The 133,940-nt window shown below is 45.4% G+C and overlaps 1 protein-coding gene across 2 annotated transcripts; it reads right to left on the bottom strand.

Annotated features, from left to right (window-relative positions):
- Nucleotides 1-13,010: 13,010 nt before the first annotated feature.
- On the bottom strand, nucleotides 13,011-80,535 carry LOC120994013 (probable tRNA methyltransferase 9B). 2 transcript variants are annotated; one of them, XM_040422474.1, is made up of 5 exons: nucleotides 80,446-80,535; nucleotides 70,958-71,032; nucleotides 67,443-67,632; nucleotides 17,493-17,666; nucleotides 13,011-14,064 (listed from the first exon to the last, which is right to left on the bottom strand). In XM_040422474.1, exons 3-5 carry the CDS (start codon nucleotides 67,621-67,623, stop codon nucleotides 13,097-13,099), a joined length of 1,323 nt encoding a protein of 440 aa, XP_040278408.1. In that variant the 5' UTR covers nucleotides 67,624-67,632; nucleotides 70,958-71,032; nucleotides 80,446-80,535; the 3' UTR covers nucleotides 13,011-13,096. The 2 variants fall into 2 exon arrangements, with proteins under 2 accessions (XP_040278408.1, XP_040278409.1); XM_040422475.1 differs by lacking the exon at nucleotides 80,446-80,535 and adding an exon at nucleotides 72,479-72,538.
- Between the last annotated feature and the right edge of the window lie 53,405 nt (nucleotides 80,536-133,940).

Below are 133,940 nucleotides of genomic sequence, written 5' to 3'. Positions count from 1 at the left end.
TTTAGAGACTTGCTATATTCTTGTGTTGTGGTGTATCTAGATGATATCCTTGTTTTTTCTCCAGATTTGGTTACTCATCGGAAGCAGGTTCGTCTGGTTCTATAAAGACTAAGACAAAATAGTCTGTATGCCAAGTTCGAGAAATGTACCTTTGAGAAGTCCTCCCTTCCATTCCTAGGATACATAATATCCGATACTGGCCTGCAGATGGATCCAGAGAAGCTGTCAGCAATTTTAAAGTGGCCTCGTTCTTCAGGTTTAAAAGCAATCCAGCGGTTCCTGGGATTCACCAACTACTATCGCCAGTTCGTGCTGCACTTCTTGTCCTTCACTGCTCCGATCTCTGCCTTGACCCGTAACGGAGCAAATCCTAAGAATTGGACAGCTGAGGCTGAATCGGCCTTTCAAGCCTTGAAGCAAGCCTTTTCTACTGCTCCGACTCTCCATCGCCCTGATGCTAACAAGCAATTCTACCTGGAGGTGGATGCATAGTCTTTTGGAGTGGGGGCGGTGCTTTCACAAAAAGCTCCTTCTGGTAAGATGGTAACCTGTGGTTTCTTCTCCAGGGCCTTCTCTGCTCCTGAGAGCAACTATTCTATTGGGGACAGGGAGCTATTGGCCATCAAGATGGCACTGGAAGAGTGGCGTTACCTTCTAGAGGGAGCATCTCATCCTGTGGTGATTTACACCGACCACAAAAATCTAACCTATTTGCAGTCCGCACAAAGACTGAATCCTCGTCAAGCCAGATGGGCCTTATTCTTTGCTCGTTTTGATTTTCTTCTTCATTTCCGTGCCGCAGAGAAGAATATCAAAGCAGATGCTCTCTCGAGGTCCTTTGATGCTACTGATAAAGAGGAGGAGCCTCAACACATTATTGATCCCGCAAAAATAGCGGTTTGTCCTGTCAAGTTGTCTTGAGATTCCGCCCGGAAAGACTTTTGTGGAACAGAACCTCAGGAAGCAAGTTCTAGTCCGGGGTCATGCCTCTAAAATTGCAGGTCATGCCGGACAACGAAAGACTTTCAAATTCATTGCTCAACGGTACCGGTGGCCATCCATGCTGCAAGACATCCAAGAGTTTGTCGCTGCCTGTCCGTCATGCGCACAGTCTAAAACCTCCATGCAACGTCCTGCGGGTCTCTTGCTTCCTCTACCTGTTCCTGAGGCTCCTTGGCAACAGATAGCCATGGACTTTATCACTGATCTACCCTTGTCCTCTGGGTGTTCTGTGATCTAGGTAGTGGTGGATCGTTTTTCCAAAATGGTGCACTTTGTCCCTCTGCCTGGTTTTCCTTCTGTTCCTCAGCTGGTGAAAAAAAAATTTGAACACATTTTTCACCTCCATGGTTTTCCCCTCCGTATTGTGTCCGATAGGGGTGTACAGTTCACGTCAAAATTCTGGAGAGCTCTCTGCAAGCTATTAAATGTATCTCTGGACTTCTCGTGAGCGTATCACCCTCAGTTCAACGGTCAGGTGGAACGTGTTAACCAAATTCTGACTAACTTTTTGCGCCACTTCACTAACAGTCATCACGACAACTGGGCCGAACTACTGCCTTGGGCTGAGCTTTCATACAACAATCATGTCAGTGAGTCCTCCAAGAAATCGCCATTTTTTATTGTTTTTGGCCAACAGCCGAATATCCCACTCCCGGTGTCGTCTTCTTCCGGTATCCCTGCTGCAGATGCTACCTCAAGAGAATTCTAAAAAAATCTGGGAGGAGACCAGGGGAGCTCTGAAAGAGGCTTCTGTGCGCATGAAGGAGTCCGCGGATAAAAAACGTAGAGATTCTCCTAAGTTCTGTCCTGGTGATAAAACTGTGGCTCGCCTCCAAATACATTCTGGGGATGAAGAACAGTAGAAGGATGACCCTGTTTCTGGTGGATTGGAGAGGGGGCGTTAAGGGGGGGGGGGGACTGTTAGGCCAGCAGTCCGTGCCGGCGCCTCTGCCCCTAACCGCAGGCACGGGCGGCGGGTTCCCTCTTTTTCCTCCTGTCGTCCTGCTGACAAACATGGGCAGCAACTTGCTTAACTCTACTACATATGCTCCATGCCAGAGTTTCCTTCCTACTGGAGACTTGCATTAGTGTTGAAGCTTGCATGGGTGTGTCTCTCTTCACCTAAGAGGCAACACACACACACGCCCTCTGTCTCAGCAGCCTATGGCTGTATTGCAGCAGGTATTTAAATGCACTTCCTACTACAGGAAGTTGCCTGAGCCACCCCAGTGTCTAGCCCCTGTGCAAAGGTGTTTATCTTGTCTGCCTTCATGTGTACCGAATCCTGCTATTGTACTCCTGGACTTTGCTTTCTGCCGCCTGCCCCTGACCTCGGATCTTGTTTGCTGACTTCACTTGATTGCCGCCTGTCCTGACCCGTACCTCCAGGCCTCATACGTCCCCTTGGTGCTTGCACCGAGCACTCTGACCCCCTGGTCAGCTGCCACTGACTTGGGGACTACTCTGGAGTGGCACCTGGCAGCTACTTTATGGCCCAAGCCTATCCCCACCATCAGGGGCTCTAGTAAATACCAGGTAGCTGCTTAGTTACGCCCCTCCGGAGTATACCTAGTCAGTGGCGCAGTGGGTCCACACCCGCTTGCACAACAAATACAGGTTGACTGCCCGCACTGGAGACAGCGGGAGTCGCTATACTTGAGCGAGCGCCACATATTACTACGTAGGAGGTCTTAGAGACTGACAATGTATGATCTCTAAACAGTGAGCACAGACCCTTCTGTACCACTGAATAGATAGTGTTCTGCTATATGTGAGAGATTGCAAAACCAGAGCAACAAGTTACCTATTGCAGACTGATACAAAGTATTTATGGGAACTGCCTGCAGAATCAGTGAATTAATACAGAGAGAAACAATTTGGGGTCTTTAAACAGCGAGTAAAAGACCCCTCAATACCACTGAATAGACAGTGCCCTGATATATGAGAGAGGACGTAAAAGACCAGCGAGTTGCGTTTATAAATGAGTTGCTCAATTGCAAACTGATATAAAGTATCTATTGGAACCATCTGCTGGCTCATACAGTCAGTAAATCAATACAAAATATCCATTGGAAACATTAGTTGACTCATATCAGTGCACTGGGATTATAAATGAACTATACAGCTATATGAGTACTCACCTATACCAAATATTCATTGGGATTGTATGTTTATTTTAGCTTACTTTATCTTATTTTATATCATATGCTCATGTTCACTTCTTTGAAAAGATGGTAAATGCCAGAGTTTGGATTTATTAAGGGAAAATATATGTGGTAGATAGAGAAAACATGTATCATCCCATGTTGACTGTGTAGCAAGTGAAAAGTAATAAGCTGGTCGCCGCATAATATTAATAGGGGTATTTGGATGCTATAAGTAATGAATTGCAATTCATTTTTATAATTTTTTTAATTCTTCAATTTATTTTATTTTATATTCTGTGTATTTCAATTTGTTTACTAATTAATAAATGAGAGTTTGAATGGTACAAATAAGATACCCCTGGGTTTCTCCAAATGAAGTGTGCCTGGCCACAGTTATAATAAATTTTTGCACTTTTTTGCATAAAACGCTGAATTGTAAAAAAAAAACACGCCACATTTGACAATGCTCATACATCTCATATATCATGGGCACCTTCATACTATATTGTATCAAAGCATAAAGGCCTAGATTTACTAATCCTAAAGATGGCGCAAGCTTAGACCGGCCATCTATACTTGCACCAGATTTATCACAGGGGCTCAGGCTGGATGATAACTGTGGTGCAGGGACAGATACTTTTCTCTGACTCTATTCCAACTATTCGTTGGCTCACTTTGAGACAGATTTTTGCACCAAAATTTGGTGCAAAAAAGCGCATCTTAGGTCTGCTCCTTTCCCACAAGGCTCCACCCACTTCCAGCTAAGCCCCGATCCCTTTTCAAGCATGTTCGGATTGAGATCGAGATTTGTTGTTTGTAGTCAGACCTAAGCCGCAGAACAGCTCCTAAAAACAAGTTTACAAGCACATATCCATGTGTTTTTACCATCTGTTTTTACCATCCGTGTGTCATCCGTAATTCACTGACATTGCTCAGCTGAAAATTTATTTCCACAGTATCTCCTATTAATCTTCAGTCTAAAACGGATGCACCATGGATGCCATCCGTGTTGTGTCAGTGATTTTCATGGACCCATAGACTTCAATAGACGTGCTTGGTCCGCATCACGGATCAAAGTAGTGCATGTCTCCGTAATTTATTATTTTTTTACTGACCCAGGGTCAGTGAAAAAATACTGAAATGTGAATAGACACATTTTAAATCAATGGGTACGTGTGCTATCCGTGGAAAATGCGGACAGCACACATCAGTGAAATACGGAAATGTGGACGAGGCGTAACCCTGTCATGATGTATTATACACATCTTTGCCAGGGAAAGGGTTAAATCTACATGAAGAGTTGCTTCTTTTAATACAAAATTTCTCTCCATTCATGCCCGTAGCAGTTTTAGGCCAGGGTCACACATGGCTTGCGGATTTGCCATCATGGATTATCATGTCGCAAATGCGCAGCATTTTACAGTTCCAGTGGAGGAGAATTTCAGAACACATTCACATGCTGTGTAAGAAAATAAAAAAAACGCAGCAGAAAAGCTGAAGTACGGCAGATTTGAAATCCACAGCATGTCAATTTATACAGAGGATTTCTCTTGCGGATTTCTCCCTTTCCAGTGTAGAGCGTGAAATCTGCTGGCTTTTCCGCAGCAAAAAACGCATCTAATACGTGTGTTCTTTTGCATATTTTTTGCTGCAGAAATTTGTCCACTGGATTTTCAGTCACTTGTATACTAATAAAAAGACAGCAGCTTTCCGTGTGTCCGTATTTCCGTTCCGCAAAAAAATAGAACATGTCCTATTATTGTCCACATTACGGACAAGGATAGGAGTGTTCTATTAGGAGCCAGTTGTTCCGTAAAATATGGAATGCACACGAACGTCATCTGTATTTTTTGCGGACCAAAAAATACATCTGGTTGTGTGCATGAGCCCTTAGGCTATGCATCTGGAGAGCTCCTGTGCATGCGGCAAACATGCATAGGCTTCTATACACCCGACAGAGAACAAAAGAATGGTCTTTTGGCCTGCATCATGATGATATGCTTCCACATATCTGGTGTAAAAAGCCAGCCTTCGTAAATGACCCCCAACAATTTTGATGTCTCTATCAATGAAAGCCTATGCTCGTTCATTAGGTGATTAGGGCCACCTTTACGCATTAGTAGGGTCACTCATTCTCGATAACTGCCACCTGTGACGAATTCCGCACCTCACGGCTCCGCCTGACGTCCAGCTCACGAGCTACGGTATAGTCACTGGTTACCAAGATGTGATGAAAAAGGGGGTCAGTCAGCACATCCCAAAGCGCAGGGGCACGTTGCTATGGCTGAGAACAAGACTGTTAAACAAAACAAGCAATGCAACAGCTCACTGCAAATCAAATAAAGTACAAAATTGCATCATAATTGCAAATGCTGAACTAATAAGTTAGAGATACTTGGCAAATCGTTTTGTACAAAAACTAGTCACTGGTTACCAAGATGTGATGTTACGCCCTCCTGGGAGTACGTAAGAGCCGCTTGGTACAGTTTTCACAGACTCCTCCTGTCCACACGGGCACAGAGAGGCAACAAGCTGAGAGAGCCTTTCCACTGCCCCAGTGAAACAGTGCTTCCTCGGTCCAGGAAGACTGCCACCAGCTTCTCGTTTGATATAAGCCCAGTCCGCTAACGGGATTATATAGGGTGATAAACCAACCCGCAGTAGCTTATAACTAGGCCAAAACACGGACGTGGGGATTCGTGATCGAGATACAAGAACAGCACGAGATTAAATTATACAGGGTGGGCCATTTATATGGATACACCTTAATAAAATGGGAATGGTTGGTGATATACTAATGTGCCACAAACAGGAAGTTAATATGTGAGGGGGGAAACTTTTCAAAATGGGTGGTGACCATGGCGGCCATTTTCAAGTCAGCCATTTTGAATCCAACTTTTGTTTTTTCAATAGGATGAGGGTCATGTGACACATCAAACTTATTGGGAATTACACAAGAAAAACAATGGTGTGCTTGGTTTTAACGTAACTTTATTCTTTCAAGAGTTATTTACAAGTTTCTGACCACTTATAAAATGTGTTCAATCAGCTGCCCATTGTGTTGGATTGTCAATGCAACCCTCTTCTCCCACTCTTCACACACTGATAGCAACACCGCAGGAGAAATGCTAGCACAGGCTTCCAGTATCCGTAGTTTCAGGTGCTGCACATCTCGTATCTTCACAGCATAGACAATTGCCTTCAGATGACCCCAAAGATAAAAGTCTAAGGGGGTCAGATCGGGAGACCTTGGGGGCCATTTAACTGGCCCACGACGACCAATCCACTTTCCAGGAAACTGTTCATCTAGGAATGCTCTGACCTGACACCCATAATGTGGTGGTGCACCATCTTGCTGGAAAAACTCAGGGAACGTGCCAGCTTCAGTGCATAAAGAGGGAAACACATCATCATGTAGCAATTTCGCATATCCAGTGACCCCCTTAGACTTTTATCTTTGGGGAAGCCTGTGCTAGCATTTCTCCTGCGGTGTTGCTATCAGTGTGTGAAGAGTGGGAGAAGAGGGTTGCATTGACAATCCAACACAATGGGCAGCACATTGAACACATTTTATAAGTGGTCAGAAACTTGTAAATAACTCATGAAAGAATAAAGTTACGTTAAAACCAAGCACACCATTGTTTTTTGTGTGAAATTCCCAATAAGTTTGATGTGTCACATGACTCTTCCTATTGAAAAAAATAAAAGTTGGATTCAAAATGGCCGACTTCAAAATGTCCGTCATGGTCACCACCCATCTTGAAAAGTTTCCCCCCTCACATATACTAATGTGCCACAAACAGGAAGTTAATATCACCAACCATTCCCATTTTATTAAGGTGTATCCATATAAATGGCCCACCCGGTATATTTAATTGCCTTAAGGGCTCACTAGACATAACACAATATACACAGAAAATATATAGAGTGGTCTGAGTGGTAAATACAGATGGCATGGTACAACAGGGCTAAGCAGAACAAAAGTCAGTTTACCAGATCGATGAGTCCTTTGGGTGGTGATAATGGGTTTCTGTAAGGCTTGGCTGTAGTCACATGGGAGGCACCCTCCAGGTCCCTCCAAACGCGTTACACGACGTGACCCCCCTCCAGAGAAAAACGCCTGGCCATTTTCAACTGTAGTTGGCCCCTGCCTGTTGGTTCAGGCAGCCCAACGACCCACAAAACCCATTAGGGCTCATAGCTCCAGACCAGAAGGTCATAGGGAGATGTTCTGGGACCAACGGACCTGCCTGGGTTCCAGCTACAAGTAGTGTCCAAACCTGTTACCGTTATTTGGTTTCTGTGGGGAGATATGTATATCTCCCCTCCCTGGCATCCTATTACCAAACCAAGAGCAGGAGCCTGACCGTCTTGGTCACAGGATTGCAAATATATATCTGGTTTATGCCTGTGATGGCCGGGTGATTCATAATTCCTTATGAATCGCCGGTTCCATGATGTCTCATTATTTTGATTAAACTGGCGAATAGCCTAGATTCCCTGCAGGACGAGATTGGCCTCCGTGCTGTCTGAGTTAGGTGTGATGTGTAATCTAGTGGCTTGTTTGAAGCCAGGACCCCCTGCGGTGCTCCTCCCTCTGCTATCAGACAGCAGATGGCTGGTGTGAGAACATGGCTGACATTAAATAATAATCAATATTCCTCACACCACCCCTGGTGTGTATACTAATGTATACGTCCGGGTGCTGTTAGGGTACAAATGACAGCAGCTAGACTGAACACTGACCCATTTAGTCAATCAGCAAATTCAACTGTATTTCTCAACAGTTGCCCATGAATGGACAGCACATGGATGCTATGCATGTGGTCGATTCAGTGTAGGACAGAGGCGCCTTAAGTAGCCCAGAAAAATTTGATCTGGGGGTTCACTGAAAAGCTATATGTAAATATTATCTGGGCACAGTGGCAGACAGCAGCAAGACACTACAAGATGATTGATTATGGGGGTCTCAGCAGCGGGTTTGATTCGGAAGCCCCCTAGGGAAAGTTGAGACCGACTGGACCGCCTTTATAGCTAGAAGTCATGTAAGCTCTCTCATGCATCTCTCATAATAAGGCCTCATGCACACAACCGTTTTTTTTTGCAGTCCGCAAAACGGATTTCCGTTGTTCCGTGATCCGTGACCGTTTTTTCTTCCGTGGGTCTTCCTTGATTTTTGGAGGATCCACGGCCGTGCGGAGCCAAACGGATCCGTCCTGACTTACAATGCAAGTCAATAGGGACGGATCCGTTTGACGTTGACACAATATGGGGCAATTGCAAACGGATCCGTCCCTTATTGACTTTCAATGTAAAGTCAGGAGTCCCTATTATACCATCGGATCAGAGTTTTCTCCAATCCGATGATATATTTTTACTTGAAGCGTCCCCATCACCATGGGAATGCCTCTATGTTAGAATATACCATCGGATTTGAGTTAGATCGTGAAACTCAGATCCGACAGTATATTCTAACACAGAGGCGTTCCCATAGTGATGGGGACGCTTCAAGTTAGAATATACTGAGAACTGTGTAATAACTGCCCCCTGCTGCCTGGCAGCACCCGATCTCTTACAGGGGGCTGTGATCCGCACCATTAACCCCTCAGGTGCCGCACCTGAGGGGTTAATTGTGCGTATCAGAGCCCCATGTAAGAGATCAGGTGCTGCCAGGCAGGACGGGGCAGACCCCTCCCTCCCCAGTTTTAAATTCATTGGTGGCCAGTGCAGCCTCCCCTCCCTCCCTCCCCTATATTTAACTCATTGGTGGCCAGTGCGGCCCCCCTCCCTCCCCAGTATTATATTCATTGGTGGCCAGTGCGGCCTCCCCTCCCCCCCCCTAATTAAAATCACCTTCCCCCATCATTGGTGGCCAGTGCGGCCTCCCCTCTCCCCCCCTAATTAAAATCACTCCCCCATCATTGGTGGCCAGTGCGGCATCCCCTCTCCCCCCCTAATTAAAATCACCTTCCCCCATCATTGGTGGCAGCGGAGAGTTCCGATCGGAGTCCCAGTTTAATCGCTGGGGCTTCGATCGGTTACCATGGCAGCCAAGACGCTACTGCAGTCCTGGCTGCCATGGTTACTTAGCAATAGAAGCATTATACTTACCTGCAATGTCTGTGACCGGCCGGGCGCTCCTCCTACTGGTAAGTGACAGGTCTGTGCGGCGCATTGCTTATAGCACAGACCTGTCACTTACCAGTAGGAGGAGCGCCCGGCCGGTCACAGACATCGCAGGTAAGTATAATGCTTCTATTGCTAAGTAACCATGGCAGCCAGGACTGCAGTAGCGTCTTGGCTGCCATGGTAACCGGTCGGAGCCCCAGCGATTAAACTGGGACTCCGATCGGAACTCTTCGCTGCCACCAATGATAGGGGAAGGTGATTTTAATTGGGGGGGGGAGAGGGGAGGCCGCACTGGCCACCAATGATGGGGGAAGGTGATTTTAATTAGGGGGGGGGGGAGAGGGGAGGCCGCACTGGCCACCAATGAATATAATACTGGGGAGGGAGGGAGGGAGGGGGGCCGCACTGGCCACCAATGAGTTAAATACAGGGGAGGGAGGGGGGCCCGCACTGGCCACCAATGAGTTAAATACAGGGGAGGGAGGGGGGGGGGCCGCACTGGCCACCAATGAATTTAAAACTGGGGAGGGAGGGGGTCTGCCCCCTCCTGCCTGACAGCACCTGATCTCTTACAGGGGGCTATGATACGCAAAATTAACCCCTCAGGTGCGGCAGCAGAGGGCAGTCATGTACACAGTTCGTAGTATATTCTAACTTGAAGCATCCCCATCACCATGGGAACGCCTCTGTGTTAGAATATACTGTCGGATCTGAGTTTTCACAAAGTGAAAACTCAGATCTAAAAAGCTTTTATGCAGACGGATCAGCGGATCCGTCTGTGTGAAAGTAGCCTACGGAAACGGATGACGGACGCGGATGACAACCTTGTGTGCATCCGTGTTTTTTCACGGACCCATTTACTTGAATGGGTCCGTGAACCGTTGTCCGTCAAAAAAATAGGACAGGTCATATTTTTTTGACGGACAGGAAACAAGGATCACGGATGTACAACGGTGCATTTTCAGAGTTTTCAACGGACCCATTGAAAGTCAATGGGTCCGCAGAAAATCACGGAAAACGGAACAACGGACACGGATGCACACAACGGTCGTGTGCATGAGGCCTAAGCTGGATAGTTTGTTAAATAAGATACCTGTTTTTTATATGAACATAGGCTGGTTGAGGTGCTGTGCCATGTGCCCATTTTGCAGGAGGTGGGAGACAAGGGGCCCACCTTGCTCAAGGGCCCACTGGGGGATTCATCTGTTTCCCTGTGGGCCAGTTCAAGCCTGGGTCCATTTAAAAAGGCCTCATGCACACGACAGTATTTTTTCACTGTCTGCAAAACGGGGTTCCGTTGTTCCCTGATCCGTTTCCGTATTTGTTTCCGTGTGTCTTCCTTGATTTTTGGAGGATCACCAGACATGAAAAGTGAAAAAAAAAATCTAAGTCAAGTTTGCCTTTAAAATGATAGGAAAAAAACGGACACGGATCACGGACGCGGATGGCAATCTTGTGTGCCGCCGTGTTTTTTCACGGACCCATTAACTTGAATGGGTCCGCAAACCATTGTCCAGGAAAAAAATAGGACAGGTCATATTTTTTTGACGGACTGGAAACACAGATCACGGACGCGGATGACTAACGGTGCATTTTCCGAGTTTTCAACTTACCCATTGAAAGTCAATGGGTCCGCAGAAAATCACGGAAAACGGAACAACGGACACGGAACACAACAACGGTCGTGTGCATGAGGCCTAAGGCTGAGTTCACACTTCAGTTACTTGATCAGTTATTTCAATCAGTTAGGGCTCATGCACACGGCCATTGCCCGGCCGTGCCCATATTGTGGCCCACAAATATGGTCCACAATATGCAGGCATCAGCCATGTGCTCACTGCATCACGGATGCGGACCCATTCACTTGAATGGGTCCACAATCCGAAAGGTGTGGTGCGGACGCACCGCAAAAAAATAGAAACATGTTCTGGATCCAACTGTGGAATCCACACGAATGTTGCCCGTGCATTGGAAACTGCAAATTGCAGCCCCAAATGCATGGAATGGCCGAGCAACGGCAGTGTGCATGAGCCCTTATTGAGCCAAAACCACAGAATAGGTGCAAATTTTTACATTATACCTTATCTCTGAGTAGGCTTCACTCTTGGTTTTGGCTCACAATAACTGATGGAAATAACTTACCAAACAACTGAACTTGGCCAGACAGATTTGCTCATCTGAAAGGGAGCCTAAGAAGTAGTTGCAATACCTTATAGAGACCAAACATGACAGTAAGGGCTCATGGACACGGCCGTTGCCCGGCTGTATTGCGGCCCGCATACAGCGAGTCCGCAATACACGGACACCGGCCGTGTGCACCCCACACCACGGATCGCGGACTAATTCACTTGAATGGGTCCGCAATCAGGGATATTCGGTGTGGTGCGGAACGGAGGCACAGATCGGAAGTCCACGGAAGCACTACGGGGTGCTTCCGTGGGTTTTCGGTCTGTGCCTCCGCACCGCAAAAAAGTAGTGCATGCACTACTTTTTGCGGTGCAGATCGCGGACCCCATTCAAGTGAATGGGTCTGCGATCTGCATGCGGCTGCCCCACAGGTCGGTGCCTATGCGGTCCGCGGTATGGGCCAGGCCAGCACACAGTCGTGTGCATGAGCCCTAACACTGTATGTTCGAAAAAAGCGCATACATCTGCCACGGGTCTCTGCTTTTTGAAACATCAGAAACCCAGCGGCTGTGGCGCCCGCTGCATGTGCGATCAGGCGCCATGCTTAAAGACGTGACCTCCACCATACATATTCGGCGGAGGTCGCGAAGGGATTAAAGGAAATGTGTCAACAGAGAATGACCTATTGTTTAAATCACGTTTTTATGTTAAACTTATTTTTAAAGAACTTTTGCTGCGATTTTTTATATTTTCCATGTCAACATTTATAGTTAAAAATCATAAAATCTTGCAGTTTTCACCCTGGCCACTAGGTCAGATAATAGGTGCCACTTCTTGGTCTGTACAGATCACTTTACTGCAGTTATCTGCTTATCTGTGATTATAACCCTGCCTGCAATTTTTTGCACAGGTCACAGAGCATGCCTAGAAGTCAATGAGGTCCACTGTGTGTATGGACCATGTGGCTGCCATAAAGCAATTCTTTAAGTGCTCTCTAAATGCTGTTAAGAACAGCTCAGGCAAGATGGCCACCCCCAAAATCATGTTCAGCAAATAGAAGAAATAAATCTGCAATCAGAAAATAAAAACAGATTAGAAAATATTAAAAGGTGTTGCTATCTGGTTTTAACTGGCAGAAAAAAAATGTTAGTTATACTTTTCCTTTAAGCTTTAGAATCATGGTAAAAGCCTACTAGATCCGTATCTCCGAGAGGAACAAGGATCATGCATGTTAATATCAGCAGGATCAGCAGATGTCAGTGGGGAAGAGTCTGGTTACGCGCGTCCACATAGATGGTTGGCCGAAACGGTCTTGTTTGGACAACATTTACCTAACAAGTGCAGTTTTCCATATCATGTATGGTGATTTTTAAGTATGCGTACCTTAAACTCTGTAAACATTTTGTAGTGCAGCTGAGGTCATGGTAAACCAGATCATCCAGGACTGACAAATCTGAATGCTATATAAACCTGTTCTACAGAATGAGTGTACATGGAGTACAGATTATAGATACGGATACGGATGTTTATTTAAAACTTACAGTAATAAAAACAATAAATATATAAATATAGTCAGAAGCTAGTACACACCACATAAATATGCAGAATAAAATTACTTAAAAAAATTCTATGGTAATTTAAACATGTTATCCCTTAGAAAGAACATAATTAACTGGATTGTCAACAACCAATTACTCCATCGGAGGTTGAATCTTTTCTGCAATAACACACCAGTTGGAATTATCAAAAAAAGTCTGCACAACACGAAGCTCCGGAATGCATTGTTCTATTAGGTCACTGAGCTCACCCTGCTTAAAAATGTGATAGTAACGTAGACAGCCATTGTTTACACCTTGCAGGAGCTGATGGTCTGGTGAAACTATCTCATGATCATTGTTACCGCTGTTTAGGGATTGGTCTCTTCTATTTCTAGTCTTTGTTTCACAAGGATTTACATAACTCTTTGTAAAATTAAGTTTGGGATCATTCGATCCCCTGTATTTAGAACCCAACTCTCGTAGAGGAACCACATTAAAATTAATTATTTCCTTGTCAAGTTCAACAGTTGGAGACTTACAAAAAGTCCTATTAGTGGTCGACGATCTCAACAGTTCTGCCACCACGTTGGTATTATTCTCAAAGTTTTGCACATGATTTGGCACAAGATCTCCAATGTTCCTGAAGTAATGCAAAGGCTTGGAGGAAAATGTATTTCTACCTATCTTCATGTCCATGCAGAGATTATACATTCTACGGAATATGCTTCCATAATTTCTCTCACTGGCCCCAGAGTAAAGAGTCTCATTCAATCCTGAATCTAAGGAGCGCGCTAAGAACTTGGATGAATGAAGTTCATTCTGATATAGCGAACTCTGATGATCTAGAAATGAAGAACTCTTAGTCCTTTGGTTTGTGGAGGCATGGCCTTTGTTGAAGTTTATATTGAGGTCTGGTTGCCAGGAGTTCCACAGTTTGTCGGAGAGGTTTTTTGTACTTGGCTGTATGTTCCAAGGTATTAGTAAATCTTGCTTCTCAAACTTTCTTCTCTTTTGTTCCATTGCCCATACATAGATCATCATCTGTCCACCCACTTTCAATATCCGAGTCATCTCCTTAATAGCTAGAACACGACGTTCCTTGGTTGAGAAATGGTGGATCACTGTAGAGGCCAAAAAAAGAGGAGGTTAGAGTGTTTGTGAGGGTTTTTTATGTCAATGAAGGTGTTTTATTGTGTAATGAAAAGTTCTGCAATTTAGCTTGTTGTCTGTGATAAACATTGTTTATATAAAAAGACACAAAACTGTAGTTATATCTAAGACCTTATTCACACCTGCATAGTTTGGTCAGTATTTTGTATCAGTTTTTGAATGGCAAAATCATGAGTGGGTCCAAAACACGGGAGAACAGTAAATCATTTGGCTTACAAATACTGATGCAAAATAATGACCAGAATATGCATGTGTGAGTTAGGCCTAACACAGGTGCACAATTTAATTTTTTATTTTTTTTCACAAAGATAAAAAAAAGAAAAACAGGAGCAACATGGACTCACTGGCCCACATTTATTAATGTGGGTATATCTAGAGTTTGCCATAAATTGCGCAAAAAAAGTGGCGCAATTAGGTGCATCTAGGTTTAGAGAGTTTCTGTTTCAACGCAGGCCCCATAGAAGTGAATGGGGTTGCGTGAAAATCGCAAGCATCCGCAAGCAAGTGCGGATGCGGTGCGATTTTCACGCATGGTTGCTAGGTGACAGTCTATTCACTGTATTATTTTCCCTTATAACATGATTATAAGGGAAAATAATAGCATTCTGAATACAGAATGCTTAGTAGGTGATCAATTGAGGGTTAAAAAAAATAAAATAAATTAACTCACCTTCTCCTCTTGTTCGCGTTGTTCCCGGTCTCTTCTTTTCTTCTTAAAAGATGAACTACCGGCTAGGACCTGTGGTGACGTCAGATCACATGCTCCAATCACATGGACCATGTGATTGGAGCATGTGATCTGACGTCACTAAAGGTCCTTTAGCCCACAGCTCATCATTAAAGAAGTAAAGAAGAGACCGGGAACTACGCGAACAAGAGGAGAAGGTGAGTTAATTTTTTTATTTTTTTTTAACCCTCAATTGATCACCTACTAAGCATTCTGTATTCAGAATGCTATTATTTTCCCTTATAACCATGTTATAAGGGAAAATAATAACATCTACACAACACCTAACCCAAGCCCGAACTTCTGTGAAGAAGTTCGGGTTTCGGTACCAAACATGCGTGATTTTTCTCACGCGAGTGAAAAACGCATTACAATGTTTTGCACTCGCGCTGAAAAATCGCGGGTGTTCCCGCAACGCACCTGCACATTTTCCCGCAACGCCCGTGTGAAAGAGGCCTAACTGTGAAAACTTCAGACTGGACCTCAATCAAATTGAAGAGTCTTCCGACAGACTCTGGGACTTTGATTTCCAAAAGAAATGCCAAATTTACTTTCATCGGAAAACAGGACTTTGGACCACTGAGCAACAGTCCAGTCCTTTTTCCTCTGAGCCCAGGTAAGACACTTCTGACGTTGTCTCTGGTTCATGAGTGGGTTGACACAAGGAATGTTACAGTTGTAGCCCAGGTCCTGTATATGTCTGTGCGTGGTGGCTCTTGAAGCACTGTCTCAAGCGCAGTCCACTCCTTATGAATCTCCGCTAAATTCCTGAAAGGTCTTTTCTTGACAATCCTTTCAAGGCTGTGGTTATCTCTGTTGCTTGTGCACCTTTTTCTACCACACTTCCACTCAACGTTACATTATATATACTTGGATAAAACACACTGAACAGCTTTTGTGGCTTATCTCCTTGTGGAGGGTGTCAATGACTGTTTTCTGGACAACTGTCAAGTCAGCAGTCTTCCCCATGATTGTGTAACCTACTGAACCAGACTGAGGGACAATTTAAAGGGTTAGGAAACCTTTGCAGGTGTGTGACACCATGAGTCTACAATATTGAACTCTTTCACAATATTCAAATTTTCTGAGATACTGACTTTTGGGTTTTCATTAGCTGTAAGCTATAATCATCAAATTAATTGAAATAAACACTTGAACTAGATCACTGTGGGTAATGAATCTGCATAAGTTTCACTTTTTGAATTGAATTACTGAAATAAATTAACTCTTCGATGATATTCGCTTTACTGAGATGCACCTGTATGGCCCCTGTGAGAGTTAACATGTACTTGAATCTACTAAATTGCGCCTGTTATCAAGGGTTGTCATAGAATTTGCTTGCAAAGGCTAGATGGTGAAAACCTAATAGTGTATTTCAATGCTTCTCAGACTGCAAGGTGTGTCTTGCCAGTGATGCGCTCTCTTATTGTTGGTGGGGCGATTATGATAGAAGTGATTATAAGCTGCACAGTCCTTTCTATTGATGCAGCAATATCTGTTTAGAAATATTAAAAGGATGATTTTATACTTATTTCAAAGGGGTTGCCCAGGATTTTACTACTGATGGCCTACTCCCGCTGATCAGCTAATTCGGGTTAGTGTTGGCCCTGGAACCTGGCAGCTGAACTGCACAGCTCAATCCATTGTGTAGTGGACTATTGCCGGTTACTGCAGCACTGCTCACATTGAAATGAAAGGTAACAGTGCTGCAGTAACTAGCTCCATCCACTGTACACTGTATACTGTAGTTCCAACGCCAGAGCTACCCTAAAACAGCTGATCGGAGGGGTAACGGGTGTTGATCCCCTGCCAATCAGATAATGATGGCCTATCAGCTGTTTTAGGGTAGCTCTGGCGTTGGATCTTAGGCTACTTTCACACGTTACGGATCTGCAAAAAGGCTTCTATTACAATAATACAACCGCATGCATCCATCATGAACGGATCCGGTTGTATTATGTCTTCTATAGCCATGACAAATCCGTCATGAACACCATTAAAAGTCAATAGGGGACGGATCAGTTTTCTATTGTGTCAGAGAAAATGTCCCCATTGACTTACAACGCTTGCAGCGTAATTCTGTCCACGATGGGGACACAACCAAACGGAACGGAATGCATTGTGGTGCACTCCATTTCGTTCAGTTCAGTTTTGTCCCTATTAACAATGAATGGGAACAAAACGGAACAGTTTTCTTCCGCTATTGAGATCCTATGACAGATCTCAATAGCAGAATTGAAAACGCTAGTGTGAAAGTAGCCTTAGATTGTGGGCCCCATTGGGGATAGCTTGATGTTAATGTCTGTAAAGCACTGCGGAATATAACAGCGCTATATAAGGTAAGTGCATAAAATAAAATTTAAAAATAAGATCGGCCATGAAGTTCTCATAGGGACATGTCAAAAGTTTAGATTGGTGGGGGTCAGACCCCCACCGATCTCTAGAACGAGCAGAGAGAAGTTCTCGTTTTAAAGCCTATAGGCCCGTCTTGTGCAGTGAGGACACAGAGCACGCTAAGCGAGCGCTTCTCTCCTCTTGTTCTATAGATCGGCGGGGTACTCAGCACTCACATCCCCACCAATCTTTTGATATGCGTCTATGACATATGAAAAGTTTACTAAAAGCACAGTGACTCTTTAATGTTTAACTCACCAGCTATGGACAGGACAGCATCAAAACAGCCACCACGGTACGGGAGCCGAAGTCCATCACAAGCCATTACTTCATAACCTCGATTTCTTGCAGCTTCCACCAACGGCAAGCAATAATCACATCCCATTTTATATGTCTGACTGTTGATATGGAGATATTTTCCATTTCCACAACCTGGAATCATATTGAAATTCATGAGATGACTGAAAATAGCATCGTCCTGCAGAAAATGTACAAGAAATGGTGCAAAAGAAAAGTGGGGTAGTTGCTCATTGCAACCGTTCACATTCCACCTCTCATTGCAATCTCATTGGTTGCAATGGGCAACTGCTCCACTTTTTGACTTAGTTTTGATAAATCTCAGTGAGTTTACGCCTGTACATGGCACCATCTCTCTGCCAACACCACACAGTTAATAATGTAGCATCGGTGGTGGTATGCCCTGCTATGTTACCCGGCTCAGCTAGACATTGCCACACTTATTTATTGGATGAGCTTGTTTCATCTGTTATCATAGACCTTTGGCTGGAGTCTATGCTGTGTAACTAGTAAGAGAGCAACATAATGCTGGATTATCATTAAAAATATTAGTGTAATTGGGATTTTTTGTCTTTAGGGTGGTTTCACACACTGCGTTTTAGTGAAAACTGCATATTCGTTCTTTTCTCTTCCAAAAATACTGCCACCATTTGTTGGCTATTAGGCACTTAGGGAAAACTGTTTTTTGTGCCCTTTTTCCTCACTTTTGTCGCATTTTTTGACTCATACCTTTTTTCTCAAACTATGGTATGGTGTTTTTTGGGGGGGTTTCAGGCATTTTTCCATAATCTTTTCTACATGTAAGAGAAAAGAAACATTTATGACAAAGTGGCTATATAAAAAAAATAAAAATTAGCTCCACCTTTAAAAATTGGGAAATTTGTTTTACAAGCCTCAAAAAAGCTAAAATACAGAGTTTTCACTTTACTTGAATTTTGCTACATGTATTTTAATGGTTCATGGGTTAGATTAAGGGCATGTTCGCACAATGGATATACACATTAGGATTTGAGATTTAAAGAAAAAAATATATATTTTAACATTTTACATGCTAAGGGGAAGATCAGAAAGCAAGACTGGAAGGGGAAATTAATCCACTTGAAATTGATAAGATACTAGACTCCACTGCAAAAAATAAATCTCCGGGCTCAGATGGGATTCCTTTTGAATTATATGGAATATACAGAAAAGTATTGACCCCCAAATTGTTACAGATGTGGAACGTTTCTAGGGAAAAAAAAAAAAAAAAAGGTTACCAGACTCCTTTGAAGGAATCATTGATCACGTTAATCATAAAACCAGGAAAGAATCCTAAATTAATGGATTCATATAGACCTATTTCATTGATAAACACAGATAATAAAATCTTAGCAAAAGTGTCAGCAAATAGATTAAAAGGAGTTGTAAATTCACTTGTACATAAAGATCAAGCTGGATTTATGCCAGGCAAAACAACTACGGGCAATATAATGCGATGTTTTTTAAATATCCAACTAAAAGCAGATAATAGTGGGGAAAGATTGATAGTAACTCTGGATGCCTCAAAAGCATTTGATACAATAGAATGGAGGTTCCTGATCGCTACTCTGAGGAGAATTTTATCTCATGGATAAAATTATTATACACAGATGTAAAAGCAAGGATAGTGATTAACGAGGACCTGACTGACTCCTTCTCATTAGAAAGAGGAGTGAGGCAGGGCTGCCCCCTTTCCCCCTTACTCTTTGCTTTAGTAATGGAACCCCTCGCCATCATGATTAGACAAGATAAAAACATAATTGGGTTTAAATATGGGAGCCATCAAGAGAAAATCTCTATGTACACTGACGACTTGATGCTTTTTTTTTAGGATCTCACGATTCACTGAATTATATGAGATATTTGAAAGATTTGGGAAGATTACAGGTTTAAAGATTAATTGGAGCAAGTCTGCATGTATCCCCTTAGACCCCTTATTAGGATTTAATCCAGAACCTTTAGAGATTATAAAAAAAAGGGGAGAGTGTAAAATACTTGGGCATTTACATTACAAATAACCCACAGGATTACATAAGACTGAATGTAATACCATTAATAAATAAAATGAGAAGTAAGATATCAATATGGAAAAAGTTACGACTGTCAATGGCAGGGAAAATCTCTCTAATAAAAATGAGTTTACTTCCAATGATTAATTACCCCTTATGGAACTTATCAGTAAATATCAAAAAGATTATAGAGAACCTTTTAAGAGAATTAATATGGAGGGGCGAAGACCCAGAATTAAAATGCAGATAATACAATACCCTGAGAAAGAGGGGGGTCTGTCTGTCCCTGACTTAAATATATATATTTTTAGCTGGTCGAGTAAGGAATTTGGTGGCCTGGGGGGACACGCGTATGTTTAAATCAATAATGAGTGCGATTGATAAAAAAGCACCAGGTTGTAATATCTGTCAGATACTAGAGGCCGGTTTTCATACACAAGATTTTTTTTAGGGAGTCTTCGTCAATACATTTATGGCACAAAGTATGGATGGAAGTTAAATCCTTTTGGAATAATACAGAGCTCTACGAGGACACTCTTTTATGGAAAAATACTAACTTAAGAGAATTAGGCTCAATAGAAAACAACATATGGTGGAATCAAGGGATATATAGACTGGGGGAGATCTGGAAGAATGGGGAGTTAATAGGGTTTCAAGAATTGAAAGAGATATGAAATTCCCAATAAAGATTTTTTATTATTATTATCAGTTGAGACATGCCATAAAATCCTGTTAGCATGACAAGAAAGATATTAAGGGACTCCCGAAGGTGTTAGTCAAAATCACAAAAACGACTCAAGAAAAAAGAAATATCTCTGGTTTATAATGCTTTGATACAGCAAAAGTTAAATAAGGTGGGCGGACTGATAGGAAAAATTATGGGAAGGAGTGGTTGACTCGATGGACACCGAAAGTTGGGGGACGATTTTGACGGGGTTAAAAAAAAGTTACTAAAAACCCCTCTCACAGACTTATGCAATATTTTGTTGTCCATTGACTCTACTATACCCCTAAAAAACGAATAAAATATAGTATTATAGAAATGATTTAATTATTTAATATTTAAATGCCAGAAGTGTGAGGAGATAGGGCTAGACGACGTACATCTTTTATGGCATTGTAAGTTTATTGAAGAGTTTTGGAGCAAGGTGATTGTTCAAATTCAAAATTATCAGCAGAGATCCCAAGAAGGTTTGAAGTATGTATCTTGGGCAATATGAGAAGTGTTGGACCTGCCCGACATCAAGATCTAGTCGCTAAACTGTTATTCCAGGCAAGAAGATGTATAGTTACGCAATGGGTGAAAAAAAAAAAAAAGAGTACCATCGATTCAAATGTGGGAATACTATGTAAAATACTCTTTAGCCTGTGAAAGATTCCATATAAAGTCAAAGGACAGACTGCTGAAGTTTGATAAGATGTGGGAAGGATGGAGGATATAGGTCACCATTAGAGATGTCGCGAGCATAAAATTTTCTGTTCGCGAACGGCGAATGCGAATTTTCGCAAATGTTCACGATTGGGCGAACCGCCATAGACTTCAATAGGCAGGCGAATTTTAAAACCCACAGAGACTCTTTCTGGCCACAATAGTGATGGAAAAGTTGTTTCAAGGGGACTAACACCTGGACTGTGGCATGCCGGAGGGGGATCCATGGCAAAACTCCCATGGAAAATTACGTAGTTGACGCAGAGTCGAGTTTTAATCCATAAAGGGCATAAATCACATAACATTCCTAAATTGTTTTGAATAACGTGCTTTAAAACATCAGGTATGTATTGATCAGGTAGTGTAAGGGTTACGCCCGCTTCACAGTGACAGACCAAACTCCCCGTTTAACGCACCGCAAACAACCGCAAACAGTCTATTTGCACAAGGTTGGATACCAAGCTAGCCATGTCCCATTCCTTGTCCTCACTGACGTCATTGAAGGTCTCTTCCTCCACCCAGCCACGTACAACACCAAGGGTCCCTGGGACGCCTGCTGTGGTTGGTCTTCCACCTCCTCAAAGCCACCTTCCTCTTCTGACTCCTCTTCTTCAGACTCCTCTCTCTGCATTGCCGCAGGTCCAGCAATCGACGACGACAAGGCTGCTTCTGGTGGTGATGGTGACCACAACTCTTCCTCTTCATGCTCATCTACGGCCTGATCCAGCACTCTTCGCAGGGCACGCTCCAGAAAAAATGCATATGGGATGAGGTCGATGATGTTGCCTTGGGTTCGACTGACCAGGTTTGTCACCTCCGCAAAAGGACGCATGAGCCTACAGCCATTGTGCATGAGCGTTCAGTAACGCGGCTGTTGAGGAAGGGTTGAGAGGCATGCATATATATACATATATGCATTGTGACGGTATGCGAGGCGAGGTGGTAGATGATAGGTATGTTTCACCTCGCATGCGCTCTCTTGTGAGGGACTGAACCGGAATCCGGCCCGGGTTTTTCCAGCCTCTAAGGCAGGCTTGGTTCCGGTCCAGAGATTGTGGTTCACTGGAGTTCACCTCCAGGTGGACTTTAAATAAACAGGAAGAGAGCACAACAGGTCTCATGTGCTGAGTCTCAGGATTGTAACCTGTGTGGCTGAAGGGAGAGCTATGTTTGGATGCAAGAGAAACAAAAGGTTTGCTTTACCATTTGTGTTGGCGGTGTCGGGGAGCAGCCCCACACCGTATAGTCAGGACATAACTGTATAGCTTAGCGCCAGACGGCAAGGATTTACTTTCTGTTTTGTTTGTTTTCTGCTGTGCAAACCTTTTGGGCTAAATAAACCTGGCAACCAGCCAGACTTTCAAAGAAACTGTCTGCATACGGACTGTCTGTTTTCAGAAAAGGTGATCCCCACCAGCTAATCTCGCACACGTGGTGGACTCAGCGGGCATTTTCTGAAAATGGAGGAAATGTTAAAGGCCCTGCTACAGGCCAATGCAGCTCAGCGGGAATCCAACCGCCAAGTCGCAGAGGCCGCTGCAGCACAACAGGCGGCCCAACAGGAGATGAACCGGCAGTTCGCAGAGGCTCTTGTGGAACTGAAAAAAGGGTTCGCACCTCCTGCGCCAGGGGAACCAAAATTGGTACGTGCCTCGTACCACCTACAGAAGATGACACCTACTGATGATGTTGAGGCCTACCTTGCGACTTTTGAGAGAGTTGCTGTCCGCGAGGAGTGGCCAAAAGAACAGTGGGCGGGTCTAGTGGCCCCGTTTTCTCCGGGGAACCTCAAAAGGCGTACTTTGATCTTGAACCGGATAAGGCCCAGGACTATGAGACACTGAAGACGGAGATACTTGCACGCTTGGGTGTCACCATGGCAGTCCGAGCCCAGCGTGTGCATCAGTGGACTTACTCCAGCGGCAAGCCACCCCGTTCTCAAATGTTTGACCTGATCCATCTCACCCGGAAGTGGTTGCAGCCAGAGACCTTGACCGGCCCTCAGATCGTGGAGCGTGTAGTAATGGACCGGTACCTGCGTGTACTCCCTGCGACACTGAAGAAGTGGGTCGGACAGGGGGACCCCAACACTGCAACCCAGTTGGTGGACCTAGTGGAGAGGTACCTTGCTTCTGAGGACTTGCTGAATCCGTCTATGCCCCACCGTGGAGCGTCTTGGGACGCAAGATTACCCCCAGGATCTGGTAAGACTGTTCCAGGGTTCAAAAGCAGGGGTAATGTTAAGACTGATTTTGCAGCTAATGAGACTGTGGGTCCTAGACCTGGCACATAGTCCAGTGATGGGGGGACATCTCGGCGTTGAAAAGACCAGGGAGAGAATCACCCAGCGATTTTTCTGGCCTGGGTTGCATGCAGATGTCAGGCAGTACTGTGAGTCGTGCCCCGAGTGCCAATTGTCAGCACCGGCGCCCCACTTTCGCAGTCCCCTGGTCGCTCTACCAATAATTGAGGTCCCTTTTGAACGGATTGGCATGGACCTGGTGGGGCCAGTGGTGAAGTCTGCCCGGGGTCACCAGCATATTCTGGTGATCCTGGACTACGCGACGCGCTACCCTGAGGCCATCCCCTTGCGTAACACCTCCGCTAAGACTATCGCCAAGGAATTAGTCCAGGTGTTTAGTCGAGTGGGGATCCCAAAGGAGATCTTAACCGATCAAGGCACCCCATTTATGTCCAGGGTCACCAAGGAACTGTGTAAAGTATATAAAATTTCCCATCTCCGCACCTCGGTCTACCACCCCCAAACGGATGGACTTGTGGAGCGATTTAATAAAACGCTGAAAAGTATGCTGAAAAAGGTGGTTGACAGAGATGGGAAAAATTGGGATTTTTTGCTACCATATCTTATGTTTGCCATACGCGAGGTTCCGCAGGGGTCCACAGGGTATTCCCCCTTTGAGCTCTTGTATGGTAGACATCCCAGAGGGCTTCTAGATGTCGCCAAAGAGACGTGGGAAGGAGAGGCCACCCCGTATCGAAGCGTCATAGAGCATGTTTCCTTGATGCAGGATCGAATCGCAGCTGTCTTGCCCCTGGTTCGTCAACATATGGAGCGAGCTCAGGAGGCCCAGAGGAGGGTCTATAATCGGGGTGCCAAGGTCCGTACTTTCAGCCCCGGGGACCGAGTGTTGGTACTGGTTCCCACGGTTGAAAGCAAGTTCCTGGCTAAGTGGCAGGGTCCCTTTGAGGTGGTTGAAAAAGTAGGAGAGGTCAACTACAAAGTCTACCAACCCGGGAAACGGAAGCCACAACAGATTTATCATGTAAATCTCTTAAAACCCTGGAAGGACAGAGAGATTTTATTGGCCACATCTCCGGCCGCAACAGTCCGGCGACCGGTGATCCCTGACGTCCCCATAACGGAATCCCTATCCCTGGTGCAACAAAGTGACGTTAGGGCGTTTTTGTACAAAAATAGAGACTTTTTCTCCCCCTTACCCGGACGAACCAACGTGATTCAGCATGACATAGTGACAGAACCTGGGGTTCGCGTAAATGTAAAGGCATATAGAATACCGGAGGCCAGGCGAGAGGCAGTCGCAAAGGAAATAAAAATGATGCTAGAATTGGGCGTGATAGAAGAGTCCCACAGTGATTGGTCGAGCCCCATAGTGCTGGTCCCAAAACCCGATGGCACTGTTAGGTTTTGTAATGACTTTAGGAAACTCAACAGTGTCTCCAAGTTTGATGCCTACCCGATGCCTCGGGTCGACGAACTCGTGGACAGGTTGGGACAAGCCCGCTACATAACGACCCTAGACCTGACGAAAGGCTACTGGCAGATACCCCTAACTGAATCAGCCAAGGAGAAAACGGCCTTTTCCACTCCTGAAGGATCGTTTCAGTATAAGCGGATGCCTTTTGGTCTGCATGGAGCTCCTGCATCATTCCAACGAATGATGGATAAAACTTTGAGCCCGCATCGCCCGTAAGCAGCTGCTTATTTGGACGATGTGGTCGTCCACAGCCCAGATTGGGAATCGCACCTGCTTCGGGTACAAGCAGTGGTAGATTCCCTTAAGAAAGCAGGTCTCACGGCCAACCCAAAAAAGTGTGCCATAGGCCTGGAGGAAGCCAAATACCTTGGCTACGTTATTGGCCGGGGACTGGTCAAGCCCCAGACCAATAAGGTTTAGGCAATTCAAAAATGGCCCCAACCGATAAACAAAAAACAAGTTCGGGCCTTTATTGGCATTACGGGGTATTACCGGCGGTTTATACCCGACTTTGCCACCATTGCCGCCCCTCTGACCGACCTGACAAAGGGCAGAGGGTCGGCCATGGTTAAATAGAATCCTGAAGCCGAGGAGGCCTTCCAGAAGTTAAAGCGGGCCCTTTGTGTACTACCGGTGTTGGTAACCCCGGACTTCTCAAAGGAGTTTGTGGTACAGACGGATGCCTCTGAGGTGAGCCTAGGGGCTGTCCTATCCCAAACCAGAGACGGTGAGGAGCACCCAGTGGTATACCTGAGCCGAAAGCTGAACAAGCATGAAAAGAACTATGCCATTGTCGAGAAGGAATGTCTTGCTATTAAATGGGCCCTTGACTCGCTGAAATATTACTTACTGGGAAGGTCGTTTAAGCTTGTCACCGACCATGCACCCCTAAAGTGGATGTGTGACAACAGGGAAAAAAATAGCCGCGTGACAAGGTGGTTTCTGGCCTTACAGCCCTTTAAGTTTTCAGTAGAGCATAGGCCGGGCAAGCTCCAAAACAATGCGGATGCCCTCTCCCGCATGCATTGTATGCTGGGGACAGTTGCTCAGCCGCGGGGGCTAGAGCAGAGGGGGGGGGATATGTGACGGTATGCGAGGCGAGGTGGTAGATGATAGGTATGTTTCACCTCGCATGCGCTCTGTTGTGAGGGACTAAACCGGAATCCGGCCCGGGTTTTTCCAGCCTCTAAGGCAGGCTTGGTTCCGGTCCAGAGATTGTGGTTCACTGGAGTTCACCTCCAGGTGGACTTTAAATAAACAGGAAGAGAGCACAACAGGTCTCATGTGCTGAGTCTCAGGATTGTAACCTGTGTGGCTGAAGGGAGAGCTATGTTTGGATGCAAGAGAAACAAAAGGTTTGCTTTACCATTTGTGTTAGCGGTGTCGGGGAGCAGCCCCACACCGTATAGTCAGGACATAACTGTATAGCTTAGCGCCAGACGGCAAGGATTTACTTTCTGTTTTGTTTGTTTTCTGCTGTGCAAACCTTTTGGGCTAAATAAACCTGGCAACCAGCCAGACTTTCAAAGAAACTGTCTGCATACGGACTGTCTGTTATCAGAAAAGGTGATCCCCACCAGCTAATCTCCCACAGCATGCAAACACGTGCATGCATGTATGATATATACTGTATACATGCATGCATTATTGGTCACTTCATAGGATGATGTGCGCGGATGTGACCAGCATCTGCGCACATCTGCCCTTAGTGGCCCACAGGGGCTCATGTTGGGCCCTGTGGGAAATATGTGGTCCCTGGTTGATCTGTGCCCCCTTATATGATCTGTGCCCCCCTTATATGTGTCCCCTTATAGTTAGTATATATTTCCTGTCCCTCTCATGTAGAGATATATATATATATATATATATATATATATATATATTATATATGGGGATGTGTGTATGCAGTGCATACATCTATATATGTGTATCTGCCATGGCTCTCCCCCAGGTGTATATATATATATATATATATATATATGGGCCTATAACTGCCCATGTATGCCCCAGGTTTATAATGAGTATATATGTGTATATAGATGCGCCCCAAGGATCTATATACATATATATACTTAAATGCCCCCATAGGGACAGCGTTTAGCCAGTTCCTGCAGTGGGGTGAATATGTCTCCAGGTGGCTGGTGACTTCAAAGGCTAAGGTATCAATAGATCTGAGGCCTTTTGTTGAGTTTATCAGCCTAGTTACTATGCTCTCCCCCACCTTCTGTTTGTGACAATGCTGGGCGTGTGATGCTGCTAGCTTCAGGGGGCCAACTGGCTGTCCTGAGTGCACGCATAACGTCACAGTGACACTATGATGTCACATCCCTGAGGAGGGGGAGGTGGGCTGGTTCTGAGGCGGATATAGGAGCCTCAAGCCAAGAAGAGGGGTCTTTTGGAACTGGACTACAGAGAGAGCGACACATGGGACTGCTCCCTGAAGGAAGAGAGGCCACATGGCCCTAAAGATGGCTGAGTAACCCTTTCCCTCCAGACCCCTAATACACCTGCCCAGGCTGATTCACCCCTTCCCTGCCTCCAACTCATACCCATGTAGCTGCCCTGTAATCTTACCCCAGTAGCGGCTGAGTATGTGTTTTGGGTGGGCTGCTAAGGAATGTATGTACAGCTAGAGTGTGGGGTGGAATTGGGAATTGTCTAGTGTAGCTAGGTTTGTATTGTGGTGTGTGCGTCTATTTGTATATATATTTATAACCATTGATCTATAAATATATATAGATATAGCGTATAATTAGACTTGAATTATTGTACCCTGTGTGTAGATCACCCCTGTATAGTTACCACCCCGTGTTCCTTGGTCTGTATGTATTAACTCCTGCAGTGCCATAATTGTACGAATATCCCCCCCTGGTTAACCCTTGCATTGCTGTGCAGCCTTGGTATTTGTGTCTGTGGCCTGCATACACCTCCTCACTGTACACTTGTAGGGTATTAACCCCTGCATTGTTGCATAGCCCTGAACACCCCCATTGTCGACCCTTACCTACCCTGTCCCACAAATGATCCCTGAACACCCCCCCCACTTTACCTCACCCCTATTCCCTTGTCGTACCCAATAGGGACAGTAAGTAGAACCAGGTGGGTGGGCTGCTAATACGTGTGTGTATGTGTGTATTGTATAGTTAGTTTGTGGGTGGAACTTGGGAACTGTGTAGTGTAGTTTAGTGCTGTATTTATATTTATAGTACTGTATTGTTAGTGTATTGCGTGCGTAGTGTATTGTTGGTATTAATAAATACTGTGCTTTATATATAACTATCTGTGCAATGTGTGGTTATTAGCGATAGTTAGTTTAGTAAGGCGCATGCAGCTAGCTTAGTGATTAGCGTAAGGTAAAGGCAAAGTATTGTATTATTATATAAAGGTATAAATGGGCGGAGTCATCAATAGACGGCTCCTCCCATTTATGAATGTTAATTATTGATATTTGCATAAATATTGGTGATTAATATTCCCCCTTTACAGCGGCCAAAAAATACCCAGCTTCGCAGAGGCTGTCCTCTTTTTTTTAAATGAAAAAAAATCTGTTCTTAACAGTTTAATCTCTGTTTTGTCCCCTATCAGGGGCCGGTGTATGGAATAGATTTTAGGAACCGGGAGATGGAAAAAGATGCTTGATCGGTCCTCTTACTTCCAATTTGGGGCACTGCGCGTACGCCTTGCAATGTACTGTGCCACCAGATAGGAGTGGTGTGTTAAGTAGTACTATTCCTATCAGTTTAATCCCTGTTACGTCCCCTATCAGGGGCCGGTGTATGTAATAGATTTTAGGAACCGGGAGATGGAAAAAAGATGCTTGGTTGGTCCTCCTACTTCCAATTTGGGGCATTGCGCGTGCGCCGTGCTATGTACTGTGCCACCAGATATGAGTGGTGTGTTAAGTAGTACTATTCCTATCAGTTTAATCCCTGTTACGTCCCGTATCAGGGGACGTGTATGGAATAGATTTTAGACAACCGAAAAGAGTTGTCAATAGTGAATACACTCATGACATAAATTTTATTCCTCTATGCGTCAATCTTGGTGTAGTGATGACTGTGCTCGTGCGCACGTTTGGGAGATTGCAGGCGATGGCGGTTTTTCAAAGCCTACTATCGTGCTGAGGTAGTTCAGTGACAGTTAAGTGACCCAGAAAACAATGATTCTGCAGTGTGGGCCCATTGTTGGCCTAGTAGGCTTTAATGATCACCTTAGATGATCACAAAGAAAATTAATGTTTTTTCTATGCAAAATTATCCAGCCGATCGCTTTTGGTCTGTTCACAATGAAGCAACGACCTTATCTCATCTGGGGTGTGCCAACATTGCCATTGCCAACACACTCATAGAGGTGGTCGCTTCATTGTGATACGCAAGCACCTGCACCACAACAAGGTAACGATCACGAAGGGGAATTGACACATGTATGTGCCTTTTTTTTTTTTTTTTTTTTGCAGCCACAGTGCAGCACCAGAGGCCAGAAAAATTAGGCATGTACACATGCCAGAAAAATAATGCTATTGTTGCAGCCGCTGCTGTAGCAGCGGCCAGAAAAATTGACGTTTTCCAGGCAGAAAGTGCACTAAAACATTGCGGCTTGAATCCATGCCTCATTCATCTTAATAAAGGTGAGGTAATCTAGACTTTTTTGGCCTAGGCGACTTCTCTTCTCAGTGACAATACCTCTTGCTGCACTGAAGGTCATTTCTGACAGGACACTTGAAGCGGGGCAGGCCAGAAGTTCTATTGCAAATTGGGATAGCTCAGGCCACAGGTCAAGCCTGCACACCCAGTAGTCAAGGGGTTCATCGTTTCTCAGAGTGTCGATATCTGCAGTTAAGGCGAGGTAGTCTGCTACCTGTCGGTCGAGTCGTTCTGAGGGTGGACCCCGAAGGGCTGCGGCGATGCGTAGGACTTAAAAAGCTCTGCATGTCCTCCATCAACAACACGTCTGTAAAGCGTCCTGTCCTTGCCGGCGTGGTTGTGGTAGGAGGATTACTTTCACCTCTTCCCCTGTTAGATTCCCGTTGTGCTGTGACATCACCCTTATACGCTGTGTAAAGCATACTTTTTAATTTATTTTGGAACTGCTGCATCCTTTCCAACTTCCGGTAATTCGGTAACATTTCAGGCACTTTCTGCTTATACCGGGGGTCTAGTAGCGTGGCCACCCAGTACAGGTCGTTCTCCTTCAGCCTTTTTATAAGAGGGTCCCTCAACAGGCACGACAGCATGAAAGACCCCATTTGCACAAGGTTGGATGCCGAGCTACTCATCATGTCCCGTTCCTCGTCTTCACTGATCTCACTGAAGGTCTGTTCTTCCCCCCAGCCACATACAACACCACGGGTACCAGATAGGTGACAACGAGCACCCTGGGATGCCTGCTGTGGTTGGTCTTCCTCCTCCTCAAAGCCACATTCCTCCTCTGACTCCTCTTCCTCACACTCCTCTTCCAGCGTTGCCGCAGGTCCAGCAAGCAATGCTGATACGGCTGTTTCTGGTGGTGATGGTGACCACAACTCTTCCTCTTCACGCTCATCTATGGCCTGATCCAGCACTCTTCGCAGGGCACGCTCCAGGAAGAAAACAAATGGGATGATGTCGCTGATGGTGCCTTCAGTGCGACTGACTAGGTTTGTCACCTCCTCAAAAGGACGCATGAGCCTACAGGCATTGCGCATGAGCGTCCAGTAACGTGGCAAAAAAATTCCCAGCTCCGCTGAGGCTGTCCTAGCACCTCGGTCATACAAATACTCGTTGACGGCTTTTTCTTGTTGGAGCAGGCGGTCGAACATTAGGAGTGTTGAATTCCAACGTGTCGCGCTGTCGCAAATCAAGCGCCTCACTGGCATGTTGTTTCGCCGCTGGATATGTGAAAAGTGCGCCATGGCCGTGTAGGAACGCCTGAAATGGCCACACACCTTCCTGGCCTGCTTGAGGACGTCCTGTAAGCCTGGGTACTTATGCACAAAGCATTGTACATTCAGATTCAACACATGTGCCATGCACGGCACATGTGTCAACTTGCCCAAATTCAATGCCGCCAACAAATTGCTTCCGTTGTCACACACCACTTTGCCGATCTCCAGTTGGTGCGGAGTCAGCCACTGATCCACCTGTGCGTTCAGGGCGGACAGGAGTGCTGGTCCGGTGTGACTCTCTGCTTTCAGGGGAGCTGGGGGGGTGCAGTTGATGTGGAGCAAGACGCAGCAGCAGAAGAGGACTCAGCCGAGGAGGTTATGGAAGAGGATGGAGTAGGAGGAGTAGAGGAGGTGGCAGCAGGCCTGCCTGCAAGTCGTGGCGGTGTCACCAACTCCTCTGCAGAGCCACGCATTACATGCTTGGCAGCCATCAGCAGGTTTACCCAATGCGCAGTGTAGGTGATATACCTGCCCTGACCGTACTTTGCAGACCAGGTATCAGTGGTCAGATGGACCCTTGCCCCAACACTGTGTGCCAGACATGTCATGACTTCCTTTTGTACAATCGAGTACAGGTTGGGGATTGCCTTTTGTGCAAAGAAATTTCGGCTGGGTACCTTCCACTGCGGTGTCCCAATAGCTACAAATTTTTTGAAGGCCTCAGACTCCACCAGCTTGTATGGTAAAAGCTGGCGGGCTAAGAGTTTCAACAATCCAGCTGTCAGACGCCGGGCAAGGGGGTGACTTTGTGACATTGGCTTCTTACGCTCAAACATGTCCTTGACAGACACCTGACTGTGGGCAGATGAGCAGGAACTGCTCAAGGCGAGAGACGGAGTGGCGGGTGGTTGAGAGGGGGCAAGGAGGACCGCAGTGGTTGATGTGGCTGAAGATGATGGACCAGGAGGAGGATGGCGGCTTTGAGTTTGTGTGCTGCTTGTACTCATGTGTTGATCCCATAAGCGTTTGTGATTTGAGATCATGTGCCTTCGCAAAGCAGTTGTACCTAGGTGGGTGTTGGACTTCCCACGACTCCGTTTCTTTTGGCACAGGTTGCAAATGGCATCGCTGGTGTCCGAGGCAGACACGCAAAAAAAATGCCACACTGCTGAGCTCTACAATGACGGCATTCTGGTGGTGGCAACAGCATGCGTTGATTGGCGTGCTGTCTGGCTGACCCCGGGTGCCGATGCATGCTGTCTGACTTTGCCACTAGCTCCTTGCGACGACCTCCCCCTGCTTCCAACTCGTCTCCTCCTCCTCTCTGTCTCCCCATCTGAACTTTCCCCCTGTTCTTCTTCTCTTCGAGCGGGCACCCACGTGACATCCACGGACACATCGTCATCATCAACTGCTTCAATTGTATCTGACAACTCAGCAAAGGAAGCAGCAGCAGGTACAACAACATCATCATCATCACACCGTACGTCCATGTCTGTAATGCTGCTTGACTGAGACATATCCCTGTTATCTACATCCTCTGGCAATAATGGTTGCGAATCACTCATTTCTTCCAACTGATGTGTAAATAACTCCTCTGACAGATCAAGTGAAGCAGCTGTGGTGCTAGTGTTGGTGGTGGCGGCAGGCGGGCGAGTGTTAACTTAAGAGGTGCCCAAAGCTGAGCTGGAGGAGGATGGTGTGTCAAGGTTCCAAGTGGAAGCTGTAGAAGATTGGGTGTCCTGTGTTAGCCAGTCAACTATGTCCTCAGAACTTTTCGAGTTCAGGGTACGTGGCCTCTGAACACTGGGCATTATTCTAGGGCCAAAGGGAATCACAGCACCACGACCACGACGGCCCCTGCGGGGTGGCCTGCCTCTGCCTGTCATTTTTTTAGATTAGTTTAGTTGTACTATGCGTGCAAGCTACTGTGACACCAGATATGAGTGGCACTGTGCACAGGCAGAAGTTGGCAGAGTAGACGCTGTAGGCCTGACACACACGCTTGCAGACAACTAACTGCTATTCAATCTATTACAGTCAAAATTATTATTATTTTTTTAAATGTAATCTGCTGTGACACAAGATTTGAGTTGCACTGGTGACACTATGCACTTGCAGGGCCTGAAACACACACACACACGTGCAGGCAACTGACTGCTATTATTTCACATTTAAATTTTATTTATTTTTTTAAATGTAATCTACTGTGACACCAGATATGAGTTGCGCTGGTGACACTATGCACTTGCAGGGCCTGAAACACACACGCGTGCAAGCAACTGACTGCTATTCTATTAGAGTCAAAATTTTTATATATTTTTTAAATGTAATCTACTGTGACACCAGATATGAGTTGCGCTGGTGACACTGTGCACTTGCAGGGCCTGTAAAAAAAAAAAAAACGCGTGCAGGCAAGCTACTGTGACACCAGATATGAGTGGTGGCACTGGGCAAGTGGGCACAGTATATGCTGTGAGCCTGGCACACACGCTGGCAGGCAACTGCAATTAGATTATACAGGAAAAAAAAAAAAAGCAGACTGATGTACTAGCCCTAAAAATGGCTTTTTGGGGTGCTTACAGCAGAGATCAGATGAGTCTTTCAGGACTGTGGTGAACACTGAATACACTAGCCTAGCTATCGATTTCCCTATTAAATCAGCAGCAGCTACACTGTCCCTCCTCTCACTGAGAATGCAGCTTCCGAATGAATCTAAAATGGATGCTGTCCAGGAGGTGGGAGGGTCTGGGAGGGAGGGTCTGCTGCTGATTGGCTGGAATGTGTCTGCTGACTGTGAGGTACAGGGTCAAAGTTTACTCAATGATGACGAATAGGGGGCGGACCGAACATCGCATATGTTTGCCCGCCACGGCGAACGCGAACAAGCTATGTTCGCCGGTGAATAGTTCGGGACATCTCTAGTCACCATAGGAGGGGGGGGGGGGGGGGGAGGGTAGATAGGTGAAATTTTTATAATGGACTAAAAATGTCATTGATATCCTCATTTTAAAGGCTGGCTAACCACTTTAGCCCAATACTATGCATCTCACAGTAGATCAGTTTCACGGTACATGGAGTGTTCCTTTAAAGCAAGGAAAATCAAACTGAAGGACTGCTGATCGAGGAAGGCACAGTTAGGGTCCATTCACACACCTGCAATTTCGTTCCACATTTTGCGGGACGGAATTGTGGACCCATTCATTTCTATGGGCAGCACTTCCGGGTCCGCAATTCCGTTGCCGAAAAAAATAGAACATGTCCTATTCTTGTCCGCAATTGCGGACAATAGGCATATTCTATTAGTGCCGGCAATGTGCGGTCCGCAAAATGCGGAACGCACATTGCCGCTGTCTGCAAAACACACACGGATGTGTGAATAGACCCTTAAAGGGCGCCTGTCAGTAGAAAAGTGTTAAACCATGTACAACGTCTGGTAGGGTGCCTCTTTATAATCCATAATCCTCCCTACTTTCCTCACCCTTGTTCAGTTCCCATACACTTTATACCCTCATACATTAAACTGACCCATCTTCCTCCATGGTGCAGCATAAAAAAAAACAGCAATATAAATCTTTCAACCACTTGCTGTCTCTTTCTGTTCTCCTGCTACTCCCTGCAGGGGATATTTCACCAAATCCTGGCCCTCCCTCTGTTGCTAACTTCTCCTCTGCCACACACAGAAACTCCAAAAATCTTATTAATGTTCACTGCACATCCTCTCCACTCTCTTTTAACTGCGCACTCTGGAACGCATGGTCGGTTCGTAACAAACTACCTACAATCAATGATTTCTTCCTCTCACACTCTCTGAACTTGCTAGCCCTTACAGAAACCTGGCTTCAACCCTCTGACACTGCTTCCCCTGCTGCCCTATCCTATGATGGACTTCACTTCTCCCATACCCCCAGACCTGATGACAGGCACGTGGAGGAGTAGGCATACTACTTTCTCCACAGTGCACGTTTCAGGTCATTCCCTCGTATCCCCCCTCACATTCCCCTCTTTTAAGGTTCACCCCTTTAGACTCTTCCATCCATTCCCCCTGAGAGTTGCAGTTGTCTATCGTCCCCCAGGCTCCCCCCACCAATTTCAGGATCACTTTGCAGCTTGGCTTCCTTACTTCCTATCTTCTGAATCACCAACTCTTATTATGGGTGATTTTAAGATCCCCAATGATGATCTTACCTCCCCATCAGCCGCTCACTTTCTTTCTTTAATCTCCTCTCTTGGCCTATCACAACTTACTTACTCTGCCATGCATGAACAGGGCAATATAATTGATCTATTCTTCTTCCGTCATTGCTCAGTGTCAAACTTTAGTAACTTATCCTTCCCACTTTCTGACCACAATCTTCTTTCATTTACTATAAAGACCTCTCACTTTTCTGATGGCAATCCTACTTTTCACATTTACAGAAACCTACACACTATTAACTGCCAGCAACTTATTAACTCCCTACAACTAGCTATTACCCCAATCACTTCCCTCCCCTGTTCAGACTTGGCTGTCAATCATTACAACCAGACCCTCAAAACCACCCTAGATGAAGTTGCTCCAATATCAATCCGACTCTCTCAACACAGAACACTGCAACCCTGGCACACACCTGAAACACGTTTTCTCCAGCGCTGCTCCAGATGTGCAGAACGCTTATGGAGAAAATCGCGAATATCAGCAGACTTCCTCCATTATAAATTTATGCTCAAAACATACAATTCGGCTCTCAACATTGCCAAACAAAAGTACTTCACCTCTCTCATATCCTCACTCTCAAATAACCCAAAACGACTCTTTGCCACTTTTTATTCCCTTCTAAGCCCTAAAGTTCCAGAACCTGTCACTGACCTCTGCGCTGATGGCATGGCCACTTACTTCAGAGACAAGATTAGCAGTATCCAGCAGGAAATCTCCCAGTCCCCAAATAATTTTAATCCTCCTCCCTCTAATTCCTCCACATGTTCTCTTCTCCTCTTTTGACCCTATAATAGAGGTAGAAGTCTCCAGGCTTCTCTCTTCTTCTCGACCCACAACCTGTAGCAGTGATCCTATTCCATCACACCTCCTCCAGTCCCTCTCCCCGTCTGTCATCACTCACCTAACTACAATTTTTAACCTCTCTCTCTCTTCTGGTATCTTTTCCTCCTCTTTCAAACACTTTATTATAACCCCACTACTAAATAAACCATCTCTTGACCTGACCTGTTTCTAACCTCCCCTTCATCTCTAAACTCCTTGAACGTCTTGTCTACTCTCGCTTAATAAGCTATCTCTCTGCAAACTCTCTTCTTGACCCCTTACAATCTGCCTTTTGCCCTCTTCACTCTACATAAACTGCCCTTACTAAAGTGTCTAACGATCTCCTAACAGCAAAAAGAATCGGCGACTATTCTCTACTGATTCTGCTGGATCTCTCTGCAGCGCTTGATACCGTAGACCAGTGATAGGCAAACTGCGGCTCTCCAGCTGTTGCAAAACTACAACTCCCACCATGCCCTGCTGTAGGCTGAAAGCTGTAGGCAGTCTTTGCATGCTGGGAGTTGTAGTTCTGCAACAGCTGGAGAGCCGCAGTTTGCCTATCACTGCCGTAGACCATAAACTCCTCCTCTCCATGCTCCACTCAATTGGCCTTAAGGACACTGCTCTCTCTTGGTTCTCTTCCTATTTCTCTGGCCGCTCCTTTAGTGTATCATTCGCTGGCTCTTCTTCTCCTCTTCCTCTTGATGTCGGCGTTACTCAGGGCTCAGTACTAGGTCCTCTACACTTCTCCCTCTATACAGCCCCCATCGGACAGTCTATCAGTAGATTTGGCTTTCGATACCATCTCTATGTTGATGACACCCAACTATACACTTCATCCCCGGACATCACCCCTGCTTTACTCCAAAACACCAGTAATTGTCTGGCAGCTGTCTCTAACATCATGTCCTCTCTGTATCTAAAACTGAAACTCTCAAAAACTGAACTTCTTATCTTTCCCCCATCTACTAACTCACCTAAACTTGATATTTCAATTTCAGTCTGCAGCACTATCATAACTCCTGTGTCTTGGGGCCACATTTAACTCTGATCTTTCCTTTGTTCCCCATATTCAATCCCTTACACGCTCTTGTCGTCTGCACCTCAAGAATATCGCCAGAATCCGCCCTTTTCTTACGGTGGAAACGGAAAAAACTCTTGCTGTTGCCTTGATTCATTTTTGTCTTGACTACTGCAACGCATTACTAATCGGTCTCCCTCTCACTAAACTCTCCCCCCTTCAGTCTGTTCTAAATGCTGCAGCCAGGCTCATCTATCCATCCAACCGCTACACTGATGCTGCTAGCCTGTGCCAGTCACTTCACTGGTTGCCCATCCACCACAGAATACAGTTCAAACTTCTCACCCTCACCCACAAAGCTCTCCACAGTGCTGCACCTCCATATATCTCCTCCCTCATCTCCATCTACCACTCTACTCTTGCTCTCCGTTCTGTTAGCGACCTAAGATTAATAACCTCCATAATTCGTACCTCTCACTTCCGACTTCAAGACTTTTCTTGAGCTGCACCTACTCTCTGGAATACTCTGCCCCGGAATATTAGGTCAATTCACAACTTCTCCACCTTTAAACGTGCCTTAAAAACACATCTTTTCAGGCAGGCTTATCAAGCTACCTAAAATGACTTTTCCCAGACTAAACCTTTCCCCCACCAACTCCTCTGGCCTGAACTCGATCCTCTAGTAGTCCCAAACCCGAAGCAGATTGGCCGGCACCACTCCTGTCAGTTCAATAATGGCTCAAATCCTACTTATCACAATCAACTACCTTATGTGCCACCCCCAATTCCTCATAGATTGTAAGCTCTTGCGAGTAGAGCCCTGACTCCTAGTGTTTCAGTTGCATATTAGCCAGTTACTTTTGTTTTGTACATGAACCTGTTGTGGAAATTTTATTAGGATGTGTATTTAATATATTGTGTATTGTCATTATGTCTCTCAGTGTCAGGGTAAACCATTGGAGTGGATATCTTCCCGTGTATGTCCTGTATGAAAGGAACGTGCGTTTGTAGTCTCTAGTGCGCCTGATCACCCGCTGGAGATAATGACGTTGTCCTGTAAATAAACATGCATGAGGATCATAGTAATTCTATCTGGCATTGATCACTGAGCAAGTGGTTATTGTATACATGTGTTTGTGAGCTGGCTATGTTCTTGTCTTCCTATGTCATCACTTCCTGTATCCTTGTCTTGGGCCAGCCCCTTTTACACCTTTTGTTAGTAAATAAAAGGATCAGACTGAGCAGGTGGGAGGAGTTGCTCAGCAAGAATTCAATCAAGATGGTAACACCTGGATCTGGCTCTGACTGTGGCTGAGGGAAAAGAGATTTACCTATTTCTTTACACAAAGTTTGATGCGAGCGGATTACAACTATTAATATTTCTACAACAAACCCTATGAATTTGTTGAGCGCTGCAGAATATGGTGGTGCTATATAAATAAATTTTATTATTATTATTATTATTATTACCTGATATTCTGTAATCCAGTGCTGCGTTGATGGGAGGGTCAGTTTTTGGTCTGTATGCTTATGGGCCGTTGAGTGCATTGGGGGCGGGCCGGAGCACCTCGGTGTGCCCTCGCTCCATTTGTTTTCTTTGCTAGCCCCTCCCTCTCATGGATGATCACAGGGCCAGTCTTCTGAATAGTCATCCTGTATGGCACTTCAGTCTTAGGCCTGCGCCGTTAGTCACAACCCACGTGCACAGTACAGTTCTTTTCGGCCAGGGCAGCGTGTTTTGCTGTGCATGATTCCAGTATGAAATGAATGGCGTGAGATGACAGTTTAGAGGCCTGGCCCTGACTGTCATCGTTGAGGGGGAGGGGCAGGGAAAGAAACAAAGCTAGGGTGCGCCGAGTGGCTGGGGGCCAGCCCTTGGTGCCCTTGGCGATTAGTTTGCATATGGATTGGAAGCTGATTTTTCTCATCAATGGAGCGAGGAATCAAATATTACTAGGTACTAATAGACTATAGTGAGAGAGACCTACCAGGTATTGTGTCTGGTGTCACGCTCAATTTTATGCTGACTCCCTTTAACTTCACATGAACTTTGTGTATGAATGTGTATGAACTTTGTGTATATAAATAATAATATTTTGTGGACATACATGATTGCAGTGTAATAATATCTGATCTTCTAAAGGTCTGTACAGTAAGTACTTATATCCTTTCAGATCGTACGCCTCTTAGACCAACCTCAATTTTATTATGATTTGGAAGTATTTACAACCATAGATGATTGAATTAGCTGGACAATGACAGACTGTCAAGTGCTCGAGTCAACAAATTTGAGATTTGCTTTCAGTAAACTTAAAGGGGTATCCCTGCCAAAGATATTTATGACGCATCCATAGCCACAGTTGCCCTTTTTACCCAATTCTCATAGCCCAATTCTCATAGGCGTTGAGGAAGCTGTGATCTATATAGCACCTGATGATGCACGTTTGGCTCATTTGTAGTCAGGGAGAGCTGTGCTTCGGAAGGGACAGAGTGTAGGGAGTCTGATCGCAATCAATTCAGTATAAAAACGTTTCAAAGACCCAAAAGTCCTTTAAAGGACTATTGTGTATGGTGGCAGGCTGGCAGTGTTTTATATCTACAGTACACTTTTTTTTCCCGCAGCATTTTCAATACTTTTTATATAGAGGGTGTCTGCAGTGACTTTTGACATCTGTCCCATACCTTCTGTGTGTCAGGGCCAGAGATTTGAGAAATATAAGTGAAAATTACTATATTTTTTCCATCATTTTCAATACTTTTTATTTAAAGGGTGTCAGCAGTGACTTGTGACATCTGTCCAATACCTTCTGTGTGTCAGGGCCAGAAATTGGAGAAATCTAAGTGAAATCTATTTTCCTTTTGCCATACTTTTACGTACTTTTTCCATATACTGTGATTGCTGTGAACTGTGACATCCGTGCCACATCTTGTGTGTCAAGCGTGCATATAACATTTAAAATGCGCAAGGCGAGCAGTAAGGAACGGGAAAGTGGCCGTGATGCTGATGGTTCACGCAGAGGGCGTGGCCGTGTTGAAACTATGCCTGCTGCCAGAGCACAAGAAAAACAATTATCCACGATACCTAGCTTCATGTCCCAGTTTGCAGGGCATCCCAGGACAAAATTCTTGAAGTCAGACCAGTGTGAACAGGTGGTCGGTTGGATTGCAGCAGATAATGATTCCAGTCGGTTAAGCACCACCCAGTAGCCAAGAGTCTAGTCAACAGAATCCTCTCCCTGATCTCTGAGGCTCTCTTTTCATCACCATTACTTGATTTCGCCCTCTTGCCAAGCACGCTTGAAGAGGGACATGAGATATTGTGCCCCGATTCCCAACCTCTTGAGCATCCACAGTCACAAGAACATGACGGTGGGAACGACAATTAGTGTTTAATGAGGTGAATGATGATGAGACACAGTTGCCAATGAGTCAACGGCAATTACTGTCTCAAGAGGTTGATGAAGAGGATGAGACAGTTGTCTATCACTGAGGTTGTGGTTAGGTCAACAAATCAAGAGGATGATCAAAGTGAGGAAGTGGAAGAGGAGGTGGTGGACAATGAGGTCACTGACCCAACCTGGGAAAGTGGAAAGCCGAGCGAGGACAGCAGTACAGAGGGGGAAGGATCTGCAGCACCGCAACAGGCTGGAAGAGGCAGTGGGGTGGCAAAAGGGAGAAGGTGGGCCACACCAAACAGGCCCGCAACTGTTCCACGGAGCACCCCCTTGCGTAAATCTCTCTTGCTAAGGGGTAGGTGTTCCGCAGTATGGTGCTTTTTTTAAGGAAAGTGCGGACAACAAAAGTGTGAACACTAGCAACCTCACCACCACCAGCATGATCTGCCACATGGCATCCAAGCACCTTAATAAGTGGGACGAATGCCTGGGTCCACAATCTGTGTCTGTGGGTCACACCACTGCCTCCTCTTCCCTTATAGTACGTGCTGGCCAATCGCCTGTCGAAGGCGCAGGCGAGGATGCCTCCTGCCCTGCACCTGTACCTTTGCAAGCACCATCAGCGACCACATCCACTTCCCTGTCCCAGCGCAGCGTCCAAATGTCATTACCCCAGGCATTTGAATGCAAAAAATGACTAGCCCTGGAAATATTGCCATTTAGGCTTGTGAACACTGAGGCCTTCCACAGCCTGATGTCGGTGGCCGTCCCGCGGTACTCTGTCCCCAGCCACCACTATTTTTTGAGGTGTGCCATGCCCACCTTACACCAACATGTGTCCCGAAAAGTCACACGTGCCCTGACCAACGCAGTTACTGGGAAGGTCCACTTAACCACAGACATATGGACAAGTGCATTTGGCCAGGGACGCTACATTTCCCTGACGGCACACTGGGTGAACATTGTGGAGGCCGGGAGCGAGTCGTACCCTGGGATGGCACAGGTGCTACCAACACCAAGGATTGCAGGATAATTCCATCAGGGTTTCTGCCAACACCTACATTAGTGTCTCTAACCCCCACTTCTCCTCCTCCGCCTCCTCCTCCACTTCCACCTACGAATTATCCGCGTGCAGCACCAGTCAGCCGTTAGCTGGAAGCAGTATAGCACTGCAGTGGGGAAGCGTCAACAGGCCGTGCTGAAGCTGATATGCTTAGGGTACAAACAGCACACTGTCGCAGAGCTGTTGCAAGGGGTAAGAGACCAGACTGAGCTGTGGCTCTCGCCACTCAACCTACAACCAAGCATGGTTGTGTGTGATAATGGCCGTAACCTGGTGGCGGCTTTGGAGCTCGGCAAGCTCAGACACATCCAATGCCTAGCTAACGTCTTAAACTTTCTCAAAACCTACCCCAATTTGCCTGAGCTACAGGTGAAGGTGCACCGCGTGTGTCAGACAGCTTCAGCCGGCTGTTGTGCGACGTGAGCACGCGCTGGAACTCCACATTCCACATGTTGGCCAGGCTTTGTGAGCAGTAGTGGAATATCAGCTGCAACATGGTTGTCACCTTTCCAGTCAGCTTCTGCTAATCAGAAGCGAGGAGTGGGCATGGATGTCTGACCTCTGTGACGTTTTAAGAAACTTTTGAGGAATCAACACAGATGGTGAGCTGCAATAACGCTATTATCAGCGTAACCATCCCACCTCTGTGTCTACTCAAACGCTCGCTGCTCACAATTAAGAGCGACGCTTTGCATATGGAAGAGGTGGAAATGGGGGAAGACATTACACAGGGTGATAGCCAGACCACCCTCTGTCCGTCTTCTCAGCGCGAATTGGATGATGAAGAGGAGGAGGAGGAGCAGGAGACTGTTGCCTCCGCTACAGAGGGTAGTACCCATGGAAGTTTAATTCCATCTGTTCAGCGTGGGTGGGCAGAAGAGGAGGAAGAGGATGAGGAGATTGAGCGTCATCCTCCTGATGACGACAGCGAAGTCTTGCCTGTTGGTACTCTAGCACACATGGCTGACTTCATGTTAGGCTGCCTTTCCCGTGACCTGCGCGTTATACGCATTTTAGACAACACTGATTACTAGGTGTTCACCGCTACAGAGAGAGAGAGAGAGAGAGAAGGACTACTCTAAAGTGATATTGTCTGCCATCTTGCAACCATACCTCATTAGCTAGGGATAGATACATAGCATTTTGTATAGATGCAACTTATAACTCATCCTTTGCACTCAGTAATGAAAAACGTTTGTTGTTCTACATCTGCCTGATTCCTTCATATCACCTTTTCACTGCACCGAACTCCAGGGAGCTACGGTCTGAGGGAGCACACGGTGACACAATATCTCATCAGGGCCACTACCACTCCCATCCTCTGCACAGATCCTTAGGGGCTCACTGCATCCCTGCACAATTTGACACTATCCAGTCATTACTCCCAGTGTCAGACTATGCAGGGACACAACCACAACTGGTAACACCCATCTGGACCATCATTGCAAACTGCTAGTCATATATTCATAACTTCTACCAGGAATTATAAAGGAATGGCACAACACAGAGTCATAAGAATAGAAGCTCCAGAATTGTTATTACATGAAGGACGCAAGTAGTTACTAAAATGGACATGTCAGGAGAGGTGACAGCTCGTTTTTAAGCTCTAATGAAGATAAAATACTGCTTGAAGTGCTGGAAAATGACTACCCATGGTGCAAGTCATCTACTGGGACAGTTTTTAAAACTATTTATCTCAATCAAGTAATTACGCAAACTACCAAACACTTATCCAATGCAATCTGCTTGCATTACCCAAATAATTACAAGCCTCTCGTTTCGCTCTTTTGCTTATTTAGCAGGAGGAAAATTAAAAGGCCATGTATTTAAATGAGCCATTATAGGTAATTGTTAGTCACCATTGTTTTCGTCTGAATTGGGACATAAATGACTGTCAGCAGGCTCTGCGGGATTTCGCTGGAAACCTTTACTGATAAATTCCAAGAGTAAAGAAAAATTGTTCTTCATTGAAGCTGCTGTACTCTTACAAATAATTGTTGTGGTAATAATAGCCACTGGAGATAAGGTGAAGACGTACTGGTTTAGGGTTACTGAACTCATATATTGTTTTGCCCTGAACTATGGAAATTGTTAGCTGAATTCATTTTTTTAAATAATCTGAAAATATATCTGAAACATAAGTCTCAAGTATGCAGCATGCACAGTGCCAAAATATTGCACTTTGCAGGTTGAATGAGCCTTAAAAAAGTTAGGCGGGTTCACATCACCATTTATTTTTCTGTTCTTCTGATCCATTAAAAGAAAGAAAAAGAAAAAAAAGAAAACGGATCCTGTATTTTAAAGGGAGTCTGTCACCTACATAACATGTTTTAAACTGATGATATAGCTCTGTGGGAGGCAGATCCATAACACTGATGGTACCCATGTTTAGTTTTTCAGAGCCTCCAAAGCACCTAAAATTAAGTTTTAAAAATATGCAAATTACTTATTGCAAGTGCCCAGGGGCGGAGAGTGTGCTGCAAGTGCCCAGTGCTCCCCGCCTTACTTGCTCCTGACTCCTCCCCTCTGTATCGTCCGGCCAGCCCTGTATCCTTGCTGGGTCATTCTCGTCTCCATTCATAATCTAGAACCTGTGCGCTTTACCGCCGGTGTACGTAACTGGCGCATGCGCACGGCCCGGACCCAGCGGTGAAGCGCACAGGCACTAGATTATGAATGGTATGACAGGGGCACTCTGCGGTCTTACTAAACCCTCAAACTGATTTTAAAATTGAGAGAGTAGCCAACATGTCCTACGGTGTAGGACATGTCTGAGCCCGAGCACCGCGCCAAGGTTTCTCAAGTAGCTCGGGGACCTAACACTCACCTACCTGTGCCTATGTGGGCAATACCAGGAGCCAGTGGGCAAATTACAGGAGCATGAGGCCGACTCACAAACAACTCATCAGTTACCTCCAGCATGTAACCATGCTTGCAGTGGGAGGAGGGAGGAGTCTGCGAGTCCCACTCAAGACTGGCTGATAAGGCCCAGGCCTCACAGGTGCACCTAAATGTAGCCTGTGGATGAAAAGCAGGCACATTTAAATTGGAGTTTATACATCTCCAGGCATCTCTATATATACAAACTGAAAAGAATGGCGTGGTATTAAACAAGCAGGAAGTGCTCAAACCCACATGCAGTTGTGCATCTATACAGGGGAGCAAATCCTGCACTTGTGGCCCGTTGCTAATGACGATCCCCAGCAAAAATGCATACAGTGGAGGATGACCGCAGCGAACCACAAATACCGAGCTACTTGAGAAACCTTGGCGTGGTGCTCGGGCTCAGACATGTCCTACACCATAGGACATGTTGGCTAATCTCTCAATTTTAAAATCAGTTTGAGGTATTAGTAAGACCCCAGAGTGCACCTGTCTTTGCAATTATTTTGTTATATTGTCATATTAATTATAACATCCACATAATTGCTATCTTATGTAGGATGTCTTTTGTGGTACTTGTGGTTCGCTGCGGTCATCCTCCACTGTATGCATTTTTGCTGGGGATCGTCATTAGCAACGGGCCACAAGTGCAGGATTTGCTCCCCTGTATATATGCACAACTGCATGTGGGTTTGAGCACTTCCTGCTTGTTTAATACCACGCCATTCTTTTCAGTTTGTATATACGAATGGAGATGAGAATGACGCCGCAAAGATACAGGGCTGGCCGGACGATACAGAGAGGAGGAGTCAGGAGCAAGTAAGGCGGGGAGCACTGGGCACTTGCAGCACAGTCTCCGCCCCTGGGCACTTGCGATAGGTAATTTGCATATTTTTAAAACTTCATTTTAGGTACTTTGGAAGCTCTGAAAAACTAAACATGGGTACCATCAGTGTTATGGATCTGCCTCCCACAGAGCTATATCATCAGTTTAAAACATGTTATGTAGGTGACAGACTCCCTTTAAGCATCTGTAATGCTGTTATACACATTTTGCACCAATTTTAGCCATTTCAGTTTGAGATCTGTAATTTTAGCCGGAAAAATAGTCCTGCATGCAGTCTAAATGCTACCTTTTTGGTGCCAACCAGGCGATAATGAAATTTGGAGAAGGCAGCCTCCACATATATACTGAGCCCACTCAGCATGCTACATCTCCTGGTGCCAAATGACCTCCAATGAATACAGGGAGAGCAGGCTTGAGCGTTATACTACAACTAGACATTAAGCCCGTTACAATAACGGGTGCTAGAACAGTAGTGCATAAACATTAGTAGGAACAGTCTATCCTCTATAATAAAAGCCTCTGTGCCTGCGATGTGTCCGTGACGATGTTAAATGCGCATGCCAATAGAATCACAGCGCACCACACAGCCGCCCGGACCTCCCACATCAGCACGCCGCCGGCCAATACAAGCATGGTGTACCTCAGGCCTCCTGGACCACCCACAGCAACATCGCTGTCCTACACGCCGCCCGTACCGCCCACAATTGCGGTGGCCAAGAAACACAGATTGACTTACTGATGGCTGATACAACTAGCACTGACTGTGTAGCTGGCCAGCTAAGACCTGTCCTAGGTTGCTAACATAGCTTATATGTTTATACAGCTAGACCTGCCAATAACCTTAATACAGTTCCTATGTTTGTGTGTTAAAGACAAAAGCAAAGTTTTTTTACAGTGACTTCATGGTTTGGATGTCATATATCTGTTATATATATTGTGTTTACAGAAGCAGAAAAGATAATATACATTTAAGATTTATTATATGGATGTGAAGTAAGCTCAATAACACAGCAGAAACAACAGAAAGCATAGAGTTAAACTGTTGTTGCTGGGTAGGAGTCTAGACCAATCACAGCCAGCCTGTGTAGGAAATTCCCTAGCAGGAGCTGCTAGAAACTATTATTCACCAGAGAGAAAAGCTGAAAAGACATTCACTCCACTAAGAGCTGTGTTTTATGGAAGCAGAGAGGCCAAAATAGGTATTTAAAACAGTTATATAATGTTCCTACTCTTAATATAGTGATTAGAACTGCATACTGAACCAGTTATATGTGTGTTTACTTACAGTTGCACCAATTGCAAACTACAAAGTTCAAAATCCAAATTCCATATTGCAATCCAATTTGCATACAACCATACCAGATCACACTCAACCAATCTGCAAATAGTTACTGCTAACTGCATATTGCAAATTGCGACCAAATTCAGCAAGTGAACTATTAGTTAGACCTCAGCTATACCTCTCAGAGAGATCATAAAGTGCTTAACCGCCTCACGTCCGCCCATAGACTATAAACATCCTATGGGTGGACGTCTATTTCTGACAGCACGTTTTAGAACGTCCTGTCAGAAATAGCAGCTGCACGCTAATCGTGCAGCTGCTGATCGGGTTGCCCGCTGTCAGTGACAGCAGGGCAACCCTAAGACAAGGCAGGGACAGTTCCCAGGTGTCCCTGCCTTCACGATCGCTGCAGACACAGCGCTCACCGAGCGCTGTGTCTGCAGAGAAGGAAGCGCTGTGCGCTTCCTGTTCCGGCCCGGCGGTCATGTGACCGCCGTGACCGGAGTGTGCAGGGGCTGTGTGAGGTCTCTCAGAGACCTCGATCAGCCCTGCTGTGAGGCTGTACAGCGCAGGATTGCTGCTGTACAGCCTCTATAGGGGTGCATTTCTTCTGTAACTGGGGCTACTATGTCAGCCCCAGTTACAGGAGAAATCAACAGTGAAAAAAAAAAGAAAAAGTAAAGCAAATGTCCCCCAGAGGTCTTGTATGACCTTATGGGGGACGAAAAGTGTAAAAAAAAATAAAAAAAATAAAGGGTTGAAAAAATAAAATAAAATAAAGTTTGACATGTAAAAAAAAAAAAGTTCCCAAGTAAGGAATAAAAAAAAAAAATGAAAAATAGAAAAAATAAAATAAAATAGACATATTAGGTATCGCCGCGTCCGTAAAAACCAGCTCTATAAAAGTATCACATGACCTAACCCCTCGGGTGAACACCGTAAAAAAAAAAAAAACTGTCAAAACAAGCAATTTTTGTCACCTTGCATCACAAAAGGTGCAACACCAAGTGATCAAAAACGCGTATGTCCCACAAAATAGTACCAATAAAACCGTCACCTCATCCCGCAAAAAATGAGCCCCTACATAAGAAAATCTCTTAAAAAATAAAAAAAATTATAGCTCTTAGAACATGGAGACACTAAAACATCATTTTTTTGGTTTCAAAAATGCTATTATTGTGTTAAAGTGAAAAAAAATAAAAAAAAGTATACATATTAGGTATTGCCGCGTCCGTAAAAACCAGCTCTATAAAAATATCACATGACCTAACCCCTCGGGTGAACACCGTAAAAAAAAAAAAACTGTGTCAAAACAAGCAATTTTTGTCACCTTGCATCACAAAAGGTGCAACACCAAGTGATAAAAAATGCGTATGTCCCACAAAATAGTACCAATAAAACCGTCACCTCATCCCGCAAAAAATGAGGCCCTACATAAGAAAATCTCTCAAAAAATAAAAAAACTATAGCTCTCAGAACATGGACACATTAAAACATAATTTTTTTGTTTCAAAAATGCTATTATTGTGTAAAACTTTAATAAATGAGAAAAAGTATACATATTAGGTATCGCCACGTCCGTAACAATCTGCTCTATAAAAATGTCACTTGACTGAACCCCTCAGGTGAACGCTGTAAAAATAAATAAATAGAAACTGTGCTAAAACAACCAATTTTTTGGTCACCTTGCCCCATAAAGTGTTATAATGAATGATCAAAAAATCATATGTACCCAAAAATAGTACTAATAAAACTGGCACCTTATCCCCTAGTTTCCAAAATGGGGTCACTTCTTGGGAGTTTCTACTGTAAGGGTGCATCAGGGGGCTTCAAATGGGACATGGCATCTAAAAACCATGTGGAGTTCCTTTTCTTCTGCGCCCTGCCGTGTGCCCATACAGCAGTTTATGACCACATGTGGGGTGTTTCTGTAAACCGCAGAATCTGGGTAATAAATATTGAGTTTTGTTTGGCTGTTAACCATCGATGTGTTAAAGAAAAAAATTGATTAAAATGGAAAATCTGCCAAAAAAGTGAAATTTAAAAATTTGATCTCCATTTTCCTTTAATTCTTGTGGAACGCCTAAAGGGTTAACAAAGTTTGTAAAATCGGTTTTGAATACCTTGAGGGGTGTAGTTTCTACAATGGGGTCATTTATGGGGGTATCCACTATGTAGGCCCCACAAAGTGACTTCAGACCTGAACTGGTCCTTATAAAGTGGATTTTAGCAATTTTCTTAAAAGTTTGAAGAATTCCTTCTAAACTTCTAAGCCTTCTAACGTCCTAAAAAAATAAAATGATGCTAACATAAAGTAGACATATGGGGAATGTTAAATAATAAATATTTTATGAGGTATCACTTTCTGTTTTAAAAGCAGAGAAATTAAAATTTAGAAAATTGCGAATTTTTCAAATTTTTGGGTAAATTTGGGATTTTTTCATAAATAAAGGTGAAATATTTTGACTCAAATTTATGACTATCATGAAGTACAATGTGTCACGAGAAAACAATCTCTGAATGACTTGGATAAATAAAGGCGTTCCAAAGTTATTACCACATAAAGTGAGATATGTCAGTTTTGCAAAATTTGGCCTGGTCAGGAAGGGGGCAAAGGGCCCAGATGGGAAGTGGTTAAATAACTTAAAGTGACAGTACAGATACTCAAGAGAGAAATATATCCACCATTTTATGTTGAATGACAAGATTGAACAGTTGAACCACCATTTTATGCATACTGCCATTTTGTGATATCTTTTCAACACATGTTATGTACATGGACTATTTGCTGCGGGGGTGGCAGTGTTATATATGAAGAAAAATGAAAATTACTTACGGGTAATTGGATTTTCCTGAACCCACGACAGCACCACGAGAGAGGATGGATCCGCCCCCCAAAGACACGACACCTTCGGCACAAAAAAGCGGAGACTCCTCTCTGCCCTCAGTATGACATTCCCGCGGATTTGAGGAACTCCACCGTATACGTTAGTTTACTTTTCTATTTTCGTTTTTTTTTTTGCGACACCCGTGAAAACACTCCACCAGCCAGGATAACAAAAGAAGTGAGGGAAAATATAAGGGTGCTGTCGTGGGTTCAGGAAAATCCTATTACCCGTAAGTAATTTTCTTTTTACCCCTCACCCACGACAGCACCACGAGAGAGAGAGCCAAGGAAAACTAGGGTGGGATGACAGCAGAAAGCACCGAAGCTCAAAAGAATAAATCAGAAGGAGTGTAACTGGTAGTGGTTAAAGAAGGTAGGAGGAGAAGACCAAACTGCAGCTTTACAGATGTCCTCAATAGAGACCACAGATCTTTCAGCCCATGACGTAGATACAGCCCTTGTGCACGCAGACCCTCAGGACGTTCCTTCCCGAGGAAGAGTATGCAAGAGTAATTGCTGACTTGATCCATCTTGCCAGAGTCTTCTTCGATGCCTGATGTCCTTTGTTTTTTCCCTGAAAAAGAACAAAAAGCGAGGAAGATTTCCTCCACTCCCTAGTCTTATTCAGCTACTGAATGAGACATCTTCTGACATCCAGGCAATGCAAAACTTCCTCCCTTTCTGAAGCTGGATTATCATAAAAGGAAGGAAGAATAATTTCTTGTGATCTGTGGAATTTAGTAGCTACTTTAGGTAAGAAAGCCGGGTCAGGTTTTAAAATGACTCTGTCCTGAAGGATAGTTGTGTGCGTGGGCTTTATGGAAATTGCCTGGATATCGGAGACTCTACATGCAGAAGTTAAGGCCACTAATAAACATAGATTTAGAGAAAGAAATTTTATATTAATCTGATGGATAGGCTCAAATGGAGGGGCTGTAAGGGCCTGCAGAACCAAATTTAGGTCCCAAGTAGCTATTCTCTGGGAAACGCATAACCCAAGGATTAGACGCTAAGCGTTCGTTAAAGAGGACCGACAAGGCAGACACCTGGACTTTCAGAGTGCTTGGAGACAGGCCCATTTCTATCCCCTTCTTTTTTTTTGATCAAATCTTTTTATTTAAGATCAATTTTTCTTTTTTTACATGTGAACAAAAGCAATAATACACATAAACCCACCCCAACCTCCCCACCCCCTTCCCCATCCCCAAAGTCCAGGTGCAGTTTGTCCCTGAGAAGAGAAAAAAGAAAAGAGTCCACAGCGTATTCCGGATTACAATCCAATGTACATTCACGCCATTCGCACAGCAGCTCCTACTTATTACTTTTATAAGGTACCTTATGTTGTATTATACTCATTTTCCTTTATTACTACCTGTAACTTCCCTTTCTCTTTCCCTTTCCAGTCGTTTGTACTAAACAGTAAGATGAAAGTGTTCAATCCATGCATACCATATTTTGTTAAACTTTTTGTTATTTCCTCTTTTTTGATACACATAGCTCTCGAGTTGCACCAAGGTGTGTGTCGTTGTTATCAATTCACTTAGCTCCGGTGGGTCTTGAGCTATCCATCTGGATGCTATCCTCTTCCTAGCTTGATATAGAATGCGCTGGATTGCCAACTTGGCCTCTCTGGAACCTGACACTTCCCCAACACATCCCAAAATACATGCAATAGGAGAACATTCCATCGAAATCTTATAAACCTTAATAATGAGGTCTACCACCTCCTTCCAATATCTGCGTAGACGTGGACAGTTCCACATTAAGTGTATTAAGTCCGCCGACGAAGCACCACACCTTGGGCATGTATCATCAGTACGAAATCCTATTCTATACAACATTTTCGGGGTCCTATATACCCTATGAAGCAGTAGCAATTGCGAGACTCTATGGGCCTCACTCACCGCTATATTTGGAAAGTCAGCCAGCACCTTTTCCCATTGATCTTCCTTCAATCCTGGAACATCTTTTTCCCATTTTTCAAACAGTTGTAACGGATTTTTTTTATGTATGGCCTCCATCAAACTAAGGTAATGCAGCGATATCACTCCCCCCGAGCCACCACCAGTGGCTGTGAGGTCTATAATTAGATGCTTCTGGGCCGGCACCAATTTCTCCTGCCGCTCCTGCACTTGGATGGCGTGTCTCACTTGTAAGTATACATAGAAGAGGGATTTGGGCAATTTGAACTCCTGTTGTAATGTAGAGAAATCTTTAAGGGACGTGTCTCCAAATAATTGCCATATCCTATCCAAACCAAATTTTATCCATGTCCTAACGCTTGAAACCTTATTAAGTTCTGTATACATGATATTTGGCCAGATTGGAGTATACTTCGTATATCCTTCGATTCCTGCCATTTTCCTGGTTTTCCACCATACCCTATGTATTAGATCTAGTTTCTATCCCCTTCTGAAGGAACTCTAGTACCTTATTTAAGGGTGGAGCGCCTGGAAGATTTTTAAACTGAAGACCTGCGAAAGACAAAAACTTTCGCCAGGTTCTGGCATAAATAGATAGTTATCCTTTTCCTGCTACCTAAAAGGGTTTTAGTTAGGTTAACAGAAAATCCCTTACTCCTCAACAACTGCCTCTCAAGTTCCACGCCGTCAGGTGGAGGTTGTCCACCTGCGGATGGAAAATCGGACCCTGAAAAAGAAGATCCTGAGTTGCCGGGAGCACTCAAGGATCTGAAATCGCTAACTTTCTCAGCCATGTAAACCATGGTCTCTTTGGCAAAAATGGGGCGATTAGAATTACCCTTGCCTGATCTTCCCTGATTTTCCTCAGTACTCGGGGAATCAGAGGGAAAGGAGGGAAGGCATAGGCCAGAAGAAAATCACACCTGTGGAGGAAAGCATCCAGCCCACAGGGGGGAACCCTCTGGAGACAGGGAAAAAAACCTTTCCACCTTTTTGCTCTGAGCCGTGGCAAACAGGTCAATATGTGGAAGACCTCAGCTTTCCGAGATCTGGGTGAACATGTTCTGGTCCAGGCACCACTCTCCCTGGGAAATCTGATGGCGACTCAGAAAGTCTGCCTGAATATTTTCCTTCCCCCTGATGTGAACTGCTGAAATAGACTTGCATTTGCACTCTACCATCTGGAGGATGTAACTTAGAACGAGCATTAGGTCCTGACACCTGGTCCCCCCCCCTGCTTGTTTATATAGGAAACAACTGTTGTATTGTCGAACATAATTCTTAGATCCTTGCCTACACATAGTGGAAGAGCCTCCTGAATTGCTTCCTTCACCGCCATGAGCTCCTTCATGTTGGAGGAAGCCTTTATTAAGCTTCCCTCCCAACGTCCCTGAAAAGATAACTTCTGAATGTGGGCCCCCCCTAGCCCCACGGACTTGTGTCTGTTGTTAAACAGACAATCGTGTTCTTTAGCCAAGGAAGACCTTGATTTGAATTGTCTGTCTTCAACCACCACCTTAGGTTGAGTAAGGTCTAGGAAGATATTGTAAATTTCATATCTAGAGGCAGACTCCCCTTCTGCCAAGTCTCTAGAATCTCCCAATGCAGCTCTCTTGTATGGAACTGTGCCCACGTGACGGCTGGGATGCAGGAAGTTAAGCTCCTCAAGATTGACATACCTTTTCTTAGAGTGATCCGGGGATGATCTATTAAATTTTGGATTTTCTGTCGTATACCGGCTATCTTCTCTTCTGTCAAAAAACACTTCTGGAGTCTGGAGTCCAAGATTAGGCCCAGGAACTGCTGACGTTGAATAGGTCTTGGCTTTGACTTCTTGTTGTTCAGGATCCAACCCAGCTTCCTCAAGATGCGGATTACTTTCAAGACTGCCAACTTGCAGGCTTTCTCTGTCTCTGCCACAATCAAAAATCGTCGAGATAAGGTATAAATAATATGTCCTTTTCCCGGATGTAAGCTGACATTTCTGCTATCACCTTGGTGAAAACCCTGGGGGACATTGCTAAACCAAATGGGAGTGCCTGGAACTGCCAAATGGGAGTGCCTGGAACTGCCAGTGTTTTAATACCCCTTCCATTTGAACTGCAAATCTCAGGTATTTCTGATAATCCTGATGGATTGCAACATGTAGATAGGCATCCTTCAAGTGCAGAACCGCCATGAAGCATCCTGGGAAGAGTAAATTTATCGTTATATTGATAGTCTCCATTCTGAACTTTTTCTCTAAGAGAAAATGTTTCAGTTTGTTTAAATTGATTATGGTTCTGTAAGAACCATCAGGCTTTTTTACCAAAAGTAGAGAGTAATAAAACCCCTCTCCTTCTTGATGCTTCGGGACTGCCACTAGGACCTTCTTTTCTACTAATGACTGCACTTCTGACGTGATCGCCCCTCCATCTTTTTGCGCTGCTTCCGTAATCATGAACCTTGTAGGAGGATTTAAATGAAATTCCAGCTTTAACCCCTCTTTTAATGTGTCCAGAATCCAAGGGCTGCTGGAAATCTGGGTCCATGCAGGCAGAAAGTATTTTAACCTTCCCCCTACATAGTCCCTGGCATCATTGCTGTTCAGACTTCTTCTCTCCTCTGGTCTGTTTGTTGAAGAAATAACCTCTTGCTCCTTCTCTTCGGGATCTTGGTTTATAAGACTTATCTTCCTTTGCATTTTCTCTGTTACTCCGACAGGAACGGAAGGGGCGAAAGGATCGGCTGGACCTTTCCCTGGAAAAAAAGGCGCCCTGTGTAGGAAATTTTTTCTTCTTGTCAGCAGCCTTATGTAGAAGGTCATCCAGAGCTGATCCGAATAGATACTCTCCTTCACAAGGCACTGCACATAGTCTTTTCTTAGACTGTAAATCACCCTTCCAATTTTTCAGCCATAAGGCCCTGCGAGCGGAGTTAGCTAGTCCTGCCGCACGGGCGGACGATCTAATAGCGTCCGCAGATGCGTCCGCAAAAAAATCTACTGCCTTTTTAATAGTAGGAAGACTAGCTAAAAAGTCCTCTCTAGGGCTCTTGTTCTTTATTTGTTCCTCTAGATCTGACAACCACATAATAAGGGATCTGGCAGTACAGGTTGAAGCGATGGAAGGTCTGAAGGAAGACGTCGAAGCTTCCCAAGCTCCTTTCAGGAACCCCCCAGCCTTTTTATCCAAGGGATCTTTTAAGGACCCATTGTCTTCGAATGGAAGAGCCGATTTCTTAGCTTCCTTAGAAATGGCAATGCAGAACGCCAGTCCTTCAGGGGGAGCGAATGTGAGGTCACAGGTTAATAGGCAGACCGAGGGTTGATCTTGGTACTCACAGTTTGTAGAAGACCCTGGGCAGGCGTACAGCAGTGATGGAGAGGCTGGCACATGGATCCTCTGGGGCACTCTCTGTAGATAGGGACCAGGCCGGGTGGTAGGTGAGGTACCCTGGGTGTTGGAAGTTTAGTGTGCCGGTGGCAAGATCCCTTATAGTTTGTGACGCCAGTGCCGGTAATGGTGGCACACCCATTTGTTGTAGGAATAATTGAGGTACACAGAGTTGTGGTGAACCAGAACTCCTTTTTACTGAACAGTTCAACTATTTACAGGTTTTCATATAAAGTTCCATATGCAGGATAATGATATAAGGCAGGCTTGACATAAATGGCAGGTAAAATCCTAGCAAGATAACTCAGAGGGAATAAACTCACAGATCAGGCTTTACTTTCTGCAGAATCCTGTCTGACTTTCTCCAAGGGCCGGATGCCTAATAGCTGGCTTTATCCTTGGGAGGGAAACCTTCCTCTGGTATGAATCCACTTGCTGCAAATAACCTTCTGCCTTTCTACTTTGCTGGTTAAACTTAGCACTGCTCTGTACTTTGGTAAGCTGCAGGATAACTTCAGTAGGGAACCTCTTCTCCTGGACTAACTTCTGAGCTTTCTTACTCAGGAACCTCAGGCAGGCTAGACTGAGTTACTTAGCCTCCTGGACTGGACTGAACTAACTCTTTCCTGTCTGGGCCTAACTATATATACTAGGGGGTTCCCTAGCTCCCTCTACAGCTTAGGAGGAGAAACTACACCCCTAGCAGGCCTGGTACAGGAGATAACAGGAAAGATACACATTACAATGCAATATAAAATACCATATCAATTTCCCACAGGAGGTGGGGGCAACATGACCCTTAGTAGTGCCCACCCTTACGTAGTGGGACACTACAGCAACGTCAACCTTTGGCGCTTTATTCCAAATAGTGGCTACGTCCTCAGAAAAGGGATATTTCCTCTTTAAAAATTTTTAAATAAAGACTCCTTTGCTTGGTTTACGCCATTCTTCATTAATTAAGGCTGATACATTTTCTGCAAAGGGAAAGACCTAGACTGTTTTGTCTGCAGCCCCCGAAACATAATGTCCTGCACTGATCTAGCCTCTTTTACATCTTCTATTCCCATGACTGCTTTGATCGCTTTTAAGAGTTTATACACATCCTCCACGGGAAAGAAAGCTCTCTTAAATTTCATTATTATCGGAATCCAAGGAGAGGGACGAAGCGTCCGAGTCCAAACCGAAAGACTGGACCTCCTCCCCCTTCATCTGACTCCGAAGAAACCGCCTTAAACGCCTTTTCCTTTTTCTTTGATTTAGCCTCTCTGGAACTATCAGGCTTTTTGGAGGATAAAGAAGCGTTAATCTGAGCTCTTACAAAATTCTGTAGACAATTGTAAAAGGATGAACTCTCCTCAGCCACTGTTTTATCTATGCATTGCTGGCATAACCTCTTGCTATATTCAGAAGCCAGAGAACATTTGCATAAGGCACATTCTTTGTGACGTCTCTTAGAAACAGCTTTTTTTAGGTTTTTCCGAGGTCGGGTTGGCTGCCGGGTCCTCCATGGTTTCTTTCCTTTCCTCCTCCATGCTGCAGCTCTCTATTCCAGACGCTGTCAGCCCTCTGTAAATTGCGACCGCCAGTAGCCATTTACGGGTTCCAGCGGCGCTTTAAACCACACCCCCCCCTGCATGTGATGCGATCCGTGCGCTCCATGCCTCACTTTCAACCCAGAAGTGGCGGTCACGTGAGAGGAGCCAAGACTCCTCCCCCTGGTCAGATCTTCTGCCTCTGCACCGACGGATGGTTACTGGTGCTTGTTATTGCACCGAAGCATCGTGCCTCAGCGCTCAGGAACACCGAGCCATCACGCCTCTGCTTGCCCCCCCGCACAGCGTGCCGCATAAGAACGGGGGCCGGAGGTAACAGGGCAGCCTAGGGAGAGGAGGACGAACCACAGGCTTCCCTTCAAAGACAGGAAACCATACTGAGGGCAGAGAGGAGTCTCCGCCTTTTTGTGCCGCAGGTATCCTGTCTTTGGGGGGCGGATCCATCCTCTTTCGTGGTGCTGTCGTGGGTGAGGGGTAAAGTTGAAGTTAATAAAGAAGTTATTTCAAGCATTTGGTGTGCTCTTTAAACCTACTGTTTCTAAAGAACGGTGCTAGAGGAATTACAGAGTAATAGACAGTCAGGTTAGACTAAAAGGTCAGAGATATCAAAATTCTTCTAATGCCACAGCGCAAAAGGCACTTCATAGTGCTGCGTCTGCCACAGACTGGTGGTGCTGAGACTGCTAGCACTGTGACTGGTGGCAATCACTGATGGCTGAGATGGCTGGCACTGACTGGTGGTGCTGAGGCCACTTGTAGCTGCTGCTGTATCTGTGTCTGACAGGACTGTAATGGCGGCGCTTCTGTTTCATTTAATGGCGGTGCTCAAACTGACACGGCACACCATAATAACGGCACATTGCTGTGGGCGGTCCGAGCCGACGCGATTTGTGGGCGGCTTCGATGTTACAGCACTGTTGCTGTGGGCGGTCCAGGAGGCTTGAGGTGCGCCGTGTTTGTATTGGCTGTCGGCGCGCTGATGTGGGAGGTCCAGGCAGCTGTGTGGTGCGCTGTGATTCTTTTGGCTGGCGCGCATGCGCATTTAACATCGGCAAACACGCACGGACACACCGCAGGCACAGAGGGCCTTTATTATAGAGGATAATTAAAATCAGCTTGTGGGAAAGATGGGTTACTCAGAAGTTGTATAAACCTATAATATGGTAGTGTGTACAACCCCACAATCCACTAAATGTAGTTTACATTGTGGCTTCACATTTGTTAGGCTACAGTCGCTATATATTTGACATAATGTGGTCGATCAGTTGTCCATGGGAGTGTTCGTACAAACGATCCCATCAACTAAACTGCCTGACTCCCTGGTGCTTGAGCACAATGGCAAGTGATCGGCTGAAATCAGCTAATCATGCCATCACCATGCAGTTTCAGACAAAGTTTTTCAGCACGGCGGATTATATTTTCGGCAGACAAGAGTCTGCTGTCGGTCATCACGAACACACGTTCGTGCTAGATTTTCAAACGACAGTCGGGAGTAATCTGCCATTCCAGCCAACTTTAACCCCTTCAGGACCCTGCCATTTTTCACCTTAAGGACCAGGCCATTTTTTGCAAATCTGACCAGTGTCACTTTAGGTGTGAATAACTTTAAAACGTTTTTACTTATCCAGGCCATTCTGAGATTGTTTTTTCGTCATAAGTTGTACTTCATGACACTGGTAAAATGAAGTAAAAAAAAATCATTTTATTTATAAAAAAAATACCAAATTTACCAAACATTTTGAAAAATTTGCAAATTTCCAAGTTTCAATTTCTCTACTTCTATAATACATAGTAATACTTCTAAAAATAGTTATTAATTTACATGTCTACTTCATGTTTGGATCATTTTGGGAATGCCATTTTATTTTTTGGGGACACATTACAAGGCTTAGACGTTTAGACGCAAATCTTGAAATTTTTCAGAAATTTTCCAAAACCCACTTTTTAAGGACCAGGTTCAGGTCTGAAGTCACTTTGTGAGGCTTACATAATAATAGAAACCACCCAAAAATTACCCCATTTTGGAAACTAAACCCCTCAAGGTATTCAAAACTGATTTTACAAACGTTAACCCTTTAGGTGTTCCACAAGAGTTATTGGCAAATGGAGATGAAATTTCAGAATTTAAATTTTTTGGCACATTTTTCATTTTAATCTATTTTCTTTTTTCCAGTAACAAAGCAAGGGTTAACAGCCAAACAAAACTCAATATTTATTGCCCTAATTCTGTAGTTTATAGAAACGCCCCATATGTGGTAAACTACTGTACGGGCACACGGCAGGGCGCAGAAGGAAAGGCACACCATATGGTTTCTGGAAGGCAGATTTTGCTGGACTGGTTCATTTACACCATGTCCCATTTGAAGCCCCCCTGATGCACCCCTAGAGTAGAAACTCCAAAAAAGTGACCCCATTTTGGAAACTACAAGATAAGGTCGCAGTTTAGTTGGGACTATTTTTAGGGTATGATTTTTGGTTGCTCAATATTACATTTTTGTGAGGCAAGGTTACAAAAAATTGAAATTCTGAAATTTCATCTCCATTTGCCAATAACCCTTGTGGAACACCTAAAGGGTTAAAAAGTTTGTAAAATCAGTTTTGAATACCTTAAGGGGTGTAGGTTCTTAGATGGGGTCACTTTTATGGAGTTCCTACTCTAGGGGTGCATCAGGGAGGGCTTCAAAGGGGACATGGTGTAAAAAAAAACAGTCCAGCAAAATCTGCGTTCTAAAAACCATATGGCGCTCCTTTCCTTCTGCGCCCTGCTGTTTGGCCATACAGCATTTTACGACCACATATGGGGTGTTTCCGAAAACTACAGATTCAGAGCAATAAATATTGAGTTTTATTTGACTGTTAACCCTTGCTTTGTTAACGAAAAAAATTGATTAAAATGGAAAATTTGGCAAAAAATAGCTATTTTGGCACCGTTTTTTTTTGTGTTATTTTTTATAGAGCAGATTCTTACGGACGCGGCAAAACCTAATATGCATCATTTCAGATGACCCGCTAACCCAGGAGGCCAAATTAAATATTCCAATAGCCAACTGACTATAAATTCCTGTTTCTGGTCTTATAAATTAAAATACACTGCTCAAAAAAATAAAGGGAACACAAAAATAACACATCCTAGATCTGAATTAATTAAATATTCTTCTGAAATACTTTGTTCTTTACATAGTTGAATGTGCTGAAAACAAAATCACACAAAAATAAAAAAATGGAAATCAAATTTTTCAACCCATGGAGGTCTGGATTTGGAGTCACACTCAAAATTAAAGTGGAAAAACACACTACAGGCTGATCCAACTTTGATGTAATGTCCTTAAAACAAGTCAAAATGAGGCTTAGTATTGTGTGTGGCCTCCACGTGCCTGTATGACCTCCCTACAACGCCTGTGCATGCTCCTGATGAGGTGGCGGACGGTCTCCTGAGGGATCTCCTCCCAGACCTGGACTAAAGCATCTGCCAACTCCTGGACAGTCTGTGGTGCAACGTGACGTTGGTGGATAGAGCGAGACATGATGTCCCAGATGTGCTCAATTGGATTCAGGTCTGGGGAACAGGCGTTCCAGTCCATAGCATCAATGCCTTCGTCTTGCAGGAACTGATGACACACTCCAGCCACATGAGGTCTAGCATTGTCTTGCATTAGGAGGAACCCAAGGCCAACCGCACCAGCATATGGTCTCACAAGGGGTCTGAGGATCTCATCTCGGTACCTAATGGCAGTCAGGCTACCTCTGGCGAGCACATGGAGTGCTGTGCGGCCCTCCAAAGAAATGCCACCCCACACCATTAATGACCCAATGCCAAACCGGTCATGCTGGAGGATGTTGCAGGCAGCAGAACGTTCTCCACGGCGTCTCCAGACTCTGTCACGTCTGTCACATGTGCTCAGTATGAACCTGCTTTCATCTGTGAAGAGCACAGGGCGCCAGTGGCGAATTTGCCAATCTTGGTGTTCTCTGGCAAATGCCAAACGTCCTGCACGGTGTTGGGCTGTAAGCACAACCCCCACCTGTGGACATCGGGCCCTCATATCACCCTCATGGAGTCTGTTTCTGACCGTTTGAGCAGACACATGCACATTTGTGGCCTACTGGAGGTAATTTTGCAGGGCTCTGGCAGTGCTCCTCCTGTTTCTCCTTGCACAAAGGCGGAGGTAGCGGTCCTGCTGCTGGGTTGTTGCCATCCTACGGCCTCCTCCACGTCTCCTGATGTACTGGCCTGTCTCCTGGTAGCGCCTCCATGCTCTGGACACTACGCTGACAGACACAGCAAACCTTCTTGCCACAGCTCGCATTGATGTGCCATCCTGGATAAGCTGCACTACCTGAGCCACTTGTGTGGGTTGTAGACTCCGTCTCATGCTACCACTAGAGTGAAAGCACCGCCAGCATTCAAAAGTGACCAAATCATCAGCCAGGAAGCATAGGAACTGAGAAGTGGTCTGTGATCACCACCTGCAGAACCACTCCTTTATTGGGGGTGTCTTGCTAATTGCCTATAATTTCCACCTGTTGTCTATCCCATTTGCACAACAGCATGTGAAATTGATTGTCACTCAGTGTTGCTTTCTTAAGTGGACAGTTTGATTTCACAGAAGTGTGATTGACTTGGAGTCACATTGTGTTGTTTAAGTGTTCCCTTTATTTTTTTGAGCAGTGTATAACCTTTATTTTCCTTTTATTAAACAATATCCTACAAAAACACAGTGAATTGTTAAAAATACATATGGAGGGCTTGGACCTGTGGGTACATTATCTCTACTATTATGGTAGATCAGGGGAACACTCTATCACTAACCACATGCGGGCTATTTATCTTTGACCTATGTAATTACACTTTAATGCCTATAGTGTCAGCCGACACTAGGCATTTGTTCATCTAAGCCGCACTTTATTAGCTGGACGCTCTATCCACACTCCTGCCTTGGTTGTATAGTGTCCCTCACTGAGAGTCTCTCAGTAGCTGTACTACTTGTATGCTTCTATCTAGATTCGCCCACAAGGAGGTCCGGCGTCTGCAGATCGCCTTTCCCTAGTCCATTCATTGCCCTTCCATAATTTTTAAAATGATTGCTAAAGACACAGCTCCCCCAACATGTTTCACTGCATAAGCGGCGTCTTCAGGGGAATGGAGCTACTATCAACCCCAGCTCCATTCCCCTGAAGACGCCGCTTATGCGGTGAAACATGTTGGGGGAGCTGTGTCTTTAGCAATCGTAGAGATAATGTACCCACAGGTCCAAGCCCTCCATATGTATTTTTAACAATTCACTGTGTTTTTGTAGGATATTGTTTAATAAAAGGAAAATAAAAGGTTATATTTCAATTTATAAGACCAGAAACAGGAATTTATAGTCAGTTGACTATTGGAATATTTAATACCTATGTCTACTTTTTAAAATGTTTGGGTTTTACACTATAATATCCTTTTTTAAACAAAACAAAAAAAAACATTTTAGTATCTCCATAGTCTGAGAGCCATTTTTTTGTCACCTTACATCACAAAAAGTGTAATAGCAAGCGATCAAAAAATCATATGCACCCCAAGATAGTGCCAATAAAACCATCCTCTCATCCCACAAAAAATGAGCCCCTACTTAAGACAATCGGCTAAAAATAAAAAATAAACTGAATCTCAGACTATGGGATGGTAAAATGTTCTTTTTTTTGCTTAAAAAAGGATATTATAGTGTAAAACCTAAATACATTTTAAAAAGTAGACATATTAGGTATTGCCGCGTCCGTAAGAATCTGCTCTATAAAAATAGCACATGACCTAATTCCTCAGATGAAGAGTCAAAAAAATAAAATAAAAACCGTGTAAAAAAAGCAATTTTTTACACTGTTTTTTTTTTTTTTTTTTTTTTACTGTGTTTATCTGAGGGGTTAGGTCATGAGAGCCATATTTATTTTTATTTTTATTTTTTTCTGGGCGATTGTCAGTGGCTAAATAGAATTAAAATTGGGGAAGGGAATTATAAATTTAGTACTCCATGGAAGTGTGGTATTCCCTGAAGCAACCGTCACACTGGGGCACGTGTCAGACTGAGTGGTGGTGTCCTTCCGTATCCCCCTCCGGTGACACACTCTGCACTTTTTTTGGGACCGTCCTTTCTTTCCAGTATGGGGGACCACACCTGGAAAACGTTGGCCAGGGATGAGCCGGGCGCCTCCAGTTCCCATACTCCGACCTGCTCTTTCCCGGTCAGAAAAGATCAGGGCCTTGAGGACTGCCTCATAGAACTGGAGGAATTTCCCTGTGTTGCCAGCGCTCCAGGACAGCACAAAAGAGTTGTACAAGGCAACCTGTACTAAGTAGACTGCAACTTTTTTGTACCATACCCATGTTTTGCGCATGGCATTATATGGCTTGAGGACTTGATCAGAGAGATCAACTCCTCCCATATACCGATCGTAATCGACGATACAATCGGGCTTGAGGACCGTTGCCGCGGTACCTCGCACAGGGACAGGGGTGATGCCGTTACCGTGAATTGTGGACAGTACAAGGACATCCCTCTTGTCTTTATATCTGACCAGCAACAGGTTTCCACTGGTAAGGGCATGGGTCCCACATCTGGGATAGGTACCGGGAGGGGTGGGTAGGGAGGCCGCGTTGATTTTTCCACACTGTCCCACAAGCGGACGTGGATCTGACTGCGAGGGACTGGAACAAGGGGATACTAGTATAAAAGTTATCCACGTACAGGTGGTAACCCTTATCTAGCAGTGAGTGCATAAGGTCCCACACAAGTTTCCCGCTTACACCCAGTGGGGGGACATTCTGGGGGTTCAATACGGGAATCTCACCCCTCATACACACGAAACTTGTAAGTGTACCCTGAGGTACTCTCACAAAGTTTGTACAGCTACACGCCATACCTCGCCCGCTTAGAGGGCACATACTGGCGGAAAATGAAAGCAATGAGAGACTCATCAACAGCGACCTCCCTTCCAGTTACATAGGCCTCCAAAAATTTGCCTAAATCGGCCTAATTTGTACAGGCGGTCATAGGCAGGATCATCTCGGGAAGGACATGCTGCATTATATGCATAATGCAGGCATTTCCAGATGGCCTCAAAGCGGGAATGTGTCATGGCCATACAGTAGAGTGGGGTCTGGTAGAGGACGTCCCCACTCCAGTACTGCCTGACACTTTTTTTTGACTAGGCCCATGTGCAACATGAGGCCCCAAAACGCCCTCATCTCGGCTGCTCCGACCGGAGTCCAGCCACCGGACCTAGCCAAAAAGGAGCAGGGGTGTTGAGCAATGCACTGTTGGGCGAACAAGTTTGTTTGCTCCACCATCAGATTCACAAAGTGGTCATGCAATGAGCTGGACCGGGGTATGCAATCTGACGCAATGGCTGGGTCAGGTGTAGATAATAGTCTATAGTTTTGTTAGTGACACCAATTGCAGTGTGCGCAGGGTACAATCACAGGGCCCTCCAAGGTGTTATAACTCACGCCCCAGGTTAGGAATGCCAGAGTGGTGTAATGTCTCTGTATGGTAGTAGTAATGGTGTCAACGGTGTCTCCTACCTGGGTACGGCTGGACCCCTGGATCCTGGCTCACTTGCAATAAAATGAGTGTAGTGCTAGTGCGAGTAATAGGGGAATTTGCAGCAGAAATTGAGATCCAGACCTCTAGGTGAAGTTCAAACTTGTCTTTACTGATTGTAACTTTCATTCAAGCAAGATACAGCTTTAGTCTTAGGTCCCAGCAGGTATTGGCAATGGTTGGCAGAAATTTATCTTCTGCTCTCTCATGTACCTGGAGCTTGCAGGAAAGAATGGCTGCTTTGTTAGCTCTAAACTTGTGGCAGGAATTTGGCTTCTGCACTTTCTATCTTCTTCTGTATGGGGACTGACTAGCTGAGGAGGAATATGGCTTCTCCTGGGTCTCTGGACTGTGCTCACAGTTATCTTCACAGGGTATGTTTTCTTCCTGGAATTTTGGAGTTTGTCTGCTTGCTTCTGTCATCCAGCTGAGGCTGCAGGGTTCAGGCTGGGGATGGTGATCAATTAACTATTCCAGCCTAGACGTACTAAACTGAACTTAAGTCCTTGCCAGAACATTGCTGCCACCTGCTGGTGAACATGGAAATTACAGCAATATACATTTAACAAGGTTTACAATGCACAGTTGTGAGGATATAATGTAAAATTACATCATATGACAAGGTTAATGCTTTTAACAGATTGTAGCAGAGTAAAAGAGTTTAGTAACACAACTCTGGGGTGTTACAGTCACTGAAAAAAAATAAAAATTAAATAGTCATATTCAGTGAAGCCCACTGTGGGAATCTGGATTCCTGATTGGCCAAAAAAATCAGGAATCACGGGGTTAAAATCCTCTGGGGTACACTAGACAAGTTCACCAGTAGGGGGCTCAGGTGGACTTATCTGGTGGGCCGGAAAACTAGTACGAGCCCCAGAGCTGCTCATACTAGTGTGGGCCACAGGGTACCTGGCATGGCGGTCCCCGCCACCTTGGGGGCTCATCATCATCGCTAGAGGATGAGGATGCGGATGACAAGAGGAAAGTGGGGTCACCCTTGTCCTCACTGGGGCTCTCGGAGTCGGAGGCAAGCAGGGCGTATGCCTTCTCAGCCGAGAACGTCTGGCGGGCCATAGGGGAGTGTGTGTGTGCGCGTGTGTGGAAAACTTTATTTTGTGTGTGTGTGTGGGGGGGGGGGGGGGCACGGGTGTTTGCGTACTTATCCCTAAACCTAACAGAAAAAATAAATAAAAAAAATGTGAAAAAAAAAGATTCAAACTCGCTGATCGGCGGTGGGGTGGGCGATGCGCTAACAGTGGCCGGACGCTGAGTGCCAGCCACAGTCAGCACACGCACACACAAAAAATTATAAAAAAGTGTGTGGAGGGGGGTGTCGGGGGCAGGAGGGCAAGCTGCAGCACCCCTGGGGAAGTCTAGGGTCACAGCTGAGTTTGAAACTATATTTTTTTCCTCCTAAACTTTCCCTGACTATCCCTACCTATCTAAGCTCTCCCTAACCTGTCCCTATGTACCTTTTTAGTGCCAGATGGCACTATGGTGGCTCAGTGGGGGTGCTGGGCTCCGGAGCTCGACGCTGCTCCTCTCTCCACGGCTCCGGACACAGAAAGGAGGAGGAGGGCAGAGCTGCAGTAAGTTAAACCTCCCGCCCGCCCTGCAGCAAATCAGAAGCGATCCTGAGAGGTGATGTCACCATCACCTCTCAGGATCGCAGAATGGTGATTGGTGGTGTATTATCACACCACTGATCACCATCCTATTCCGGGTTATCGGGTCACCAGAGACCCGAATAACCCGGAAACTTAAGTACCGGGACATCAGGGCGTACCTGTACGCCCTGTGTCCCCAACAAGTTAATCTTGTGTGTGGCCACCTTAAGGTCTTATACAGGTAGTTGTATTGTAGTGGTGTTTAAGGGGTTGTCAAGGCCTTGAAAAAAATTGGGCATGGTCTGTCATGGTCTCTATCCCTTTTAGCCTAGCTGGAAGTGTAACGTGCCGACACTCCACACGTCACTGCTGCTATGAGTATAAAGGGGCCTTTAGTTCATAGTGAGGTTCCATTCTAGGATCAAGTTTTCCTCATGCAATATTAAGGGCTCATTCAGACGACCGTATGTGTTTTGCGGACCGCCCTATGATAGAAATGCATATTCTTGTCCGCAATTGTAGACAAGAATAGGACATGCTCTATCTTCTTTTGCGGGGCCGCAGAACGGAAATTTGGATGCGGACAGCACGAGGTGTGCTGTCCGCTTCCTTGCGGCCCTATTGAAATGAATTGGCATGTATCCATTCCACAAAATTGTGCAACGGATGCAGACACATAAATAAGGTTGTGTGAATGAGCCCTTAATGTGGACAACACTTAAAAGGTGTCCAAACTGGGTGCTTCTAAGGCCTCTTTCAGACGGGCGTTGCGGGAAAAGGTGCGGGTGCGTTGGCGGGAACACGCACTATTTTTCCGCGCGAGTGCAAAACATTGTAATGCGTTTTGCACTCGCATGAGAAAAATCGTGCATGTTTGGTACCCAAACCCGAACTTCTTCAAAGAAGTTCGGGCTTGGGATCGGTGTTCTGTAGATTGTATTATTTTCCCTTATAACATGGTTATAAGGGAAAATAATAGCATTCTGAATACAGAATGCATAGTAAAATAGCGCTGGAGGGGTTAAAAATATATATATTTAACTCCCCTTAATCCACTTGATCGCGGAGCCCGGCATCTCCTTCTGTCTCCTTTGCTGAACAGGACCTGTGGTGACGTCACTCCGGTCATCACATGATCCATCACATGATCTTTTACCATGGTGATGGATCATTTGATGGACCATGTGATGACCGCAGTGACGTCACCACAGGTCCTGTTGCTCCACACAGATAAGATGAAGACAGAAGGAGATGCCGGGCTCCACGATCAAGTGGATTAAGGTGAGTTAAAAAATGTATTTTTTTATTTTTTTAACCCCTCCAGCGCTATTGTACTATGCATTCTGTATTCAGAATGCTATTATTTTCCCTTATAACCATGTTATAAGGGAAAATAATTATGATCGGGTCTCCATCCCGATCGTCTCCTAGCAACCGTGCGTGAAAATCGCACCGCATCCGCACTTGCTTGTGGATGCTTGCGATTTTCACGCAACCCCATTCACTTCTATGGGGCCTGCGTTGCGTGAAAAACGCAGAATATAGAGAATACTGCGATTTTCACGCAACGCAGAAGTGATGCGTGAAAATCACCGCTCATGTGAACAGCTCCATAGAAATGAATGGGTCGGTATTCAGTGCGGGTGCAATGCATTCAACTCACGCATCGCATCCGTGCGGAATACTCGCCCGTGTGAAAGGGGCCTAAGGCTGTGTTCACACAGGGTGGATCCATAACAAAATCAGCATCAAAGATCCCCACCATACACATGCATTTGACCACTGGTTAAATCTGCGATCCCTCAGAAGAAGTGAAACTGACGAGCCCTAGGATAGGTAGCAGGAGACGAGACAGCTGGTTCTTACCCAGATGAAGGAACCCGCGTCTCCCTGAGGCTTAGAACAAAACACACCAGCGAACAACAAACAGAAAAGGCAACAAGCACTTAGCTTTGGGATGTCTGGAGAAGCAGGATATCCAAAACAAACAAGCTCTAGCAACTCCAACAGGAAATATTAACCGCATGGTCAGTTGTGTGAGGCGGACCTAAATAGAGCCTCATCACTGATAACGAGCGGCATCTTAGGAGAGGTGAGATCCTGCCAAACAACAACATACATAGAGGAAAACAGAGAGACCTGTCAGATAGCCTCACGTGCAGCAAGTCTATCCGATCTTCTCACCTCTGTCACGGGAGGGACCGTGACAGTATAACACAAATCCTACCGAAATCAATGGTCTGTCTTGGTACTGCATAGACATGCTGCTGTAAATGGGAGACCCCTACTATTACTGTTCCTAATAGGGCATTTGAAAATATATAATATAATATATATATATATATATATATATATATATGTAAACAGGCAGCCATTTTAAATCCTCAGACGTTCCATAATGGAGTACAAAGTTTTTAATGCACTCACCTATATCAGCAATGAGACTTCCTGGCTCCTGAGCCAGCAGGAACTGTTGGACTTTTGGCCAGGCTTTGTAACGTTTGTCATTGAAGTACGGTGCGATCTTCTCATACACATTGTGTACGTGTTGTTTTTCTAAGCGGCTTGCCTCCTTTTCCATCGCCTGTCTCATGAGGTCATTGAACATCTGAAGTGCCTTTAAGCAAAATAGAATATTCTATTTATCTGGAACTCAGCCAGGTGTGATAGCTATCTTCTATGACTGGCACATACACAGCAGGTATGAGGCTCTCTTAGGAGAGGTTAGTGCACACACATCACCTTGTCAAAGACCAATGGCCATGTGAATATTATAAACCGTAATTAATATTCTTACAGAAATAATTAGAATTTTCTGCCGTTTTTTTTTTACTAATTCCATGACATTTATTGATATATTTTAATCCAGTTTATTAAATTCCCATGATACAGATATATTTTCCACAGCATAGCATACAGGTTGAAATTGCTCAGTCCCTCTGCCCAGTTGGGCTCACAAGCTTGAAGGGGTTGTCTCACTTCAGCAAATAGCATTTATTATGTAAAGAAAGTTAGTACAAGGCACTTACTAATGTATTGTGATTGTCCATATTGCCTCCTTCGCTGACTGGATTTATTTTTCCATCACATTATACACTGCTCGTTTCCATGGTTATGACCACCCTGCAATCCATCAGCGGAGGTCGTGCTTGCACACTATAGAAAAAAAAAGGACTAGCCCATTCATACTTTCGTGGTTCTGGCCACCAGAAAGGCCAGCCCCTTTTCCTATAGTGTCGAAGCATGACCACCGCTGTTAGATCGCAGGGTGGTCGTGACCATGGAAACAATCAGCGTATAATGCAATGGGAAAATGAATCGGGCCAGCAAAGGAAGCAATATGGACAATCACAATACATTAGTAAGTGCCTTATATTCACTTTCTCTACATGATAAATGTCACTTGCTAAAGTGAGACAACCCCTTTAAGGGCTATGGACGCCTTCAGGACAATATTGTTATTGCTCATAATAGTAATTAAGGAATGTAGTTACAAAGTTTTTTTTATGTAGATTAGATCTATATATGTATATTGTAATATAGTTTCTGTGCACTCTGCCATTCAGCCTCCCACATACGTCTGTGGGTCTGTCCACACATGATGGAAACACTACAGATTTTATGTACTGGACTTCCATATGGAAAACCTGCAATATATTACAGTATAGCAGCAAGGTGGATTAGATTTCAATAAATCTAAAAATTAAAATTCACATGGAAATTGACACTGTGGATATTACCACTTGCAATTCATACCTTCTTCCCAGAATTCCAGAGGAGCATGTATGGCCTATGCTGTAAGTCTCCTCACACTGATTAAGGCGTTCTCTCCAAGGAGAGATAGTACCCCCAAATCCTGACTTTGGCCTCTCACTTAGTTAAGCCAGTACGCTCTGCTCCGCACTGATGAGGGGCAATAACCCCGAAACAGCTTTCTGCAGATGAGATGCTGGCTTATTTAATATCAGAGTCATGTCTCAAGGCCTATTTAAAGGGTCAAACATTGACTTATAGGATAGCTGCCTTACACCTGGTAGCATTGGAGGCCAAACATGTCAAGTGTTCATTTGCATCCCCTTCTTCCCAATGCAGAGGGTGAAATTCACAGCAAAATCCACAAATCTCAAGGATTTTGAAACCAGTTCCTTGCAGCAAAATATAATCCTATTCGGACGTACCCTAAAAATAAATCTATTTATACTTTTTATTTCTCATTTTTATCCCCTCCCCGTTTTGGCATAAAAAGATGTGTGTAACCCTGTGTTGTGTGTGCCCTAAACCACTAAAATAGAAGCCGTGCACAGCGAGTCACGTGTAACTATTGTGACACAGTGAGAGGTTTGGTCTGGGAAAACAGGTATTTTCCTCCCATGATGTGCTGCTGGGCTGATTTACAGCCAGGTGAGGTCAAATACCGGACCAGATTTTAAATTCCGGTCCGGGTATTGACAGCACCTGACTGTCCTTAAATAAGCAGCTGGGCTCAGAAGCCATGTCTCTGTGTTGGGATCTGGGAGCCTTGTGTCTGGATGAAGGCTTGCTACCTGTTTGGCATGAAAACAGGTTGGTGCTGCTATCAGCAAGGACTCTTTGAGGCAGAATTGCCGCATGGTGTGAATTACCGCCAACACCGCAAGATGACTTTTTGTTTGAATATGACTACTTGTTTTGTCACTTGCCTAAAGTGTGAATAAAACACTGAACTGTTTGATCCAAAGAACTTGTTGTTGCCTCTATACTGCATCCGCTAATTCTGTCTACCAGAACGAGTCCCCACACTATGTTAACTGTGGTAGGTGTGTGCACGGTTTTACTCAAGCATCTGAGAAATGTTTTAAAGATTGCTTATGACACTTTACATAACATTTGTGACTGTCAGAAGCAGAACACACATAGGTCATGACAGGACAGACAGTATAGGGGTTGTGCCTATTTTACAGCAGTATTAATGGGCTATAGAAACGCCATTTGCCGCTTTATGGTGTATCCTCCATCATATGCTGTATTGCATTCCGTATGTTCACTTTAAAGCAGTTGTCTCACTTCAGCAAGTGGCATTTATCATGTAGAGAAAGTTAATACAAGGCACTTACTAATGTATTGTGATTGTCCATATTGCTTCCTTTGCTGGCTTGATTCATTTTTCCATCACATTATACACTGCTCGTATCCAGGGGTACGACCACTACTGCAGCGCAGATACAAGATGACCAGTACAGGTGCTGCTGCGCATGTGTGCCTACATGAGCTCCCACGGTCCTGACTCCCAGCCACCAGAGAGGCTGCACCTTTTCCTATAGTGTGCAAGCATGACCACTGCTGATTGCAGGGTGGTCATGATCCCTGGATATGAGCAATGTATAATGTAATGGAAACATGAATCCAGCCAGCAAAGGAGGCAATATGGACAATCACAATACATTAGTAAGTGGTTTGTATAAACTTTGAAGCAAAAGAACCCCTTTAAAATTTAAACAGAATCTATGACAAACTCCATTTGCCTCTACATAAAATCAGATGCCCATTTCAGTTTGACCGCATAACATTTTTTGTTCTGTTTTAGGTAAAAAATTTTTTTTTACCACTGACTAAAAACATCCTCTTTAGGGCTCAGACACACTACCGTGGTTTTTGTCCGCATCTGATCTGCATTTTTTGCGGATCGTAAGCGGACCCATTCACTTCAATGGGGCTGGAAAAGATGCGGACAGCACACTTTGTGCATCCATAAGTCCATTACACGGCACCGCAAAAAAATAGAACATGTCCTATTCTTGTTCGTTTTGCCGACAAGGATTGGACATTTGTGAAGGAGTGAAAAAAAAAATGGCTGCAGACTCTCAGCAAGTATCAGTGTTTTACGGACCGCAAAAATGGCTACGACCGTGTGCACAAGCCCTTAGACAGAGTATTTAACTAGTTTTAGTAAAAGGTCCACTTACCTGGGTCTGCGGTCAGGTGAAGGCCCCAGCTGAACCTCAACAGTAATGATGTCTTGTTTTGGAAACTGTGTCGATCTAGTGACATCAAAATACAGTATATTATTTGTTAGTGGGTAAACTGGACCAGACCCTAAAAGTAAGACCTCCCCCAGATCCCTAAACTCATCCTGCCCCAACCAAGACACCTTAAATTAGTTCAGGCCTTAGCCCAGACCAGATCCCTTTTACTTCTAGGCACCACAACACACAATCTCCTGTCACCGGTCAACATTAGAACCTTGTGTGCCAGGCCATAGCAGTACTGCCATCAAAGATGCATTGGAGCGGGTCCTCTGGAGGGTCCAGACACCCATCGTCCCTGGTCCGAGTTTGGACTGTTCTGGTTTGGCTATTTTTGGAAGCCTAATAGCGATGAATGCAGAGGTGCCAGGGCACACATATCCTCTCCATGCAAGCCATGGGACTTCAAAAATAGCTGTTTTCAGGAGTCCCGTAGCAGTGAATGGAAAGGCATATCTTATCGATATGTCATAAATGTCCAGATGGAACAATCCCTTTAAAAACCACTGCTTCAGAAGTTACTGGTTAGTTTATTTTTTAGGGTACTCTCTCTCCTTTGGGAGAGAGTGCCTTAGTTGGCGTGAGGAGACTTATAGGCTATACATGCTCCTATGGAATTCTGGGAAGAAAGGGATGCAAATGATCCTATAAGTCTCCTCATGCCGACTAAGGCGCTCTCTCCCCAAGGAGGGATAGTACCCCTCAAATCCTGACTTAGGCCTCTCACCCAGTGAAGCCTGTGCTCTCTGCTCTGCACTGATGAGGGGCAATCACCCCGAAACAGCTGTCTGCAGATGGGGTCCTGGCTTATTTAATATCCGAGTCATGTCTCAAGGCCTATTTAAATGGTTGAACATTGACTTATAGGATAGCTGCCTCACATCTGGTGGCATCAGAGGCAGAAGTTGTTCAGAGTTCACTTGCATCCCTTTCTTCTGGTTAATTTATGGCACAATTCCAATGACAAGAATGCAATTTTTCTGAAAACCATATTTATCAAGTCATTTTTTCTGACTCAATATCTTTGTATTTGTCTGATTTACAGCAGCCACATTTTTCACAGTAACAACCTGGCGTACTTCAGTAGATAGAGGGCACTTTTCAATCAAAGTGCATCGTCTTAAGTAGTACAAGGGTTCTTTCAGAAGAGCAGAGCTACATTCACATCACATTAAAATGCGGTGTGTGAATCCATCCCCAGTCGCTGATTGCATTGCAGTTTTATAAAAAATGTACTGTAACACTAAACTGATTAGAGCGCTGTTTGCAAATCCATTTACAGTATCACACAGCTCATGATAAAAAATAAAAAATATTTCCCGTCCGGGTGCAGAGTGGACATTCACACACACAATTTTCCTCATAGACCATCAGTCTGTGTACAGAAAATCAAAGCATGCACTAATTAGGTCAGACTCATACAAATAAATGAGGAAACGTGCCTTAACACATTCTTGTTACCTTGTTCCTTTTGACAAATTTCCTGTATAGTTAGTTTCTAAAGAGGAAGCAATACATGCAGTACAAAAAACACACAATTACAGGAAGCAAGTAAATTTTTTGGGGTTCAACAGAACCCACGGCACTAAGGGTGCCTTCAAACACAGGAGATTTTGTTACAGGAAATTTCAGCAACTGAAAATCACTTCCCTTCATTTTATTGAAGTTGTTTTAGCAGAAAGCACATGGGTTTCTGCCATTCTCATTTAGTTAAAGGGGTTATCCCATCTTAGACAATGGGGGCATATCGCTAGGATATGCCCCCATTGTCTGATAGGTGCGGGACCCACCTCTGGGACCCGCACCTACAAGGAGAACGGAGCTGGGAAGAGCTGTGGCTGGAGAACCCTGGGTTTCCCGGGGTCCGTACACCACCAGGCGCAGCTCCCCGCCTCTCCCATTGAAGTGAATGGGAGCGCACCACGCATGCGCGGCCACCGCTCCCATTAATTTCTATGGGGCCGACGGAAATAGTCGAGCTAGATGGGATAACCCCTTTGAATGGAATTTTTGCAGCAAAACCTGCTGCATGTGAAGGTACCACATCCACATTTCGCTGCAACATCTGGACCCCTGTGGTTCCATTAAACCCAAATTAAGACCTCAAAAAACCTTTTAGTGATCTAATGGGTTGTACCTATGTGTTTTGAGGCAAAATGAATCATACACTACTCACAAAAAGTTTGAGATATTTGGCTTGTGGGTGAAATTTCAGGATGAACCAAAATACACTCTAACCTTTACAGGTGAAGTTAATGTGACCTTCTCTAAACTTTTGAATGTACAGTCGTGGCCAAAAGTTTTGAGAATTACATAAATATTGGAAATTGGAAAAGTTGCTGCTTAAGTTTTTATAATAGCAATTTGCATATACTCCAGAATGTTATGAAGAGTGATCAGATGAATTGCATAGTCCTTCTTTGCCATGAAAATTAACTTAATCCCAAAAAAAACTTTCCACTGCATTTCATTGCTGTCATTAAAAGACCTGCTGAGATCATTTCAGTAATCGTCTTGTTAACTCAGGTGAGAATGTTGACGAGCACAAGGCTGGAGATCATTATGTCAGGCTGATTGGGTTAAAATGGCAGACTTGACATGTTAAAAGGAGGGTGATGCTTGAAATCATTGTTCTTCCATTGTTAACCATGGTGACCTGCAAAGAAACGCGTGCAGCCATCATTGCGTTGCATAAAAATGGCTTCACAGGCAAGGATATTGTGGCTACTAAGATTGCACCTCAATCAACAATTTATAGGATCATCAAGAACTTCAAGGAAAGAGGTTCAATTCTTGTTAAGAAGGCTTCAGGGCGTCCAAGAAAGTCCAGCAAGCGCCAGGATCGTCTCCTAAAGAGGATTCAGCTGCGGGATTGGAGTGCCACCAGTGCAGAGCTTGCTCAGGAATGGCAGCAGGCAGGTGTGAGCGCATCTGCACGCACAGTGAGGCGAAGACTTTTGGAAGATGGCCTGGTGTCAAGAAGGCCAGCAAAGAAGCCACTTCTCTCCAAAAAAAACATCAGGGACAGATTGATCTTCTGCAGAAAGTATGGTGAATGGACTGCTGAGGACTGGGGCAAAGTCATATTCTCTGATGAAGCCTCTTTCCGATTGTTTGGGGCATCTGGAAAAAGGCTTGTCCGGAGAAGAAAAGGTGAGTGCTACCATCAGTCCTGTGTCATGCCAACAGTAAAGCATTCTGAGACCATTCATGTGTGGGGTTGCTTCTCATCCAAGGGAGTGGGCTCACTCACAATTTTGCCCCAAAACACAGCCATGAATAAAGAATGGTACCAAAACACCCTCCAACAGCAACTTCTTCCAACAATCCAACAACAGTTTGGTGAAGAACAATGCATTTTCCAGCACGATGGAGCACCGTGCCATAAGGCAAAAGTGATAACTAAGTGGCTCGGGGACCAAAACGTTGACATTTTGGGTCCATGGCCTGGAAACTCCCCAGATCTTAATCCCATTGAGAACTTGTGGTCAATCCTCAAGAGGCGGGTGGACAAACAAAAACCCACTAATTCTGACAAACTCCAAGAAGTGATTATGAAAGAATGGGTTGCTATCAGTCAGGAATTTGCCCAGAAGTTGATTGGGAGCATGCCCAGTCGAATTGCAGAGGTCCTGAAAAAGAAGGGCCAACACTGCAAATACTGACTCTTTGCATAAATGTCATGTAATTGTCGATAAAAGCCTTTGAAACGTATGAAGTGCGTGTAATTATATTTCACTACATCACAGAAACAACTGAAACAAAGATCTAAAAGCAGTTTAGCAGCAAACTTTGTGAAAACTAATATTTTTGTCATTCTCAAAACTTTTGGCCACGACTGTACATGTCCAACTGTTCAGTGTTTCAGTACTTTTTGAACTTGCTGTTCCCTAACAAGGAGCTTAACGGCAAAATTCACAACAGGTGTTTGTTCCATAAATCGCCCAATAAATTTCCTGGTTCATTTAGAACTGGTATTTAAACAGTCCTCCTCATCATGCTGTTCACATTTTGACGTCATGAGACCAAGACGACACCTAACAATTGATCAACAGTACCTCGCCATTGCAATGCTTCAAGCAGGATGTTCCCAGACAGAAGTGGGCACTGAGCTTAGAGTGTCATCAGCAGGTTGCAGAAGAGATACAGAGAGTCAAATAAAGGCATAGAAGTGGACGTCCTTTGGCCACATCCCACATTGATGACCACTTCATTGTGAACAATGCCCTGCAGAACCGGATGATTTATGCCATGCAACTCCAGGCACATTTAAAGGAGGTGAGAGGCACCCAAGTGTCATGTGAGACCATTCAAAACCGTTTACATCAGCGTGGTCTGCGTGCTAGATGACCTGACCACACCACCAGGCACAGTCGTCATTGTCTTGCATGGACCAGGGAGCATCTACGCTGGACGAGGGACCAGTGGGCCTCAGTGCTGTTCACTGATTAAATTGATTCATGCTGAGCACAAATGATGGCCCCCAAGGATGTTGGAGACGTCAAGGAGAGCGCTATGCATCATCCACTGTTGTCACCAGACGAGTGGTGGTGTTACAGTGTGGGCAGTGTGTCTAGTCAATACAGAGCTGCCCTACACTTTGTGAATGGTACAAGCCCATACTACTTGAATAACATTATTAAATCCAGTCATTGTGCCTCTGCATGAACAACACCGGCTTAATTTCATCTTCATGGACGACAATGCGCCAGCTCATCGAGGTCACATCATTAGGGAACGGCTGCTGGAGACTGGGGCACCTCAAATGGAGTGGCCTGCACTTTCTCCAGACCTGAATCCCATTGAAAACCTATGAGATCAGCTGAGTCGCCGTGAAGAGGCTTATAACTCTGTAACCCAGAACCTCAATGACCTGTTGTCAAGCAGTAACTGATGTTTAAGCCACATGACAAGTTATTGAGACACTGATATTTTTTGTGGGGGTATACCGACCACTGGTGTTGGCTTTTGTTTCAATAAATTGTTTGAGGTGAGGAAATCACCATTGCTGCTTCTACTTAAATGCCCTACTTTCATAATATAATATCACCGTAGCATGAACTTTCTACGTTTTTCCATAAATTTCCCCCGAAAGCCAAATATCCCTAACTTTTGCTGAGTAGTGTTGCTATTAAATGGCTGCAATACCTGAGGTACATTATACAGTAGCATCAATATTCTCTCCTTAGTTTATGGACACCTTTGGGCAATTTGTTTATGATTGCATTTTACTCACTTTGGGCTAAAAATCATTTTATGTTGGGCTTTATTAAAAATGTTAGACTTTTTCGTAATAGATGCAGTTAAAAATCAGTCTATTTGCAGACTGTGTCACTGATTAATATTATTGAGAAAAATTGCAAGAGGTCAAAATAACTATCACTGAGAGCAAGTATCTTAAAACATAGCTTTTATTAATATATAAAGAAATAACACCCATGGATCCAAAGGATCCTTTTGACAAATACAACGAGCTATTAACTACAAAAGGGCTGAAAAAGTGAGGTGCCAAAGACAGGAACCAGTCGAGATGCGGGAAAATAGGACTATCCCTCCACTGAGCCCTTACACTTCTCAACCCAGGGACACACCTTGATGGTAGGTGTTCTCTGTTCTCGTACCTAGGACTATTCTGTCCTTAAACTGTCCTTAACCTAACTAAGAACAAGCTAGCTATGGTATATCCCGACGCGTTCCCCCCCCCCCCCCCATTTTTGGAGGATAATTGTGGGGGTTCCTCAGGGGACCAATATACTATAAACAGTATTAGTGTACGTGCGACAATATGCACCGTACAGAACAATTGCAAGCGGAACCAAATGATGCCAAGTATGTATAGAAAGCCAAAAACAATGATAATCCAGGTCTCAAGAAATAATACAGCTTATATCACCAATACAGGGTAAAATGAAGTTGTACTAGTATCCCATCACGATACATGGGCATTAATACAAGAGGACTGAAGGCAATTTACATACCAGGCTGCCGAAGTCAGTGACAATATACTCACAAAACCAGCACTATGAATGATGCCCGCTGCAGACTGGAGCAGATGGTAGCTCAGTCCCTCATGATTTCTGTTAGCCGACAGCTCTTGTGAAGCCTTATCTCTGAATTCATGACCTCGTAAACACACTCGTATAGCTAAACTCTTATCACACTGAGATAATGTTTCACACAAGCTGTCCGTTGATGGAACGGAAAGGATTTTGAAACTGTGTGTATCACAAAAACTGCTGAAAACTTTTACTAAAGACCCAATTGAAAGAAAATTTTTTTTAACCCAAAATGAGTAAAATGCAATCATAAAAAAAAAAATTCTAGGTGTCCATAGTCTTTAATATCCAGACCTCTCATGCATCTACTGAACTGGTCAGAAATCAACATGATGATCAAAGTCAAGTTTTAGAAGAATCCTTAGGACTTATTCATATGAACCATGGGAAACTTGCCTGTGTTTCGGACAATAAAAACAAGGAGGAGTTTTTAAAAAGACCACACACAGATGGAGTCTGTCTATTGTCCTTTATTTGCATGAGTGAATGAGTCTTGCAAGAAAATTGGAGCTGGAAATCCAATCCACATACTGTGTACAAAACAAGCAGTGTGTATTGATGTGTGGTTTGAATTTGGAATTTGCAACGTCAATTCATGCTGCGGATCTCTCCAGGGGTTTTCTTCCTTTGCAATGGAAAAAGGGAAGTTCACTGGCTTTTCCGTGGCAAAACCGCAGGTAATACATGAGGTTAATGTTGTGGTTTGTCCTGCAAAAATGCAGCAAAAGCCACGGCAGGTTTTTTTGCTTTATTTTTTGACACACGTGGACTCAGCCTAAAGCCTCATGCACACAACAGTATTTTTTCACTGTCCGCAAAATGGGGTTCCGTTGTTCCGTGATCCGTTTCTGTTTTTGTTTCCGTGTGTCTTCCTTGATTTTTGGAGGATCACCAGACATGAAGGAAAGTGAAAAAAAAATCTAAGTCAAGTTTGCCTTGCAAATGATAGGAAAAAAAACGGACACGGATCACGGACGCGGATGACAATCTTGTGTGCCTCCGTGTTTTTTCACAGACCCATTGACTTGAATGGGTCCGCGAACAGTTGTCCATGAAAAAAATAGGACAGGTCATATTTTTTTGACGGACTGGAAACACGGATCACGGACGCGGATGACAAACGGTGCATTATCCGAGTTTTCAACAGACCCATTGAAAGTCAATGGGTCTGCAGAAAATCACGGAAAACGGAACACAACAACGGTCGTGTGCATGAGGCCTAAGGGCTCATGCACACGAACGTATTTTCATGGCAATGACATCTGTCATATAAACAGAGTTCACTGTGTAAAAAAAAAAAAAAAAAAATCCAGCAATGTTGAATTTTTGGGAATTCTGTTCAGCAGCTGTACAGCAACACAGTGATCTTTGGTTACAGCACAATCAAGATGTGGTGTAGCCCCAGCCTTAAAATTAGGCCTCTTGCACACAACCGTATGGCTTTTTCAGTATTTTTCAGTCCGCAAAAAACGGATTCGCAAAAAATACGGATGACGTCCGTGTGCATTCCGTTTTTTGCGGAACGGAACAGCTGGCCCCTAATAGAACAGTACTATCCTTGTCCGTTATGTGGACAATAATAGGACATGTTCTATCTTTGAACGGAAAGGAAAAAAAGGAAATACGGAAACGGAATGCATACGGAGTACCTTCCATTTTTTTTGCGGATCCATTGAATTGAATGATTCCTTATACGGAACGGAAACGTGTGCGCCCCGTGGTCGTGCTGCGGGCCGCAATGCACGAACACCGTCCGTGGGGCAGCCGCAGCGGATCGCGGACCCATTCACTTTAATGGGTCCGTGATCCGGCCGTTCCACAAAAAGATAGGACATGTTCTATCTTTTTGCGGGACGGAAGTACGGGAGGAAACCCCACGGAAGTACTCCGTAGTGCTTCCATAGGGTTCCGTGCTTCCGTTCTGCACCATTCCGCTTCTCCGGATTTGCGGACCCATTCAAGTGAATGGGTCCGCATCCGTGATGTGGAATGCCCACGGAACGGCACCCGTGTATTGCGGTCCGCAATACGGCAACGGGGCGCACACGTTCGTGTGCAAGAGGCCTTATACTGTATGATACTGTAATAGATGTACTATTGCAAACAAAGCTCTCAATGTATAGTTGTTTAGTAAACTATTGATAAAACTACTATGCAATCAGCAAGTAATGCAGGTTTCCCATACACAACATTTTAAAATGTATTTTTAGAGTCTTTACTGGTGTTTTTCATTGTGTTTTTTAGTTCAAAAACACTGCAGCCAGGTATTACTTTAAAGGGGATGTCCCCACCCCCCCCTCATTTGAATGGATTGGCAGTCACACATGCCGCTCCATTCGACTCTATAGGGACCGCTTGTACTTGGCTCTCTCCGGCAGTCCCGTAGAGTTGAATGGAATGGTGGACACGAATGCTAGTCTGCTGCTCCATTCAAATGGGGAGCACAGGCCCCCGTTCTCCTGATTGGTGGGGGGCCCCAGCGGTTGTGCCCCTACCGATCAGACACTTATGCCCTATCCTGTAATCTTAATGGGATATCTCCTATAAGTAGTGTTGAGCGAACTTGTGTTTTAAGTTCAGCGTCTATAGTTCGGGTTATCGAAGAATTGCGTTATGGATTCTGCTACCACGGACCATAACGGAATTTAGAATCCATAACGTGATTCTTCGATAACCCGAACTTTAGACGCCGAACTTAAAACACAAGTTCGCTCAACACTACCTATAAGGTCTATAGGCAAATATTGTAAAGTTGACATACACAGCATTTAGGTTTTTGGCTTTTTTTTTTTAGGCCAGTGGCACAGTGGGTGAGATTTATCAAAACTGGTGTAAAGAAAAACTGGCTTAGTTGCCCTTAGCAACCAATCAGATTCAACCTTTCATTTTCCAAAGGAGCTGTGAAAAAATGAAAGGTGGAATCTGATTGGTTGCTAGGGGCAACTACGGTAATCCTGTTTTCCTATACATCAGTATTGATAAATCTCCCCCAGCATGCTCTAACTATGGCATTTTTCTGACATTTTCCCCCATAAGCCTCTCTTCAGAACTTCAAAAAAGCCAGAAAAAAAGGTCTAAAAATATTAAAGAACAAAAAACTTTGAAAATGCACCGTTAACAACACTTGAAATGCATGGCATTTTTACAGGCCTTTTAAATTGCTGAAAAAAGTGGCTTAATAATAAAAGTTGGTAACTGAAAGAACAGAAGAGACAGGCTTTGTGTCTGACTGCCGTACTGTACTTAAAGCAACAGCACCATAAAACAATGTACCGTAGGTCTCAGTAAAGCGGGTGCATGAGCAGCACAAAGGCCGGTTCATGCTACATACAAGCGTATACTCCATAACATAGAGGCTTCAGTGCTTGTTACCTGCATGAAGAGATGATCGGCTCCTCTGACGGCTCAGTCTTCTGCAGACATCTTCCCTGTTGCAAGCAAAAGACAGCAGAACAAAGAGTAGCAAATCTCTAAGTGGATGAAAGTTTCTCCTCACCTGCCGGGTGGGGGAGGAGACACTGAAGCCGCAGGTGTGCAGTCAAAAGGAGACGTAAGAGAGAAACTGGAGACCTCTCCATGTCTGTGATTATTCAGCAACCTGATCACCACTCCTCCAAGATGTAAGACAAAGGAGCTTCTCACTTGTGCTTGCGGTTTGTCCGTATTCCCTCTGTGAACAAGTTACAACGTGTAATCTGCACTTTATTTGCCCTCTATACAAAATCTTATCAAATGTAGTTCAAGACAAAAGCCTTGGAAATGCAAAGGTGTGCGCAAGACTGTATACTACACAAGCATAGGTAAAGCAATGGCAGACAACGACAGATCTCAGTCTCACAATAGTATCTTAGACATGTCACACAGTACCATCAGTTGGGGACACCTGAGACCACTACTGGTCTTCTGAATAGTTGCGCCCCAGTAATTCGCACACACCTACACTCCACACAAAAAATATCTTTGCGCCTATAGAAAAAATTCTAAGACTGTGGGGGGTGGAGAACCTTCCATATGCAAAGTCATACTAAACCAAGAAGAAACATGAGACACCAAATTTGGGTAAATAGGAGTGGCCACAGCTTTATTTATTAGACCAAATTAACTAATTTAATAGCGGAGGAAGACCCCGTCCTGAAGGCTTGATTGACGTGCTCCATCTGCATCTGACCGTTTCTTCCTGTAGGCTAACAAAACGCTGTCCAACAGCAAGCATGTAGGATCCCAAAACAGAGCCCTCAGGGCCAACTCCCCGCCAAGGAGAGGAATGATAGGCCCTTCTTGAATCACTGACCACCCTCGCCCTCGCCACACCATCTTGTAAACCTGACAGAAACATATTTAAGCCAATGGAATTCAGTTGAACCCCATCCTCCAATAAAAGATAAAAATTATCCCCTTCCAGCATTCAATGGCGGAAAGCAATGCCCCACAAGGAACGTACATAATGACCAATGCGAACATTGGCAGGAGCATTTGATAGCAGCCAGGTCCTTGGCATCCCACCAACCACTTCAGACCAAAGTAAAACGCATTTGTCACAATAACAGCAAGCAACGCCCCAAAATGGCTTCAATCAACTAAATCAACTCAGCTAGCTTCAACTGCCCTAGATCAATACCACCACCATGGGTGGCAAGTACCAAAGGAGACCGACATTTGTGACACGAAAAATTTCAGGCAGCATTTGTACCTACCGTAACCCCCTGATTCCGCTCCAATGGACCACCACTGAAGGTAACCCCAGAGACAGACCAGGTGACCGATGCATGCGGGGCCGGCCCCTGGGCGTAAGAATGCCACGCTATCCACACCTGTGGAGGCAGGCGGCCTTAAAAAACAACATCAGGGCGAACATATGACCTAAAACATTGCGAATGCTAGTGGCCAAAATGCATAATGTGCGGTTCGCTAAGCCCCCATGAAGGACCAATAAAAGCTTTTGCAGTAAAGCAAAATACACTGGGTGTCTGCGATCCCAAAATACTCCTTCAACCCCTTAACCACCTGATGAACAACAAACACTTTGATGACATCTTGACAACCCTACAATTTCAACATGAAAGCAATCACTGAAAGAGCTTTATCCACTGCAGAAGCAAAGAAACCTGCTTGACGCAAATGAGCTAAATGCAGCTTATCGTTAATGCCTCTTGCACTGACATGTTCTATCTTTGAACGGAACGGAAAAACGGAAATGGAAGGCATACGGAGTACCTTCCGTTTTTTTTTTTGCGGACCCATTGAAATGAATGGTTTCGTAAACGGTCCGTATAAGGAACTTTACGGAACGCAAAAAAAGGAATGTAAACAGGAAAAAAAAATGTTTGTGTGCAAGAGGCCTAAAAGGGAAAATTGCCAGCAAACCTTAACCGATCCTCCAGGGCCATACAATGTCTCTTCCAGGTAGAGGGCTCTGTGCAGTATAAATGAACAGCTCAAAGTTCACACTAGATTGCTCCATCTCCTGACAAACAACCTTGCCATTGAACGCATGCGCAAAGCCTTTCACACCAATAAATCTTCCCTCATACTCCAAAAAACTCTGGACTCTCCGAGTTGCCAAAGACTATTGCCAATCAAAAACATGACCTACTGTATCGGAATAATATGGCACGCAAAAATTAATTGACCCAATTGCAACTGCTTCAAGGTCACCTTCTTTTCTAAGACTACCAAATCGATACTGACCTCCCAACGATCCAACTTGCCCGCCGGAAGGTGAAAAACCATTCCACAGGAATCATTTCCCAGAAAGACAAACTGGTACAAAGGTCCACAGCTTTGTCCTCTGCAACAGGAACGCCAAAACGAGACATCAGCTGTCTAAAATCCTGCAAAGCCACTGCACGGACATTCGAGTCCCATGGGCCTACAAATAAAAAAAATCATCCAAATAATGGATGATGGAATGGACACCTGATTCATGGTGAACAACCCATTCTAAAAAAACTACTGAACACATCAAAATAATTACACGAGATGGGGGCGGCGGAGCCCAAGCTAATAAGCTAATAAGATGCCTTAACTTCGGTCATAATGGTCAAAATAGGGAGAGACAAGATCAGGGAACAACCTATGACTCCCAAGCAGAAGGAAGGGCAAGTCGAGATGGACCGCTTCGTGAAGAGGCAGCTAGCGCTCTCACGAGCGCGAATAAACAAGATGGCGCTGCAGTCCTCGAGACCTAAATCAGAGGAAGAGGAAGACAGAGGATGCCGGAGCTAGCAGAGGTCCAAGACTTCGAGACAACTCGCAGGTAGAGGACGACTTTACTTTAACAAGGTCCTTCTTGAAAGACTCCCTATCACAAGCCTTAAAGGATAACTGTCACATTTAGACCCTAATTTCAATTTTCATATATGTATTTGCTAATAACATGATATTCCAGAATCAGTTACTATTAGACTGACTTACCCCATATTTAATAAGATTCAGCCCTTAGCAACCAGTCTGCATAAAACTGCAATTTCACTATTCAGTTAAGATGGCCACCACTGCCCTCACCCTGAGGCTAATCCCGCCTGCCCTCACTAGCCAGTAACAATAGCCCCCCAAAACTAGTGTCAGTAACCAGAGCCCTCCCCCTAAAGGGTTAATCTTCTGCAGCACAAAGGGGTCCTCTTACCACATGTTGCTTTCATTTATACACTGAGCAGATGGCAGATCTCCCTTCCCTGGTCTGCGCTGCACCAACTCTGCATTCTCCAAGTCTGCTGAGTGAGGGAACGTCTGCCAAGCGCAGGGACAGGGAGAAGTGCACACAGCCCAGGCACTGTTATCAGCTGCTGGGGAGGACCTGGCTTTAATCATTTACTTACAGTCCCTGGCTGTCAGAAATGTGACCTTGCACGCAGCCTGCTTCTGCGTGCTCCGTCAATAGACGGACCATGCCTAGCAACCCTATTTTAAGCACAGGTAAAAGTAGGCAGTAAAGGGAACAAAAATGTGGAATTAAGGGGTAATTGAATACACAGTGAAAAGTTGAAATAGGGCCACCAAGGTGATATTAATCACCACAATCCAATACAAAAAAAATAAAAAAATAAAAAAAATACGACAGTTATGCTTTAACTCCCTTGGTTCAGGAGATAAAAGATTTGAGGCAGGATATGAGATCACTCGGTCACCGGGTGGAAACCCTGGAGTGCAACCAGAGTCTCTTAACAAGCTACGGAACGGCTGTGTCGCAGTACATAGACACGCAAATAGATTCCCTCAATAACGCCTTCCTCCTAATAGAAGACCAGGAGAATAGGAGTAGGAGGAAAAATATTCGGATAAAAGGATTACCGGAATCCATTGTACCGAACGGCCTCCAAGAAGCTGCCCTGCACTTGTTCACAGATCTCCTTGGTGTCGACAGAGCGCAGCTCATCTCAATAGAGCGCATTCATAGATCCCTGCGCCAGGCCCCAGTGAAAGATGAGCCGCCACGAGATGTGATTTGTCGCTTGCTCAGCTAACGGAGGCCCTTCTACAAGCTGCAAGAGGGAGGAAGGAATTAACATATGATGGTGCACCTATACAGCTATTCCAAGACATAGCTCCGTCCACACTGAATAAACGCCGCAATCTCAAGCCCATCACGGGCTACCTGAGAGCCCAAAAGATAATGTACAGGTGGCTATATCCCTTCAGCCTCACATTTAGCGTCGGTAGCAAACGCTGTACAATTTGCAAACCTGCGGACCTACCAGCAATTTGGGCTGCTCTCGGCATAGAACCGCTGAATATTGAATCTTGGCTTTGACTGGACAACACAGCAATAAAGCTCCCATCGCTTCCTCGAATGGAGCCATGGTCCTCGGTTGCAAGGCACAAGTCTACAAACATCAGGAAGACTAAAGATAAAGACTGAGCGGTTACTTCCAGTCAGCTCTTTACAGAATTGCTATATAACTTTTTGTTATTTTTTGTTCCTTACTAGAATATTAGGTGGAAAATAAAATGTCTACTACTCTCCATATATCCACATAGGGGCCTGACTCTGTGGCTACGCGACCCCAAGAAAGGGATCCTGGGTCCTGGCATCTAGGTAACAACCGGGGGTTTCGTGGCTGCAGAAGTCACGCTTTCAGCTTTTTAGGCATATCCTCATTTATATACATCTATATATTCACGGTATGTGCACATATCATTCTAATACAGAAATAATCTACGTTAGACGTCAAAGTGCCCTACCAAACTCCCTAAAATCTCCTAATGAGAAAGCCTGGCTCCACAAATTAGCTACTATTCAGCCATTAGACAACAGGGACCCAGATGTATTTGCTAAGCCCCATGGTGTTTCCCTCAACTCATTGAGGATTTAGCGCTGCTCCTGTGGGCCCTGAGAGCTGGGGCAAAGGGGCATGACCCCTCCAAAAAGCGTGAAGGGTGGGCGGCAGCAATTAGAGAGCCTCTAAAATACCAGAATTACCTACATAACGCTAAACACTCATATGTATATACCACTTTATTAATTGACATAGTCTAAGTTCATCTCTTTGGGTGCTCCCATGGTTCCTCCCCAGAAAAGGGAAGGAGTCATAATTTGGACATAAGTCATAAGCCACCTGTATTCCTGTTTAGAATATCTAGGGCGCGGGTCTGAGACGCTAGATCAGGATGTATTTCTCCCACCCCCCACTTCCACATACTCTCACACATTATCTATCAATAGCTCACACATCTATTGGTTCGAGTATAATTTCTTTGTTTGAAAGTTTGTTTACATTGTTTTTGTGTTTAATTATTGTCCAGGTCGCTCCCGGGGAAAAACATCCCAGCAAATGCATCTATCAATGTGTTTTCCTACCATGGCAACCTTAACCGTCACATGTTTCAACGTCAGAGGTTTTAACACGCCACAAAAGAGATACCAGGTACAGACTCTTGAGGAAGATCAATACTGACATTTGCTTTCTGCAAGAGACCCATTTAAAAACTATCAAAATTCTCAACATGCCCCTCACCTACTATAAACAATGGTTCCACTCAACATTAGAGTCGAGCGGACACCTGGATGTTCGGGTTCGATGGGTTCGGCCGAACTTGAGAAAAAGGTTTGAGTTCGGGACCCGAACTTGACCTGAACTTGACCCCGAACCCGAACCCCATTGAAGTCAATGGGGACCCGAACTTTTGAGCACTAAAATGGCTGTAAAAATGTCATGGAAAGAGCTGTCAACTAGGTAGAGGAGGGGTATATTACACCCAAACATTGGTGAATTTCACCCAAAAATGTAACTGACAAATATATATTTTTTTTTTCAGTCTACTAGGTATAGGAGTGGTATATCACACCCAAAAATTGTTGAATATCACCAGAATATATAACTGACAATTTTTTTTTGTTTAACCTGTCGACTAGGTATAGCAGTGGTACTATACACCCAAAAAATTTGTTAATTTCACCAGAAAATGTAACTGACAATTTTTTTTTTTTACCGGTCCACTAGGTATAGCAATGGTACTATACACACCAAAATTGGTGAATTTCACCCTAAAATGTAAATGGCAATTATTATTTTTTTTAACCGTCCTACTAGGTATAGCAGTGGTACTATACACCCAAAAATTTGTTAATTTCACCCGAAAATGTAAATGACAATTTTTTTTTTTTGTTTAACCTGTCTACTAGGTATAGCAGTGGTACTATACACCCAAAAATGTGTTAATTTTTACAGAAAATGTAACTGACAATTTTTTTTTACTGGTCTACTAGGTATAGCAGTGGTACTATACACACCAAAACTGGTGAATTTCACCCTAAAATGTAAATGACAATTTTATTTTATTTTTTAACCTTCCTACTAGGTATAGCAGTGGTACCATACACCCAAAAATTTGTTAATTTCACCCGAAAATGTAAATGACAATTTTTTTTGTTTAACCTGTCTACTAGGTATAGCAGTGGTACAATACACCCAAAAATTTGTTTATTTCACCAGAAAATGTAAGTGACCATTTTTATATTTTTTTTTACAAAAAAATAGCAGTGGTACTATACACCCAAAGGTATAGCAGTGGTACTATACACCCAAAAATTGGTGAATTTCACCCGAAAATGTAAATGAAAATTTATTTTTTGTTTAACCTGTCTACTAGGTATAGCAGTGGTACTATACACCCAAAAATGTGTTAATTTTGCCAGAAAATGTAATGACATTTTTTTTTACCAGTCTACTAGGTATAGCAGTGGTACTATACACCCAAAAATTGGTGAATTTCACCCAAAAATGTAAATGACAAAGTAGTGAAATAAAATAAAATACATACAAATAAAAAAAAAATTAGATTTATGAGGTGGAGTTCCATATGGAGTAGGAGTTTGAGGAGGCGGTGGAGGTGGAAGCGGCGGTGGAGGAGGACGAGGTAGCCAACACAGGTTTTTGGTTTTAATTTAATTTTTTAAAATTAGGGTACACTCTAAAAGAGTGTGAAATATTCAAAATACAAGAATGAGCAATTGGGCTGTAGTATAACCATAGGCGTGCGCACGGGGTGTACCCTAATCACACCCCTGTGCTCCGCCTCCTGCACTGCCGCCTTCCGCTTGAGCCCCGGCTGCCAGCCCCGCACTGTAACAGGACTTTATCAGCGCAGGGCGCGCTGCGAACGGCATAGGCAGCAAAACGATGCTGCCTGTGCCTGCAATCTCCCCGCCCAGCGCTGCCTCCTAGCTAATTTATTCACTGCACTTGCCTCTGTGAAATTGAAGAGAAGCGCCGTAATCTCGCAAAGGTGCACAGGCATCGGCATCGAAGTGCGCATGCACCGTCTTCCTGGCCTCTGCCAGTGCGCCTGTGCGATATTACGGCGCTTCTCTTCAATTTCACAGAGGCAAGTGCAGTGAATAAGTTAGCTAGGAGGCAGGTCCTGGAGGGGTGTTTGGGTGGGAGCTCTGGAAGGGGTGAGAGGTCTGATAGGTATGTGGGGGTGGGAGATCCGGGAGGGGGGGGGGGGGCATAAAATCTTTTGCTATGGGGCCCAGTCATTTCTAGCTATGCCACTGATTGGTAAGATTGGGCTGGCACTGGAGCGATAGAGCGCCCTGCTGTGGGAGAAGACGGCGGGAGATGAAAGGAGGAGGGGCCAGCTCCTGGTGGTGTCGGGCACACAGCGCAAGCATGGCGGTGGAGGATCTGACTGAAGCCTAAAGACCAGACATCAAGGTAGACCTGCAGAAGAAGGTGACAGCGCAGTATGTGAAGTATACATGTGTGTAATGTATGTAGTGCAGTGTGTGATCATCACATACTGCACTACATACATTACACACATGTATACATCACATGATTCCTCACAGTAATAATACAAAGATATGTGCCCTCTTCACAGTAGTAATGCTCACACATGCCCCCTCACAGTAGTTATGCCCAGATATGTGCCCCCTCACAGTAATAATGCCAAGATATGTGCCCTCTTCACAGACATAATGCTCACACATGCCCCCTCACAGTAGTTATGCCCAGATATGTGCCCCCTCACAGTAGTTATGCCCAGATATGTGCCCCCTCACAGTAGTTATGCCCAGATATGTGCCCTCTTCACAGTAGTTATGCCCTGATATGTGCCCTCCTCACAGTAGTTATACCCTGATATGTGCCCCCTCACAGTAGTTATGCCAGATATGTGCCCCCTCACAGTAGTTATGCCAGATGTGCCCTCTTCACAGAAGTAATGCTAACTCGTGCCCCCTCACAGTAGTTATGCCCTGATATGGGCCCTCTTTACAGTAGTTATGCCCTGATATGTGCCCTCTTTACAGTAGTTATACCCTGATATGTGCCCCCTCACAGTAGTTATGCCCAGATATGTGCCCCCTCACAGTAGTTATGCCAGATATGTGCCCTCTTCACAGTAGTAATGCTCACACGTGCCCCCTCACAGTGCTTGCATTTCTTTCTGGCAAAGCTACCTGGTTCCGGCCCGCAAAATTTATACCAAGTTTAGTGCGGCCCTCAGACGAAAAATGGTTGGGCACCACTGCTGTAGTGTATCCACTGCTCCTGCGCTCCGTGACTCCGTCTCCCGGCGGCCGGCCACGTAACGTCACTCACTCCGACGTCACGCGCCTGCTCCGCCTGCTTCATTAATAAAGTGGGAGGAGCATGCGCGTGCGGCGTGACGGAGTGATTGACGTCACGTTACGCTGCCGCCGGCCGCCTAGTTCGAATGTTTGAAGAGCGGGAGCCTGCCTGCCCAGTGCCCATGCCCAGTGAATGGATGGTGATTGTCTTTTGTGCACTGTGAAAAAGAAAAACTGATGTGAATACTATCTGTAGTCCTGACTGTCCCAGTAAGTTAGTGATAGATTATTAGATAGTAGTACAACTTGGCACAAGTTTAATTACAAGCTCACTTACATAAGGAACGGCGGGGTCTTACAATAGTTGCCGGCCTCCACCCCCTGTTGGGGGTCAGTCACTGTCAGGGACACTGTTATAGAGGGGGGGGGGGGGGATATCTGTGGATGATGACACATATATAGCACAAGATGCTGCTATATATGTGTCATCCACAGATCCCCCCGGCCCCCCATAACAGTGTCATCCACAGATCCCCCCCGCATCTGTGTCAGATTCCACACAGATGCCCCCATAACAGTGCCATCCACAGATATCCCCTTAACAGTCTATTAAGGGGATATCTGTGGATGACACTGTTATGGGGGCATCTGTGGAATATATGACACTGTTATGGGGGATCTGTGGATGACACTGTTATGGGGGGGGGGATCTGTGGATGACGCACTGTTAATAACAATGCATCATCCACAGATGCCCCCATAACAGTGCCATCCACAGATGCCCCCATAACCGTGTGTCATCCACTGATGCCCATAACAGTGTGTCATCCACTGATGCCCATAACAGTGTGTCATCCACTGATGCCCATAACAGTGTGTCATCCACAGATCCCCTATAACAGTGTGTCATCCACAGATCCCCCATAACAGTGCGCCTGCGCACTGAGGAGAGACAGAAAGGAGTGCAAAGAATCCGTGGAAGCAAGCAGAGGACGGCACAGCAGACGACTGAATAGCTTCTTTGGCAAGTAAATTGTTTTATTATAAGTGGAAGGCTGAAAAGTCAGCCTGAATTTGTGGGAGGGGCATCTTACCTTTTTAAGCTCCAGCCCCCAGCTCCTCAGGGCGCTTCTGTTCACAGCTGCTGCTGCCTTGTACGTCGCAGGTTTCTCCCCAGGGAAGGTATCGTATGCAGGCAGTTCTTGTTCCCTACACTGGGCTCCCCGAGCAGCGGCACAGGCTCCGGCTTCCGGTCACGAGGTCGGCGTGCGTTCCAGCGTGGAGCGCACGCCGGAATTCACTCTAGTCCCGGCGGTCTTTCCAAGATCAGGCGGCTTAAGGACAGGTAAGCGCGGTGCCCGCAAGCTATTACCCCTCCACAGGAGCCCTCCGACCTGGGCCCCCATGTTCCAGGCTTCCGGTCGCGGGTTCAGCGTGCGTTCCAGCGTGGAACGCACACCGATATCGGCTCTCAGACCCGATCCCCGCTACCCACACACGGCTCGTCCCTCACCATATGTCCTATGCTGATGTCATGTCACTGAGCTCCGGCAACACCTTCTCATTCTGTAGGGGGCGCTGTGAACATCATGTATTGGTGCACTAGTAGCGATGTCATGCTCTTCAGGCCTGCTTTCTCTGCCATCACCGATACCTACCCCCAACCAACGTGGGTTGTACTAGATTGCCAGATTACTATTTCAATATTTTTCATAAAAAAAAAACAAAAAAAAACACTCTCAGGCGGCTTCAGGACCGGTAAGCTCCGTCCAGCAGGTCATCCCCTACACAAGGGTCCCACCGATCCGTTCCCTGATGTCTCCGGGCTTCCGGCCGCGGAGTCAGCGTGCGTTCCAGCGTGGAACGCACGTGGATATCCGCTCCCGGTTTCGGATCTTCCACCGCTCACATGCGGCTCAGGACGGGTAAGCTCCGTCCCTCAGTTCACCCCCTCCACAAGGGCCCCACCGATCCATCATCTGATGTTTTTCTGCTAAAAGGAAACATGAGCTCTGCTACATCTGTAATACAGTTATCTCCTCCTGGGGCATCTTGATCTGGTTGCCCTGTAGATTCAGCATTATTTGGGGCGTCAGGAACCCTGATGCCTGAAAGGATAATGGATCATGCTGCGCTCCTGCCACTCACTCTCCTGGTTGTGGGGGCGGCGTGCGTTCCAGCATGAAACGCATGTCGAGAACACTCTGCTATGGATAGCATAGGTTGGGGAGTCCAAGCAATCCTGTTCATGCGCTCGGTGGGACGCATGCCTGGTTCATAGGGCAATGGGTAGATCTAGTCCGGGCGGCACACGCAATACCACATTTTAGGTCTGGGGGTCACATGCAGATGCATTTATGACAGGGAGTCTTCGTAATGCAACAAGGGGAGATTTGGGGGTCTCGCCAGATGTAGATTAGGGCTTAACCTCATTAACGTTATATGGTTAGTCACACTGCTCAGGGAAATTGTCTCACATGGTAGGTTACATGATTAGCTACAGATTAGCCGACGGTACCAAACTCGTTAGGTTTGGTTGACGCAGACAATACCACTCAGGGCTTAGATATAGCTTCTCAGCACAGGTTTACTCTGTTTAGCTTGCATACACGGACGCAGCAGATTGTTAGAAAGTCCAATTGCTATGAGCTCGACCCACCGGGTTGGAAACTCGCAGCTTTGGACCAAACTCCATACGCGGTCACTGCTCACTGATCATTTGCCTGCCGTTACCTGTACCGATTTGTAGGGGCGGCAGGACCGTGCGGTATGTGTATGTGCTTTTATTCATGTGCCGCTGTCTTCCGCTGGATCGCCCAGGCTCATGCCTGGCCCTGTCTCCTGGTTCGCCCAGGCTCATACCTGGCCCTGTCTCCTGGATCGCCCAGTCTCATACCTGCCCCTGTATCCTGGTTCGCCCAGGCTCATACCTGGCCCTGTCTCCTGGTTCGCCCAGGCTCATACCTGCCTCTGTCTCCTGGTTCGCCCAGGCTCATACCTGCCTCTGTCTCCTGGTCCGCCCAGGCTCATACCTGCCTCTGTCTCCTGGTTCGCCCAGGCTCATACCTGCCTCTGTCTCCTGGTTCGCCCAGGCTCATACCTGCCTCTGTCTTCTGGTTCGCCCAGGCTCATACCTGCCTCTGTCTCCTGGTTCGCCCAGGCTCATACCTGCCTCTGTCTCCTGGTTCGCCCAGGCTCATACCTGCCTCTGTCTCCTGGTTCGCCCAGGCTCATACCTGCCTCTGTCTCCTGGTTCGCCCAGGCTCATACCTGCCTCTGTCTCCTGGTTCGCCCAGGCTCATACCTGCCTCTGTCTCCTGGTTCACCCAGGCTCATACCTGCCTCTGTCTCCTGGTTCGCCCAGGCTCATACCTGCCTCTGTCTCCTGGTTCGCCCAGGCTCATACCTGCCTCTGTCTCCTGGTTCGCCCAGGCTCATACCTGCCTCTGGCTCCTGGTTCGCCCAGGCTCATACCTGCCTCTGTCTCCTGGTTCGCCCAGGCTCATACCTGCCTCTGTCTCCTGGTTCGCCCAGGCTCATACCTGCCTCTGTCTCCTGGTTCGCCCAGGCTCATACCTGCCTCTGTCTCCTGGTTCGCCCAGGCTCATACCTACTTCTGCCTCCTGGATCGCCCAGGCACGCACCTACCTCTGCCTCCTGGTTCGTCCAGGCTTATACCTTACTTCTGCCTCCTGGATCGCCCAGGCACGCACCTACCTCCGCCTCCTGGATCACCCAGGCACGCACCTACCTCTGCCTCCTGGATCGCCCAGGCACGCACCTACCTCTGCCTCCTGGATCGCCCAGGCACGCACCTACCTCTGCCTCCTGGATCGCCCAGGCACGCACCTACCTCTGCCTCCTGGATTGCCCAGGCATGCACCTACCTCTGCCTCCTGGATCGCCCAGGCACGCACCTACCTCTGCCTCCTGGAAGCATACGGTTGGTCAGGCAGCAGAAAGGCTCTGGGGCTGTAATTGTGTGCTCTGGAACTTTTCCCTTCACAGCCACTGCTATCTCTCTCTTGTACAGTGCAGACTCTGCAGGAGGCATTCCGTTTGCTCTCCGTCCTAATAGAAGTCTATGGGAATCAAAACGGATCTATCTGGTTCCCGTTATGCAAGACGGAAAACAAAGTCCTGTTGTTTTTCTTGCATAAGGGGACCCAGACGGATCAGTTATGCTTTCACAAAAACTTCTATTAGGACAGAGCAAAACGGAATGTCTCTTAAAGGTTTCCGTTTTGCATTCCATCTGGCCATTCCGTTATATTCCGTTTGAAACGGAACCTATAACGGAATGGCATAACGCAGATGTGAATCCACCCTTAGGAATAGATGTTTCTGAATACTCAAGCGTACCGAGGAAGAAAGGAAAACTCTTGAAAGCTTGTCTTTTAAGTATTACTGTAGATTAGTACAATAAAAATTGACACACAGTTATGGAGGATCTGTGGATATTATATATATATATATATATATATATATATATATATATATACAGTTGCAAGAAAAAGTATGTGAACCCTTTGGAAGAATATGGATTTCTGCACAAATTGGTCATAAAATGTGATCTGATCTTGATCTAAGTCACAACAATAGACAATCACAGTCTGCTTAAACTAATAACACACAAATAATTAAATTTTACCATGTTTTTATTGAACACACCATGTAAACATTCACAGTGCAGGTGGAAAAAGTATGTGAACCCTTGGATTTAATAACTTTTTGAACCTACTTTGGCAGCAATAACTTCAACCAAACGTTTCCTGTAGTTGCAGATCAGACGTGCACAATGGTCAGGAGTAATTCTTGACCATTCTTCTTTACAGAACTGTTTCAGTTCAGCAATATTCTTCGGATGTCTGGCGAGAATCGCTTTCTTGAGGTCATGCCACAGCATCTCAATCGGGTTGAGGTCAGGACTCTGACTGGGCCACTCCAGAAGGCATATTTTCTTCTGTTTAAGCCATTCTGTTGTTGATTTACTTCTATGTTTGGGTCGTTGTCCTGTTGCAACACCCATCTTCTGTTGAGCTTCAGCTGGTAGACAGATGGCATTAAGTTCTCCTGCAAAATGTCTTGATAAACTTGGGAATTCATTTTTCCTTCGATGATAGCAATCCGTCCAGGCCCTGACGCAGCAAAGCGGCCCCAAACCATGATGCCCCCACCATCATACTACACAGTTGGGATGAGGTTTTGATGTTGGTGTGCTGTGCCTCTTTTTCTCCACACATAGTGTTGTGTGTTTCTTCCAAACAACTGAAATTTGGTTTCATCTGTCCACAGAATATTTTGCCAGTACTGCTGTGGAACATCCAGGTGCTCTTGTGCAAACTGTATACATGCAGCAATGTTTTTTTTGGATAGCAGTGGCTTCCTCTGTGGTATCCTCCCATGAAATCCCTTCTTGTTTAGTGTTTTACGTATCGTAGATTCGCTAACAGGGATGTTAGCATATGCCAGAGACTTTTGTAAGTATTTAGCTGACACTCTAGGATTCTTCTTCACCTCATTGAGCAGTCTGCACTGTGCTCTTGCAGTCATCTTTACAGGATGGCCACTCCTAGGGAGAGTAGCAGCAGTGCTGAACTTTCTCCATTTATAGACAATTTGTCTTACCATGGACTGATGAACAGCAAGGCTTTTGGAGATACTTTTATAACCCTTTCCAGCTTTATGCAAGTCAACAATTCTTAATCGTAGGTCTTCTGAGAGCTCTTTTGTGCGAGGCATCATTCACATCAGGCAATGCTTCTTGTAAAAAGCAAACCCAGAACTGGTGTGTCTTTTTTATAGGGCAGGGCAGCTGTAACCAACACCTCCAATCTCATCTCATTGATTGGACTCCAGTTGGCTGACACCTCACTCCAATTAGCTCTTTGAGATGTCATTAGTCTAGGGGTTCACATACTTTTTCCACCTGCACTGTGAATGTTTACATGGTGTGTTCAATAAAAACATGGTAACATTAAATTTTTTGTGTGTTATTAGTTTAAGCAGACTGTGATTGTCTATTGTTGTGACTTAGATGAAAATCAGATCACATTTTATGACCAATTTTTTTCAGAAATCCGGAAACCCTACGAAATGATACCTCTTCCTCCTCCTCCTGTGCCACATCCTCTTCCATCATCGCCAGGAGCGTTTTTTCAAGGAGGCATAGAAGTGAGATAGTAACGCTGAGAACAGCGTTATCGGCACTGGCCATGTTGGTGGAGTACTCGAAACAGCGCAACAAGGAACACAGGTCTCGCATGGAGGCCCAGTCATTGGTGGTGAAGTGGTGCTGTTCTGCCGAGCGACTCACCCGTGCGTGCTGCAGCTGAAACTCCACTATCGCCTGCTGCTGCTCGCACAGTCTGGCCAGCATGTGCAAGGTGGAGTTCCACCTTGTGGGCACGTCGCATATGAGGCGGTGAGCGGGAAGGCCGAAGTTACGCTGCAGCGCTGACAGGCGAGCAGCAGCAGGGTGAGAACGCCGAAAGCGCGCACAGACGGCCAGCACTTTATGCAGCAGCTCTGACATATCGGGGTAATTTTTAAGGAATCTCTGCACCACCAAATTCAGCACATGCGCCAGGCAAGGGATGTGCATCAAACCGGCTAGTCCCAGAGCTGCTACGAGATTTCGCCCATTATCGCACACCACCAGGCTGGGTTGGAGGCTGACTGGCACAAACCACTCATCGGTCTGTTGTTCAAGGCCCCTCCACAGCTCCTGCGTGGTGTGGGGTTTGTCCCCCAAACAGATAAGTTTTAAAACTGCCTGCTGTCGTTTACCCCTGGCTGTGCTGAAGTTGGTGGTGAAGGTGTTACGCTGACCGGATGAGGAGCTGGTAGAGGATGAGGAAGCAGAGTAGGAGGAGGAAGCAACAGGAGGCAAACTGAAGCACCCTGCAATCCTCGATGGTGGAAGGACATGCGCCAAACTGCTATCCGCCTCAGGCCCAGCCGCCACTGCATTTACCCAGTGTGCTGTTATGGAGATATAACGGCCCTGACCGTGCTTACTGGTCAACGTATCCGTAGTCAGGTGCACCTTGCCACAGATGGCGTTGCTCAGTGCACACCTGATTTTGTCCCCTACTTGGTTGTGCAGGGAAGGGATGGCTCGCCTTGAAAAGTAGTGGCGGCTGGGCACGACGTACTGTGGGACAGCCACCACCATAAGGCCTTTAAAACTATCCGTCTCCACCAGACAGAATGACAGCATTTCAAAGGCCAGTAATTTAGAAATGCTGGCATTCAGGGCTGGGGATCGCAGGTGGGTAGGGGGGTACTTCCTCTTCCTCTCCAGCGTTTGGGAGATGGAGAGCTAAACGCTTCCTTGGGACATTGTGGAGATACTTGGTGACCCAGGTGTTGGTGTTGCTGGCAGATCATCTGTTTGCGGGGTGGCAGGTGGCACTGTCACTCCAGAGGTGGATGAAGAGACCGAGACTGCAGCAGAAGAGGAAGCAGGAGGAGCCAGAGACCTTTCTTGGTTTTTGAGGTGTCTACTCCACTGCAGCTCGTGCTTTGCACTTAAATGCCTAGTCATGCAGGTTGTGCTCACGTTGAGATCGTTTATGCCTCGCTTCAGGCTCTGATTGCACAGCGTGCAAACCACTCGTGTCTTGTCGTCAGCACATTGTCTGAAGAACTGCCACGCCAGGGAACTCCTTGGAGCTGGCTTTGGTGTGCTCGGTCCCTTGCTGCGATGGGCAGTAGCAGACGTACTGTCTAGAGGACGGCCGCTCTGCTTTTGCACCCTGCTCTCTCTTCTGCTGTGCTGGTGGCTCTGTGCGCCACCACCTCTTCCTCCGCCTGGCACCTGTGTTTCGTCATCATCCGAGACGTGCTGCGATGGTCCTCCCATGTACTCATCTTGAAAGATAAGTGGTTGGGCATCGGTGCACTCAATCTCTTCCACTTCTGGGGCAGGGCTAGGTGGATGGCCCTGGGAAAGCCTGCTAACAGAGTCATCAAAAAGCAGAAGAGACTGCTGTATGACTTGGGGCTCAGACTGCTTGGCTGATTTACAAGGGGGTGAGGTGAAAGACTGATGGACATCGACTGCAGGTGCCAACTGTGGTCTTTCAGCAGGAGACTGGGTGGGAGACAATGTGAAGGTACTGGATCCACTGTTAGCAACCCAATCTACTATCGCCTGTACTTGTTCAGGCCTCACCATTCGTAGAGCAGCATTAGGCCCGACCAAATACCGCTGCAGGTTTTGTCGCCTACTCGCACCTGAGGAAGGGGTTTCACTTGTGCGTGTAGCTGGCACAGATCGACCACGTCCTCTCCCTGCAACAGGAGCTCCACCAGCAGCACCACGACCTGGGCCACGTCCCTTATTTGACGCTCTCCACATATTTTTCGAATTTAGGATCTTGCCCTAAATGGGTGTTTAATTAATAGTAGAATAGAACGACAGTATGTAAAGGGTGTATCTCACACGACCTGAACCAGTGTAGGCCTGAATTAAAGATTTTTTTGCCCAAAATGGCTGTATTTCAAATGCCTGAATCAAGCCCCTGTATGTAGAGGGTGTATCTCACAGGGCCTGAACCAGTGTAGGCCTGAATTAAAGATTTCTTTGCACAAAATGGCTGTATTTCAAATGCCTGAATCAAACCGCTGTATGTAGAGGGTGTATCTCACACGGCCTGAATCAGTGTAGGCCTTAATTAAAGATTTCTTTGCACAAAATGGCTGTATTTCAAATGGCTGTATTTAAAATGCCTGAATCAAAACCCTGTATGTAGAGCGTGTATCTCACAGGGCCTGAACTAGTGTAGGCCTAAATTAAAGATTTCTTTGCCCAAAATGGCTGTATTTCAAATGCCTGAATCAAACCCCTGTATGTAGAGGGTGTATCTCACAGGGCCTGAACCAGTGTAGGCCTAAATAAAAGATTTCTTTGCCCAAAATGGCTGTATTTCAAATGGCTGTATTTCAAATGCCTGAATCAAACCCCTGTATGTAAAGGGTGTATCTCACACGGCCTGAACCAGTGTAGGCCTGAATTAAAGATTTCTTTGCCCAAAATGGCTGTATTTCAAATGCCTGGATCAAACCACTGTATGTAGAGGGTGTATCTCACACGGCCTGAACCAGTGTAGGCCTGAATTAAAGAGTTCTTTGCCCAAAACGGCTGTATTTCAAATGGCTGTATTTCAAATGCCTGAATCAAACCCCTGTATGTAGAGGGTATATCTCACACGGCCTGAATCAGTGTAGACCTGAATTAAAAATTTCTTTGCCCAAAATGGCTGTATTTCAAATGGCTGTATTTTAAATGCCTGAATCAAACTCCTGTATGTAGAGGGTGTATCTTACACGGCCTGAATCAGTGTAGGCCTGAATTAAAAATTTCTTTGCCCAAAATGGCTGTATTTCAAATGCCTGAATCAAACCCCTGTATGTAGAGGGTGTATCTCACACGGCCTGAATCAGTGTAGGCCTGAATTAAAGATTTCTTTGCCCAAAATGGCTGTATTTCAAATGCCTGGATCAAACCACTGTATGTAGAGGGTGTATCTCACACGGCCTGAACCAGTGTAGGCCTGAATTAAAGATTTCTTTGCCCAAAACGGCTGTATTTCAAATGGCTTTATTTCAAATGCCTGAATCAAACCCCTGTATGTAGAGGGTATATCTCACACGGCCTGAATCAGTGTAGGCCTGAATTAAAGATTTCTTTGCACAAAATGGCTGAATAAAACCCCTGAATGTAGAGGGTGTATCTCACAGGGCCTGAACCAGTGTAGGCCTAAATTAAAGATTTATTTGCCCAAAATGGCTGTATTTCAAATGGCTGTATTTTAAATGCCTGAATCAAACCCCTGTATGTAGAGGGTGTATCTCACAGGGCCTGAACCAGTGTAGGCCTAAATAAAAGATTTCTTTGCCCAGAAAGGCTGTATTTCAAATGCCTGAATCAAACCCCTGTCACGGAACCATGAACCAGACGTACAACAAGGGATAAGTAAAAATAAGAAGGCTTTATTGAAAATAAAGCTGTAAAGCAAAAGTCCAAACGGATGGCGAAACCGAAGCAGAGTCTTTGCGAAGCCAGAGGTCAGGAACCAGAAGGGTAGTCAGACGAAGCCAGGATCAGGAACCAGCAGGGTAGTCAGACGAAGCCAGGATCAGGAACCAGCAGGGTAGTCGGACGAAACCAGGATCAGGAACCAGCAGGGTAGTCGGACGAAACCAGGATCAGGAACCAGAAGCAGCAGCAGTCTAGAAGCATGTGAACACAGGAGGACCAAGCGAGGAACTGAAGCCACAGACCTCCTATATATATGAGCTAGGCATCCAGCTCCTCCCAGTGGGAAGGAGGAGCCGCAGGGTGGGAGGCTACAAGAAACCCAGAAACCAAGATGGCCGCCAGCACATGTCAAACGAAGGAGAACAGCAAGAAGGTAAGACCATGACAGTACCTCCCCCTCAAGGGCCCCTCCTCCGCGGAGTAAAGAACGGTTTCTGAGGGAAGCGTGCGTGGAAGGCTCGGAGCAAGGCAGGAGCATGGACATCTGCGGAGGGAACCCAGGAACGCTCCTCTGGACCATAAACACGCCAATGGACCAAAAACTGCACCCGACCGCGGACCAGGCGTGAGTCCAGGATATTGCTCACCTCATACTCCTCACGATTACCCACTTGGACCGGACGAGGCCGAGGAAACGAGGAAGTGAAACGATTACACACCAGTGGCTTCAACAGGGAGACATGAAACACGTTGGAGATCCGCATGCCAGGAGGAAGCGCAAGGGCATAGGCTACCGGGTTTACCCTGCGAAGCACTCGGAAGGGACCAACAAAGCGAGGCGCCAGCTTGGGAGTGGGCACTCGAAGGTTGAGGTTGCGGGTGGACAACCATACACGGTCTCCGACCTGGTAGGAAGGAGCAGGCGCTCGTCTGCGATCAGCCTGGAGTCTCTGGCGCTGCGCAGAGACCTCAAGGGACTTCTGGATCAGTACCCAAGAAGCACGTAGGACGGAAAGGTGATCCTCCACAGCCGGAATATCCTGGGGAGAGAATACCTCCGGTAACACGGCAGGTTGGAACCCATAATTGGCCATGAAGGGAGACGTCCCAGAGGAAGAGTTCACCGCCGTGTTCCTGGCAAACTCAGCCCAAGGCAGGAGGTCAACCCAATTGTCTTGGTGATCGGAGACATAGCAACGAAGGAATTGCTCCAAGGCCTGATTGGATCGTTCTGCGGCCCCATTGGACTGAGGGTGGTAGGCCGAGGAGGAGAGATGAATCCCCAACTGGGAGCAAAAGGCGCGCCAGAACCTGGACACAAACTGACTCCCCCGATCCGACACAATCTCCTTGGGCAAACCGTGCAACCGGAAGACCTCCCTGGCAAAAATCGTGGCCAACTCTTGTGCAGAGGGTAACTTCTTGAGAGGAACACAGTGGCACATTTTGGAAAACCGATCCACAATCATGAGAATGACCGTATGGCCTCGGGATGCAGGGAGGCCCACAATGAAATCCATCCCCAGGTGTGACCATGGGCGCTCCCCGGTGGCTATGGGTTGCAGAAGGCCCAACGGAAGGTGCCGAGGGGACTTACTCTGGGCACAAACGGAGCATGCCGCTACATATGCGGCGATGTCGGAACGTAGGGAAGGCCACCAGAACAGACGTGAAACAGCCCAGGACAGCTCATTCTTTCCAGGATGCCCCGCGGTCTTGGAGTTATGGTAGGTTCGCAACAACCGAGTGCGCAACTCCTCAGGCACAAAACATCTGCCGTTGGGTCTCCCAGAGGGAGCACCAGATTGAGCCGCCAAAATCTGCTCACCCAGGGGAGAGGTCAGGCTGGTGCGAATGGCGGCCAAGATCTGATTCGGAGGTATGACCGAAGTCGGAATCGACTCCTCCCTGGACAGCTCGGAGTACTGCCGTGATAAGGCATCCGCCCTGATGTTCTTGGAACCGGGTAGGTAGGAGACCACGTAATTAAAACGTGACAAGAACAGAGCCCATCTGGCCTGACGTGGTGTCAATCTCTTGGCCTCAGAAAGGTAGGTCAGATTCTTGTGGTCCGTCAGGATGAGGACCAGAACCACCGAACCCTCGAGCAAGTGCCTCCATTCTTTAAGGGCCTGCACGATGGCCAATAACTCCCTGTCACCAATCTGATAGTTGCACTCCGCGGAAGACAGTTTCCGGGAGTAAAACCCACAAGGAAGCAGAGGACCCTCTGGTGTTCTACGCTGAGACAGAAGGGCGCCTACTCCCGTCTCAGACGCGTCCACCTCGAGGACAAAGGGCAACCCAGGGTTGGGATGCGACAGAATCGGAGCCGACACAAAGGCGGACTTTAGAGCCTCAAAAGCTCGGATGGCCTCGAGCGGCCAGACCTGGGAATTACTGCCCTTCCTGGTCAGATCCGTGAGAGGCTTGGCTAGCATGGAAAAGTCCCTGATGAACTTCCGATAGTAATTGGCGAAGCCCAAAAAGCGCTGCAGGGAACGAAGACCACTGGGCTGGGGCCACTGTAAGACAGCCGAAACCTTCTCAGGATCCATGGAGAACCCCTCAGCGGAAATGATGTAACCTAAGAAGGTTACCTGGGATCGGTGAAATTCGCATTTCTCAAGCTTACCGAACAGCTTGTTCTCTCGTAACCGTTGCAACACTCGTCTGACATCCAGAATGTGGGCCTCCATGGATTCAGAATATACCAAGATGTCATCCAAATAGACCACCACACACTGCTGCAACAGGTCACGGAAAACATCGTTGATGAATTCCTGAAAGACTGCGGGCGCATTGCACAACCCAAAGGGCATAACCAAGGATTCATAATGACCGGTCCTGGTGTTAAACGCGGTCTTCCACTCATCGCCCGCCTTGATCCTTACCAGGTTATATGCCGCCCTCAGGTCGAGTTTGGTAAAGACCGTGGCCCCTTTAAGGCGATCGAACAGCTCGGAAATCAAGGGTATTGCGTAAGCGTTCTTGATCGTGATGCGATTGAGACCCCTGTAATCGATGCAAGGCCTCAACTCACCGCCCTTCTTTTTCACAAAGAAAAATCCAGCCCCTGCCGGGGACGAGGATTTGCGAATGTGTCCGCGTGAAAGCGCCTCCCTCACGTACTCCTCCATGGCCTCATTCTCCGCTACCGACAGTGGATAGACTTTGCCACGAGGAGGAACGGCACCAGATTGTAACTCTATGGCACAATCGTATGGGCGGTGCGGAGGTAGGGCAACCGCGCGCACCTTATCGAATACATCCCGGTACTCCTCGTATTCAGGAGGCAACAGAGAGTCCGAGGAAGTACACAGCAACTTGACAGACCCATGGATGCAACTAGCCCCACACTGCGGTGACCACGAGAGGATCTCGGCCGATCTCCAATCGAAAGTCGGATTATGCTTCCAGAGCCAGGGGTACCCCAAGACCACCGAGTAGTGTGGAGACGAAATAACCTGGAGGCAGACCGACTCTCTGTGAACGGCACCAATGGCTATCCCCACTGGAAGGGTCTCATTAATCACGTGTGGCGGCAGAAGGGGTCTGCCGTCTATCGCCTCAAGAGCCAGTGGGGAACCTCGAGCCTGCAGAGGAATGGAATTGGCGGCAGCGAACACCTTATCAATGAACAAACCACCAGCACCAGAGTCCACCAACGCCTGGGTCGTCACCGAGCCCCCGACCCAGGAGAGGACAACAGTGATCAGTGGTTTGTCAACACGGGAAACCGGGGACGAGGAGACTCCACCCAAGATCTGCCCCCGACAGGATCTCAGGTGCGAGCGTTTCCCGGACGGTTCGGACATGCCAACCGAAAATGCCCACCGAGACCACAGTACATGCATCGGCCCTCGCGTCTCCGGAGTACCCTCTCCCCCTCGGACAGGCGAGCAAACCCCAGCTGCATGGGTTCACCCCCAGACAAGTCATCCCCAGGAGGCGTGGGAGGAGAGGGAGGCACGGGTGGGACAGCAAACGTAGGCGCCAATCTGTTAGAAAACCTCCGCAGGCTCTCCTTAAAGGAAGGTCTCTCCATGAGTCTGGTGTCAATCAAAATCAGGAAAGAAATAAGAGACTCGAGCTCCACTGGTAGGTCCTTAGCTGCAACCTCATCCTTCAAGGCATCCGAGAGACCATGAGAGAAAGCAGCGACCAGAGCCTCATTATTCCAGCCCACCTCTGCTGCCAGGGTACGAAACTCAATGGCGTATTCAGCTACGGATCGTGAACCCTGTCTGATGGACATAAGGAGCTTCGCAGCAGAGGCAGCACGAGCCGGCACATCGAATACCTTCCGAAGAGAAGCAACAAAACCGGAAAACTCGGCAACCACCGGATTGTTGTTCTCCCATAAAGGGCTGGCCCAGGCCAAGGCCTTGTCCGAGAGCAGCGAGATCAAGAAGCCCACCTTTGATCTCTCAGTAGGAAAGGCATGTGGCAGCAACTCAAAATAAATGCCCACCTGGTTAAGGAAACCTCGGCACTGAGTTGGCTCTCCCCCAAAGCGCTGTGGAAGAGGGGCAGAACCAGTCATACCCCGAAACACCGCAGGTGCAACAACAGGTGTCGGGGTAGACTCTGGCGCAACAACCGGAGCGGCAGTAGGAGCGGGCCCAGGAGCGACAACCGACCCATCGGCAACGGGAGCGAAATGAGCCGTGCGTTCAAGCAGGGTTTGCAACGCCACAGCGAACCGACCCAACAGGTGATCCTGCTGATCAAGTCTGGCAACCAGCGTGGGTAGCGAGGATGGCCCTGTACCGTCAGAATTCATGGCTTGGTCCTAATGTCACGGAACCATGAACCAGACGTACAACAAGGGATAAGTAAAAATAAGAAGGCTTTATTGAAAATAAAGCTGTAAAGCAAAAGTCCAAACGGATGGCGAAACCGAAGCAGAGTCTTTGCGAAGCCAGAGGTCAGGAACCAGAAGGGTAGTCAGACGAAGCCAGGATCAGGAACCAGCAGGGTAGTCAGACGAAGCCAGGATCAGGAACCAGCAGGGTAGTCGGACGAAACCAGGATCAGGAACCAGCAGGGTAGTCAGACGAAACCAGGATCAGGAACCAGAAGCAGCAGCAGTCTAGAAGCATGTGAACACAGGAGGACCAAGCGAGGAACTGAAGCCACAGACCTCCTATATATATGAGCTAGGCATCCAGCTCCTCCCAGTGGGAAGGAGGAGCCGCAGGGTGGGAGGCTACAAGAAACCCAGAAACCAAGATGGCCGCCAGCACATGTCAAACGAAGGAGAACAGCAAGAAGGTAAGACCATGACAACCCCTGTATGTAGAGGGTATATCTCACACGGCCTGAATCAGTGTAGGCCTGAATTAAAGATTTCTTTGCACAAAATGGCTGTATTTCAAATGGCTGTATTTAAAATGCCTGAATCAAACCCCTGTATGTAGAGGGTGTATCTCACAGGGCCTGAACCAGTGTAGGCCTGAATTAAAGATTTCTTTGCCCAAAATGGCTGTATTTCAAATGCCTGAATCAAACCCCTGTATGTAGGGGGTGTATCTCACACGGCCTGAACCAGTGTAGGCCTGAATTAAAGATTTCTTTGCACAAAATGGGTGTATTTCAAATGCCTGAATCAAACCCCTGTATGTAGAGGGTGTATCTCACACGGCCTGAATCAGTGTAGGCATGAATTATAGATTTCTTTGCCCAAAATGGCTGTATTTCAAATGCCTGGATCAAACCCCTGTATGTAGAGGGTGCATCTCACACGGCCTGAACCAGTGTAGGCCTGAATTAAAAATTTCTTTGCCCAAAATGGCTGTATTTCAAATGGCTGTATTTCAAATGCCTGAATCAATCCCCTGTATGTAGAGGGTGTATCTCACACGGCCTGAATCAGTGTAGGCCTGAATTAAAGATTTCTTTGCCCAAAATGGCTGTATTTCAAATGCCTGAATCAAACCTGTATGTAGAGGGTGTATCTCACAGGGCCTGAATCAGTGTAGGCCTGAATTTAATATTTCTTTGCTCAAAATGGCTGTATTTCAAATGGCTGTATTTCAAATGCTTGAATCAAACCCCTGTATGTAGAGGGTATATCTTACACGGCCTGAATCAGTGTAGGCCTGAATTAAAAATTTCTTTGCCCAAAATGGCTGTATTTCAAATGCCTGAATCAAACCCCTGTATGTAGAGGGTGTATCTCACACGGCCTGAATCAGTGTAGGCCTGAATTAAAGATTTCTTTGCCCAAAATGGCTGTATTTCAAATGCCTGGATCAAACCACTGTATGTAGAGGGTGTATCTCACACGGCCTGAACCAGTGTAGGCCTGAATTAAAGATTTCTTTGCCCAAAACGGCTGTATTTCAAATGGCTGTATTTCAAATGCCTGAATCAAACCCCTGTATGTAGAGGGTATATCTCACACGGCCTGAATCAGTGTAGGCCTGAATTAAAGATTTCTTTGCACAAAATGGCTGTATTTAAAATGCCTGAATCAAACCCCTGTATGTAGAGGGTGTATCTCACAGGGCCTGAACCAGTGTAGGCCTAAATAAAAGATTTCTTTGCCCAGAACGGCTGTATTTCAAATGCCTGAATCAAACCCCTGTATGTAGAGGGTATATCTCACACGGCCTGAATCAGTGTAGGCCTGAATTAAAGATTTCTTTGCACAAAATGGCTGTATTTCAAATGGCTGTATTTAAAATGCCTGAATCAAACCCCTGTATGTAGAGGGTGTGTCTCACAGGGCCTGAACCAGTGTAGGCCTGAATTAAAGATTTCTTTGCCCAAAATGGCTGTATTTCAAATGCCTGAATCAAACCCCTGTATGTAGGGGGTGTATCTCACACGGCCTGAACCAGTGTAGGCCTGAATTAAAGATTTCTTTGCACAAAATGGGTGTATTTCAAATGCCTGAATCAAACCCCTGTATGTAGAGGGTGTATCTCACACGGCCTGAATCAGTGTAGGCCTGAATTATAGATTTCTTTGCCCAAAATGGCTGTATTTCAAATGCCTGGATCAAACCACTGTATGTAGAGGGTGCATCTCACACGGCCTGAACCAGTGTAGGCCTGAATAAAAAATTTCTTTGCCCAAAATGGCTGTATTTCAAATGGCTGTATTTCAAATGCCTGAATCAATCCCCTGTATGTAGAGGGTGTATCTCACACGGCCTGAATCAGTGTAGGCCTGAATTAAAGATTTCTTTGCCCAAAATGGCTGTATTTCAAATGCCTGAATCAAACCTGTATGTAGAGGGTGTATCTCACAGGGCCTGAATCAGTGTAGGCCTGAATTTAATATTTCTTTGCTCAAAATGGCTGTATTTCAAATGGCTGTATTTCAAATGCTTGAATCAAACCCCTGTATGTAGAGGGTATATCTTACACGGCCTGAATCAGTGTAGGCCTGAATTAAAGATTTCTTTGCCCAAAATGGCTGTATTTCAAATGCCTGAATCAAACCCCTGTATGTAGAGGGTGTATCTCACACGGCCTGAACCAGTGTAGGCCTGAATCCAATATTGGTACACCAAATGGCGGTATTTCACATCTCTGACATCTGCATCAAAGGCTGCCAACAATTATTTTTTTGCCCAAACGAGTGTTTGTTTAACAACTGAATTTGACAGCAGTATATAAGCCTGTAATTTCACACGTGCTGATGCTGCAAGGCCTGAAAATAGTGTTTTTTGTCAAAAAAGTGTGTTTTTAAAACCTCAGAAAATGATGGGTGTATTTCTAGCTTAAATTGTACACTAACTAATCTAGATGTTGTAGATTGCCAAAAAAGTGTTTTTTTTGGTAACAGAATAGGAAAGCTGTATATATTAAACTTGAATTTAACACTTGCAGATCAGGAAAATACAGTTTTTTGGCAAAAAAGTGTGTTTTTAAAATCCCAGAAAATGATGGGTGTATTTCTACCTTAAATTGCACACTGACTAATCCAGATGTTGTAGATTGCAAAAAAAATTGTGATTTGCAATGTCCCAAAAGCTCAGATGCAGTGCTGGTGCACTGAGCTTGCATAAGATGGCCGCCGCTGCCGCCGCCCACCTAACTAACAGAATTATAAAAGTTATTTTTTTTTTGTTAATGGGCTCAGGGCAGGGTAAAACGATTGTGTCCTGCACCCACACAACTATTTCTATGTAGATCGCTGAGTAAGATTCTCTCCTATTCTCGCCCTGAAATCACAAGTCCAGCAGCATCCTCTCCCTACACTTGTAACAGCAGAGTGACGTGCAGCGCTATGTGACTCAAGCTTATATAGAGCCTGGGTCACATGCTGCTCTGGCCAATCACAGCCATGCCATTAGTAGGCATGGCTGTGATGGCTTCTAAGGTCAGATAGGTAACCGCTTGTTGATTGGCTGCTCTGCAGCCTTTCAAAAAGCGCCAAGAAAGCGCCGAACACGGAACCCAAACTTTTACTAAAATGTTCGGGTTCGGGGTCCACAAATCCTAAAGTTCGGTACGAACCCTACTCAACATACAAATCTGCAGCAAGGGGAGTTAGCATTGCTATAGCTAAACACATACCCTTCCAACACATCCTAACTCAGTCAGACCCAGACGGGCGATACGTCTTTGTAAAGGGAAAAATCGGCCACATTATGATCTCTCTCGCCAGTCTTTATGCTCCCAACAGTAAACAGCATAATTGGATTAAGGACACATTATCCAAATTCCATACATTCGTGGAGGGAGTGAGACTTTTCGGGGGGTGACCTAAATATCCCATTAAATCCAACGTAGACACCTCTAGAGGAACCTCCGCCAGCTCGCAAAAGGCCTTGGGAAATACCCAAAGGGCCCCTAGAGAAAGCCATATAGTGGGCTCTTGGAGGACCCTAAATGCCTCCACTAAAGATTTCACGTTTTATTTAAAGGTACACCATACTTTTCAGAGACTAGACTATATATTCATTTCAGATATCCACATAGATATGCTCCATAACTCTATCATTGGTCCAACGACGATATCGGACCATGCTCCTGTTCACACCTCCCTATCTCTCTCCTCTCTCCCCATCAGAGAATAGACTTGGCGTCTAAATAAGACCCTTTTGGGCTCAGAGGAGGCTATAAAAAATCTCACAAAAACTTGCCTTCTACTTCAAAGAAAATGACCCCTCGGACACCTCCCATGCCATAGTATGGGAGGCGCACAAGGCATTTATAAGAGGAGAGTTCATAGCGAGAGCCATGCAAGATGAATTATCTGCTTCGCGCCAAAAATTTTAAGAACTGCTTAACATCCACAGTGCCAAGGCATACCAATATGCACGGTTCAAATATTATGCACATGGGAATAAGGGCAATAAAATGATGAACTATCTGATCAAAAAAGAAGAGAGGCTCAACACATAAATAGTATCAGAACGAATTCAGGGTCCATAACCACCGAGATCAAGTATATCGCGGATGAATTCAGCCGATTCTACCATCAGTTATATAATATTCCATCAAACTTACAGACAGATACCAGTCATTCTAAGATAGAACAATTCATATCGAAACTTAAACTGCCCTTGCTAACAAGAGAGGATTGTTCTACATTACTTTCTCCCATTACATCAGAAGAAATATAAAAAATTATCACTACCCTACCACAGGGGAAAGCCCCAGGCCCCGATGGTCTACCGGCGGAGTATTATAAAAAGCTTCTACCCACCTTACTGCCCCGCATAACTACCTAATTCCAAGCATTGTTGAAAGGAGAGTCTCTCCCAAAACAAGCGCTTGAGGCAACCATCACGATTTTGGCCAAGAAAGGGAAGGATAAGCTATTATGTGGAAGCTATAGACCGATATTTTTACTCAATGTTGATATAAAAATATGGGCAAATATTTTGGCGAATGGATTGCATAAACTCCTTCCCAAAATAATACATCCAGACCAGGCAGGATTTGTGGCAGGGAGGGAAGGGAAGCCACAACGCCATCACACTAGCAATAAACAAAAAGTTCCTAGTCATACTCTTGGGTACAGACGCTGAAAAGGCGTTCGATAGAGTCAGTTGGTTGTTCATGCAGCGTGTGTTGCAAAAATTCGGCATGCCGAGCTCTTTTACCCGAACAATAATGTCTTTATATCATCACCCCAGCGCTAGAGTTCGTGTTAATGCAACGCTATCGCCACCCTTGGAAATAAACAATGGTACCCGCCAGGGATGCCCTTTGTCCCCAACCCTTTTTATCATTACCATGGAAGCCTTATTACAAGCAATTAGCGACAATCCATCCATTAAAGGTTTAGTGGTCAGGGGAGTGGAACATAAATGTGCTGCTTTTGCAGATGACCTTTTGGTGTTGATGACAAATCCTGCACAACCACTCCCTCAACTATTGACCCTATTCGAAGAATATGGCTCCTTATCCAACTTTAAGGTTAATTATACTAAATCAGAGGCACTGAACATTACAGCTCCCTCTCAACACATCCACCAGTTACGAACTACTTTTCCCTTTAGATGGCAACAAGACAAGCTCAAATACTTGGGGATCTTCTTAACAAATACACCTTCCAAATTATACTCCATGAATTATTTAACTCTCTTAAAACAGATTAAGGAACAGTTGCATTCATTATCATTACCTTATCTCTCCTGGATGGGTAGGAAAAACTTATTACAAACTTACATTATGCCCAAACTTTTATATTTGTTACAGATGGTTCCAATACACCTTTCCTAGTCCTTCTTCGCATCAATACGTACTCTATTTATAACTTTCCTGTGGAAAGGTAAAAAGCCTAGACTGGCATACGACAGATTAACAAGAGATCGCCTTCATGGAGGCTTTGGCCTACCTGATGCAAAAGCTTATCACAGAGCGATATTGTTGAAAAGATGGCTCCAACTGTGTATCCCACAATTTAGAATATTGGGCTCAGACTTAGAACTAGCCAACTTATCTGATTACCAGATAGCTGGACTATGGGGCATAGGTAGAACCTCATCCCCTCCGTTACATAGTCTAACCAGAGGCGTTTATGGTCTTATCAAATCTCTTCAGCCATTCTCTGATCCCCCAAGACATCTACCTTCCTCTCTAATTCCTTTCCTACTCCATCCTAATGCCACAGATGCTCCCTCTTTCTGGCACCACCTTGGAAATATCAATGTCATCGAGCTTAGAACTAACTCCATAACGCCTGCAGGCATGGAACGCCTTTGTTTACAATATATAAATAAACACAATTTCATGGATCAGAGAGAATTTAGGAACTCATGCCACTCCTTGCAGACTAAATATAGCGGAAAAACAAGAAGCAACTTGGCTTGAGAAAATAGCGTCCAACCCTACGATTCCTAAACACACGATATCACTATTATACAAGAACCTACAATCCATGGTTGCCATGGGAACCCATGCTTATATCAGCCAGTGGGAAAGAGACCTAGAGAGATCCTTTTCCACAGCAGAAATAAACCAAATACATTTAAGATCCTATGGCTTTTCACACTGCGTCAGAATCCAGGAACACTCATACAAAACAATGACCAGGTGGTACAATGATCCTTACAAACTTCATAAAATGGGATTATGGGAGTCGGGCGACTGCTGGAGATGCTCTCAGGAAGGGGGCACACTCGGCCACATATTCTGGTTCTGCCCACAACTAAGGGGATTCTGGGAACAAGTAGAACACAAAATAAACCAATAATGTGGCACCTCTATTCATCTGACCCCATTGTCGGTCTTGTTGTGAATCCCGACAGACAGATGGACCCCGAAGGCATCTGATTTGCCTACCTGAATGGTCCAAGCTGCTAGGTCCCTAATTCCCTTGCTCTGGCTCAACCCCAACCCCCCAACTATTACTCAATGGGAGTCAAAAATCGACCAATTGTACCTTATATAGGAATTAGCAAGTTGGGCAAATAGAACTCACTCTAGATTCCTAAAAACTTGGGCTCCTTGGAAAGAATACAAAAGCAAAACCACAAGTTAAAAATGATCTCACTCTATCGATGCTCAAAAAAGACCTATCTCACAGACCCTCTGACTAGTTAAAAATATAGAACAAACACATGGTTAACTTGGAAAATCTCAGGGGGATTTCTCCCTCCCTCATGTCTATAAACCATAAAACCTATAGCTTACTTACTTGGCTTTCCTGTTTGCCCCGGGCGCGACCACAAATCTACTGTCACTATTTGTAATATGAACAGTTCACTCTGTTACGTTCTATGACTGCGTCAAATGGACATTGGCAAAAACCTAGACGGAGCTCTTGCAAGTTACTCTCCTTGAACAGAGGACTAATGAAAAGTTCTGAAAGATCTGTAGTATGTCCATCCTGCTCCATTACTAATATATGACGCCTGGACACCTCTATTTATTTGTATTTGTTATGTCATGTACTCTATATAAAATTCCAATAAAAAGATATTTAATTTTAAAAAAATTACACGAGATGGAACAGCCCATTGGAAAACGAGTTTGAACAGAAAACTCATCAACAGCTCAACAAATGGGTGAACTTAGGGTGAACCAGAAGTATGTAAAAGGAAGTCTATTCAGACGTCCGCAAAATTGGTACGGATCCGTTCTGCAACGTTGCGGAATGGATCCGGACCCATTCACTTTCAATGGGACCGCAAAAGATGCGGACAGCACACAGTGTGCTGTCCACATCCGCACTTCCGTTCCTCATTCGCACTTCCTTTCCGCAAATAAATAGAACATGTCCTATTCTTGTCCGCAGACACGGACAAGAAAAGGCATTTCTATTTAAAGTGCCGGCCATGTGCGGTCCGCAAAATGCGGAACGCACATGGCTGGTGTCCGTGTTTTGCGGATCCGCAATTTGCGGACTGCAAAACACTTGCAAACGTGTGAATGGACCCTTAGCCTACAATGCTCTATCACCTGCTTGATGAACTAAGTGAACAGCAACATCAAACAACGTACATGAAACAGCTGCAACGTCTTTTGAGATCAATAATTGAACAATTCCCCACGAGGACAGGAACAATGATCAATCTGAATTTGCCTGGTTCCTTCTTAGGTACAAGGCCAAGAGGAGAAACCTCGCAAATTAGGATACCGTGGTCCATGAAAAAGGCTGGCCATACCACCCAGAGCATCTTCTGCCAGGAACTCCTCCCTAGGCACCTCCATGAGGACTGATCATAGGGAATAATGAACCTGAAACTAAACTCTTCAATTAAGAGCCCTGCCTCCCGCTTCCTGGGTATATTCTTAACCACAGCTCCATCTTGAAGATACTCACCGGCATTCTCCACAGCACCAGCAACGCCAGGCTGTTTGGACTGGCAGAAACAATGAATGGCCAGATGCACACCCCACGCAAACTGAGCTCTCAAGGCAGAATTTGCAAGACTCAAAAAATCTGAATTGTCCTTCATTGTAAAGCCAACAAGCTCCATTAGGTTGTTGGGCCACAACTTTGGGTGAACGAACTAAAACTGTGGCGCTGGACGGAAAGGAATGATTCTGCTTTTGCACCAAAATTAACTGAAGCCAAACATCAGTCGCCCAAACAATTTCAGGCATCAAAGCCATCCGTCTTTTATACTCCTCATCATAGCGCCACCAAGTGGCTCCTCCATGCAGCTTGTCGGCACTAAAAACGGTGTCTAAATAAACAAACAACTCCCTATGGCTGGAAAACGCTGGCAAATTACATGAACCAAGGTCTGATGACCTTACAGTAAAGCCAAATGCCAAACGTTTTCTCCGGCTTCACCTTCCTATCAGACCCTCTCTCTAAAAAATGCTCCTTGTCATCATTCACATGATTCATTAAAATTAAGGACCAGATATCCACAAATTCATGTTTCCAAATCTACTCCTTGATGTCAGTGGACAGGTGAGTGACAAGAGGCAAAACACCACAAAACAAAGAATCATAAATTGACCCATATTAACAGCCTGATCAGTAGCCCATTGTGACACCTTTGGAGGGGATCCAGAGCCCAATGTACTCTCTCCATTATCCAAATGACTGTAGCGCCTCCGACACCTCCTCCGACTGCATCTACGATGATGACTCTTCTACCTTCTGTCTGACTGCTCTAATCCCACAACACAGCAATCAAAGACACCGGGTGGGCACCACCTGTGCGAACATGTGATCCAAAAGAACCTGTTGTGACACTGGCCACCTTCAGGACAGCCAGTTGAGGTCAGTACAGGTGACAACACCTGAACAAGAATGCATATGTGACGAATCAAGCCCCATGGTGCCGGAGGACCCACAGCAGAAACTGCATCTGCAGTAACACATTGCACGACTGCAGTCCCAACCTGGGTACAGGCTCCCAATACTGCAGGGGAATCCCGCAACATCTTGTGCCCTGCTGCAAAGAAGAACTGCAGTATGTGACCCCTGCCTCTTGCGCAGCAGAGCATCCAGCAACCTTATCCTCACGATAGGTCATCAATCTTGAATCAGTGGGTTTCGATGCAGCGCTTACTACTACTCAATCTGAGCTGGAGACCTCAGTCAATATTAGAAGGCGCCAATACTCTGCAACTCATCGGCCACTGGAAACCACAGCCGTTGCCGCTGACTCCAGCATCGCGGACCTTGCCGCAGAAGCACCTGCTACAGAAGATCCTAAAGAGGTTGTGGATTTCATCAAGGCCTAAGCCTTGAAAGCTGTAAGAAAAATAAATAAAGAGCCCAGAGACATGGGTAAGGACCTGGCCCTGCTGTGTGGGGAGTTGGCTTGCCTTTATATACAATACTTGTATTATATTACAATCAACACAATAGCGAAATGAGATCATAAATCATAGACTGAATACAGTTTCTAAAATGCTGATCAGTTTGCAGCCTTAAGGGAATATTTACACCCAGAAGACTTGCTGGAAAATGTATGCAGCTGAAAAGCAGTTCCAGTCGTCCGAGTTTGATTGTTTTGGTGGAAAGCACATGTTGCAACAAATCTATTATGTGTGAATATAGACAAACGTTGCAAAACTTTTCTGTTTTTCATCCACTAAAGGCCTCATGCACATGACTGTAGCAGGTCCATGCTAGTATTGTGGCCCGCAAACAGCGGGTCTGCAATATACGGGCACCGGCCGCATGAGCACCATATACCCTAACGGATACAGACCCATTCACTTGAATGGGTCCGAAATCCGGAAGATAGGGTGTAGTGCGTAACGGAGACACGGATCGGAAACCCACGGAAGCCCACTTCCGTGGGTTTTCTGTCCATGCCTCTGCACCGCAAAAAAGTAGTGCCCCCAGGAAACAAAAGGTGCCCCCTCCATTCAGTGCACAGCCACTGGAGCTCCAGAGAGGGGACAGCTACCGTGAAGCACTACTACCACTCCCATCCTCCTCTCCACCTTTCCCGGAGGGCCGCTTCACTAGCATGTAGTTATGTTTGCTTTGGATTATGTTTTCTGTTTGGTTTTTATTTGGCTGTGGGGTTAAAATGCATAGCAGGGTCAGTTCTGCCGCGTCTTTATTGCTGCGTACTGTCATTCACCGTTCTCTACCTGAATCCTATTACCATCTCCTATCTGCTCCATTTCCAGACTTCCATCAACTTCATTTGTTGCTATTATCATTCAATTCCTGCCATGTGTTGGTAAGTTATTTCTGTGCATTTATTGCTTGCTAGTGTTGATGCGTCATATATTTCTTTTTGTAACCATCCAGTTGTTATGCAGTTCTTCCCTACGGTACCAAGAGACACTGTTAGTACTTGGGAAGGGTGACTGCTATAGTTCTGCAGTCTTGTGAAGAACTGGTGTCGTTACATATATTGGGGTCATTCATCAAGGGTCTTGATTATTTTAGACATAAAAATAGTCACTAGTCCCCTTTTTTTGACCAGCTGAACAACAATATTAAGTAAGTTTTTGACAGCTAGGTGGGATGGGGGCAGAGTGGGGGACTGTTGGGGCAATGACTGGAAACAGGCGTACATGTCATTTTTCTGCCATTTGCCCAGCTGCTGGAGAATTAGCAAAATTTATGTTGAGGCACGGACAAAAATAAAAGTGCCATACAGATAGTCCCCTCATAGTAATAGTGCCCCCTACAGTACCCCCTATAATGATAATGCTTCCCAAGAGTTCCCCCATTAGTACAAATGCCCTCTATATGTGCTCGAATGTACCCCCAGTAATAATGGTGCCCAAGTAGTAAAAAGGCCTCCCTTTAGAGGACCCAGTAGTAATAAGTCTGATCCATACAGCACCCCTGTAGAGCCCACAATAGTAATAACCCCCCCCCCCCCCCCAGTGCTCCCAGTAGTTATAATGGCCCCTGTAGTAGCCCTATTAGATATAATGCCCTTGCAGTAGCCCCAGTAATTGTAGAGCCCAGAGAATTTGTAATGCCCTCCTGCAGTTATAATCCCTCCAGTATTTATATTGTCCCCTGTAGTGCTCCTGATATTTATAATGCTCCTCCTGCAGTGCACCAGGTAATTATAATGTCCCCTGCAGTGCCTCTGTAGTTATAATGTCCCCTCGATAGTGCCCCCAGTATTTATAAATGCCCCCCTGCAGTGCCTCCTGTAGTTATAACCCCCCTGTAGTGCCAGTATGTATAATGCCCCTTTGTAGTGTTCCCTGCATTATAATTCCCCTTGTAGGGCCACTATGTATCATGCTCCTCACTGTGGTGCCCCCAGTGGCTCCAGCAAAATAACAAAACACTTACATGACTCCTGCTCCATGCTGCCATCTGTGATGCAGGTCATAGGCCTTTTGCAGCCTGAGTTTCCACCACCTGGCAGAGGTGGTCGCAATGACATCACCGCATTCTCCTGCATCAGGCCTCAGTCGTCACAATGACTTAATCACGAATGCCTGCACTAGGATATAGGCATTAGTGACCATGTCATTGCGCCTCCTGAGAGGCATAGTGCTCTTTCCGCCTCATGCGGCTCTGGCTAGGCGTTGTCGTGTTGGAGTTCTTGGGAATGTAAATAAAGCTGTCATTATACTGTTGATGGATGTTGGGCTCCTCTTCGGTTTCTACTAGTCATGCATCCCAAGCAAAGACATTTGATGGCAGACTAGGAAGCAGTGTCTACAGAGCCTTAGTCAGCATGTTCCACATGTGTAATACTACAGTATTTTAGAATATTTGTCATTTATTTCCATCTGAAGTCATGATTCCTCCCTGCTTAAGTTGCTTGTGGGCCAATGACTCATTGGCCCACAAACAAGAAGCAGGGAGGAATCATGTTTTCAGATGGAAAAAATTACAAATATTCGAAAAACAAATATATAGCACTATATTATATAGTGCTATATATTCGTTTTTGACCCACGCCTGTATTGATTGCGTAATATTCGCATATTACCTTGCCGATTTTTGAGTAAAAAAAAAGAATGTAGAATATAACGAATATTCGAATTCGCGAATATTTGACGAAAATTCTACAAGATATTCGCAAAATATCACAAATTCAAATATGACCTCTGCAGCTAATCACTAGTATTTAGTGCACAACACTTCTCAATAACATGGCAGTATTTGGCATTTGTGAAAGAGCTTTTTACCACTGTATATTATGCTGATTCTGCTCAGGAAAGAACTTATTATACAGTAAGTGCTCATTCTGACCAGTGATTTTTCAGTCCGGGTGCTGCCCGAGTGTAAACGGACAGCGCCTGAACTGAACACTGACCCATTGAATTAAATTGGAATATTTACATTGATGTGAATCTGCATAGAGAAAATCTTGGTTTAATTTTCCCGCAAGACCCACTCATTCAAATGAATGGATCTGTGGGAAAAAACGGACTGCATATCGACTCCATTCATGGGTGGTCCGTTTAAAAACTCATCCATGTTTCCTACTGAACCTAGACAAGTTTCATATCCAGGTCCAGACTAAGAGTTCCAGGACTATGGAGCAGTCCATTCACTGGTGGCCAAGCATACTTAGAATTTGGTTAGTCGGAGGCTTTTGCTTTGTGTGCTGCAGCGTTTCTTTCTCAGGTGTGGACACACCCCTTTTTATGAGCCCCCCCACCATCTTTCAGTTAGTCCCCACATCTTTCATGATAAATGAAACCTAGATTTGTGACATGTTGCGCCCTTTTCACAGCAAGTATGGGCACCAAAGTTATTGCAGCATCCTGAGCGCTCATGGAGGGACGCTTTCTGGGAGGAGCCCTCCATGTACTGTGCGGGAGATTTGCTAACTCCTCTGGGATTCTAGGAGGTCTCTTCTATTTCTGGATGCCTCCCAGACATTCTAGGAGAGTTGGTAAGTATGTGCTATACATACAATAACATCTACATACATACTTACCCACAAAAACTCCCTATGTTATGCTCATCCATTAATTATAGAGCCATATGCATATCATTGGCATGGACAGTCTATTTAATTAGACCAGTGTTCCTCAACTCCGGTCCTCAGGACCTATCTGCTGGTCATGCTTTCAGGATTTTCTTAGTATTGGGCAGGTGATATAATTAGTGTCAATGCATCTGGACTTACCACAGGTATTTGTTCTGTGGGATATTCTCAAATCATGACCGACAGGTGGGCCCTGAGGACTGGAGTTGAGGAACACTGAATTAGACTATACACTGCTAGAAGGGAAGGGGGGGGGGGGGGCATTTTCTGAGGACACATTCCCTTAAAGAGGACCTTTCATCTGGCAAAAAATTGTGAACTAAGTGTCATGATCTGTACAGCGGCGCCCAGGGATCTCACTGCAGTTACTATTGTACCAGGGCGCCGCTCCGTTCTCCCGCTATGCTCTCCGGTATGTTCGGTCACTTGGTTATAGTAGGCGGAGACTTAGGGGACTTCGTTATAGTAGGAGGAGACTGCCCTTGTTCTCCTGGGCGTCTTCTTCTCCCAGGCTGTAGCGCTGGCCAATCGCAGCGCAGAGCTCACAGTCTGGGAGTTTTTTTTCTCCCAGGCTGTGAGCTCTGCGCTGCGATTGGCCAGCGCTACAGCCTAGGAGAAGGAGACACCCAGGATAACAAGGGCAGTCTCCTCCTACTATAACCAAGTGACCGAACATACCGGAGGGCATAGCAGGAGAACGGAGCGGCGCACAGGGATAATAGTAAGTGCAGTGAGATCCTTGGGCGCCGCTGTATATATCATGATACTTAGTTCACAATTTTTTGCCAGATGAAAGGTCCTCTTTAACATGTATCCAAGAAATATTTGAGATCTGCACACCCTAGACGGTGGGTGCTCGTAGAGGACAGACGTCAGTAGATTCACTTGAAAAATCCACAGCACACCAAATACGTTTTCATTAGTTATTCATTTTTAATTCATAGTTGGTTTTTACATCAATTCAATGTTCCATCCAGAGCAATTATATAAGCACTATTTTTAGTTAAGCAATACAACCCCAACGTTTCGGTCGGTGTCGACCTTTATCAAGGGATCTGTGGCTTGGATGTGCAGGGTCTGCTCTGGAGGTGTGCAGGGTCTGCTCTTTAATATGTAGTCAGTGCTTCTAAACCAATAACATGAGGTGAGGAACCCGTTGAAATTCTATGCCAAGAGGCCTCCACCAATTGATCTGGCCCTGATGCTGATAAATACAATGTATTAATAGTACATCTATGCGATTTGTGTCCTTACATTGGACCTTTACTTGGAAACATCCTCATTTTTCACGTACCGGATGTGTAGACATATAATGACACAGGTTTATTGTTCATATTGTTGGTAATTATGGTCTTGATGAGTGATCAAAGTGACTGAGTTTTACTGCCCAGATAAAGCATCACTTCATCTTGTAAATTAGGAAATGTCATCGTTATACCAGTGTGACCACATTATTGCCCGGCTATACTCGTAATACAAGAAATATTCACAGGACTCATTACAGAATCATCTTAATAGAAAACCATGTTGTTTTGTCTTAAAGGAAATGTGTCATCAGAAAATGACCTATTGTTTAAATCACATTTTCATGTTTAACATATTTTTTAAGAATTTTTGATTATGTTATGTTTAATTTTCCATGCCAATACCTATATTTAAACAAAACCCATAAAATCCTGTAGATTTCCCACTTGCCACTAAGCCTAATAATAGGCAGCACTTCTTGGTCTGTACAGATCACTTTACTGCAGTTACCAGCGTATGTCATTCTAATCCTGCCTGTAATGATAAGGAGATATCACCTCTGTGTATAGATACGACAGGATCCACCATTCACAATAGGTGATACAAATCTTATCTATTCTTTCCTTGTACAATGACCTCTGCACAGATCACAGAACATGCCTAGAAAACTCTCCCTTAGAAGTCAATGAAGTCCCCTCCAGACCATTGTGTTTATGGCCCATGGGGCTGCCGTAAAACAATTTTCTTAAAGGGGTTGGCCACTTTCTGGCTATTGTTGACCAATGTGTCTGTAAGATGATTCTTTGACACTTACTGATATAGCCTTTGTTGATTTTCTGTGAAATTTGCTATATTTCATAAGTTGTGTCCCATGTTGGACAAATCTTATGTGCTGTCCACACAGGAGATCTGTCCATAGGATGGCCGTTGATGGAGAGTCATGTGACGAGGCAAAAATCACCAGACACATCACTCAGTCTTCTCCACTCAAATATACCACATCTGCCATCTGCACTGGAGAGTTTAGTGCAGGTGCAGTGTATTGTAATGGAGCAGACTGAGTGATTTGCTTGTTCACATGACCCTCCATCAGCAATCATTTTATGGACAGGACTGCTGTGTGGACAGCATAAAGGACTTGGCAAACAAGAGATAATACCTTATGAAATATAGAAAATGGTGCAGAATTTCAACAAAGGCTATACTAGTAAGTGCCATATTGTCATCCTACAAACACATTGATCAACAGTAGCCGGAAAGTGACCAACCTCTTTAACGCTGCGTTCACACCGGAGCGTTCTGAAAGGAGCGCTCTGTATGCGCGATTGTACGGGCGTTTACAATCGCGCATACAGAGACAAGCAAACACACATTGTCGCGCGTTCCCGAAAGTCTATGTACGGGAACGCGCGACAAACGCCCGAAAAAACGCTCATGTACTTGTTTGAGCGTCGGGCGTTTTACAGCGCGATCGTACGCGCTGTAAAACGCCCAGGTGAGAACCATTCCCATAGGGAAGCATTGGTTTCTCCTTGTTGAGCGTTTTACAGCGCGTAGGAACGCGCTGTAAAACGCTCAGGTGTGAACTGAGGGTAATGCTTTCTAACCCTCAGTTCACACCTGAGCGTTTTACAGCGCGTTCCTACGCGCTGTAAAACGCTCAACAAGGAGAAACCAATGCTTCCCTATGGGAATGGTTCTCACCTGGGCGTTTTACAGCGCGTACGATCGCGCTGTAAAACGCCCGACGCTCAAACAAGTGAGCGTTTTTTCGGGCGTTTGTTGCGCGTTCCCGTACATAGACTTTCGGGAACGCGCGACAATGTGTGTTTGCTTGTCTCTGTATGCGCGATTGTAAACGCCCGTACAATCGCGCATACAGAGCGCTCCTTTCAGAACGCTCCGGTGTGAACCCAGCGTAAATGCTGTTAAGAACAGTTCAAGCTGTTCATCCGGACAATAATGTGGTCACACCCTCCTATAACTAAGACATTTCTAATTTACAAGATGACGTGATGCATTATCTGTGCAGTAAAACTCAATCACTTTGATCACTCATCAATACCACATTTATTTACCAAAAGTATGTCATGAATGACCGCCCCCATAATCACGTTCAGAAAATAGAATAAATAAATCTGTTTTTACCGGCAGATAACATTCTTGATGACACATTTCCTTTAAAGTGAACATCCACTTTTTGCCCGAAAAAGCAAGTGTCCAGCCCCAAATTCTCATTGACATACTGTCTGCTTTTTTGTGTTCTGCAGTATCAGTTGTCAATACCTTCCTGACAACCTGTATAAAAAATGACTGGTATTCCTTAGGCTACATGCACACGAACGTTTTTTGTTTCCGTGTCCGTTCCGTTTTTTTTGCGGATATAATGCGGACCCATTCATTTCAATCGGTCCGCAAAAAATGCGGACAGCACACTGTGTGCTGTCCGGATCTGTATGTCCGTTCCGTAGCCCCGCCAAAAAAATAGAACATGTCCTATTCCTTTCCGTTTTAGGCATTGTTACGGCTGTTATTGTTGCATACGGCTGTCATCCGTTTTTTTTTTTGTGGATCGGCAATTTGTCGACATTCGTGTGCATGTAGCCTTATACACATTCTTGGAGCTTCATGGAAGCCACTGCTCAGGCTTCAGGAGAAGACATATCTGGATCTCCTGATTAGTAGGACCTAATATGTTTAGATGACCTAATAGATTAAACACAATTTGGGTTTTCTGCTTTTGTCAGATGTGTAACTTAAATAAATTGCAACTTATTGTGCATCTTCACGGAAATAATAAAACATAAATGTGGCCATGAATGTTTAACAGTTTTATTCTTTTATTTTTATTTTTCACTGTGCATGGGGACAAGAGGCAACTGGTCATCCATTTTGAAAGCTACTGTATGAGGAATGTGCTTGAGCTCCCTGTTGCTGTTGAGAATATGCCCTGAGATAAAGACGCTGAGTGGAGTGCACGGAGAATGCAGGCCTACCACTGCATAGATTGAGGACGTTTGGCAAATCATATGGACTAAGGCAGGGATCAGCAACCTCCGGCACTACGGATGTTGTGAAACTACAATTCCCAGCATGCTCCATACACTTCTGTTCCAAGAACAGCTAAACAAATGTGCATGCTGGGAGTTGTAGTTTCATAACACCTGGAGTGCCAGAGGTTTCCAATCCCTGGAAGTTTTGGGTATTAAAGGGAACCTGTCACCCGGATTTTGTGTGGGTTGTGTGGGTTGTGTGGGTTGCTAGATGGCCGCTAGCACATCCGCAATACCCAGTCCCCATAGCTATGTGTGCTTTTATTGTGTAAAAAAATCTATTTGATACATATGCAAATTAACCTGAGATGAGTCCTGTCCCTGACTCATCTCACGTACAGGACTCATCTCAGGTTAATTTGCATATGTATCAAATGGTTTTTTTTACACAATAAAAGCACACAGAGCTATGACGACTGGGTATTGCGGATGTGCTAGCGGCCATCTAGCAACCCATGTCCTCAGCTCTATACACAAAATCCCGGTGACAGGTTCCCTTTAAATAAGAAGCAAAAAAGACATAAGCAGGGCCGGCTCCAGGTTCATGTGGGCTCTTGGGCGGTAAAGTCTCAGTGGGCTCCCTTGTGGCATTTTGCATGACGCACGTGGCAATGAAACTGCATGTATTATAGATGTTGACAAATACAATAGACAGATCATGTGCGCCAGTACCAAAAATACCTTATTATGTGAGCCAACACAAAAAATACCCCATATAATGTGCACCAGGACAAAAAACACCCCCTTATAATGTGCGTCAGTACATATGAGATCCTCAGACCCCCATAACAGATCCTCAGATCAGACCCCCATATCAAACCTTCATGTTAGACCCCCCCCATATCAGACCTCAGATCAGACCCCCTATAGCCTTCCATGTCAGACCCCCCTCATATCAGACCCCTTTAGACCTCCAGGTTAGACCCCCATATCAGACCTCAGATCAGGACTCCATGTCAGACCCACCGCCCATATCTGACCCCGCTTAGACCTCCATGTCAGACTGCAGATCAGGACTCCATATGAGACAGGGCCCCCATATCAGACCTCAGATCATACCCCCATTAGACCTCCATGTCAGACCCCCAAGTATCAGACCGCAGATCAGACTTGAAAATAAATAAACTTAACTCTCCTGCTCCACCGCCACTCTCCCGATCCAGCGCTCTTCCCTGCATTCGAGCTCCCTCTTCTTCTCTGGTCCCATACACACTATGTCTTGACGCTGTAGGCAGTCAGGACAGTGGAGCACAGCCATTTTTTTCTTTAACACTTCAAGGGTTAAAAGCCAAACAAAACACAATATTTATTACCCTAATTCTGCGGTTTACAGAAACACCCCACATATGGTCGTAAACTGATGTAAGGGCACACGGCAGGGCGCAGAAGAAAAGGAGCGCCATATGGTTTTTGGAAGGAAGATTTTGCTGGATTGTTTTTTAGGTGCCATGCCCCATTTGAAACCCCGCTGATGCACCCCTACAGTAGAAACTCCCAAAAATTGACCCCATTTTGGAAACTAGGGGATAAGGTGCCAGTTTTATTGATACTATTTTGGGGAACATATGATTTATATTTGCTCTATATTATGTTTTTTGTGAGGCAAAGTAACCAAATAATGGCACCGTTTTAATTTTTTATTTTTTAACATTGAATTTGAATTTGGTATTTGGTATTACTGTAGAGGAAAGCTTGGGATCTAGTGATCACCAGTCAGTGTGGTTTACTATAAGTACAGTGACTGAGTCACACCACACAAAACAAGTTTTAGATTTTAGAAAAACTGACTTTTCTAGAATTAGATTAGAGGTATACGAGTCCCTATCAGATTGGAAAAGTTTCAATGGAGTCCAGGAGAAATGGGACTACTTAAAAGTGGCACTATTGAGGGCAACAGAAAATTGCATTAGGCTAGTCAGTAAAAGCAAAAAAAGGAAGAGACCACTGTGGTACTCAGCAGAAGTGGCCAAAATCATTAAAAACAAAAAGATAGCATTTAGTAATTATAAAAAAAAAGAGGATGAAAGGGAAATTTATAAGATTAGGCAGAGAGAGGCCAAACAAGTTATAAGAGCTTCTAAAGCACAGGCAGAAGAGAAATTAGCTCAGTCAGTGAAAAAAGGCGATAAGACACTCTTCAGATACATAAATGAAAAAAGGAAACTAAAACAAGGTATTACCAAATTAGAAACAAAAGAAGGAAGGTATATGGAAGAAGATAAAAAACTAGCTGACTGCCTCAATGAATACTTCTGTTAAGTTTTTACAAAGGAAAATGAAGGAAAAGGACCTCAGTTAGGGAGGAAGACTAATGAATCTTTTGATGCATGTGTCTTTACAGAGGAAGAGGTTCTAAGTCAGCTGTCTAAAATTAATACGAATAAGTCACAGGGGCCTGATGGGATACACCGAAAGCTATTAAAAGAGCTTAGCGGGGAACTAGCAAAACCATTAACAGATTTATTTAACCAATCACTGGTAACAGGAGTCGTCCCAGAAGATTGGAAATTAGCAAATGTTGTGCCAATTCACAAGAAAGGTAGTACGGAGGAATTGGGCAACTATAGGCCAGTAAGCCTGACATCAATAGTGGGGAAATTAATGGAAACCATACTTAAGGAGAGGATTGTGGAACATCTAAAATCCCATGGATTTAAAGATGAAAAACAGCATGGGTTTACTTCAGGGAGATCATGTCAAACTAATCTTATTGATTTTTTTGATTGGTTGACTAAAATAATAGATGGCGGAGGTGCAGTAGACATCGCTTATCTAAACTTAAGATGGCGGAGGCTTTTGATACTGTACAACATAGAAGGCTTATCAATAAATTGCAGTCTATAGGGCCAGATTTATCATTACTCTGACAGCTCACTCCACTTTAACATATGGCTAAAGTCAGTTTTAGCCACGTCAGATTTATGATCGGCCCTTTAAGACTGTAATAAATGTGGTTTGACGGTAGCAGTTTATCCGTCAGTAAGCAGCTTTACAAAAGTCGCACATCTTTACGAAAAAGTCGCATGTTCTATTAAAAAGTCTCATAAGATAAACATGGTCCTCACTGGAGTGAAATTGTGACTTTTTTGCGACTTTTTAAATAGTCCCAATAGTAAATCTGTCTAGAGATTAATTTACATAAGAAAACACGCCCACTTTCGGAAAACTGGCGAGCATAGTGCAGAGCAGAAAAAAGTCGCAAATTTGTGCGCAGTTTTAGCGTTTGGGACTTTTTTTGGGACTTTTTCACTCCATTATTCTGACCTGAGCTAATGATAAATCTGGCCCTTTGTGCGTGGACTCCCATATTGTTGAATGGATTAGGCAGTGGCTGAGGGACAGACAACTGAGGGTTGTAGTCAATGGAGTATATTCAGACCATGGTCTTGTTACCAGTGGGGTACCTCAGGGATCTGTTCTGGGACCCATATTGTTTAATATCTTTATCAGCGAAATTGCAGAAGGCCTCGATGGTAAGGTGTGTCTTTTTGCTTATGACACATAGATTTGTAACAAGGTTGATGTTCGTGGAGGGATTCACCATATGGAAAAGGATTTAGGAAAACTAGAGGAATGGTAAAAAATCTGGCAACTAAAATTTTATGTTGATAAGTGCAAGATAATGCACCTGGGGCATAAAAACCCAAGAGCAGAATATAAAATCAGTGATACAGTCCTAACCTCAGTATCTGAGGAAAGGGATTTAGGGGTCATTATTTCAGAAGACTTAAAGGTAGGCAGACAATGTCATAGAGCAGCAGGAAATGCTAGCAGAATGCTTGGGTGTATAGCGAGAGGCATTACCAGTAGAAAGAGGGAGGTGCTCATGCCGCTCTACAGAGCACTAGTGAGACCTCATTTGGAGTATTGTGCTCAGTACTGGAGACCATATCTCCAGAAGGATATTGATACTTTGGAGAGAGTTCAGAGAAGAGCTACCAAACTAGTACATGGATTGCAGGATAAAACTTACCAGGAAAGGTTAAAGGACCTTAACATGTATAGCTTGGAAGAAAGATGAGACAGAGGGGATATGATAGAAACTTTTAAATACATAAAGGGAATCAACAAGGTAAAAGAGGAGAGAATATTTAAAAGAAGAAAAACTGCTACAAGAGGACATAGTTTTAAATTAGAGTAAAAGGTTTAAAAGTAATATCAGGAAGTATTACTTTACTGAGAGAGTAGTGGATTCATGGAATAACCTTCCTGCAGAAGTGGTAGCTGCAAATACAGTGAAGGAGTTTAAGCATGCATGGGATAGGCATAAGGCCATCCTTCATATAAGATAGGGCCAGGGGCTATTCATAGTATTCAGTATATTGGGCAGACTAGATGGGCCAAATGGTTCTTATCTGCAGACACATTCTATGTTTCTATTTTCCCCCTTTGTGTTCCAGCAGTCATGCCCTTTTAATTTTTCCTTCTAAATTTTTATTTTTTTTGCAAGATTAGTTGTAGCTTTTTTAGCAACCATTTTGGGGTATATATAGTGTATTAAATAACTTTGATTATTTTATTTTTAGGGAGGAAGATAAAAAAAACTGCAGTTTGAACATTCACTATGTGGTATAAATAACTTAACTTTATTATGTGGATCAGTACAATGATGATAATGTCAAACTTCTGGGGGGCGTAACTGGACGCCATCTAAGATGGCTGCTTGAGCGCTCGGCTCCCGCCTGCACCACTGCAATCTGGCCAGCGACACCCATACCACCGCCCGCATGGGGAAGAAAACTTCTCCCCGCAGGTCCTCTCCTCCTCCCCTATCTCCCTCACCGCCCAAGACACTGGAGGAGTGCTGGGTGCGGGCTCCCAGAACGGCTCTCCTGGCAAGACACTCCACTCAGCAAGGAGCCACCCGACATTGCTCCCTCCCGCCACCCCGACACAGCGCTTGAGCGGGAGCGCGGGAGTATCCATCAGAGGGGAGAGACCGACCACCTACCATTACAGAGGCGGCCCCATTGTCCGGAGCCCTTGTGCCTCAGAAGACTGGATCTGAGCTCTCCCCTGCTGCAAGAGAATTCCTTCCTGCAACCTCCAAGCACCCAGGAGACAACATGGCTGCTCGGGAGTAGGGTACACAGCAGAGGACTGAGGATCCAGGTAATGTGCCCCCACCCACCCCACAGATCTCAGCCTCTACATGCTCCCCTTGGAGACGACATACAGCTCTTTCTGGGGACCCCTGGTCTGCCCCTCTTGAGGGTATCCCATCTGCCCTAGCCAATGACAACAACAGCTCCCCATTCCCTATGGATACCTGGGCTAGCTAACCAAGCCCCCCTCTGCTGGATGCCAAATCCCCCCCTGCTGCTCCTGATCCCCCACATTCCTGGGAAGTATACCTCAGCCAATTCCCTACAAAGGAGGACTTTCGGATGCTCATATCTGAAGTTAAGGATGCCTGCAGGGCATAGATCGCCGCTGTCCACAACGATATTAAGCACATGATGACACCAGACAGTATATCTCAGCCCTTCACGAGTCTGTAACATCTCAAACAGCTGCTCTTAGGGAAATTGGTAGGCATCTGGAGGACCTTGACAATAGTGGTCGTAGAAATAATATCAGAGTCCGGAGTCTGCCGGAGGCAACTGGGGACGAAGACCTTTTTGTCACCTTGGAGGCCGCCCTCGCACAAGATAAAATTGGATAGAGCCCAAGGGCACCGCCGCTCGTCCAAAGGAAATAATTTTCTGTGTCCACGATTATACTCTCAAAAGACCATTATTTGATGGGGCCCCCCGTGCAGCTCTTCCCTGACCTCTCCTGGCTTGCCTTGCAAAAAAGGAGACACCTACAGCCCCTCCTCAAACTACTACGAGACCTTGAAATAGCATATCGCTGGGGATTTGTCAGCACACCAACAGGGAAAGACTGCAACCCTCTGCTCCTTCTCAGATCTGCACCCTTTCTGTGAGACGCTGGGATTTCCTGTACCTGCAATGACGGACTGGGATATTGAACCTCCTGTACCACCTCCCCCTCGCGTCTGGTCCCAAGTGGTAAGGAAGAGAAGAGCGGGTCCGAATGCGGGTTCTTCCCCATCCCCGCAGGCCCGCCCATCCCCAGGACATCAGTCGCCTGACTGAGCTCTCTACCCTGAATGAAGAGGGATGACCTTGATTCTGCCTCTGAGTTACCTACACGAGCGGCAGTTCTTCTTTATTGTTGCAGACATCCTGCATATTTATGTTCCAATTTGCCATACTTATTTGCTATTTAGCCAGTTACTTATATAGTGTTACAAACGCAAAATACAAATGTGATAGCACTCTGCAACCAGCATTCTGCCCTGCCTCTATGCTGGATGAGGCATTGGTGTACATTTTGGCCAAAGCGTAATAAGCCACTCACCACGTCAAGGTCGCCTTTATGGAGTGGTCCCTAACACTAGTTCCTACCTGTTTATGGGCCATGACAGCCACACAAAGTCCAGGGAATGCAGGTCAGCATGCACGCCAAGCACACTCTGCTTTTAACCCCGTCCGGTGCCATTACAGCTTTCATCGGATCCAGGGATGCAAGTACCAACATGCATGCTGAGCCCACCATATACTTCTCCTGGAGCCAAATGGCTACTGGTAGGTTCTATATAAGCAGACTCAGTTTTATACTGACTTTAAAACCAGCCTCCAGGACAGATTGACTGGTCAGGTGTGCATGACTGCATGGAGATCGCCACGCCTCCAATATATACTACAAAGAAAAATGCAATTATAAAAAAAAGTCAAACCTATATATATACAGTATATATATATATATATGTTATTATTTTTTAATTTTCCTTTCCTCCTGCAGGCTTTCAGCTCACATCTCTGTATAGGTGGCAGGTACAGATATTGTTTGTATTGTTTGAAAGTTGACCATGCATGGGAAGATATCCCACTACATGGGAAGAATTTGCTGTCAGAAATTGGGATGCAGTAAATGCAGCTGACAGTGAAAGTAAAAGCAGGTTTTACCCAGTTTATTCCCAACTCAATTTCTAACACTGCTTATGTAGTAGTAATGCTATCATTCTTGTATGAAGGCTTGGAATGCCAGCTTTCAAACAAGACCAGACCCACGGCTCTAGCTGCTACCAATTAGGAGATATGAGCAGCTAAAGAAGACCCCCCTTCTTTCCTCTTCTGCCCTAGCTGGGTTCCCCAAAGCCTGAACTGAACTCGAGCAAAACTGTTAGATGGTTAAAAAGCATAAAAAATCTGAGTGCTTTTTTTAAACAGGCTACCGTATTTTTCGCCCTATAAGACACACTGGCCCATAAGACGCACCTAGGTTTTAGAGCAGGACAATAAGAATATATTTTTTTTTCATTAGACCTCTGGTCAGACCACCAATCAGACCCCCAATGCTAATCAGACCTCAGCTGACAGCCCCAATAAGACTCCCAATGTTAATAAGACCTCAGATCAGACTCCCAATGTGAATGACCCCCAATTAGACCTCAAATAAGAGCCCCATGCCTCATATCAGCCCCCCATATGCCTCTCACCAGCCCCAGCAGCGTTATATTAGCCCCCATTGCCTGTCACTATGCCCCCAGCAGCATTATATTAGCCCCCATTGCCTGTCACAATGCCCCCAGCAGCGTTATATTAGCCACCAATGCCTGTCACCATGCCCCCAGTAGTGTTATATTAGCCCCATTGCCTGTCACCATGCCCCCAGCAGCGTTATATTAGCCCCCATTGCCTGTCACCATGCCCCCAGCAGCGTTAAATTAGCCACCAATGCCTGTCACCATGCCCCCAGTAGTGTTATATTAGCCCCATTGCCTGTCACCATGCCCCCAGCAGCGTTATATTAGCCCCCATTGCCTGTCACCATGCCCCCAGCAGCGTTAAATTAGCCCCCATTACCTGTCACCATGCCCCCAGCAGCGTTATATTAGCCCCCATTGCCTGTCACCATGCCCCCAACAGCGTTATATTAGCCATCAATGCCTGTCACGGTGCCCCCAGCAGCATTATATTAGCCACCAATGCCTGTCACGATGCCCCCAGTAGTGTTATATTAGCCCCATTGCCTGTCACCATGCCCCCAGCAGCGTTATATTAGCCCCCATTGCCTGTCACCATGCCCCCAGCAGCGTTAAATTAGCCCCCATTACCTGTCACCATGCCCCCAGCAGCGTTATATTAGCCCCCATTGCCTGTCACCATGCCCCCAACAGCGTTATATTAGCCATCAATGCCTGTCACGGTGCCCCCAGCAGCATTATATTAGCCACCAATGCCTGTCACGATGCCCCCAGCAGCGTTATATTAGCCCCCATTGCTTGTCACCATACCCCCAGCAGCGTTAAATTAGCCACCCATGCCTGTCACTATGCCCCCAGCAGTGTTTTATTAGCCCCATCAGCGTTATATCAGCCACCAGTATCCTTATATTAGCCCCCATCAGCCTCATATGTAAAAAAATAAAAAAGCACTTACCTTTCCCGCTCCAGGCGCCCCCGCCCCTCTCCACCAGCGCGATCCTCTTCCTTGTGCCGAAGCCTGTGCTGTGAACTGGCGCGCACATCCTGAGGTCACAGTGCGCCCTCACGCTGTACGCAGCCCTGCACAGCCGACAGCCAGGAAGCGGTGAGTACAAAGCCTTCACCGCTTCATGGCCCTCCGGTACTAATGCATGCTTCATTAGTATTCGCCATATAAGACGCAAAAAAAAAGCGTCTTATGGGGCAAAAAATACGGTATTTGTTACCACCAGCTACCATCCATAGCCATATATTTTGCTGTCACTTTGACATTACTAATGTTGTCTTAAAAATCTTGAAAGGGGTTGCAAACAGTCTTAGGAGACCTCAGAGTATCATACATTACATTTCAGTTCTTTTGATATGGATCAAATTTATTCTATTGACCGATTAGTACATATCAGACCTAAAATGAATTTCAAGAAATTCACTAATTTCTAATCGCACAGTACACAGTATTTCAATGCATTATAGCCTGTCAGTGATACAGATACTGATAGCAGACCTGAGAACCATTGTTAGGCCCTCACTATCATCGTAACACATCTGTACCCCACGATCTCATTGTGGGGTGAAGATAGCCATACTGAGGGAGCCCCGTCCCTCTGTCAAACACCTTAGCTGTCATGATCACTATTTACCATATCATCTAAGGAGTGAAACAGCTGGGATCAGAGCTAGCTCTGGTCGCAGCACTTGTGGTGGGGGCCCAGCTGTGTATCAAAGCAAGCTCCCTCTATAATATTGTGGGGACATTGAACACACAAGATTGTCATGACGGAACAAGCACTAGCTCATGGTGTGTAAATTAGTCATTGGTCATTACGACCCCCTAATGCCCGGGCCCTTCAGATAGGTTATACTTACCCCACTCCCCGCGTCACTACTGCTCCCCGCACAGCTGCTGCTGCATCTCACTGTCGTGTGGATCAAAACATCCGATGCCGGGGGAAGCGGGGGGGGGGGGGGGGGAGTGCCGTGGCGCAGCCAATAGCAGGCTGCAAAGGGGATGAGCCTCCCTAGCATCGCGGGTGGTACTAGCGAGGCTCGTCCCCGTCGCAGTCTGCTATTGGGTAACGGGGCGCCGAAGGCGCACTCGGTCTCCCATCAGCCGTAGACCTGCTGCTTAGCTTCGGGAGCGAGGATCTGTGTTCGGCCTCGTTCCCAGGGCGGCTTTTGCTAGCTGGGAGGCTCCCTGCTCCTAGGTCTGCCTTGAGCGCCGAGTTGATCACTCGGTGCTTGACTTGTCTGTCTGTCGGTCATGTGACGCTAGCCACGTCACATGACCCTCACTCCCCACTAAAAATACAGGCAACCTGCTGGCTACAGGTTGCCTGTGATTTTGGTCCCTTAGGCTGTGTATTATTATTGTTATTAAACTTACCTTTGGATTTGACCCTTGATCTGCTTCCTGACACCTCTTCTGCCTGCTCCCTGAACCTTGACGCTACCTCTCGGATTTTTACCTCGGCTTGCTTTTGCATTTTGTCTTTGTCTCCTCCCTCGTACTGACGTGACCTCCTGGACTGACCCCGGCTAGTTGACCCGCCTCGCCCTTCCGTTTTTGGTGGTACCTTGCTTGTTCCACCTCTCTGTCCGCTCGAGTGCTACCTCTCATTGGCTGTCCGCTTCCCTGCTGTCTCTATCTCTCTGCTTGCACTTACTCAGGTCAGGGACTGTCGCCCAGTTGCGCCCCGTCACCTACGGCGGGTGGTGCAAGTAGGCAGGGACAGGGGACCGGGTGGAAGCTCAGGGGGTGCACCTCCGCTCTATCTTTATACCCGTCAGAATCACAGGCCTTAATTTAGCATGGACGCTCTACAGAGCCTCACCGAACATGTGCAGGGTCTTGCTCAAATAGTACAGGAACTTGGGGAGAGACTACAGGTTCAGGAGACTGTCCGAACTCCCCCCATTCTTGCTCCCGCCACCGTTCAGGTGGGACCACACATTAAATTACCCGATCGGTTTTCGGGTGACCGCCGAAGTTTTTTAGCTTTCAAGGAAAGCTGTAAACTTTATTTTCGACTATGTCCTCGCTTCTCTGGTCCTGATCCACAGAGGGTTGGTATTATCATCTCCCTGCTTCAAGGGGACCCCCAGGAATGGGCCTTTTCTTTGCCTCCGGATTCCCCTTGTCTTAATTCTGTGGACCTCTTTTTCCAGGCGTTAGGGGTTCTTTATGATGAACCAGACCGAGCCTCTGTGGCAGAATCCAATCTTAAGGCCCTCACTCAGGGGAATCGTCCCGTGGAGGATTATTGTATGCAGTTCCGCAAGTGGTGCGTTCCCTCGGGTTGGAACGAACCAGCGCTCAAATGTCAATTTAGGGCAGGCTTGACTGAGAAGTTAAAAGACATGTTGGTTTGTTATCCCTGTCCTGACTCTTTAGACGAGACCCTGACGCTAGCCATCCGACTAGATAGACGAATCAGAGAGAGACAGCGAGAGCATTTGTTTTCTCCTCATACCCTTCTTCAACCTGAGGTTTTCCCCATTGAACCCAAGATGGAGGCCCACTCGGACGAGCCCATGCAACTCGGGATGACGCGAAGAGAGCTACGCAGTCGTCGGGGATCTTGTTTTTATTGTGGGGATCCCGACCACTGGATCCGTCAGTGTCCTAAAGCTCCGCCTTCTGGAAAGTCATCCAAGTCTGAAGGATCCAAGGACAAGGTACTCCCGGAGGTGGTAAGAAGTATTATTCGTCATTTTATTTCTGATTATTCTGATGTTTTTTGCACCACTGAGACAGATACTCTTCCTTCCCATAGGTCTTATGACTGTGTTATCGACTTGGTACCCGAGTCCAAATTTCCTAAAGGACGGATTTATAATCTTTTCGGTCCAGAGCGTAGGGCCATGAAAGACTATATCCAGGAGAGTCTCAAGAAGGGACATATTAGACCCTCCACCTCTCCCCTGGGAACAGGATTATTTTTCGTTAAAATGAAGGACGGTGGTCTCAGGCCCTGCATTGACTATAGAAATTTGAATAAAATCACTATTAGGAATCAGTATTCCATCCAGTTGATTCCTGATTTGTTTAACCAGATTTTGGGTGCTTCATGGTTTTCTAAATTTGATTTGAGAGGAGCGTATAACCTAGTTCGTATTAAGGAGGGAGATGAGTGGAAAACTGCTTTTACTACTCCAGAGGGACACTTTGAGTATCTTGTTATGCCATTCGGTCTTTGCAATGCCCCAGCTGTGTTTCAGAATTTCATGAATTACATTTTTAGAGAACTCATCGGCAAAGTTATGATTGTTTATCTCGATGATATTCTTGTCTTTTCACCTGACTAGAAATCTCATGTGTTTCACATCAGATTGGTTCTTAAAATCCTCAGGGAGAATCATCTGTCCGTTAAATTAGAGAAATGTGTGTTTGGAGTTCAAGAGATTCCTTATCTCGGCTATATTCTTACTCCTCATTCATTTAAAATGGATCCCAGTAAGGTTCAGGCTATCCAAGACTGAGTAAGACCATCCTCCTTAACTCCTTAAGGACACAGCCTTATTCAGTGGTGGATCCAGAGCCAGGTCTCGGGAGGGGCACTTCCAGATTATTTTCTGTCCACCGCCACAAAACAATGGTGCTTATAGAACAGACTACACAGTGTAGCGGTATACTGTATATTGTGTGGCACATTGTAGGCTATATGTGTATAACAAACATATTCCACATGAAAACTTACAATTACTTGGCTTGGCCCTTGGGGATCTCGGACACCACTTCAAAACTTGGCTGGGGGGCTCGG

The sequence above is a fragment of the Bufo bufo genome, chromosome 3 (assembly GCF_905171765.1).
Source record: "Bufo bufo chromosome 3, aBufBuf1.1, whole genome shotgun sequence".
Taxonomy (NCBI): Eukaryota; Metazoa; Chordata; class Amphibia; order Anura; family Bufonidae; genus Bufo; species Bufo bufo.
Note: the sequence above shows the minus strand (reverse complement) of the source record. Positions and strands in the feature narration are given on the sequence as shown.

Coding starts and splice junctions, on each gene's coding strand:
- LOC120994013 (XM_040422474.1), bottom strand. CDS start 67,623: ATGTTCAATGACCTCATGAGACAGGCGATGGAAAAGGAGGCAAGCCGC. Junction 17,667..67,442: donor AAGTCTCATTGCTGATATAG/GTGAGTGCATTA, acceptor ATATGATTCCAG/GTTGTGGAAATGGAAAATAT. Junction 14,065..17,492: donor TGCTGTCCTGTCCATAGCTG/GTGAGTTAAACA, acceptor TGGCCTCTACAG/TGATCCACCATTTCTCAACC.